General features: G+C 37.6%; 1 protein-coding gene across 4 annotated transcripts; it reads left to right on the top strand.

Annotated features, from left to right (window-relative positions):
* Window positions 1-32,879: 32,879 nt before the first annotated feature.
* Wdr44 (WD repeat domain 44) lies at window positions 32,880-143,827 on the top strand. Of its 4 annotated transcripts, none has more exons than XM_057760083.1 (21): window positions 32,880-32,899; window positions 33,203-33,388; window positions 78,789-78,822; window positions 89,193-89,267; window positions 94,863-95,499; window positions 96,170-96,300; window positions 97,253-97,348; window positions 99,663-99,799; window positions 100,530-100,613; window positions 105,158-105,264; window positions 106,664-106,815; window positions 109,115-109,253; window positions 111,311-111,375; window positions 120,721-120,834; window positions 133,174-133,296; window positions 136,225-136,416; window positions 136,576-136,677; window positions 137,204-137,319; window positions 138,297-138,424; window positions 139,877-140,011; window positions 142,801-143,827. In XM_057760083.1, exons 2-21 carry the CDS (start codon window positions 33,312-33,314, stop codon window positions 142,893-142,895), a joined length of 2,739 nt encoding a protein of 912 aa, XP_057616066.1. In that variant the 5' UTR covers window positions 32,880-32,899; window positions 33,203-33,311; the 3' UTR covers window positions 142,896-143,827. The 4 variants fall into 4 exon arrangements, with proteins under 4 accessions (XP_057616066.1, XP_057616065.1, XP_057616064.1 ...); XM_057760082.1 differs by lacking the exon at window positions 32,880-32,899 and adding an exon at window positions 32,934-33,119; XM_057760081.1 differs by lacking the exon at window positions 32,880-32,899 and having other exon boundaries at window positions 32,934-33,388.
* The last annotated feature ends 352 nt before the right edge of the window (window positions 143,828-144,179 follow it).

Raw genomic sequence — 144,179 nt, 5'->3', positions numbered from 1 at the left:
GCTCTACTTTTATATGTTAATTGGTTTTTTCATCATGCAGCTTTTAACATGCTTTGTTCTGTATGTTTAGTGATTTGATTACTATGTGGCCAAGGGACTTTCTTTTCTGGTCCAGTCCATTTGGTGTTGCTTGCTTCTTTTTTAAAAAAAAAAAATATTTATTTATTTATTTATTTATTTATTTACTATGTATACAGCATTCCTTCCATGTATGTCTGCAGGCCAGAAGAGGGCACCAGACCCCATTGCAGAGGGTTGTGAGCCACCATATGGTTGGTGGGAATTGAACTCAGGACCTTTGGAAGAACAGTCAGTGCTCTTAACCTCTGAGCCATCTCTAGGCATTCTTCCTTTTTTGTTTTGTTTTGTTATGTTTTTTGAGACAAGGTTTCTCTGTGTAGCTTTGGAGTCTGCCCTGGAACTTGCTCTGCAGACCAAGCTGAGATTAAAGGCGTGTGCCATCACCACCACCCAGCTTGGCATGCCCTTCTTTAGATTAAGAAGATTTTCCTTCCAAGTACTAACCAGGCCTGACCCTGCTTAGCTTCCAAGATCAGACAAGACTGGGCACGTTAGCCTGGCGGTAGTGGCGCACACCTTTAATCCCAGCACTCAGAAGGCAGAGGCAGACAGATCTCTGTGAGTTTGAGGCCAGACTGGTTTACAAGAGCTAGTTCCAGGACAGGCTCCAAAGCTACAGAGAAACCCTGTCTTGAAAAGCAAGCAAGCAAGCAAGCAAGCAAACAAACAAACAAAAAGATTATTCTCTATAATTTTGTTGACAAGATTTTCAGTGTCTTTGAGGTGGGATTCTTCTTTTGTTCTTAGGTTTGGTCTTTTCACAGTATCCCAGATTTCCTAGATGTTTTGAGTCAAGAATTTTTTTAGGCTTAATATTTTCTTTGACAATGGTATCCATTTCTTCTATGGCATTGTCAATGCCTGAGATTCTCTATTCCATCTCTTGTATTCTGTTGACAAAGCTTGCCTCTGACCCATTCCAATTCCTAAATTTTTCATTTTCAGAATTCCTTCAGTTTGTGTTTTCTTTATTTTCAGGTATTAAAACACTTTATTCATTTCCTTCGACTGTTTTCTTGGCTTTCTTTAAGGGATTTATTCATTCCCTCTGGTTGTTTGTTTGTGTTTTCCTGGATTTTTAATGATATTAATTCATTTCCTCTTTAAGGACCTGTAGCATCTTCATATAAATGGCTTTAAGGTCTTTTTCTTCTGCTTCAGTAGTAGGATAGCTGGGCTCTGGTGGAGACGTATTGTCCTGGCTATTATTGCATTCTTATGCTGGCATCTAGGCATCTGGGTTTGTGGTGATTATAGGTCTAGGTGGTTTGGGGTGATTATAGGTTCTGGGATTGTCTTTGTTGGGAGGGTGTTTTTTTCCTTGGTTTCTGTTTCCTCTCTGTGTTTTCAGAGAGCGTGGTGGCTGTGTGTTGATTGTTTTACTGACCTGCTCAGCTGGTGTGTTCACAGGGAGTATTTGTTGGTTGGTGTTGGAGGCTGGGGGAAGGGGAGGCTTTGTGAGGGATCCACAGGAGGCACTGACCAGTGGGAAGGGAAGCTGCAGGTCTTGCAGCACTAAGGACAACTCTGAGGATTAGTTCTTGGGGAACAGAGTGTGGGGAAGGTTCATGGGTGGCCTAACTATCTTCTGGCAGGTGTGGCCTCTGGTTGAACAGGGGGTGTCCACCCAAGTTGGAGGCTGGGACACAGCAATGATCAGAGGAAGGTGGCCCAGGGAGGGATGGTCTGAGGGATGCACAGGATGTGTGGAAAGGGGGGAGGGGAGGCTGCAGCTGGTGTCTATTGCAGTGCTAGGGAGGACCCTGAGGATTGGATCTGGGGAAACAGAGAGAGTGGAGAAGATCTGTGGGCAGCCTACTTGATCTGGCAGGCATGACCTGCCTCTCATTGTTTCTAAAACAACAGGTCTTGTATATAATTCCTTTGCAAATTTCTCGCTTTCTTTTTAACCGAAGTAATTTCATCCAGTGAAAAACACTTGGGCTGTTTCCAGATTTTCAATTTTTACAAATGCTACAATGAGCTTTCAGTTAAATGTGTTCTTGAAAGGGTTTATCTTTGGTCTCTTGCTGGGTTATTTCTTTAGAATAAGCTACTTGATGTATAATGGCTAAATTTATATCTTACAATGCAAGGAACTGGCTCTAATGCTTTAAGAATCTTCTAAACTTATTAAGGATCATTTTCTTTTCCTTCTCAGGAAGCCTTCTCTAGGAACCATAAGAACAGTAGTTTACTTCTTCTACAGAGATAACACAAAATGTTCTCTCCTTCCCAAGAAAGTACTCTCTCCATTTCCTGGACGTACTTAGTGTTAGAAAGTTTTCAGATTAACAAAAGAACATTAGAAGATACTTCAAAGAAATTAATGTCACATACGACTTAATGCCTTAATACATATTATCAAATAAACCTCCAAAACATAGCAGCAACTGAAACTGTCAGTAACAATGGTTGTCCTTGTTCATAGAATTTCAACAGCATGCACTAAACTTAGCAAACGTATTTCATGCAAAGTCTTATTATCTCAACCTTCTAGTTTACCTTTATGAATACTTGGGAAGTTGAAATTTCTATATAATTTTTTCATGACATTTGCAAATTATTCCACTACTATTTTATGTTCTCATTGACTGTTTATATAGTAAGACTATTAACATAGATTTTCCATTTTCTTATTTTACTTACGTTAGTCTTTGCTTTTCAAATTTTAAAGTTTTTATGAAGTCCAATCTGTTTGCCCTTGGGTTTAGGAACATCATTTAGGGGTTGATTATAATTGGTATATGGTTGAGGGTTGGGGGAGGAATTTTATAAGCTCAGGGATCTTTTGGAAAAAAAAGGGATAATGGGATGATGGGATAATAGATTGGTACTTGTTGGTACTTGTGAGTTATTGTTTTGAGACAAACATATTGGTATCGATTCTTATATATTGATACAAAGTTAAATTATATTGACTATTGTATGTATGCATGTTTCTACCTCTGTTTGAAACATTTTTTATGAATCGGCATATATTGTATTGATATATATTGTATATATTTACCATATTGCAGTGTACATTTCTACCTCTGATTAAGATACTTATATATTGTTTGTGTATTGATATATATTTACCATACTGCAATGTATATTTGTACATTGTTCATATTGGGAGGTCATTGTCCTCATTTGTTTCACAGTCGTTTATTGTCTTAGTCTTTAAGTTAGATAGGTATTGAGAATTATATAGATCAATAATATTCTGAGTTTGTCATTTATAATTAGACTAATCAGGTTCTTTAGATACATAGAGATTATACTCAGTATAGATAGATAATCTTCAACCTCTTCAAAGAGCTGTAGAAAATGGCCTTTAATCTAACTCAGAGTTTTGTAGTAGTGAGACACAATTGCTCCTGGCAACACCGCTCTATTCCTGAGAGAAAGTTGAGCACCAAAGACACTCTACCTGGAGCATTTCTTTTTGGCAGAACTGGCCTTTGGGCAAAGAAATGCCCATACCTCAACCACTGACAGAGATACAGAGCGTGCATTAATGAATAAAACAGGACTGTCATATCCTGCCAAGACAAGGTAAGATAGTTTTGACAAGTTTCTTGCCTTTGAAAATGGTATGTCAGGTATGTTAGGCCTTAGCCAAAGTTGGTTGCTTCAACGCTGCAAACGTGACCTTGGGTGATTGCCCAGGTAGCTAGTTGTCTCTGGGATTTGTTGCATGTTTTGGAAGTTGTTTGATTGCACTTCCTAATTACTCAGGTAGCATTATTTCCCTTCTCAGATCTTCAATGGGGTTGAAGACTATATAAATATAGTTACTTTCCACTCATGTCTTGGCCAAGCTATTTATTATATATTTATTTTTTATATTTATTATATATTTATTATATATTTATTATATAAGACTTAAGCTAGTCCTTTTCTGTTTTTGCTAAAAGAGCAGTCCACATGCTTCCCTTATGAATGTGTATCTATATGTTATTCTGTAATTTAATGGTTTTATTTAAGCATATATTTTAATCTTTATTTGGGCACAAAATGTCAAATAATGACTGGAACTGGGACTATTTGGGGGGCAAGGTGGAAACCTAGTGCAAGGGAAGCTCCATGGAATCCACAAGCGTACCCCCAACAAAGACTCCTAGGAATGGGTGACACGGAGCCTGAACCAGCCATCTTCTGAAACCAGGGAAGGCCTCAAGTGGAGGGATTGAGACACCAATCCAGCTATTAAACCTTCAACCTACGCTTTGTCCTGAGTGCAGAATGTTCTGGGGGCAGAGACTAACAGAATCCTCATCAAAGAGACCAGAGAGACTTCATCCAGCAACTGATGGGAGAAGACACAGAGTCCCACAGCCAAACGGAGCTGAACTCAAAGAGTCCAGTGGAGGAAGGAGAGGATCGATCTGAGGAACCAGAGTGGTCAGGGACACCATCATATCATGGCCTACAGAATCAACTGACTGGGACTCTTGGGGCTCACAGAGGTCAGGGAGCCTGTAGAGGTCTGACCTACGTCCTCTAAATATTTTATTGCTGAGTACCTTGGTGTTCTTGTGGGATTCCTAACAGTGGCAGCTGGGCTGTCTCTGACTCTTTTGCCTACTTATAGGGTCCTTTTCCTCCTACTGGGTTACTTTATCCAGCCTAGATTTGGTAGTATATGCCTGGTCACATTATGCCATGCTGGGTTGATGTCCCTGGGAGGAGGAGGCCTGCTCTTTTCAGAGGACAGACAGAGGGAGGGTGGATCTGGGGGAGATGGGAGGTGCAAGAGAAGACTTCTGGGAGGGGAGAAAGGGAAAACTGCAATTGGGATGCAATATATGAGAGAATAATGAAAAGAAATATAAAAAGATGTGAAATAAGGTTCTTTTCTCCTAAATAAGTTTCTCTAATATTCTGACACCCTTTTTAGTTTTGCTTTTTTTTTTTTTCAAGACAGGGTTTCTCTGTAGCTTTGGTGCCTGTCCCGGAACTAGCTCTTGTAGACCAGGCTGGCCTCGAACTCCCAGAGATCCAGCCTTTGCCTCTGCCTCTCGAGTGCTGGGATTAAAGGCGTGCACCACCACCGCCTGGCTTCTGACACCCTTTTTTTTTTTTTTTTTTTTTTTGGTTTTTTGAGACAGGGTTTCTCTGTGGTTTTGGAGCCTGTCCTGGAACTAGCTCTTGTAGACCAGGCTGGTCTCAAACTCACAGAGATCCGCCTGTCTCTGCCTCCCGAGTGCTGGGATTAAAGGCGTGCGCCACCACCGCCCGGCCTGACACCCTTTTTAAAGAAGAAAAACATAGTGTTCTTAACTTTCTAGAACATCTGGCCTCAATGTAGTAATCATTTATTACTACTATGACCATCTATCTTTATGATATTATTATGCCAACTTTTAGGAATCTAGATCCTACTAAAAAATTCAACTTCCTTGGACTATACTAATCTATATTTAAGTTCTGCTTAGCAGAAAGAGTTCTTCCAGATGTGTCTTGGAGATGTATGTAGAATGCCATCTACTCTACATCACATGCTCTGAATATATCTCAAAGGCCAGTGGCTGGGATGCCATACAATTTCCTGACAGAAGTTTCAGTAGTTTTGAAGAACTTCCTGCTCCTTGATTGTTTTAGTATCATCCCTGAATAAACTCAGAAATGTTCATTTCACAAAGTCTAGTAATAGAAATGACATGACCACTTTGGCAGAAATATCTTCAAGTTGCTGAATAAAGAATCAATTATTTTAGAGTGGAAAGCCCCCCACACTATTAAAGAAACCAGCCGATTACTGGAGAGCCCCTAGTTTTCCACTCCAATAGCTTTTATAAAAAAAAAAGAAGGCTTGTTTTTTTATCTCAGAGACTCACATGTCATATAGACTATGGCAAACCGAAAGCCTTCAGGGCACATGAGGTAGAGATATTGGTGGCATTGGCAAGCTGGTGGCATGTATCACCTTCTACAAGATCAATTTCAACAACTATCCTCCAGGTTACTTCCAGAAAGTCAGCAGCAGGCATGACCACTCAAAAAGAACCAGAGTTTTGGCCAAACTGTTAACCTTAACTTTACTAAATCATAAATTTTGATCAGTGAACAGGCTGCCAAAACCAAAACTGTCCGCGCTGATGTGGTGTGATTGGGCTACTCTAAAGTTCAGGGGCAAACTTCCAGAGTAGTCTGTCATCATAAGGGTCAACTTCTGTATGGAAGTACAGAGAAGAGGATTCGTGGTGTTTTTCAGAAGGGAATCATGTCCTAGTGCCTACAAGCAACATCGAAGGTTCATTAAATTTTCATAAATGCTTACAGCAAGAAGAGAAAGAAAAAGAAAGTTTGTACCATTTCTCATGCAGCCACACCATGGCAATAAATAAAATCACCATGCCGGGCAGTGGTGGTGCATACCTTTAATCCCAGCACTCAGGAGGCAGAGGCAGGCGGATCTCTGTGAGTTCGAGGCCAGCCTAGTCTACAAGAGCTAGTTCCGGGACAGGCTCCAAAGCTACAGAGAAACCCTGTCTTAAAAATAAAATAAAATAAAATCACCACTTACATCTGCTTTTATTCTTACCTATTTTACCCTAACATGCTCCTGAGTTATTAAAACCAAATACCAATTCAATAAAAAGATCCTTTTAATTACATTTCCTACAAAATGTATTACTTACCCTTGAACTTATTTTTGGCCCAAGTATTTAGTTCTGGAAGGTAATAGGTTAAGACATGTTACTTTGAAGTCCTTTAAAGTTCCTTTGATACATCAGACACCACAAGCAAAAGATACTATACAAATGAGAAAACTCTATTTTGAACATACAGGAAGAATGTTATTTGTAGAGTTTTCTTTAAGCTCCACATCTAACATAAATTAGATCAACAAGCAGATGTCCTATCATATAGCAACACTCCAAACCCCAAATCCCCTACATGAATTAGATGAAATCAAAATTCAAAATACCTGACAGCTGGTACATACCTGCAATCCTAGCAATTAAGAGACTGAGGAGGAACTCAACTTCTAGCACACCCTAGAATACACAGTAACAACCTGTCTCAAAATAGTATTTTTAAATATTTGTATAACAAAATATAACAAACTTAAAAGACTACAGAGAAGCAAACAAAGATTTGTATTACATGAGAAAAAGATTAATATTTTAAATGCCTGAACAACTCCCCTTCCTATAAATCAACGAGGAAAAGATAACCCATCAGAAAATGTCAGCTAAGAATATCAAGTTCTGGTGGGTAGCCAAGTAATGTCTTTGAATGTTAAGAGAAGTTTATGGGGCCCCACTGACAAAAAACTAGAGAAGAGGTAGCCTACGTCTGGCATTGAGCTCTTTATTGGATAGCCCATGGTATTTGGGAGAGGCACTGTCTCACTGTTATAAGGTAAAACCATTTAAGCTTTTATATACATATTATACATATACATATATATATATATATAATGTTTTAGAAAGTTTCTATGTTAATAGGTTTCCATTTGGCTTCATCAAAGGTCTTTGGAGCTAGTTATTCCTCCATCCTCCCTATCCTACTATGTCCTCACACCCACAACCTTAGTTAGCCCTTCCTGTACCTTTTCCCTTCATACTATCTACATTTTATACTCTGTCCCTCAAAATTCCTTTTTCATGGACCCTCTCTAGTTTCCTGACATATATGGGTACTCCAATGTAAACACACATATCTAAAGATTCAAAGCTAGCAAGCACATATGAGAGAGAACACATGGCATTTGTCATTTTGGGTCCAGGTTACCTCATTCAGAATAATTATTTCCAACTCCATCCATTTACCTATGAATTTCATAATTTCATTTTCCTTTACAGCTGAATATAATTTCATTGTGTCTGTGTACAACATTTTCATTATTTATTCAACAGTTTCACACACATCTAGACTGTTTCCATGTCTAGTCTACTAGGAATAGAGCAACAAGCAACACGGAAGTGCAAGTATCTCTGTAGTAGAATATAGAGTCCTTTGATAATATTCCCAGGAGTGCTGTGGTGGTTTGAATAAGAATGACTGCCATAGGCTCATATATTTCAATGCTTACTCATCAGTGAGTGGTACTATTTGACTATTTGAGAAGGATTAGCTGATGTGGCCTTGTTGGAGTAGGTATGGCCTTGTTGGAGGAAGTGTGTCATTGGGATGGGCTTTGAGATTTCAAAAGCCCATGCCAGAGCCTCTCTCTCTCTCTCTCTCTCTCTCTCTCTCTCTCTCTCTCTCTCTTCTCCTTGATGATCAGGATGTAGCCAGTTCTCAGCGACTTCTCCAAGAAGTCTATGTGTTCCATGCTCCCTGCCATGATCATAATGGAGTAAGTCTTTGAAACTCTAAGGAAGCCCCCAACTAAATGATTTCTTTTATAAGAGTTGCCTTGGTCATGGTGTTTCTTAACAGCAATAGAACAGTGACTATAACAAGTGGTATAGCCAGATCACATGGTAGATCTATTTCTAACTTTTTGAAGAACACTGATTTCCCATGGTATCTAACTACTTTCTTATTAGCTATAAGGCACATTCCACAAGATGGAACTCTTGTCTGTTACCATTTATTGGGCCAAAACCAATTAAACAACAACAAAAACACCCTAAGAAGCATGCTGGATAGGTCATAGACCTTAGGGGAGAACCTAGTACTATTATTATGCTAAATGTATACAGTAACAAACTTATCCCAACATTTTATCATTATATCCATATATTAATGCATCTGTGTTGCGGGAGCTCCTTCCGCTCCTTCAGCCAATAGCTACTGAGATACCAGCCCATTGGGGTGTGGTCTCTCTCTCTTTAAAAATGCTGCCACTGCCCTCCACTTGCTCTCTGGCTACTAGACTCCTTTCCTGATTGCGCAGAGGGCTGTTGTCTGGGACAGTGATCTGTAAGTTTTTCCCCTTTAAATAAATAACCATTCTATTAATCATAATTCCAAACTGGTGTGGGATTGTTTGTGACCTATGCCTTCACATCTCTCAATCATTATCAGAGAAGTTTCTTTTTTATAGTAGATGCCGATTAATGCAGAGGCCCACAGCTGGTCAACATGCAAAGATGAAAGGACTATGGATAGCTCAGTTCTAAATGGAATATCTATATCACACACCTTCACTCCCACCAGAACTCAAGTGTCATCATGGAAGAGGGAGCAGAAAGACTAAGAGCCAGAGATAATGGACATCTGCATTAAAATAGAATTTGTCAGACATGACAAGGCTGCTGTACACATGAGCTCACAACAGTTACGGCTGCATGCATAAAACCTGCACAAGATCAAACTAGCCAAAATTCCATAGACTCTTGAAACATCATCCCTAGTTGAGGAATACCATTTTATACATATAGGAAGCACTAGGTGGACGCAGTGGGTTTTCCCAAAACATAGCACATGAAATTGGGAGGAAAAGGCAGTAGGAGACTAGAAGATAAACTGGAGGGGAAGGACTAGAGGTAGATTTGATCAAAATATATTATATGCATGTATGAAACTCTCAAACAATAAAAACTATAATAAAAACTCTAAAAATAATATATATGTATGTGTATGTATGTGTGTATGCCATTTTTGTATTTTCAAAAACAGAATATCAGTATACAGGGCTGAATATGTATGTACATGCCTATAATTCCAACTACTATGAAGGCTGAGGTGGGATTGCAAATTTGAGGCCAGCCTGGGTAACATGCAAAACACAGTCTGGTGGTGGGGAGGTTATTCCTAAAAGTCAAAGAATATAATCAGTAAGTGTATAAAGATATTCAATCTGACTATACTTGAGTCACTAATCCAAATTAAGTAATAATGAGATATCATTTTTTACCCATCTTGCTGGAAAATGTAGAAAAAGATTAATGAAATCCAGTGGATGAGAATGTAAAGAAACAGGGAACAATTTTTTTTTTTTTTTTTTTTTGGATTTTTCGAGACAAGGTTTCTCCGTAGCTTTTGGTTCCTGTCCTGAAACTAGCTCTTGTAGACCAGGCTGGCATTGAACTCACAGAGATCCGCCTGCCTCTGCCTCCTGAGTGCTGGGATTAAAGGCGTGTGCCACCACCGCCCAGCTAACAGGGAACAATCTTAAAGAATAATATAGCCTATGTGAATTATTTTTTTCAATCATTAAATTCCTTTACTAGAATACTGGTTTTGGGACACACTGGCACAGATTCACAAAGCAAAGCCATCAAACAGGATTGATTGTATGTTGTATTTACACAACTGAATTTATATACATCTTTTAAAAAGATGGATGGCCTGGGGCCGATCTATTGGGAGCTCACCAAGGCCAGCTGGACTGCTACTGAAAAAACATGGTATAAAACCGGACTCTCTGAATGTGGCGGACAATGAGAGCTGACGAGAGGCCAAGGAGAATGGCACGGGAACCTTCATCTGGCGATGGATCGAGAGAGAGACAGAGACCCAATTTGGAGCAACGGTCTGAGCTCTTAAGGTCCAAATGAGGAGCAGAAGGAGGGAGAACATGAGCAAGGAAATCAGGACCACGAGGCGTGCACCCACCCACTGTGACAGTGGAACTGATCTATTGGGAGCTCTCCAAGGCCAGCTGGACTGGGACTGAATAAGCATGGGTAGAAACTGGACTCTCTGAACATGGCGGACAATGAAGGCTGATGAGAAGCCAAGGACAATGGCACTAGGTTTCGATCCTAATACATGAACTGGCTTTGTGGGAGTTTAGCCTGTTTGGATGCTCACCTTCCTGGACCTAGATAGAAGTGGGAGGACCTTGGTCTTCCTGTAGGGCAGGGAATTTGGACTGCTCTTCAGTATCGAGAGGGAGGGGGAATGGAGTGGGGGGAGGAGAAGAGGAGTGGGGATAGGGGGAGGGGAGTGGGGGGAGGGGGCAATATGTGGGAGGAGGGGGAGGGAAATGGGAAACGGGGAGCAGTTGGAAATTTTAATTAAAAAAGAATTTAAAAAATGAGAAAAAAAAAGATGGATGGCCATGGGAAGATGCTTTGGGTCAATTCTTACATTTTATAAAATGTGTTAATCAATACTTACGATTTTGTGGGGTGGGTTGGGTTTTTTTGTTTGTTTGTTTTGTTTTTTCGAGACAGGGTTTCTCTGTAGCTTTGGAGCCTGTCCTGGTGCTAGCTCTTGTATATCAGACTGGCCTCAAACTCACAGAGATCTGCCTGCCTCTGCCTCCGAGTGCTGGCATTAAAGGCGTGTGCCACCACCGCCTGGCTTCGATTTTGTGTTTTTAAAATATATACAAATACATGCATAAAATAATTAGAAGGAAACTCACTGAACTGTCCATTACAATTATCTCTTTAGGAGATGGTTACTTGAAGGCAAATAATTGTAGCATTTAACTTCTATATAATTTGAATCTTTATCATTAGGTACCTGAAAATGTCTTAGCTACTGTAATATAATGTTTATATATTCAGGAGAATTTCTACCTTAAGTGTATTTGATAATGTCCAATTTAGTTGGGACCTCTTCTATAAGTAATCCAAATTGCTTCTGTCAAAATAACCCAAGATGATATAGGATCATAATCACATAATTATATATCTTTGATTTTTCTTCTATCTGCTCTATAGAATCCATAAATAAACTGTCTTAATTTTTCTGGAATATTTCTAGAAATAAGTACTCAGAGGCTATCATTTTGGACTCTGAAATGAGTTTTATTCATTGCCATGTTACTCCAGAATAATCTCATCACCAAGTGTAGTTAATACTGTATGTCAACAATACCCGTGAAGACTCCATAAATTAGTGTCTAAGCTGAAGATGCTGTGTTGATGGTTTGAATCAGAGTGCCCCAAGACAGTTGACTGTTTAAAAACCAGGGAGTGAAATTGGTGGTTTGAATAACAATGGCACCCATAGGTTCATTTATTTGAATATTTAGTCATCAGAGAGTTACACTATTTGAGAAGAGTTGAAAGATTAGGAGGTGAGGCCTTAGTACAGTAGGTGTGGCCTTGTTGGAGGAGATGTGTCACTGGGGGTGGGCTTGGAGGTTTAAAAAAGCTCACATCAGGAAAACCCAGTTTTTCTCTCTCTCTCTCCCCCCATCCATGGATCATGTGACACCATGTTCCCCACCATGATGATAAATTGAAACTGTAAGCAAACCCCCAATTAAATGGTTTTTTTTAAAAATAAAAGTTGTCTTGATAATGGTGTCTCTTCATAGCAATAGAACAGCGATTAAGACACATTGTTTATCTAAGACTTTAAATATATATACACATATCTCTATCAACACAGCTACTATCCTCAACAAACCCACTGTCATTCATTACTGTTGCTTTCATCACCAGTACCTAACTTTTCGTTATGAATTTATGAAAGGTAGGCACTGTGCTGCATGCCTATAATCCTATCATTGATGAAGTGCAAGCTGGAGGAACAAGAGTTCAAGGTCAGCTGGGCTTTGGTGGAGCACACCTTTAATCCTAGCACTCGAGAAGCAGTGGCAAGAGGATCTATGAGGCCAATCTGGTCTACAGAGCAAGTTTCAAGACAACTAAAGCTACACAGAGAAACCCTGTCTTGGAAAGAAAAGAATTCAAGGTCAAACTTGTTCTTAGTTACCTAGCCAGCTTGAACTCATTTTGACAATCTAAGACTCTCTCTCAAAAAACCTAGATAGATAATAGCTAGATCTATAATATATACATGCATATATAGAGAAATTGACTAAATACCTATAGTTTCAACATCTAAATATACCTCAAATATACCAACTTCTTTCCAAGGTCATATCTTGGCCCAAGTGGCTGTCCTATCTCATTTATGCTATTACAAGCAAGCATCCTACTAATTGGTCTGCCTGTTTCCATTCCTACAACCATCCAATCTATAATTCATTTTTCTTTTTTACTTAATTTCTAGGTTAGCCTACAAAGAATGATAAGGCAGCTGAAGTGGGGCCTCATGGATGGTTCTCAGAAGCAGAGCCTAGGTTCAGTTTGGTTGCTAGAGCTCTGATTCCCTGAACATGCTGTCCCCTGCCACATTGGCCAGTAGTTCATACTCGCCTCAATAAATCTCTAGGCTCGCATCTTCTAGAGCAGCAGTTTTCAAACTTGGCTACACAAATACCTACCTGTGGAAATGTAGTGAATATTAATCTCAACCTCAGAGCTTCTCATTATTTGAACACAGATACATCTTGAGCATTGAGATCCTTTAACACTTCAAAGTTGACAACCACAGCTTTAGAAGAATTTTTTCCATAGGGTTAATCCATGATTCCTTATAAACAGAGTAGTAGTAGATCAATTTCAAGTCCTCCTAATTCTCTTCGAGTTATCATCAGTGATGAATTAAAGTAAAGCTGGGATTCTTGGTATATGGATGTGCCACCAGCCTCTAATACTGAAATATTAATTCAATAATATTTTGATCAAACCGAGGATCCTAAATACATATTTCTTGATCACTTTACCTGAGTTGAGACACATTTAAGAAATGCCTGTGGGGCTAAAGAGATGGTTCAGCAGTTAAGAGCACAAGCTTGTCTCACAGTGGACCCAGGTTCCGTTCCTAGCAACCAGATGGCATCTCACAACTGTCCATAACTACAGTTCCAGGAGATCTGAGGCCCTCTGTAAGCACCATGTACACACGTGCTATACAGATATACATGCAGGCAAACACATGTAATAATAACAATTATTTTTTAAAGAGATATCATGCATGTGTGTTGTCACTAAGTTTTCAGATGAGCTAAGCAAATGAGGTGGGAATGACTGCCAAACTTACAGAGACTCTGTCTACTGCCATGCTTCACATCACATTGATGAGGACAAATCTAAATTTTCGAGCTTGTGTCCGGTCCACTTTTTAAATCGACATCCGGTCCACTTTTTAAATCGACATCCTAGTATATTCATTCAAGTAACTCTTGTTTCTTCCATTACCTCACAGTTAACCAAACAGTAAAATCAAGCACATGCCTCCCTAAAACTGACTCGCCCTTCCGACAATTTCACTCTAGCAGTGCGTCCAGACCACACAGTCCTGGGCCTCTTTATCTCCACTGTGTACTCCCTCTATGCCTCCAACTGAATTAACTTCCCACAAAGCTCCCACATCTGTCTGTTGCCCTTGATTGCCATTACTACAACTTACATCAAGGCTTATAAGGTTTCTCACCTAAGCTAATTATTACGATTTCCCAAAGGGTTCCTTAGATCTGGTTTGGAGTAATCAATTCCTTCATGAACACTACCACTAAAATGACCCTTTAAAACCAAAGTAGCCAGGCATGGTGATACACTCCTATAATCTGAGCATTTCTTTATTTATTATGTATACAATATTCTGCCCGCATGTATCCCTGCAGGCCAGAAGAGGGCACCATTGTAGATGGTTGTGAGCCACCATGTGGTTGCTGAGAATTGAACTCAGGACCTCTGGAAGAGCAGCCAGTGCTCATGTCCTCTGAGCCATCTCACCAGCCCTGTAATCTGAGCATTTTAGAGGTGGGGGAAAGAGATCGGGAGTTCAAAGTTATCCTTGGCTAGAGAGTGAATTTGAAGCCAATCTGGGCTACAGGAGACCCTGTCTCACAAACATCAAAACCCCAATCCACAGCTTCCTAAAGAGCTAGTCATGACTGTGATACTTCCCCACGTACAATCCTTAAGAAGCTCCATAATGAACACATAAAGTACAGATATCTTCTCAAGTCCTTTTAAGATCTGGTTCCTAGGACGGAGGAATAGAAGTTCCAGGCCAACTTGTCTGTGGCAACTTTAGGAAAGCCTAGACTACACAGTAAGATGTTGTCTCAAAAAGAAAGAGGAAAAATGGGGGAGAAAGATGTAGTTCCTCCTTCTCTTGCATACTAAGATTTAACGCTTTTAAAATTTCAGTTCTCCATCTGTGTCCTTGCAAGTGCTATTTCCTCTGCCTATAAAACCCTCCTTCTTAATCTAGTAAATTACTCAGCGTTCAGACATTCAGCTAAAGAGTTGCCTTCTCTTTCTAGGCAAAAGAAGTTTCTCCATCCCCTCCAAAACATTATAGCCTGGGCATGATAGCACACACCCCTTTAATCCCAGTACTTGGGAGGCAGAGGAAGGTAGATTTCTGTGAGTTTGAGGCCAGCCTAGTCTACACAGTGAGTTCTAGGACAGCCAGGCTACATGATAGAAAGACCCTGTTTCAGAAAAAACAAAACAAACCAAAGAAAAACAAAAAGAAATTTCTCCAGTGCCATACAGGCTTAATGAATTTTAAAAGATCTCCAGGTGGCTCTGATGTTTGTGAAAAGCTGAGTACCACTGCTATCATATTCCCTAAAGCTACAATGTATTTCAGACAGGTCTCATTATCTGCTCTCTCAGCTACATTCTCAAGACTTTGTAACGAGAAACCATGCCATGCTCAATTTGTAACCCCAGTACCTGAAGAAAACGAATGAATATAAAAATAAATTTCTACTATTACTTTTGTCATCTATAAGCATATGTAGTTTTCTTCTTATCAAAATATGATATAGTATTACCTTATGAGACTATAAGAATTGCCTTGATAATTAAGACTAAATATTTTCATCAGTGGTGTAAATGACCACATATCCTCACTGACATCAAACTCAACCTGCTCGGAAATGTGCTACAATAATTTAAATTTCCTTTGATAAATTATTGTAAAACCACTATAGGTGAATTAATAAATCTCCCCAGAAGATATTTATAACTGTAGCTACTCATATTTCCTAAGGATGTCTTTACTAGTGGCATGCAGCAACATTCCAGAGACGGCTTGAAGACACAGAGTGCAATGAACCCATCTAAAGTTTTCTTTTTTAGATAGAACTCGATCCTTGGACCAAGAACAATTTATCCCCAAAGCAGCCTCTCTAGATGGCTTCATTACACCATCACATTCTTACCAACAGCTGCTTAGCTAAAATGTCTTGATGGGCCAGCAAGTCCAGCTCAGAAATCTTGAAGATATTTATGGAATTATAAGAGTTCAGAGACCACTGAAATAGAGGGCACCTGTTGCTATCATTACAGAACAAAGAAGACACCAGACAACTTGAGCCGTTATTTTAGGAGAGAATATTTATCTATACTTTGGAAAGTCCCTGGACATGGAGTCATAAGAAAATCTGAGTTGGGTCTAAGATATGTATATTCTTTCATCTGTACCCTACTTGGGCAGTGTGTCCTGTGAGAGGACCTTCCCAACAATTTCACCTTGATGACTTAGACACATATAGCATATTTGTGAACTGGGACCATAACACACTTCCAAGAGATCAGGGACCTGAATGTTTTATAGGCCCATGAGCTGGTAACAGTGTGTTCATGCATGCATAGTTAATTCAAGAAATACAAGATTCAAGAGTAATTGGTTTCCTTACGAATAAACTCATAAAGCATAGTTTAAAGCTACAAGCACAAGGAAGCTAAAGGTTGCCTCGACTTAGTCTAAGAAAGACTGAGGATTTTTTTTAATAGCAAATATGCTTCTGATTTTCAAAACTGAAATGGCATGTGTCTTGTTCTTTAGTGGAGGGCTTTATTATGGTTACAGATGGAATAAAATGGACTATTTTGGTTGAATTCTTTACTTTGATTTCTTGATTTCTTTACTCTACTTTCCTTTAACCTGTTCCAGCACACACACACACACAGAGAGAGAGAGAGAGAGAGAGAGAGAGAGAGAGAGAGAGAAAGAGAGAGAGAGAGAGAGAGAGAGAGAGAGAGAGAGAACACTGAGAAGGAAGTCTGGAAAGGGTAGGTATATCTGCAAGGATGGCAGGTAGCAATAGACTCCGAACATGTGAATCACAAAGAAGTTCCTTCCTGTGCTCAATGTGAACACAGGGGGATTACAATATTCTCCAGACCCCAAACTTGAACTCTTAGCTTTTCAATTATTTTCCTCCATGTCCTATCTCCCGTTTCCCAGGTTACAATATAGGCTTAACTTCCTTTTTTTCCTGTCAAAGTACAAGGTTCTTTATTATCTGCCTTCAACAGAAATGTTTTTTGGCTTCAGATTGAAACAGCTCTGGCTTCCTGACTATCTTTCATCACTTACTTGGCTAGTTTCCCTCTGACTGCTCCTAGAATGTCCCGTTGAAGCCCTGCTCCCACACTGTTCTTGGACTTTTCTCTCAGGAGCATAATATTCAGAACAGGCTATAGTTTTGCTCTATTGCCTCTTTCCAGACTCCCTTCCAGGTCCCTGCAATTTGCATCCACCATCATATGTTCTGTACCCCAGCAAGGTTCTTCCACCCTTGACACTGGCAATCCCAAGTGTTTTGGCTCTTCTATTTTTCCCCCAAAAGCACTCTTGAAGACTGAATTTGCTTTCTGCACGGCTACCTTTAGATATCGCGCAGCTGTCGCGTCAGACTGCACTTCCTCATCTCCCTCCAATTCAGTCTTTCTTCCCATTCGGGAGTTGGCAATGCAAATCTTCAGAGGAACTATCACAATGACTAATTACCATCAAGTGTGTGTGCATGCATGTGTGTATGTTATGTATGTGTCTGTGTGTAAGAGAGAGAGAAACAGAGGGAAAGTCTTCTATTTTAATATTGTCACTTAAAGTCCCCCTTCCCAATTTCAGTAAACCAGAGGAATTAGTTTACAGATGTTCTGGGTGCCTGTGGCTAGAAGCTACAATTCATGGTAAAATGACAAATCCCTAAATTGCAAAAATCTGACACGGAGCTGGGCATGATAGCATGAGACCATAATCCAAGCTACTTGAGAGGATGAGGAAGGAGGATTGCTTTAACCTAATATTTCAGGGTCAATCTGGGAAACATAACAAGACTGTGTATGTGTGTGTGTGTGTGTGTGTTTACCTCAAATAAATAATGTTTAAAGTATTACTTGATGACTTCTCATGTTACAGTCACTTTGGGGGGGATTTTTAAATGCTGATTTAAGTACCTTCTCAAGCATACAGATTTTGATAGATCTATGATAGAATGAGAGCTCAGAACCCCCTTTCTTTTAATAGGCTTTCCAAGATGTCGCTTTATATAGCTTTATTCAGTTTAGGCATTAGGATCTTGATCACATCATTAGGCCATGTGCCTATAACAGTATATGGTAAATTCTTTACCTTGGGTGTTTAAAAAGAAAGCAAACAACTGAATCTGAACTCTATTAATAATAACTATATATTGCCATGCATGTTGGAGCATGTCTGAAACCCAGCACATAGCTCACTGAGGTACAAGGATAATAAGCCCCAGGTCATCCTGAGCGATATAGTGAGTTATAGGCTAGCCTGAGAGGCATGGTGAGACCTTGACTTGAAAAGAAAAGAAGGAAAGAAAAAGGGAGAGGGAAGAAGGGAAGAAATGAAAAGAGGGGAGAGAAAACAAGACAAAAATACTTACCTTTTGGGGCACATTTACACATATGTGCACACACATACATTCTGTTTCATTTACTGCATTTATTTCAATAAAACAAAATATAATTAGTTGCCTATGGTCTGTTTTGACATTAATCTCCAGATCCTCCAAAGGAACTTATGTATTTTCTGGGCTTCATTGCTTGTCTTCCTAATTTGCCCTAACTGATTTGTGAAATTTAATTCTTGTTTGCTTCAGGATGCTTGTGAGGAACTCCAAGTACTTGCTCTAATTAACTATTAAGAATTAATTAATTTCCATGTTAATCTTTGTTTCTTCTAATATACACTGTAAACCACTAGATACCTGTTGAACTGGTAAGAATTGGCAATTGCTTCAGTTAATATGTAACTTAAAAGTTCCAAAAGTGGTGCTGGAAAAGAGAGACGGGATGATTATGATGGCTAATCATGATTACTGATATAGATAGATAGATAGATAGATAGATAGATAGATAGATAGATAGATCTACTACTCTAGTTCTACAGAGCCCTGACTAATAAAAAATATATTCCCTGACTAATAAATATATGATGTATGGATGCTTTCCAAGTGACATGTGCTTCTGCGCAGGATACCTGAGACTTTGGCAAGACACACATTTGTGGATAGTGTAGAGAATTTGGGTTGAGATTCACAGGTCTAACTGATTCTACGCCTGTGTTAATTGCAGTATTTGGATTTTCACTTTTAAAAATCACCAATCTTTAGGAAAAATGATGCAAGGAATATTTAAATATGCCTTGCTTGGGGAAAAAAGTAAGTTTGGAGTCTAAGCTGAAAACAACCAATTTCATTTCCCTTGCTACATAATATAATGTCCTCTGTAATAAAATAAATTTCCTTTACCATTATCCCAATCCATACTCCTGTGGTAGTGTCAGCTAAAGGTCCAGAGTCTTTACCAGTGCTCATATTAAACACAGATTATATCCCACTTTCTCACATAGAGTACACGGAGAGAGAAAACCTACTTCTATTACTAGCCTCATTGATTTCTATTCCATAACTAAAGTGGTGGATGCTGAATAAAACTGTTCACTAACAAATGCACACCCAGAAGAACAATATTTAAGATTCGAATCAAATAAGTAAATAACCCTGTTTTAGTTGCTTTTGGGCTGCTATGATAGAACATCCTGGCACAACAAACTTAAGGAAGGGAGGGAGGGAGGGGAGGAGGGAAGGAAGGAAGGAAGAATGGGTTAGTTATAGGCCTTCCTGGTAGGGGAGTCAAGGCAGCAGCAGCTTCAAGGAGCTTCAGTCAGGAAGAAGACTACGTGAATGCTCACTTTCTCCTTCTATGCAATCCAGGATCCTAATCCAAGGAACGGTCCTACCCGCAGTGAGTGGGTCTTCCCACTTTAATTAACCCAATCCAGATACCCCTCCAGACACTCCCGGAAACCCACCTCCCGGATGATTCTAGATCTCATAGAGTTGAAAATTGAGATTAACCATCACAGACCCTTTCTTGGATAGAGTTATGGCTCTTTGATTATAAAGTAGCTCAGTTGAAAATCAATTAAAGCTCTACACTTCCTACACAGACTAAATATTCTCACTCTGCTGTAACAAAAAATGGTCTGTCACCTTCTACCCAGTAATTGACCCATTTTCTGTGTTCTTCGGCTCTTCAGGAACCACTGCTTGCAGGGGAATCGCTGTTCTCAACCACAACCACCAAGTGTGACTCGGCTGTGCAGGGTGGCAAAAACCAAACAGGATGCCTGAGGCATGCAACAAAGCGTTAAGTGTAGGACTAAGTACTATCCAGGCACATAGGGAGACTGTGATCAGGGAAGGCTGGAGAAGGCTGATATCCGGAAGTCTGGACTTCAGACATAAAAGCCTTGAATGCAGGCAAAAGACCATCTGTGAAAACTAAGGGATTCAACTTCTTAGGAACTGGAAAACTACCAATTGGAACCTCATCCCCAGCTGATTTGGGTCACACCCAGACACAGGATACTGGGGCTCCAAGTCGAACTTAAAACTAAATGCTCAAATGACAAGGTTAAAGCAATACAGCAGGACTGTAGAAACGGAGGTACCTGTAATCCTAGCACTTAAGTGGCAGAGGTAGCAGAATCAGTTCAAAGTCATCCTCACCTATGTATCAAGTCTGACTGTGTATCAAAGAGATTGGGGAAAGAAGTCATAGTATTGTTAGCTCATGAAACAGTACAACGTCTGGCATATAAGGAACCTTTCATCTGTTCTTAATCCTGTTTAAGAATCAATGAATGTAGCCAGGCAGTGGTAGCACACGCCTTTAATCCCAGCACTCAGAAGGCAGAGGCAGTTTAAGGCCAGCCTGGTCTACAAGAGCTAGTTCCAGGACAGCTAGGCCTGTTACACAGAGAAACCCTCTCTCCAAAAACGAAACAAAACAAACAAACAAATAAAAAATCAATGAATAGGACTGGTGAGATGACTCAGCAGTACAGGTGCTTGCTGCCAAGTCTGATGGCCTGAGTTTGATTCTCCAGAACCCACAGAGTGGAAGGAGTAAATTTCCTTCTGTAAGTTGTCCTATGACCTCCACACACCTGTTATGCGCCCCTCCTCCATCTCTCTCGATAGATAGATAGATAGATAGATAGATAGATAGATAGATAGATAGGCAGGCAGATAGATGATGTTAAAATTTTAAAAGAAGGCATAAATAATGATTGGGCAAGTAACCAGGTTGAACTAAATAATGATGCTGGAAAGTCAGTATAAAGCATACTATTAGAATCTAAAAGGAAGGAAATCAGCCAGGCATGAGAGCACATATCTGCAATTCTAGCACTCTGAAGATGGAGGCAGGTGTACCATAAACTCAAGGCCATTCTGGGTTCCACAGAGAGCCTTTCTTTCTCTTTCTTTTTTTTTTTTTTATTTTTCGAGACAAGGTTTCTCCGTAGCTTTTGGTTCCTGTCCTGAAACTAGCTCTTGTAGACTAGGCTGGTCTCGAACTCACAGAGATCCGCCTGCCTCTGCCTCCTGAGTGCTGGGATTAAAGGCGTGCGCCACCACCGCCCGGCTTCTTTCTTTCTTCCTTCCTTTCTTTCTTTCTTTCTTTCTTTCTTTCTTTCTTTCTTTCTTTCTTTCTTTCTTTCTTCTTTACTTCCTTCCCCTTCCTTCCTTCCTTCCTTCCTTCCTTCCTTCCTTCTTTCTTTCTTTCTTTCTTTCTTATTTTCTTTCTTTCTTTTTAAATTTGGTTACTTAAAGCAATTTGTTGAGTGAAATAAGGCAATCACAGAAAGACAAACGTTTCAAGATATCATTTATATATGACCTTGAAAATCAGCTAACTCAAAAACAGAGAATATAATGGTGATTGTCTGAGCTTGGGGGAGTATAGAGTCAGCTGTGAAATAGGAAGATATTGGTCAAAGGGCACCTACAAAATTTCAGTCACATAACAGGAATAAGTTCCGGACATCTATTACATATAGCTATGATATTTAAGAATAACATATTGTGCAAGGTAGTGCACACCTGTCGTCCCACCACTCAGTAGACTGAGGCATGAAAGCCTGCCTGGGCAACAAGTATAGCCAGTCAAAAATTAAAGTAACATATACATAAAAATTGCTTAGGTCTTCATGATGAGGAAACCCACAGAGACAGCTGACCTGAGCTAGTGGGAGCTCACTGACTCTGGATTGAAAGCTGTGGAACCTGCATAGAACAGTTTTGTGGCTTGGGCAGTCTGTGGGGTCACTGGCCATGGGACCAGGATTGATCCCTAGTGCACGAACTGGTGTTTTGGAGCCCATTGCCTTTGGAGGGATATCTTGCTCAGTCTCAAAAGTGGGATGGGGTGGTCCTGCCTCCTCTTGATATGCCAGACTTTGTTGACTCCCCATGGGAGGCTGTACCCTTTCTGAAGAGTGGATGGGGGGGAATGGGGGGAGATAGGGAGGGAGCTGAAGGGGGGAGGACTGTGGTTGGTATGTAAAATGGAAAAAAATCTCCTAAAAATTTGCTTAGATTTTAAATGTTCTCAGGACAAAAAAGTGCTGAGTATTTAAAGAGATTGATATCATTTTAAAATATGTATTTCTAACAAAGCATTGTACTTTATACTATAAATATGTTCAGCTATTATACACGAATTAAAATTTCAAAAAACTTCCTTGGAATGAAATTCAAAGGTATGGCACTGAAATTAAGTACAACTTTTAAAGCTAAGAAGGTTTAGCCAATGGGTAAAGGCCCTGTGAACAAGATGGCAGCCATCCCCTGAAATCAAAAGGATAGCAGCAGGATTACTGGGGTTCTAGATAACATTTTGTGAACAAGGGAGAACATTTGGTTTAGAGCATGCGTGAGGATATGTGAAGGTAGACATTTCTTTCAAATTTTAAATGGTTGTTGGGTTATTTTTCTGAATTTGCTAGGTATTTTTTCTTCTTTTACATTACTCCTTAGTCGATATTCATTTAATCACAAGTGCACTCAAGGACAAGGACTTCTTCAGAAAATATACAGTCTCAGCTTGTTTTTTTTTTTAAATTATAACTTATCTATATCTGTAGTTCTTAACCCGGAGCCAGAAGATAGGGATGTTTACTTCTATACTGGTTCATAACAAGTTACCACGAACAGCTTACAGGTCTGTAAACCAGAAGTCTGCATCCAGGCTGGCTACACTCTAAGCTCAGCGTCACACAAAACTAAAAGCAAAATGGAGTCAAGCTGCACTCTTATCTGCAGCTTGGGATCCTCTTCCAACTCCATTAAAGCTGCTGGCAGAAACCAACTCACTGTAGTCTTAGGACTGAGGCTTCCATTGACAGGCTGGTTATCAACGGGAGGCTGCCGGCAGCTCCCACAGATTGCTCACAGTCGGCATTCAGTTGGCCTCTCAGTGGGTTCACAGCATAGATGTTTGTTTCCTTCTAGGCCAGCCAGAGTTCCTTTGCCTGACTTGCTCTTCTCTACTAGCCAGAAAAACCTCCATTTAAAGAATTCCTGTCATGAGGTGACATATGTCTATATAATCTCCATACTTGTAAAGTCAACTGATCTGGGACTTTAATAACGACTGCAAAATCCCTTTACAACATTATATAGATTGTCAGATTGAATAACCCAGGGAAAGGTGCATATACCAAGAGCTGGTGATGTTGGGGCCATTGTACCCTCAATTAAAATGTATTCATTTATATAAAATATGCAATAAAATGAAAATCAAAAGAAAATCAACTACTGCCTACACTTCCCTAGCTCCAGATGATCCTCCTGAACCTGGACAGCAACTAACACAGAGTGCTCTTCCCGACCTTGCCCAACTTGGGTCCCTAACGACGATGCCTCATATCAGCAAGAAGCAGCCAGAAAGAAAGAGTCCCACTTACCTAATGCCCAGTGACCCAATAATAAAATAAAAAAGGTGGAAGTGAAGGGCTCTAAAATGCCTGAACATGGCAAACATGGCCCTGACAGGTTTGCCCCTTACTCTTTTCTGCCCCTTCCTAAAAAACGCTTAGATTGCATTGCTAAAAGCTAGTCCCCAAGGTCCATTATTTGGCCACTGAGTCATTCCTGAGACAAAACACTAAGGTTCAACAATCAAAATTCATTATTTGACTACTAGCATGACTTCCCAACTCACCCTAGCACAGACTCCCCGACTTTTCTCCTTAAAAACTCACTCCTGGAAAAAAAAAAACAAAAAACAAAAACCACTTGCTGCTGCTGCTGCTGCTGCTGCTGCTGCTGCTGCTGCTGCTGCTGCTGCTGCTGCTGCTGCTGCTGCTGCTGCTTGCTATCTGCCTTAGCCTAATCCAGAAGCAGCCCCCTCACACAAACACACACTTGCCCTTCCAGGATAATAAATCTCCTTTGTGCTGAGAACTTGGTGTCTGAATGTGTCCTGTAGCAACTCTAACTCTGAGGGGGGCACCCCTCCCTTACATCAACTATTTGCCTTCATTTTCTGTATATTACTTCAGACCGCTGACTCATCGCACGTTCATTTGCTAAAAGCTAGGGAAACAAGAACAAACTTGAATAATGAATTCATTTCAAAGTGTGACCTTGGACACAGGACAACTCTGACCGTCTCAGTTTTCACGCTGATAAAGTGAAGGTGACAGTGTGATCTTCCCTAACAGGAAAATTAGGTTTAAGCCCTCAATTCAGATTGATTTGGCAGCAAATCCGAACACTAAATAAATGCTCCCCGTGAAATTTGATTGACTTATGTAATTCTTCTAAACCCCAGTTTCTCTAACTAAAAATGAGGACAATATTAGGATCTTCCTCATGTAGCATATGGATTAAGTAAAATAATATGCAAAAAGTATTCAGTATGGTTTCTGGCTTCTAGTAAACACTAATTTAATGATAATAATTACTGTTAAGAAAAAAATCTCAAAGTATGAAAAGTTACTGTACTATAACATTATCACCAAGAACATAGAGGTCAGACTATTAAACAGGAACTCACCGTATGCTGGAGAGTGATGCATTAGTATCTACATATATTATTGTATTTAACCTGGCTTATTTTTGCAATTGAAATTCTCATTTAACTCTGTCTTTGAACACTGTAACATACCAGTTGTATTCGCAAGGTAAACGTGAAGAGAATTTATAAGTATTGTTATGTTTTTGAAAGTGTTCACCAAAATTCATATGCTATGATCCCTGACAAAACACTGTTGAGGATTAGGGAATAATAATAATAATAATAAATAGATTATTATTACTATGCAGTAGGTCTGTTCCTGAAAGACTAAGTTTATTATGAAAGTGAGTTGAGCCTCCTCCTCTTCCCCCTTCCCCTCTTTTTAGTTGTAGGATATCGAAGTACAAAGGCTCTTATCCAATATGAACCTCTCCCCTCCCAATGTCGGATTTAGAGCATCTAGAACTGTACAAACGAACTACTATTCTATAAATTGCCCAGATTCTCCCATCATGGCAGCACAGAGGAGACTAAAATATCCATATGAACATAGTAACATAATTATAAAAGAATTAAACTTATAGAAATCTAGTTTCAGGTTAAATAAAATGAACAAATTTGTTAATGTTTGAGATTTAAAAAAAAAACCTGACTGGAAAAATCGTAAGTTCCATGATCCTGAAAGACTACATATCAGGGAAATTTGTATAACAAATTGACTCATCCAATATGAGACTTGGACTAGTGATTTTCAAAGATTCTTCACAATTCCAAATACAAGCACATTGGAAATTAGATTTAAATATTCAAATTCTGAGATGAAATAATCTATAGTGTCATAAAATTTTACTGATTCCTGTTAACTTGATATCTATGTTCAAGATTTCTGTTTGACATTTCTATATAAATGTTTGCCAAAGTTAAGCAATAAAATAGATGGCTAGATACTCCCACACACACACACTCTCTCCCCCCTCTCTCTCACATACACACACACACACACACACACACACAGAGAGAGAGAGAGAGAGAGAGAGAGAGAGAGAGAGAGAGAGAGAGAGAGAGATTTGTGAAAGTTATAAAGGAATTCTTCAATTTCTGAGAAGAGGCTGGGTGTGGTGGTTCACACCTTTAATCCCAGCACTGGGGAGACAGAGGCAGGCAGATCTTTGTGAATTTGAGGCCAGTCTGGTCTGTAGAGTGAGTTCAAAGACAGCCAGACCTACATAGTGAGACCTTGTCTCAAAAAATGTGACCTAAGTGATCTCCCCCGACTGCCCCATGCCCCAGAGCTAAAAAACCCAGTACCTTGAGCTTGCTAGCCAATCAATCAACCGCTGAGCTAAATATCAAACTTATTTATTTTTTAAAGATTTATTTTACTAGCCGGGCGGTGGTGGTGCATGCCTTTAATCCCAGCACTCGGAAGGCAGAGGCAGGCGGATCTCTGTGAGTTCGAGGCCAGCCTGGTCTACAAGAGCTAGTTCCAGGACAGGAACCAAAAGCTACGGAGAAACCCTGTCTCGAAAAATCAAAAAAAAAAAAAAAAGATTTATTTTACTTTTACTTATGTGGGTGCATATGCATTCACATGTATGGGTACCCACAGAGGCCAGGAGAAGGTATTGGATCCCATGGGACTGGAGTTACAGGCAGTTGGGAGCTGCCTAACAAGGGTACTGGAAACTGAACTGAGGTCCTCTGAAAGAGCACTGTGTGTCTTAACAACTGAGTTATCGCTCCAGGCTCTTCCTCCCTTCTTCCCTCCCTCTTTCCCTCATTCTCTCACTCCCTCTCCAGTCCAACATCCTTTTTCTTTTTTTTTTTTTGTTTTAGTTTGTTTATTCTTTGTGTTAGCACATTAATTGATGCAGTTTATGTGGCTTAGTATTTTAAGTTAAAACTTTTTGTTTTTTTTTTTTTTTGAAAGTCAGAACTGTTTATTCATATTTTGATTACACAGTCAGCCCTTAGTAAACATGGCAGATTGATTCCAGAATTCCCAGGGATGCTCAAATCCCTCTTCAATGCAGTAAGACAAGGTTTCTCTATTTATTCAAATTGGTCTTGCTCTAATTCATTAGGTAGCCCAAGGTGGCCTCAAACTTGTATCAATCTTCCTGCTTCAGCTTTCTAAATGCTTGAATTATAGACATACACCCCCATACATGGATTTCAAAACTCAAGTACAAGTGGATCAACAACCTCAACATAAATCCATTCACATTGAACCTCAAGAGGCAGGCAGATCTCTGTGAGTTCGAGACCAGCCTGGTCTACAAGAGCTAGTTCCAGGACAGGCTCCAAAACCACAGAGAAACCCTGTCTCGAAAAACCACATTGAACCTCATAGAAGAGAAAGTGAGAAGTAGCCTTGAACACATTGGCCCAGGAGACCACTTCCTAAATATAACACCAGTAGCACAGACACTGAGAGCAACAATCAAAAAATGGGACCTCCTGAAACTGAAAAGCTTCTGTAAGGCAAATGACACAGTAAATAAGACAAAATGACAGCCTAAAGAATGGGAAAAGATCTTCATCATCCCCACATCTGACAGAGGGCTGATCTCCAAAATATATAAAGAGCTCAAGAAACTAGACATCAAGACACAAAATAATTCAATTAACAAATGGGGTACAGATTTAAACAGAGAATTCTCAACAGAAGAATCTCAAATGGCCAAAAGACATTTAAAGAATTGCTCAACATCTTAGCCATCAGGGATATGGAAACCAAATTGAGTCTGAGATACCATCTTACACCTGTCAGAACGGAAGATCAAAAATACTGAGAACAGCTTATATTGGAGAGGATGCGGAATAGAGGAACATTCCTCCACTGCTGTTGGGAGTACAAACTTGTGCAACCACTTTGGAAATCAGTATGCCAATTTCTCAGAAAATTGGGAACCAATCTACCACAAGACCCAGTGATACCACTCTTGAGCATAAACCCAAGGATGCTCAATCATACCACAAGGACACCTGCTCATCAATGTTTATAGCAACATTATTCATAATAGCCCGAACCAGGAAACAACCTAGATGCCCCTCAACCAAAGAACGGATAAAGAAAATGCTCTAATTAACTATTAAGAATTAACTAATTTCCGTGTAAATCTTTGCTACTTCCAATATACACTGTAAATCACTAGATACCTGTCGAACTGGTAAGAATTGGTAATTGTTTCAGTTAATATGTAACTTAAAAGTTCCAAAAGTGATGCTGGGAAAGAGAGACGGGATTATGATGGCTAACCATGATTACTGAGCTGCGATAAGTGGCGGCTATCTGAGGCATGGGTGTGCTTATTTTGTGTATTCCTACGTAACTTCATTCAGTTTCAGTGTAGTTTTCTGCTTTTACAAAATTTTTTGGCGGTGAAATTATGCTTATGTAAATGTGGAATTCCCCTCATGCTCTATTTTTAATGTATTTATCATGATAGCACAAACGTAATCTAACAAATTCCCTCTTGAGATAATTCCAGTTTGTTTTCTTCCAGAGTCCTGAACAAAAGAGTGCATGGCTACATAGTATTCTATAATAAAATAACACATTTGAATTGCAGGCTGGTTCTGTTATGTCAATACATTTCTAGACTTTCTACTTCGGTTCTTGTTAGCTTAAGGATTGAAAACTCATTTTAATGTTAACATAAAGTATCACTTAAAAGGTACATCGAAAGGCTGGAAAAAGGTATAAAGATTCCAAAGCCAAACAGGAATGAGTGTTTTAATATTTAGTATCTCAGCTAGAACACAACCGACCTTTACAAACAGATAATTTAGGGTTGAGGATTAACAAATGTTATCTTGTCCCTGGCAAGGTCTGAACAATATCAGAATGTGTTTTTCATGGATTCTGATATTGCGAAACCCATAAAAAAAGTCTCGCGCAAGTAGCAATATCAAATCTTTTTGTGTCTGTATTGAATCGCCAATACTGTGGTCCTCTATACAATTTTTCCTGAGTTATCACCGTAGTGCAGGCTTCACGAAAGGCTACATGGCTTACAAGGTGCTCGGATCACTGATGTTCTGAGTGACTATCCCCAGGGTCCTCACAAAACTAGCTCGAGGGAGCCTGACAGTTTGGTTTATTCTTGTTAAGAGAAGAGAGGAAACACTCCACAAAAAGCTGTTCCATATGGTAGTCGCGACTTCTTCTCTATATAGAGGAGTTTAGCCAAGCACAAAGACTTCCCTTAAACCTACTTTAGCCTTTGAGCAGTGTAGTTCCAGTGTACAGTCACTGGAAATGAGCCAAGTGGGGAAAAGATTTTATCATAGTTTCCATCTATGCAGAAGATTTTGTGAGCTTATGATTTTCGTGGAATGAATTCGAACAACAATTTAATTCAAGGGTACTTTCAGTTATGGGGTGACCGACAGAATACTATTGTATAGACAAGAGTTCAACAAAATTTTCTGTAGAGACTCCGATAGTAAATAGTTCACACCTTGCAAGTCATACAATCAAATTTCAACCGCTAAACTCTTCCAGGCAAACAGTCAACACATAGCATAAAAAGCCCTATCTATATACCAATTAGATGCTATTTTCAAAACCAGCATGGACCAGTTTGTTGACCCATACTTAGGAAAACAATAGTTTCTCCTTTTTCTTCTGTTTGTTTTTATTTGTTTTATAGAACCTCAGGGCTGTCCATGAAAGGGTCAGGGAAAGCCAATGAAACAGAGACCGAACTACCTCTGCTATAAACAAAGTATTTAAAAATTATATATGGATTTTCTTGTGAAATTAGATTTTTTTTCTGGTTTTTCCAGACAGGGTTTCTCTGTGTAACATTCCTGGCTGTCCTGGAACTTGCTCTGTAGGCCAGGCTGGCCTCAAACTCACAGAGATCTTCCTGCCTCCTGAGTGCTGGGATTAAAGGCGTGCACCACCACCACCCAGCTATAAAGAAAACATTTAAAACCACTGCTTTGAACTAAATGTAATGCTTTAAAACTCAAAAAACAGGTATTTGGGCAAAATAAACACATCTTTAACATTTTCAAAAACGATGAATGTCAGGATATGTTTTATTGCTCCCAACAATGAACTTTTCCACGAAGTTATAAAAGCATTCAAATAGACAACTATAATAACTCTAAGATCACTGGCTTATCATTCCTACTCCCCATTCTGACCTTTTCTCAATGGAGAAGTTAATGTTTAACTTACCTTGAAGACTCCGAGAGACTTGGCATGGAATATTCAAATAAAACTTCAAACTAGGACTCCGATACTAGACTGTGAGCTTGTGGGAGACAGGAACTAAGTTGCCTTCTTCACATTCAAATAGTCTTTAGCACTTTAGAGTACTGCATGACATTAGAGAGTACATGTTCACTAAATTGCTATATATTCCCACATAGTAACATAGCATTCAAATATTTTCCTTTAATATACAAACAGATGATACCTCTATAATAAACCAAAATATTTTAAGAAACATATAGGTTCAGTAGAAAGTAATTAGGAAGAAAATAAATGTATATGGTTATATACTTTCATACAACATGCATTTTGATAAACATAAACTATCCTTTTCCATAATCTGAAAGGAAAAAGGCTATCCTCTATGGTGAATGACAACAAAAAACATCATTTGGGATGATGAATTTTTGGCTCTTTGAGGCAGAGTCTTAGGTCGCTCAGGATGGCCTCAAACTCATTATATAGCTTAAGATGACTTTGAAATACTGATCTTCCTTCCTCCACCTCTCAAATGCTAATATTTCTGACCTTCACCAATGCACCTATTGTCATTGACTCATTTTAATTGATAAATAATTGTTCATATTTGGAGAGTACAATGTGACATGTTGATCGGTGTAAACACTTTAGAAAGATTCAATAAAGCTGCATCATCTCAACAGCTTATTTTATAGTAAGGTTCCTAAGTCTATTCTTTTTTGTTGTTGTTGTTTTGTTTTGTTTTGTTTTTCGAAACAGGGTTTCTCTGTAGCTTTGGTGCCTGTCCCGGAACTAGCTCTTGTAGACCAGGCTGGCCTCAAACTCCCAGAGATCCGCCTGCCTCTGCCTCCCGAGTACTGGGATTAAAGGCGTGTGCCACCACCGCCTGGCTTCCTAAGTCTATTCTTTAACACATTTAAAACACATAAAAATCTAATAGTAATTTTTGATAAAAGTTATACTTTCACAAGAACCCACAATTCCCTTTGGAAATCTATAAAGCTCTTGAAATCCAGATATTTTCATGTTAATTTAAAAGGCTGGATTTTAAGTCTTCATTTTAATTAAAACCATATATATATATATATATATATATATATATACCTAGTGATCTGCACTAAAATGATTTATGAGCAACATAAACTGGTCTCAGTAGGTTGTGTATATATACACATATATATTATTTATTATACATATGACAATAATAATTAAAGGAGACCCATCGTTTTGGGGGGGTACTGACAAGGGAAGGGTTAAAGCGAGGAGGGGGTAAAATGATCTAAATACAGTACACAATTTTTGTTTTAAGGAACTTATTTGACAATCAAATTATCTATCTCAATTTATTTGGCAGTAGTTATCTGAACTAAAGTTATCTGAACGCTATTTTTTGTTTATTCATATAAACTATCATATGTTCTGCTGCAAAATATTAACATATTTGATTATGTTGTGTTTTTCCTATATCCTTTGGGATGTTACAGAATCTAGAGTTTATAGCATTTAAATTTATAGAAATTGGTGGTGGTGCATGTCTTTAATTCCAGTATTCAGAAAGCAGAGGCAGGTGGATCTATCTCCAAGTTTGTGGCTAGTCTACAGAGTGAGTTCCGTGACAGCCAAGGCTACACAGAGAAACTGTGTCTTGAAAAAATAAAAAATAAATTATAGAAATTCCCCAGAGCACACTAGACCTTGCGTGGGGTTGGATGCTTCACAATACCTTTAGAACCCTATTTCCAATCTCTCTGAGACTCTGTCCCTGGTTCCAGTCCAAGCTTTTATGCTGCCATCTTGATTAACGGTTGAGGCAGCACAAACAACTCCCAGAGCCTATCATGACGTCAGTGGAAGAAATAAATGTGCCTCATGAAAACACTGAAAGTCAATATTATCACTTTAATGGACAATGAATGACCCTTTGTTTTAGAAAGAACATCTCAGTCTTTTAAAAAGTATCTTTCTGTTTCGGTCTCTGGACATTGGGCAACTGAAAATCGGATCAGAATTAAGTTACTGTCTTAGCCTTGCAATGACATTGTCTTTTCTCATAACCGTGTGTGTGCATATACATACACACATATCACACACACACAAATATATTATTTGACTGACACACATCTTGGGCAGTATAGAATGTCTCTCACAATGTGGGCGGCGACGTCGGATAAGTGTTGAGAAGAAGTAATTAGAGGCTTTATTCTAGTCCGGCTCCAGCAATAAACGCACCATTAATTACTCTTCGGAAATGGGACACTCCACAGCTATCTCTTTCTTATGGACTTTACCCTTTGGCCATCGGGATCATATGTAGATCTCAACTAGAGATCTCATAGTAAGCGAATAAGACATCTCTGTTCCTATAAACTAGAGACGGTGAAGCTGCCAAAATCCTATCTATGGTGGGGTATTTCAGACTGCCTAGGAGGACAAAGTAAAATACAAACCCAAATGCCCACACCGTTCTCTCACGAAAAATGGAAGAGACTCATAATCATCCCTCTTTTCCGAACTGCACTTAGTAGAATTAGTGAGTAAAACGCTAAGCGACAGCCCACCTAACTCGGGCGTGCCTCGGACTTTTGGCACCAGGCTGCTCCTGCGCAGGTCCTAGACTCCACCCCTCCGAAGAGTAGCCACCTCCCTCCCTCCCTCCCTCTACTTCCGGCCGCTACCAAAGGCCCCTAATGCGCTTGCGCCGTTTTGACAGGCTTCTCCCGTATTAGTAATCAGAACATTGCCTCTCTGGGACCGCCCCCCTCCCCCCCCCGCCACCTCTCCGCCCCGCCCACGCTTTACCGGCCCGACCCGAAATCTCGCGAGGGTAGGTGCGCGTCGGTATTTTGCGGGCTAGTAGCTTTCCCAGCAGCTGTAATTGCCGCTGCGGGAGAAATTGGAGCTGTTGTCGCCGGCACGCCCGCTGCCTCTCTCCCGGACTGAGAAGAGCCACAGCCTCTTCTCTAGCGCTCTTCATACACCTAGCGCCCGGGACGCCGGCAACAGTCCCAGACCCACTGCAGCCACCTCAGGCATTCGCTTTGCAGGTCATCCCCTTTAGCCCGGCAACTGAGGGTGGTCCCCTGTCCCTAACCGACTTCTCACTCCACGTCATCTGTGCCCTCCACAGCGTCGCCCGGGACCCACCTCTCCACACACTAACTGACGAGGAGGAGACGCTGAGAATCACCCTTCCTCCAGGCGGAGCCGGCCCCCTCACCCGCGGGTGTGTCCTATAAATGGCGTCGGAAAGCGACACCGAAGAATTCTATGATGCCCCTGAAGATGTGCACCTGGGGGGCGGCTATCCTGTAGGGTAAGTACCCGAAGCCCGGGCCCAGAACTCGGACATCCCGGTCTCTTCTTCTCCCGTGCCTCCCTTCACTTCTCTCCCCAACCCCGCTGTGTCCGTCACCGCTGTTCCTCTTAGTCTCACTTGGACACCTCAGAACCCAAACCTGGGACTCCTTAGGGCAGGATGAGTTGGAAGAGGGACAGGGAATCCTGCTCCACCCTTTTTCTTAGTGAACAGCCCGGAGACTCCTTCGGAACCCCTTTCTTGTCTTGACCGGCCATTGAGTGTATGGCATTTGTGCCTGAGAGGCAACGATTTCTATTTGCGGTGTTCAAAGCGTACCTTTCTAACATCTGCTTTGGCCCTGGGGTACCAAAAGGAGCCGTAGCGGGAGAAACTGAACTTCCCCGACTCTCTCTTTTTTTTTTTAACCTCTAGTTTATCTATTCGTTTCCGAAGTGGCTGTAACGCTGCCCTAGTTGCCACTCACCTTTTCTTTTGCATAAAAAAGAAGCGGGGAGTAAGCAGGTATTTACTTAAGGAAGTCTTCCAGCCGACGCGTTCGGCATCAACAGTGTTTTATTGAAATAGCACTTTACTGTGCGTGCGCCAGAGGAAACTGTAGACGAGGTCCTTCCCATCGGAGAGCGTGATGTGGTCTGAGCCGGCAGCCGGGCACAAATGTACACAGCCCAGTGCCGAGGCACAAACAAGTGCTGACTAATCTGGTCCTGGGAAGGACAACCCCGCTTTGGACCCTTTCTCTAATTTTGCAAGACTGGTGATTAATCCGGGTAGCTCCGAGTAGGAAGTTCACCATGGAAAGCTTTTCTGACCAGGATTTGGAACTTATTTTACTCCTCCACTGTTCAGAGTTAAAATAGCGTTTGACATGCTTTCCCAAACTCTTCTCTTGACATGCCTGCAACTAGAAGCAGTGAAATAGAGTCTCAGACTATAAGATCTTGAAAATTGCTAAAAATGTGTCTGATTCTTGGAGTTGAACTCTCTTTACGCCGTGGAAGAAATACTTTTGATAGAAATAAAGTTATCTGTACATTTTAGAAGTCCCTTTAAAAGCCTGCTATGTATTATATACAATACATACCCCAAAAGTTACAGCAAGACAATCAGAAAGAAATGGATGTTGGTAGATTACTAATGTGTGTTTCCAGGAAGCTGTCACTTTTGTGAGAGTTTAGAATGATAATGATCTGTCATGAGATAACACTGAATCTCCTTGAAGTTCAGTATCTGATTCAAATTCATAACTAGGTCAAACAGGACAGAAAATGCATTTATATTTTCAAACACAATGGGTTCTCCTGAAATAAAGTCTGTGTGTGCTTTTCTCTTCAAAGTAATGAACTGTAACTGTCAGTTCAGGCTAAATGAAAGAATAATCACTTAGTAAGCATTTATGCATTTTTGTTTTTCTTTTTATGTGGGGGAATAATCAGTTTTGACTGTGTTAGCAATTTAGAGCCTTGTGCATATTGTTATTCCTCACTGAATAAAAGAAGTTTAGTCTGGAAAGGACAGTTATTTCAGAACTGCTGTAAACTGTTAAATTCAATACCTGACACAGAAAATGTTCAAAAGTAAATTCTTCTCTTCTTTTCTTGACATTAGACTGTTAGCATTATCCAGTGCTTACTTTGGGGGGAAGGATACAAACTTAGCCTGTTTCTCTTATCTGAATCCAGTGAGTCATTATGATAGAATTGATAGTCACTTCTTCCCCCTGGGATCATATGGCTTCTCAGGAACTTTATACTTCGATAGTAGGTGAAAAGTTTGTTTCTTTTTCGAGTCCTTTGGGACCCAGCTTCCTAAATTTAACTCTAGCTCACCCCCAAACTGAGCATGTTGAGAGCTTCATGGAAAAATGACAAGATTTGTTTGGGTTATTACATGTCCTTTTTTTTTCTACTGTATTAGTGGGAGAATTGGAAAAAGAATAGATTTATCTGGAAAATTGGAGCTGAGAACAGTTAGAGAGGGCAGAAAAGGGGTGGCTTTGTGGATGTTTTCCTCTGTCCTCTGGCAGACTTGTAAGGTACTGTGAGCAGATGGAGCGTGGCAGCTAACAGCTTTAAAAACTCAGTGAGAAATCTTGATTTCTGAAAACAGGTGGCATCACAAGCTAGTCAATCCTAAGAAATGTCTTCTGTTCCTTGACATGAACTGAAGTGGCACACCATACAAGCTCTAAGAGGCTAATTGAGTAAATTTGGCCACTTAAAGAAATGCTTCTTGATGTTTGTATGTTTGGGAACACACAGCATTTCATCAAATTGCACTAAACTGAGTTGACACTTGAGAGACATCTAATAATTTGTTAATCAGAAGAATCCAAATACACAGTCTGTTCCCTAATACTGATTTATTTCTTAAATTTCTTACCTATTTGTTAATCTATATCTTGAAAAAAATTAATAAGCAGCCCAGTTTGAGTCCACTGCAGTTATGTTTCAGCAGTGACAGATCTGCTCTTACCCATTTTATAATGTGTACCCCATTTGTAATGGTTTCTGTGATTAGTACTTTCTCCATTTTTACATTTTAGATCTTAGAGAACTTAAATACATTGTTCTAGGAGAAGCAACTTGCAAGCAACAGAGCTGGCCTTTGAAACCAGCTCATCCAACACTAGCCCAGTGTTTTTTCTGATGCATCATAGCTGTTCTGCATTGTGTAAAGAAGGGATCTTCCCCCAATTGATACAAGAGGAAAATGCTTTGTTACCAACCTTCTAAATTGAATTGATAAATCTATTTCAAGCCATCAGCCCCAACTTTTCAGTTCTTTTTGCTGCAAATTCCCACCTTCTCTTTCAAGAATCTTTATTTTTGTTTTATTATGTAGGACTTTTATAATGTCATAGTATGTTATACCTAGAAGTGGCAGTTGTTTTAACTCTTACAAAATGTTAGGAAAACTAAAGCCCAAAGAAAGAAAGTGGTTTACCCATGATGCCACAGTGAATTAATAACAGAACTTCATCCCAGATCAGTTTCATAATGTGACATTCTTTCTGTTCTGCTGCTTAATACAGCAGAAAAGGCAGGAGGAACTGTGGTATAGTAGAAAAGAGCCCAACACTGTGAGTCATCTTATTTCCTCAACTTTAAATTGAAATTACATTTTAAGAACTCTTTGAAATTTAAATGTCTGTCATTGTATTGAAATTCAGTACTGTGTGCTTTTACTGATAAACTTATGCTCTTGGCGAAATCTGTATATCTGTATGTATTGTGTGTATGTATATCACACACATACACACGTTGTTGAGTTGCTTTTTGTTGTATTGGCGATTGAATCTAGGATCTGATACATGCTAGATATACTCTATCACTGATTTGTATTACCAGACTATTTTGTTTTGTTTTATTTGTATTTTAATGTATATCCTGCCAAGTTGCCCAGACAGGCCTTGAACATTCTGTCCTGCTTCAACTTCCTGAATAACTAGATTTACTGGCCAGTAAGTCCACTAGGCCTGGCTTACATATTTTTATAATGTTTTATTTAAACAAACATTGATGGCTTTGATACATGGTTCTAAATCCATAAATTTGAAATTATTTACTGCATAAATTATATATGAGATGGATGCATCTTACAACTGTAAATTATACCTATATATTCTAAAGGCTACAATGGAGAACATTATAAAAATAAATGTAATATTTTCAACATTATTTTTTTAATGATAGTCAAACTCCTAGACTTCATAGGTCTCAAAGTCTTAGAAGAGGGATAGGCCGGGTGGTGGTGGTGCACGCCTTTAATCCCAGCAGAGGCAGGTGGATCTCTGTGAGTTTGAGGCCAGCCTGGCCTATAAGAGCTAGTTACAGGACAGGCTCCAAAACTACAGAAAAACTCTGTCTTGAAAAACCAAAAAAAAAAAAAAAAAAAAAAAAAAGGCTAGAATCATGCATTTTAAGAATAGGAATTAATTAGACATAATTTGGCTCAGACTTCACATTTAACTGAAAGTGAAACCTAGACGTAAAGAAGGAAGTGACACATTGTAGTTCAAACTAAAATCCAGGTCTTTTGATGCTGCCGCGTTTGCATGAAGAGAGTAAGAGCAGATAGTTATGCTAAGATTTTTGGCACATACCCTATTAAGTCAGGCCACTAAGGTGATCTACTTCTATTTAACATGATTTTTTAGGCTTTCCTTTTCAAAAGACATCGTTCTAGGATTCTAATTATGGCTCACTAATTTCCTTTAAGAATGAAAACCAATGATTGAATAGCTTATCTACGAACAGTGGTAATGTAGTTTTGTTTCATTTCTAGTGGTTTTGTTAATGTTACCTGCAATTTAACATGTTTAGGTTGGAGTAGTGGTAAATTACGAACTGAATCGTGGGAGCAGAGGTTCAGGTGTCTGGAAGAATTGTTAGGAATAGTTGAGCATAATAACCCACTCACGCCTGCAATCCCAGCACTCAGGAGGCTGAGTAGCAGGAGGATCATGTCAAGGTTGAGACCAGCATGGTCTGCATAGTGAATGCCAGGACAGCGTATAAAAGACCCTATCTAAAAAAAAAATAATAAAAATAAACAAAAAGGGCAAGAGAGATGGCTGTCTGCAAGAACACTTGGTTATGCAAACAGGAAGCTCTGCGTTTGAGTACCAAGTCCCGCATGGCTGCACCTGCCATAACCCTAGTATTGGGGGCCGAAGCAGGTGGATCCTAGGAGCTTGTTGGCTGGCCAGCCTAGCCGAAATGGTGACCTTAGGGTTCAGTGAGAGACCCCATGTCAAAAAAGTTAGAGAACAGTAGAGGAAAATACCTGCTGGGCTTTGTATGTACACAAACCCATACACATGTGCTCATATACCATACATATACACATAGAGATAAACCCAACAGAATGATTAGATCTGAAAACACCCCAAATTGGATGGCTTCCTATGTTGAAAACTCAGTTTTCTTACTTCACTTTGGCACTAGAGGCATTTCACCCTGAACTGAAAATTCACATTTGTTTTTGTTTGGTGGTGGTAGTGGTGTGTATATGTGTTGGCAGTGTTATTTATATAGTCTTGTTTGGCCTCAAACCCTTGATCCTCCTGTCTCAGCTTTCCCAGTCCTGGAATTGCGGGCCTGTTCCACTACACCTACCTCAGCACACTTTTTTTTTTTTTTTTTTTTTTTTTTTTTTTTTTTTTTTTTTTTACAAAATATTAGTGTGTTATAAGTTTAGGAAAAAATCTTGTAAATGGCTCTTTGAGCTAGGCATAATAACGTGCTTCTAATCTGAGCACTTGAGAGATAGATGCATTGAGGATCAGGAGTTCATATTCATTTTCAGTTTCATGATAAGTTTCAGGCCAACCTTGGCTACCTTTCTTAAAACAGTAACAAACTGGAGCCTTTCTTAAAACAGTAACAAAAATGGCTAGCTGTTCCTGAGTTGGCATTCAGTCACAGATTATACTGATTACTGTTGGCTCTGTAGATTTTTCGGTGCAGTTTTAACATACCTATGTAACATATTGAAGTGGGGAACATCCTCTACATATTAATTAGTAAATTTAGGTTCTAAATTTAGTGACCTCCAACTGTCAATTGGTGACTCATGGAGGTAGGACAGTTGGTAGCAATATGGCAGTTTGGAGACTCAATTTGAATCTGTACAAATTCATGTAAGTTGAAAACTTTATTATCTTGTGATTACTTATTTCATTAAATAAGACATAGAACATGATTTCCTTAAAAACGTTAAAAATCAGACATGGTGTATACTTGTAATATTAGTGCTTGAGGAAATGGAGACAGGAGAATCATGAGTTCAAGATCAGTTTAGGCTGTATACTAAGACCCTGTTTCAAAAAGCCAAAACTAAAACAAAGTAATATACAAGAAGTTATAGGATAAGTTCACTGATGGTCTTTTCCCTTAATTTCCATTTTTTAAATCTTTTTGTTGTTGTTGTTGTTTTGTTTTGAGATAAGGTCTCACTATGCAGCCCATAACTGTTCTGAAACTCATCGTGCAGACCAGGCTAACTTGAACACAGAAATTCTCTTGCCTCTGCCTCCTCAGTACTGAGATTAATGTTGCATACCACCAAGTCCAGCCCCATTGGTAGTGTTTAAAAGAATCCATGTCCATGTGTGTGAAAACATGCTCTTGTGGGTTCATGTGCTTATGGAGGCTAGTGGTTAATGTCAGGTGTCTTCCTCCGTCACCCTTTGCAGAGTTGCTCACTGGAGCTCTGTTATTAGGCAAGACTAGTTGTTCACAAAGCCCCAGTCAGTGATCTTGTTCCCCTACTGCTAGGATTATAGTTGCATATCACCATACTTGTCTTTTTAATGATTTATTTTATGTGTATGGATATTTTTCCTGCATATATGAGTATGTACTGCATGTGTATCTGGTCTCTGTGGAGGGCAGAAAAAGGTATCAGATCCTCTGAAACTGGAATTTCTAATGTCAGTGATGGGAACCAAACGCAGGTCCTCTTCAAATACACTTAACCACCAAGCCATCTCTTCAGCTTCCGTGCCTGTCTTACAAGGGTTCTGGGCATCCGAACTCAGGTCTTTATGCTTGCATGGCAAGTACTTTATGGACTGAGTCCTTTCCTCAGCCCCTCATTGGTAATCTTACAGGGCAGAAAATTTTTGATTTGGGATATGTAACTGGCACAAAAGTCAATATATTTTATTCAATTCATTGTTTTAACTTTTTTTTGGTTTTTTGAGACAGGGTTTCTCTGTAGTTTTGGAGCCTGTCCTGGAACTAACTCTTGTAGACCAGGCTGGCCTCAAACTCACAGAGATCCGCCTGCCTCTGCCTCCCAAGTGCTGGGATTAAAGGTGTGCACCACCACCGCCCAGCTTCCTTGTTATAACTTTGATAAAATCTGATAAATTTACAACCGAGGAGGTGTTTGTTCCCTCCTCATATTCCTGCTGCAATTTTAGTAGCTACTTTCTGGGAGTATAGTGGAGGTAATATTAGAAGGACTAGTAGTTTGAGATCATGGAAATTGTGGTGCTGGAGATGGAAGAGGTGAATGTCACCCTAAGCACCCTAAGAGATCAGATTATGAGCTACCTCCTGTGGCCTAGTAACTGAGATATGATATATAATTCTCAAGGTCATTTTTGTCATAGGGATACACATATGCAGTGCAAATTAAGTACCCCTTTCTGTTAAAGATTAATACCTAGTTTAAGCATTGTTTAAAATAATAAAATTTGTGCCCATTTTATGATGCCATACTGATATTTTACTTGAATTGATAACTTGTTTCTTTATTCTATTCACAAATATCTAATTTATTTTCCATGATTTTTCTTTCACCAGTTTTTCCCCCTCCTGATTTGAGATTTTTTTTCAGCTAAACAGCTAAATCCTTAATTGGTTGCTTTCTTGCTTGATCTTCAAAGTGAAATTCTGTCTATTCTCTTCCAATTGAACCATCTTTATATTAGTCTGATCCCATGATTCAATATTGAAGGAAAAGCAACTAAGACATAATATGGACTTCATATCTTATAGCAACCTCAGTATTTTCCCCCCTAGTCAGTATACAAATTTATCTCAGTTACTATAGCAACCAGTCTATCAGTTATTTTAGCTGTTTTGCCTTTTCACAGATACTGTGATTTGCCATGTAATTAGGCTGTGCAAATGTGCTTCAGGTCTCAGCGTTTTATTACTAGCTGCAGGTGTCTAACAGTTTACAGTTTGCCATTCCATCGGGGTTAGTTGCTCCCCAGTTCACTAAACTCTTTGTCTCCAAACATGCAAACAGTTTAAACATATAGGATTAATAACAGCAAAAAAACCTATATTCCTTGTATTAGTTTTTGTTTCATTGTTAGCCATTGTATTGAAGACTAAATGCATTGCATAACTACCATCCATCCTTATCCTGTTGTAGTATCAGTGAGAGTGGATTCCAAGCCCAAAGGTGACCATTCAGAAAATACATTTGCCAGTAGGGTTTGGAATATATTAACATCACTTAATAGCGGAAGCCCCTTGAGTAAAAGCACCTTGGCTCACCAAGTAAATAATCTGGCTTTAAAACATGGTTTTCATAGGCTATAGGAAGAATGGTTAGCCTTCAGATTAATTTATTCTAATTTGAGAAAATATTATCTTTCTTTTGCCACCTTTGAATAAGCAAAAAAAGGAAACAACTTGATAATTGTATGGCTCTTTAAATTTTTCCCATTCATTTAATAAATTTTGTCTTCTGTAAATGTCACAATTTATGTAACTAAAATAGCTTTAAAATACTTGTTTATCATGCTGAAATATAAGGAACATTTAGAAAATTCAAGCTGTTTCTGTTAATGTATGGTTCTTGTACTAGTTGCTAATACTGCAAGGTGTAATAAAATTATTTGAATATGTACAGCTGTTCTCTAGGCCTGGATGAATTCTAGGTGGTTACTCTGTCCATGACTATACCAATATAGGTGTCATCTGTATACATAATGACATAATACACTTCTTTTAAGATTAAAGGAATTTTTTTGTTTGTTTTTTTGAGACAGGGTTTCTCTGTAGCTTTGAAGCCTATCCTGGAACTCACTCTGTAGACCAGGCTGGCCTTGAACTCATAGAGATCTGTCCGCCTCTGCCTCCCTGAGCAAGTGCTGGGATTAAAGGCGTGCACTACCACCACCAAAATTTTGCTTTTTAAAAACTGATATGAACTGGGTGTGGTGGCACACGCCTTTAATCCCAGCACTTGCTCAGGGAGGCAGAGGCAGGTGGATCTGTGTGAGTTTGAGGCCAGCCTGGTCTACAAAGTGAGTTCTAGGACAGGCAGAACTGTTACACAAAGAAACCCTGTCTTGAAAAACTAAAACAAAAAACAAAATCAAAACCTGATAAGTAAAAAAAAATACATATGTCTGTGGCTTAATATGATATTTTCATATATGTATACATTTTGTAGTGTTTCTCTTCATTTATTAATTTCTTTATAGTGAAAAAACCGTTTCTTGCTTCTAACTAACACAGTACCTGTTTATCAGTCTTGACACATTCTTCCCTTCTTGTTTCTCTAACATCTGGTAACCATGATTCTGTTCCATCTATGAGATTTTCTTACATGGATCCTACATGAATGAGCTAATGAAATACTTATCTTTTATATCTGGCTTATTTAACTTAACAAAATGACATCCATTTCTACTAAAGCTGTCATAAATGACACAGTTTAATAATTTGTTAGAACTGAATAGTATTCTATTGTGTATATGTACCGTGTTTCTTTATCCCCTCATGGGCTAATAGACCCTTGACTATTGTGAATAGTAAACTTGGGAGTGCAGACACATTTTTCGGTGAATTTATTTCTTTTGCTTTGGCTATATAAACAATAATAAGACTATACCGCTTGATCATATAATAGTTCTGTTTTTAACTTTTAAGGAGATCACGTGCTATTTTTCAGTGATAGCTGTACTATTGCATTCCCGTCAGTTACACGCGAGGATTCCCGTTTCTCCACAACCATACCAGCATTTGTTATCATTTATCATTTTTGTAATTAGCCATTTTTATTAGAGTGAGGTGATACCTTTGTTCTTACTTGCATTTCCATGATAATTAGTGCTATACAGTATATTTTCATTTACCAGTTGGTCATTTGTATCTAATCTTTTGAGAATTTTCTATTTAGGTCTAATGTCCCTTCTTTATTTAATGACTTAGAATTTTATTTTGCTGTTATTTTTATTTGAGTTCTTTTTAGATTCTAACCATTAAGATATTGTCAGATGTTATAGTTTTCATTTTTCCTATTCTATAAATTGTCTATTGTCTCCTTTGCTGTGCCAAAACCTTTTAGTTTAATAAAATGCGTTTTTCTGCTGTGCTTTTGGATTTCTACCTAGAAAACTCACTGTTTGTGCCTCTGTACCTTAAAATATTTTTTTATCCTGTGTTCTAGTAATGGCAGTTTCTAGTTTTATGTTTCAATCTTTATCCTGTTTTCAGTTGAGTTTTGTAATTGATAAGAGATGTGGTCTAATTTCATTGTTCTGTATTCAAATATGTGATTTCTCCAACTCTTGTTTTTTTCTCCAATTTGTGTTTTTATCATTTTTGTCAGTGATAGTTGGGAGTAGATATGTGAACTTTTCTCTAGGTTCCTGTCAGTGCTATTCTGGTTTAATGTCACTAGCTTTGTAGTTTGTTTTGAAATTAGCCAATATGATTCTTCCTGCTTTGGTTGTTTATGCTCAAGACATTTTTGGCTGTTTCAGGGTTTTGTGTTTGTGTAGGTGCACATGCATAGTTACATAGGAACTTATTGTGTACTTATTAAATCAATAGTGTGGCCTAAAATGGCCTCAATCTCAGTGCAATCCTCCTGCCTCAGCCTTTCAAGTGTTGGAATCACAGAAGAAACCATTACAGTTGGCTGTATAGGAACTTCATAATGATTGGTTTTCTTCCTGTCCTGTGAAGAGTGTCACTGATGTTTTAGTGAAGATTACATTAAATGTGTAGATCACTTTAGTATGAACATGTTAGCAGTATTGATTCATATAATTCATGAACATCAGAGATCTTCTGTTTCTTTAATCAGCAGTGTTTTATGATTTTATTGTAGAGTTAGTTTGAAGCATGTGCATGTGTATGTGTGTGTGTGTTTCTTGTTGAGACAGATCCTCATAGCCTAGATTAGGTGCTGCACACAGCTAAAGATGACCTGAATTTCTAGCTTCTTGCTACTCCGGTGCTAGATTAGAGACAGGCCACCAAGCCCCTCTTTCAACTCTGTATTTAAATTTATTCCCGTTTTTTGTAGCTATTGTAAATGGAATTGCTTTGTTTCTTTTTCAGACAATTTGCTCTTAGTATCTAGTGACACAACTGATTGTGTATTTTTATTAATTATTTTTGAGACAAGATCTCACATAAGCCAGACTGGCTTTGAATTCCATATGTAGCTGAGGATGATGTTGAACTTTTGGTTCTCCTGCCTCCACTTCCCAAGTGCTGGGATTACAGGTTTATGCCACCAGCCCAGACAGTTTATTAGAATTTAACTTTTAATATATTGAATGCACTTTTTAAAAAATATTTATCTTTCCAAGTTAGAGGATGGTTGTAGTACAACTTTTTAGTTTATTCTTATGGTTGTGAAATTACTAAATACTCCTGATTTTTTATTTTTTTTTTATTTATTTATTTTTTTTATCCCATGCTTTTTTTATTATTCTTTTTTAATTAAAATTTCCAACTGCTCCCCGTTTCCCATTTCCCTCCCCCTCCTCCCACATATTGCCCCCTCCCCCCACTCCCCTCCCCCTATCCCCACTCCTCTTCTCCTCCCCCTAGTCCACTCCCCCTCCCTCTCGATACTAAAGAGCAGTCCAAATTCCCTGCTCTACAGGAAGACCAAGGTCCTCCCGCTTCTATCTAGGTCCAGGAAGGTGAGCATCCAAACAGGCTACGCTCCCACAAAGCCAGTTCATGTATTAGGATCGAAACCTAGTGCCATTGTCCTTGGCTTCTCATCAGCCTTCATTGTCCGCCTTGTTCAGAGAGTCCAGTTTCAACCCATGCTTATTCAGTCCCAGTCCAGCTGGCCTTGGAGAGCTCCCAATAGATCAGTTCCACTGTCACTGTGGGTGGGTGCACGCCTCGTGGTCCTGATTTCCTTGCTCATGTTCTCCCTCCTTCTGCTCCTCATTTGGACCTTAAGAGCTCAGATGGTTGATCCAAATTGGGTCTCTGTCTCTCTCTCGATCCATCGCCAGATGAAAGTTCCTGTGCCATTCTCCTTGGCCTCTCATCAGCTCTCATTGTCCACCACATTCAGAGAGTCCGGTTTTGTCCCATGTTTTTTTCAGTAGCAGTCCAGCTGGCCTTGGTGAGCTCCCAATAGATCGGCCCCCCTGTCTCAGTGGTTGGGTGCACCCCTCATGGTCCTGACTTCCTTGTTCATGTTCTCTCTCCTTCTGCTCCTCATTATAACCTTGGGAGCTCAGTCCGGTGCTCCAGTGTGGGTCTCTGTCTCTATCTCCATCCATCGCTAGATGAAGGTTCTATGGCGATATGCAAGATATTCATCAGTATGATTATAGGATAGGTTCATTTCAGGTTCCCTATCCTCAGGTGCCCCAATGAACTAACTGGGGACATTGCCCTGGGCATCTGGTAGCCATTCCAGGTTCAAGTCTCTTGCCAACCCTTAGGTGGCTCCCTTAACTAAGGTATGAGTTTCCCTGCTCCCCAATCCAACCTTCCTTTAACCCCAATCACCCCGATTCCCCCAGTTCCCCTCATCCTCTCCTTCTCACTTTTTTCTCCCCATCACCCCTCATCCCCATCCCACCCCACCCCCCAAGATTCCAATTTTTTGCCCATCAATCTTGTCTATTTCCCATAGCTGGGAGGATATCTATATGTTTTTCCTTGGGTTTACCCTCTTGTTTAGCTTCTTTAGGATCACAAAATATAGACTCAGTGGCCCCTATCCATGGCTAGAAACCAATTATGAGTGAGTACATCCCATGATCTTCTTTTTGGGTCTGGGTTACCTCACTCAGGATCGTATTTTCTATTTCCATCCATTTGCATGCAAAATTCGAGAAGTCATTGTTTTTTACCGCAGAGTAGTACTCTAATGTATATATATTCCACACTTTCTTCATCCATTCTTCTATTGAAGGGCATCTAGGTTGCTTCCAGGTTCTGGCTATTACAAATAATGCTGCTATGAACATAGTTGGACAAATGCTTTTGTCATATGATAGGGCATCTCTTGGGTATATTCCCAAGAGTGCTATTGCTGGGTCCAGGGGTAGGTTGATCCCAATTTTTCTGAGAAACCGCCACACTGATTTCCAAAGTGGTTGCACAAGTTTGCAGTCCCACCAGCAATGGATGAGGGTACCCCTTTCTCCACAACCTCTCCAGCAAAGGCTATCCTTGGTGTTTTTGATTTTAGCCATTCTGACAGGTGTAAGATGATATCTCAAAGTTGTTTTGATTTGCATTTCTCTGATCGCTAAGGAGGTTGAGCATGACCTTAAGTATCTTTTGGCCATTTTAACTTCTTCTGGTGAGAATTCTCTGTTCAGTTCAGTGCCCCATTTTTTAATTGGGTTAATTATCCTTTTAAAGTCTAGTTTCTTGAGTTCTTTATAAATTTTGGAGATCAGACCTTTGTCTGTAGCGGGGTTGGTGAAGATCTTCTCCCAGTCAGTAGGCTGCCTTTTTGTCTTAATGACAGTGTCCTTTGCTTTACAGAAGCTTCTCAGTTTCAGGAGGTCCCATTTATTCAATGTTGCCCTTAATGTCTGTGCTGCTGGGGTTATACATAGGAAGCGATCTCTCCTGATTTTTTAAAATCATGATTTGTGTGGTTTCTTTTAAATACTTGTATATGCAAAACTGTTCTTGAATTCTGATAATGTTGCCTAAGAAAACTTTAGCTTCACAAATAGACTTAGGCACAGAAAAATTTACTTTTTGCCAAGGAACCCCCTGATCCTTACATTTGTTTTTTTTAACTTATATTTGAGACTATTTTTTTAATTAATTAATTTATTTATTAAAGATTTCTGCCTCCTCCCCACCACCACCTCCTATTTCCCTCCCCCTCCCCCAATCAAGTCCCCCTCCCTCATCATCCCTAAGAGTAATCTGGGTTCCCTGCCCTGTGGGAAGTCCAAGGACCATCCACCTCCATCCCGGTCTAGTAAGGTGAGCATCCAAACTGCCCAGGCTCCCACAAAGCCAGTACATGCAGTAGTGATCCTTACATTTGTAAAAGAAAGGGGACTTAGTTTTTTAAATCCTAGGGTTAAAGAATAATATTTTTAAAAAATTCTTGTTTTTTTTCCCATGGCTCCCTGGCTAGCCTTGAACTCACTACATATCCCCAAAGACAATCCTGAACACCTGACCTTCCTACCTTCGCCTCCTAAGAGCTGGGTACATCATTCTTGGCTTTATTTTTGAGGATTTTTGACAGTGAATGATATTTTTCCCCATTTGTTAAGCTCTTCTAGTACAAGACTTATTGAAACCTGAATATTCTTCTAAACTACAGATTAAACTTTCAGAGAACCAATAGATGTCCTATGTTCAAATACACGTTGTTCAAAGCTGGCATTTTGGTCATTAAGTAGGTTAAAGAAGAGGATTGGTTGATTCCCTCTTGAATTGCTAAGAGTAGCTGCAGATGAGCTTAGTTTCATCGTCTTCCTTTAAGTTGGCCCCTGAAAGTTTTTAATAAAATTATGGGACTGAGGCCATCACCTTTTTGTTTATCAACAGTACTGTGAACATTCTGGGCACCCTTTTAAAAGTCTCATTTGAAAGATATGCTTATCTACCCTCGTCAAACTAAAATGGTAGTTGCTATCCACACCTCCTTTCCAACTTTCTCCTAATTAGATTAGCCAATATCATTACTGTTTTAAGATTTACTGATATACCTCCTTGTCCCTTACAACTGAAAAAGGATAGTAATGGCTGAAATGTAAAGGGTAGGGGACTTTGGGAAGAAGCAAGGGAAAACTTGGTTAAATTGGATATAATATATACACTGGTAAATGGGATTGGTTGATGTCTCTGCTGGGAGTTAGTTATTGGGTTAGTGAAATGGGTGAGCCGAGTGATTTAGGTATCTGTATAAAGGTCAATACCTTGATGAATAAGAGCAAATAGATTTGTTAATATTTTATAGTTGGTATTTGGTCTTTATCAGATTGGCTTAAGGAGTTAAATTTGCCTGAGATTAGTCATTTTCTTGTTTTTTTCCTTCATATGAACTTTTCTGTCTCCATTATGTCCCAGTCATAGCTCTTGGCTGTTGACTTTTATTTTAACCTTTGCTCTTTCTTTCTTTCTTTCTTTCTTTCTTTCTTTCTTTCTTTCTTTCTTTCTTTCTTTCTTTCTTTCTTTCTTTCCTATTTATTGTTTATTTATTTAGCATGGTTGCTATGTAGAAGATGTTTAAGTGGGACTAGAATTGGGTTGTAAGCATGTCCTCTAATGTTCTACTTGTCTTCTTTTACTTTGAATTTCCTAGCTCTGTTAAATCCCACCCTTTCGGGTCCACATCCACATACTAGTTTTCATAAGAGGAACCAGGTAAGGGAGAGGGCTGAGATGAGGACCGTGGTTTGCATTTATGGAATCTTTGTAACCTGAAGATATCTTCTCAGTAAATACTAAATGATTACAGTGGAGTCTTAGATGTTGACGGTTATCCTGCACTTATCAGTTCCTTGTTATCAATCTTGTCTTTCCATTTGAATGTGTTCAAAATAAGAAAGAAATGATAGATAATCCTACATGTTGTTACACACAAAGAATGATAAATGGCACAGTGTGTTGGCTCTTCACTTTCAGAGGTCTTTTATGTACATAGTCACTTCTGGCCATCTTGTGATTCTGTGAGATGGAACAGTTTTTGTGAGGTGAGTAGGACAATTATTGACAGATCAGTATACTAAAGGGCTTGCTGCATAGTCACCAAGGGCTGGAACTTCACTATTAGATTTCATTAGATGGAAACTGAGTAATAGAGAATTAAAAAGTCTAAGTTCAGGCTAGCAGGATGGCTCAGCTGCCAAGGCTGACACATGAATTTGATTCCTCAGTCCCCACGGTAGAAGGAGAAAACCAACTCTTGCAAGTTGTTTTCTGACCTCCAAGTGTGTACTGTGACATGTGAGCACACACACACACACACACACACACACACAGAGAGAGAAATGTAAAAAAAAATGAGAATTCTAGGCTTCTCTGTACTTTTTCTGTAGAATGAGCATTTTGCTGTGTTTTGCATGTGATTTGCTAGAATAACAAAGATAATCCTACCATTTGTATCTGTATAGTGTTAAAAACAAGATAAATAGCATTTTAATTTTCTTCTTATGTATTAATCTAATTAATTATTGGCCAAGAGCCATGTCCAAAAGTGACTTTGTTATTGAAAACTAATCCCAGACCGTGCTCACTACCTTTCAAAGAATCTATTCTTTGTTCCCAGAGGAGAGCTCACTCAGAGTCTGAGCCACTGACTTGAGTTGCCAGTGCCTCATCAAAGTCCCTCTACACAGTTTTTTCTGTAATTGTTTTATAGTTTGTTGTCAGTTGTTTAGTCAGGCACAGTACTGTGTTGTGATTTTTTTGTAACTCTGATTCATTTTTTTGGCCACAAGCCACTAACTGGAAACAGTATGTTTTTCTCCTTTTCCCTTCAGATGTGTTTTCTAACAGTCACACTGAATATATGTGGTAGTCTTTAACATTTTTCACCTAATCAGACCTCAATTGGCTGTTAACTAAATGGAAAAATACATTTCTGACTTCTAACTAGAAAAGGTACATGAACAAAAATTATTAAAGAAACAAGTAAGATTGAATAGTCTTCTTTATAATGAATAATAAAGGACTCAAACTTGACCTGTGGAATATTTTATGTAAGTGTGGGTAGTTTAAGCATTTTATAGAATATTAATTGTTGATTATATTTCATAAAAGAATATAGGCATAGAAATTTAAACATACGGAACAGAAATTGAATTCATAAAAATATAATTGAATTCTTACTGAAATATAGTTTTTATTAGTCATATGAGAGAGAACATACATAATGAAAAGCTATCAGCTACACCATGATCTTAATTCACTGGTTAATTTACAACTTCCTTTCCTTGTCAAGCCTTTTATTGGCATATAACAGATTTTATAACAGATTTTCTTTAATTAAATAAACCAAAACACTAGGTTTGATGATGCCTGTCCTATAATTTCAACTATTTAGAGAGCAGGGGAATTGCAAGTTCGAGGCCTGTTAAAACTAGAGAGAAATCAAAGCCACTCTAGAAAGCTTTGTGATACCTGGTCTTAAACATAAAAAGCAAGAAGAAGGTATTTGCCCAGCATGTGAAAGACTCTAGGTTCAACCCTCAGTAACAATAGGGGGGAAAAAAAGATTTGGATTGAATTTTGATTCTCTTCTCATCTTTGGTAATGACTAATGGACTCAGGAAGAATCAACAGTCTGAAAAATAAGATCGCTATCAATAGTTTTTTAAAACATATACTTATTCTGTGGGAGGGGGTGTCAGTGTGGGCATGCCCATGGCACAGGTGCACAGGTCAGAGGACAGCTTCTGGAAGCCAGTTCTCTCCTCAGTCTCAGGTCATCCAGCTTGGCAGCAAGAACCTTTCCCCAATGAGCCATCTCACCGATCCCTAGAATAGTTTTTAAAAATAGGAGCTTGTGACAGGTGCGGTGCTTTAGAGTCCTACTTTTTACTTAGAAGTTACTGGGACTTATCAAGGCTAGAACCCCATTGAATGCTTTGTATGGTATAAAATCATATTAACATTAATTTAATAAAGCATCTGAAATATGGCTTGTTTGCTTCTTAAAAAGAACCTGGTGTGCTTATATTAAGTCTTGATTTCTCTAGGCAGGTGTACAATTAATCACTCTCTATCTCAGATATATTAGAAATTACTTTAAACCATTAGTAGATCTCATTTTTATTCTAACCTACTTTGAAAATCTGACATTGTGATAATACCACATTACCCTAATGTTTGTTGAGTGGTTGCAAATTTATACAAGAATATAGTTTGTTTTCTGTTGTCAATAAATATGTTAATAAGTTTTTCTTTTAGGGGTATGGCATAGAACTGTACTATATAAATATTTGTTGGATTTTCAGGCTGTTTTACACAAAATATAGTTTTTTAAAGAGCTACTTTAAGCTTATGGTTTACCTTATAGTGAAGAGATGTAGTTTTCACAGTTCCCTTTGATTTCATTAAAATCACCACAAAACCACCTTTCAAAAACATTTAGACATTGTGTCAAATTGCCTCACCATCTATTTCCATTAATATCATTGATAAAATTCTATTAGTTATTTTTATATATGCCCTGGTTCAAGGATTATATAGTATTTAAAACTTTAAATAAAAAGAGAGATTGTATAATTAAATTATACTATCAAAATAAAATAAAAAGTTTAAATTACCAAATAATAGTAAAACTAGTAAATTAAACCTTTAGGATTCAGTTAATACTTATTATTTGGTTATTTTAGCTATATTATCAGATTTTTGTTATTTTGTATCCAGGGAAATCTCAGTAATAATTATTTCCTACTTTTGAGTTAAACCATGACATTTCTGGGCCCAAGGAGATGGCTTAATGGGTAACTGTGCAAACATGAGGACCTGAGTTTGAATCCCCAGCAGCCACATAAAAAGCCAGACATGGCTATGCATGCCTATAATTCCAGCATTGAAGAACAGAGAGATGGGTGGGTGTAGAGAAATTACTGGTCACCTAGCCTAGTTGAAATAGTAAGCTTCTGGTTCAGTGAGAGTTCCTGTCTGAAGACAATAAGGAGGAAAGTGATAAAGGAAGACACCGGATGTTCTGTTCTGGCCTCTGCCCACTCAAATCCACGTACTACTGCAATACACATCATTCCACACACATGCTAACAATGACTTCTTTTAGGAAAGTAAGAGTGGATTATGATTGTATAGCACCTATTTTACCCTGTCATTCCTAGATTTTATAGGTTTTGTTGATGTCCCTTTTAATACTAGCAAAGTTAATATAAGACGATGAGACCAAATGGGTATGGTCATGGTTCGCATTTCAAAGACAAAGCAAGTCATTTTTTCTTAGATGTCATTTCTTTAGTTTTTGTACTATTACTAAGTTGGAGGTGCTTTTTGAATTCCCAATTTCTATGAAAGACTTTCTTATTAGCATAGGATCAAGTAACATGTTCTACAAGAATATAACTAAGAATGATTATTATGTTTATTTCAATGCCAATATACAATATTATAAATGAAAATTTTAAAACTTCACTTAGACAAAGAGGAAAGCAAGGAAGTATCTTGTTCTATAAATTTGAATGTTTTTAAATTGTTTTTTGCTTTTGTCAAGATATTTTATTGAAGAAACAGAAAAATTAACTGAGATGATTTTTTTGTATATTACAAAAAATTACTTTTTTTATTAAAAATTTTCCACCTCCTCCCCTCCTCCCATTTCTCTCCCCCCACTAAATTGTTTTTTTATTTCTGAGATTATATCAGTATAATTTCTCCCCTCTCCTTTCCTCCCTTCAAGCCCTCCCATATACCCATCCTTCCTGTATTTTAAATTAATATATTTTTATTAGTTGTTGTCACCTGCCTCTTTCTCTCTCTTTCTCTCTCCTGAATATGATGTGCTCAGTCTGTATAATGTTATTTGTATGTATGTTTTCAAGATAGTTTTTTCTATTCAGCTTAGGATTGGTTGTTTTATTTGCGTTTATTTATCTACTTAGTTCTAGCTTCTTCCTCTTTTTTCCTGCCTGGCCTCTTAGGCAAAAAATAAGTCATCATATTAGTTTTCAGAGCACCAGAAGCTTTCCAAGTTCCTGTTTAGACTTAACATTTTAGTGTTGCTCTTTGTTTGCTATCAGATTTTACTGTTTCAGCTTTCTGGCTTTAGAAATCAAAACCCTTAAGCTAGCTTCTTACTTTAGAGCCTGACAAAGGCCTTATCTCTGCTCATGTCCTGTTCACCTCAGGATCTTTAGGATCCCAGCACTTTCTTTGTAGAAGCAAGTTAACTTTTGCGCTGCTTGTTTCAGTTGCTTTTTACGCTGCTTTACCTAGTCTTACTTTTACATTTTCCATATGGCAAAAGCAGAAGAGAATAAAGGGCAAAATGCAGCTACAAGGTGGTTCCTGTTAAACAGCCCTTTGTCGTTACCTTCCTATAAGAAATGTTTCCCGAGCAACCAGCTTTATTCCAGCTGACTCATTCTAGACACTTTCCTTCTGTGTCATTGCCCCTTTTACCTCTTCAGGACTCTGACAGGATTTTGCAACCTGACTAGGTACTTAAGAACCAGCCATCCATTTTCCCCCTCAAGACTGAAATAGATTTTTTTGAACAAAAAGAAATGCCTTGTTAGATTTTTCAGTGTGTAGTCCTATTGGGTTTTTGGTTTTTTGGGTTGGCGTTGCTTTTCTTTTCATTTGATTTTTGTTTGTTTGTTTGTTGTTGTTGGTGGTGGTGGTGGTAATGATGGTGGTGGTATTCATTGGTTGGTTGGTTTGCAATGCTGAGATTTGAGTCCAGGACTTTCCCTGGGCTGGGTGGGTCCTCTACCATTAAGTCGTATTCCTGGGTTTCGGCTAGTTGTTTTAATATGTTTTCATAAGTATAATGGGGAATTTAGAATTGGCAATGTTAAGGATGAGATTGCCCTTGGGTTTTGTTTTTGTACTGTAGGAGGGTAGGAGGTAGCCTTTGAGTTTCTTGTTTTTTAATTGAATATGAAACAGGTAGCAAATGTAGGATTAGTCTCTTTACTGATTCCTCCGTGTTTGCCAAAGACTTAGAGATTGTTTGTTTTCAGATAACCTTCAGGTAAGGGGAAGAGAAATAACAACCCCGCAAAGCAGAATGTCTGCAGCTAAGGGGGTGAGAAACTAAGAAGAAGATGGCAGAACATATGTTCTGGCTCTTCTAAGCTATAAATACTTAATGTTCATTATAAAAAGTAGTTTTTAAGCTCTTGCCCATGATTTAAGTTCTAATAAGGCATGAACAATAAAGATCTGATCTTCAAATTGGAAAAGATGACCCAACAATAATTGCCTACAAGCAGAGGTGTGTAACTACACAGGCCACATGCAGCCCAGTCAGTACAGCTATGAATGCAGCGCAACAGAAAATTGTAAACCTACTTAGGACAGCATGTGATTGTTTTTGTGATGATTTTTTTGTAACTTGATTGTGTGGGTTTTGAGCTTGAACTTTGTACATGACAGCACTGTTTCACAGTGTCATACAAAATAAATGTATGTATGCTCTCACAGCCATTGGGACATGGGTCGGAAACCCTGCTGTGGTCAAAGACCGTTTTGCTTTCACTGTGGCTTAGAGAAGCCAAAAATTTGGAGACTTCTTGACTCTCTAAAGAAGCCCCTCACTGAAGCTCTGGGGAAAAAAAGAGTTAAATTGCTATTATGATCATGTCAACAGCTGCTTTCAAAATGAGGGTTTCTCAGTGTACTGAGAAAAGCAGCTTTTTGGGTTAATATACCTATATGAGTTAATACACACTTGTATTGATTGCTATTCAAATCAAGGAGCTAAGTACTTCAAGTTATAGGAGGATTATTAGTTGAAAGCATCAAGAAACAAAATTGTTTTGTATTGCCGATGGCTCACCAGTTTGTGATTGATATAGAATAATGTGTCTGAAATGTTACCCATACCCTTTTTATAAAGCAAGAATAGTGCCCCCAAAATGACTTTTCGTATGTTATAACTGTTTTTTTTTTTTCTTTCCGGGATAGGCCTTTTCTGTGTATCTTTGGAGCCTGTCCTGGAACTTGCTCTGTAGATCAGACTGTCCTTGAACTTACACAGATCCACCTGCCTCTGCCTCCCAAGTGCTGGGATTGAAGGCGTGCACCACCACCACCCGGCCTGATTTTTTTTTTAATGACAACATAATATTAATTGATACTTATCTAGAAAATTGACTATTGATATTTATTTGACCTACCCCATTTACCTTATTTTGAATACATTGAATTAATCCCATTTTGAATATGTTGAATTAAGTCAGTTTCGTATACATATCTGAGTAATAGTGGCTATAAGTCAATTTACCTATCTAGACATTGTGTCAATTTGTTAGAGAAGCTATCTTGAGGGCTGGAGAGATGACTCAGAGGTTAGGAGCACTGACTGCTCTTCCAGAGGACCCAGTTTCGATTCCCAGTGCCCACATGGCAGCTCACAACTGTCTGTGACTCCAAGATCTGACACCCTCACACAGACATGAATGTAGACAGGACACCAATACACATAAAATAAAAACAAATAATTTATTTAAAAATAGTATTTTTTTTTTAGAAAGAAGCCATCTTGAGTGTTTTAGGAGTAGGAACAATCTAAACAAGCATAATGCAACTGTTTATTTTCCTCCCTACTCTTCATTAAGCAATTTTCTAACTGTACATAATGCCATATAGATAGTACATAGTATTTACATTTGGGCATATATATTGAATAGACTCTGATAGAACTTTGAGTACACACATGTACAGCATCTTTCATTGAATGAATACTACTAAATACTTAGATGAATATTTATATAATTGACATTGACCATTCAATTCCTTTTTCTGTGTCCTTTCATCACACACCGTCATAATTACTACATAATTAACATGATGAGAATGTAGAATTGCTAAATAAGGTATATATTCTTGCTTAAATTCTAATTTCAGATAAATACATTAAAGTTTATTCATTGTTTATTGTTGGAAGTTAGCTGCATGTTCCATTTTGTATATATTTTTTAAGTTTCTAAATATAATAACCCTAGTTGAAGAAGAAACATCTCTGGATATAGGCACGGATGTGAGGAGTGGCATTTAGTCTGAAAAAACTACTAAGGTTTTTAGTGTAGTGCTGGATTTTGTTGTTAGTTTTTTTTTTTTTTTTTTAGTATCCATCACTTTTTTTCCTTTGGAAGTACAGTAAAACTTTGTATATTATTAGGAATACACATGTGTGGATGTTTGATGAAACTTTGGGGATGGGGGCGTGTTTCAAGACAGGGTTTCTCTGTGTAATCCTGGCTGTCCTAGAACTTGCTCTGCCAGGTTGGCCTTGAACTCAAAGACATTCTCTTGCTTCTGCCTTTCAAGTGTTGATATTAAAGGCTTGTGTCACCATGCCTGACATGATGAAACTTTTTTAAAAAACTAAAATTCAGGAAATTTTACCCAGTTTGACCTGTATTGGGTAGGGAGATAACTAGAACATACAATAATTATCCTGGCAGGACTGTTACTCAAGTGTCCAGGTAAAATTCAGAGTCACGGGAGTTTATTCTATGTTTTACACTTGAAAATTACATGCATATGTTAAATATCCCTTGTTTAAAATTCATGGGAACCAAAGTATTTTAGATTTAGGAATTTTTAGGAATTATTTTCATTCTAGGAGATATTTTCCTATGTATAATAGGATTATCTTTGGAATGGGAACTGACTCTGAACACAAGATTCGTTTATGTGTCATATATGACCTGTGCAAATAACTTGAAGGTAATTTTATAGGGTTTTTATGTGCCTGTACTTTGTACCCTTCACATGACATTAGACACAGAATTTTCCATTTGTGGCATCATTGTTGACACTCAAAATTTTTGAGTTTTGAAACATTTTTGGATTTTCAGATTCAGGTGCTCAAGCTGCATATTCTAATATAGTTTTGTACATATCAAATAAAGAACAATAGCTTAAAAAGTTTAAACATGAACTTCAATGAAAAAGTTAGTCTATATATAAGGGCTAACTTTGCATGTACTTTACAAACTAAATCCAAAAAGAAAAGTCGGCCTTCACTAATTTCCCAGAGATCCCATCAGGTGATGAATAAGTTTTAGCGTGATTAACTATTATAGTATGTCTAAATTAAACGCCTCCATTTATAAAGCTTTATTATTTGTTTTCATTATTCTATCTCTATCATCAAAGCTTCAGTTTATGTTTTCACTTGGGGAAATTAAAGGTTCAAATTAAAGGAGGCCTCTAGAGCATGTGGAAAGATATGGCTACTTCAAGTAACCAAGGTAAAAGTGTTAGTATTCCTAGAACAAAAATCACACAGACCTCTTCTGTATTTTATTAATATTTTAAAATTAGATTTCAAACTAGTCCCCTATAAGAACTACAACCACGTGATGCATAATGATGTTTTTGGTTAAAAACAGTCTGCACATAGTACAGTGATCCTGTAAGATATCATCCCTGATGACATCATTGCCTTTTTAGTTTTAAGTGATGTTCACTTAACAAAACTGCATAGTACACATTTCTTAGAGTGTGTCTTAGTTGTTAATTGAGTCATACCTGTGTTTGGACAGTCTATAATAACTATCAAGAAGGACTGAAGTTACAGCTTAGTGGTAGATTGTTTGTTTAGCATGTGCAAGGCTCTGACTTCAACCTCCAACACCACAATATATACCCATGGACACTCATACACACATACAAACAAATACCAACCAGTTTCATGCATACAGCTGAAGTATTTTGTTTACATTTAGTGTTTTAAAGCACTCGTTTTCTTTAGCCTTCTGCAAGTTCCCAGTGTAGAGAGAACTAAAAGGCTATTCCAGTGAGCCTTTTAAACACCCTTCATCTCTTTACATACACTTGAGTGCACCTCTTCTGTCCTTCTTGATATCATATGTGCTTTGGTTACAGTTATATATTAAAATTGTTTCTTCATAGGTTTGACTCACCTATTATATTATGACTTCTCTGTGGGCAAAGGCTGGGTCTTTCTTATTTTTGTTTTCTCCTTGTTGCCTAGCAATGTCTGACCTGTGGTAGACAACCAATAATGGTTTGTTGATTAAATGAAGGAACCCAAAACCCAGCTTATCTAACTCCCTAATTTGCAAAGTGTGAAAACTGAGGTTTAGAAGGATTGCGACTTTAAGAAGTAGGCTGTCCCAACTTTCTGTAATGTCCTTGTTAAGCTTATCACTAAATTTCTCTTTGAATACTTTATCACAGAAGAGGTTCTAAACTCTGGTTTAATTATGTGTATTAAATTGAGAATAAAAGAATTCCATCAGGGGATTTCTGCTCTTAGTCCTTGTTCTGATGTACAGTGCTTCAAACATTTGAAGGCCGATTTTTGTTTGTTTGTTTGTTTGTTTATTTGTTTATTGCTTTTTTTGTCTTCTCTGGGTTGACCATCCTTATTTCTTTTTATCTTTTCACGTGGGTTTCAGAACATTCACCAAACTGGTTTCTCCTCTTTTACTTCATCGGTATTCTTTTCTAAATGTTATTTCTCAGATAGTACATAATGGTTTTCAGTGTGCTCTTATCTATGAGACTGTGCATACAAAGTGTCCCCCTTTCTGTGTTCTGTTAAGTCAGTCTAGGATGGCAGCCATGTCACAGCTTTACCCGGTGTAAGGTTTCACGTGGCATCTTATTAAACCATGAATCCCTTATCATGCACTTTGTATTTATTCTTGTTACATTTCATTCTGCTAAGATTTGATCTATTTTTCTAGTCCATTTGAATATTTTTGAATCCTTCTAGCCAGTATATTACCTGTCTTCCCCAACTGTGTCTCATCTGGAAATGTATAATACATTTTCAATGTATTTATCTAAAATATTAAGAATTTGAAGTAGATAAGAAATGAATGTTTGAGCCGGGCGGTGGTGGCGCACGCCTTTAATCCCAGCACCCAGGAGGCAGAGGTAGGCGGATCTCTAAGTTCGAGGCCAGCCTGGTCTACAGAGCTAGTTCCAGGACAGGCTCCAAAGCTACAGAGAAACCCTGTCTCGAAAAACTAAAAAAAAAAAAAGAAATGAATGTTTGTGGTGGTTTGGATGAGAGATGTTCCCCATAGTTTCAGGCAGTTAAACATTTGGTCCCCAGTGGGTAATGTTTAGGGAGGTTTAGGTGGTACAGCTTTGATGGAGGAAGTACATCACTGGGGACAGGCTTTGAAATCAAAAGCCTTAAATGCGGTTACTCTGCTTGCTTCATGCTTGAGGTTTAAGGTGTGAACTGCTGGCTTCCGGGTCCTGCTGATGCCTGTTGCTTGTTGCCATTCTTTCCTGCCGTGATGGCTCTTTTAGCCTTCTGGAACTGTAAACCCAGATTTGTAGTGTGAATTTTTTTTTTTTTTATAAAGATTCTAGGTCCCTCCCTTGCTTTCTTTTTTTTTTAAGAGTTATTTATTTATTGTGTATAGTGTTCTGTCTGCATGTGTGCCTGCACACCAGAAGAGGGCACCAGATCTCATTACATATGACTGTGAGCCATTATGTGGTTGCTGGGAATTGAACTCAGGACCCTTGGGAGAGCAGCCAGTGCTCTTAACCTCTGAGCCATCTCTCCAGCTACCTGTAGTGTGAATTCTAATTGGTCTTAATAATAAAAACCCAGAATCAGATTAGGGGGTGAAAGCTGAAAGATCAGAGAAACAGAGCAGCCAGCCACTAGAGTTCCTACCTCTATGAAATCCTCAGACTGAAAAGGGTCAAGCTCCTCTCTACCAATCCCAAGATTTTATGGGCTGAGCTCCGGTCTCCTCTAGCCTTGTATTCTTCTCTCCACCCAGTCATATCCCTTCCTGGCTCCACCTTCCTAGTGCTGGGATTAAAGGCGTGAGCCATAACTACCTGGCTCTGTTTCTCTTTTAGACTAGATCAGGCCACCTTTAGCCCAGGGTGGCCTTGAACATACAGAGATGCCTCTGCCTCTGTCTCCCCAGTGCTGGGAGGCCACTATCTGGCCTCTATGGCTAACTGGTGGCTTAGCTCTGCACTCTTATCTTTAGACAAACTATTTGTTAGCTCAGAAAGAAACAAAAATATCATCATACAGATTTGTCCCTTCTATAAGTTGCCTTAGTTGTGCTTCTTTTATCAATACAAACCAAACTAGAACAGTGCTTTAATCTAGATTTTTGTGTACAGTATTCTTTGATATTCAAGGCCAATAACTCTATCTAAAAGGAAAACCAGGAATTTCTTGCATGGTTGGTTTCAGTGAATGCTTGCTGACTCTTAATTAGTACACCTTTTCCTTGCCCAGGGCTCTTCAACAGTTTAATGGTGTGTGTCAAAAACTTGTTTGGGATTGACATGTACTGAATATGTCTATAATTTGTGGTATCCACCTACTTTTAATTGTTGACTTATTACAGTGTTTTATTTATGGTGTCTTCCATTTGCTTTGGTTTTTCTGAAGTTTTACCTAGGGAACGAGCTGTGTAAATTCTCACATAGACCAAGAGATAATGTGTATGGTGTAGTAAAGCTGAACTTTAGAACATCTTGAGACTTATTCTTGAATGCTGTGGGTCCCAGTTTCCTCATTCAATGTTTTTCTTCCTTTTTTTTTTTTTTTTTTTTCCCCGAGACAGGGTTTCTCTGTAGCTTTGGAGCCTGTCCTGGAACTAGCTCTTGTAGACCAGACTGGCCTCAAACTCACAGAGATCTGCCTGCCTCTGCCTCCCGAGTGCTGGGATTAAAGGTGTGTACCACCACCACTGCCTGGCAAATGTTTTTCTTTAAGGTATTTCTGTACACAATTTGAGGTTTTCTCTTTTTTAATTGAAATGTTTGTGAGAGGTATTTCTCATAATGTGCTTTTGATCCCCATGAAAGAGAGATTGAGTGAATCTTCATTCAGGTCTTCTTCCAGGGATATCTGCGAACCTCACAAAACAAAGACTCCTGAAACACCCAGAAAGCCTGTCTTTATCTGTCCGTATAAGAACAATTAAGGAGAATAAAGCTGATTGGCATAATTTAATCCTAAAGTGTAAAAAAGCCTCAGTGATTCAGGTTTTAATACTATGAGTAACATTGCCAACCTGAAAATCAGCTTGTTCAGTAAAAACAACATTGGATTAGAGAACAGCAGCCGAATTTCCAACAAAAAAGAAGAAAAGATATCCAGAACATGCTAAGGGACTCAAGATGCAATGTGAGGAACTCTAGGCTACCTTGAATGGTTTGATAAAAAGACAAATGAAAGTAGAAAAGTTGTCTACTAAGAGAATTTGTGAACAATAAAGTTATCATAGTGGAAAGGATACTAAAGGAACCCCACTGTTTCACATGTGACCAATAACCTATTTTATGAAATCTCCTGCCAGCTCTCTGGCATGTACAGAAAGGAAATCCTCCTCAGCACACCCTTAGTGTGGAGCTGGCCCCTCACTAGACTATGACTTCATCCTCAGATGTAGCTACACCTACCAGGGAAGGGACAGCAAGCTACAGCTAGAGAGCATGTTGTTGGAAACCGAACCAGGCCCTGTGACTCCCCAGATACAACCTAGGCTAGTTGGACAGTCCCGTAGATGGGACCTGGCATTGTGCACCTGAGCCAGGCACCTTTCTGGTATGGCCATCAGCCCTCTTCTGATCCTGGATCACTGTACTAGTCCTTGCAGTCTCTCCAGATTCCCTTTGTGCCTCACACCCACCTGTCGTGAACATTAGTGAAATAAATGAGTTCCCTAGGGAGACGATAATTCATATGTTATTATCATGATGATGCAATCCACAAAATTCAAACCGTGTGAATGTCTACAAGATGAACAACACAGTTTCTTCAGCACATGAATCACAAGAAATAAACATTAGAAGGAAATTTAAAGAGCCATCTCAACTGATGATGACTCAGTAGGTAAAAGACAATGCCATCAACCTAAGTTCAGTCCCCAGGTAGAAGGAGAGAAGCACCTCCTGCAAACTGTCCTCTGGCCTCCACACAGACACGATGGAGAGCAAACACACAGCACTGCTCCACTAAATACATTACTAAAAAAGACTGAGGAAATCGAAGAAATCTGCATGTCAGTTATTAAATAATTAAGAATTGTTAAGCTCTAGAATATTGTGGTTATGTTTTAAAGAGAAGTCTTTATCTTTTTAAGATGCATATTAAAATGCTTAATGGGTAGAAAGGGAATAGTTTGTCATTTGCTTCAAAATATCTAACAGAATGGAGAGAGGGGTGTTGATCTATTATTGTTGAACATGGTCAGCAAATATGGTATAGCTTTATCATATTACTCTCCAAGTTTTGTCTATATTCTAAATATTCGTAATGGAAACTTAGAAATTCTCCCCAATATTTTTATTGCCATATAGATAGTTATTTGCTTATTCAGGTACAAAACTCACTCTATTGTAGCTTACATATTCTTCCATAGTATGGCTAAAATTAGAGCCCTTTTACTTGTAGATTGATATCATATTGATTGTTTAGTTTCTAGGACCCCCATCTCTGACATTGCCTAAGAAGTTGCTTCTAGATAAATCAAAGATTTAATAAATGGTTAAAGTTTCAACTAGCAGATTACCTATCCATATTAAACCATAATGGATCATATGGATTATTAAAGTAATTTGTGAGACTAGGTGGTTTGTATCCCTAGTTCTAACTGGGCTCGGTTGGTTTGTGATGGGAATTGAACCCAGGACCTCACACATGAGGTATGGCACTCTACCATTAACTTAATAACCCAAGCCTTTTGGCCTTAGCATAAGTTCTAGGAAGGACAGTCTCTGTTTCTACTTTATACTCAGTGCTTAGCAAGCTATTTGATAAACAATAGTGTTAAATGAATTAATTTAAACTTTTTGTGTTATTTTTCAAAAATAAGGTAATTACAGGCATGTTCAGCCTGTGGATATGGACTGCTTGTATCCCATGATAGCTACGAATGTGAATCAACACAACACATATGTAGATGACATTATATCACAATGATAAAAGATTGAACACTTTTGGAAATGAAGTCTTTGAATTTTCTTCTAAAAACCCTTTTGTGCATGATGTGTGTATGTGAGTCCAGGGATGCCGTGGTAAACATGTGGAGGTGGAAGACATATTGTAAATTTGGTTCATTCCGTCCATCTTTACATGGCTTCTAGGGATTGAACGCAGGACTTCAGGCTTGTATTGTGACTGTCTTTACCACATGAGCAGTCTCACCGACCTCAGAAATGATTCTTATGAGACCTCAAACACTAAAAACATTATTTTTTTTTTTGCCTTGAGACTAATTTTTAAAATCTTGAGATTTTGGGAAGTCTTGCTATAATTCCTTTTATACTCAGTAGCATCATAGGTGGTATGCTAATTCTTAAATTTTTTATTAGTTGTTTGAGAGTTTTGTACATGATTTGATCATATTTATCCCCTAACTCTTCTCAGATCTACTTCTCCTTTCTTACCCACTCAACTTTTGTCTGCTTTTTTCAAAGCCATCAAGATCAATTTCTGATGCTCAAATATTCTTAGATGTGTAGTATTTTATTCGAGTGTGCTTGACTTACAAGGGCTGTGCTCTTAGAGAAAATGGCTTCTCTCTTGTAGCAGCAGCTAATAGTTGCTAATAGCTTGATGACTAGGGGTGGGAGTTGGTGCCAAATTTCCTTCTCCGTGCTGGAATTTGAAATGGCTTAAGCTTACACAGAGCTTATTGTATATGTTACCACAATCACTGTGAGTTTATGTGTGCAGCTGCCCCACTGTGTTCATAAGACATGTTTCATATAGTCATTTACTACCTCTGACACTTAACACTCTTCCTGACCCTTTTTGTATAGTGATCCCTGAGCCTTGGTAGGAGGGGTGCAATATATATTCCACTTTTGGCTCATCATTCTGAAGGTTATATTCTCGGCACCTTGATTAGTTGTGGTCTTTGTGTTAATTACCATCTACTGCAAATAGAAGCTTCTCAGAGGACTGAGAGATGTATTGATCTGTGAGTATAATGATAAGTCATTAGGAATCGGTATAGTACTATGTCAGTTTAGTAGAATTATAGTAGTAGGGTTTCCTCTGAGGCCTATGACCTGTCTAGATATAGGTTCTGGTCTGAGAAAGGGTGCCAAATATGGGTTTTACCTTGGGGAACAATACTCAAAAATCTAATCAGAAAGTATCTGGTTACTCCCATGTTATTCTTGCTGCTATGAACCAGTGGGCATGTGTTGCCAGGTCACTCATATATTGTAGTTCACAGGGTTCGCAGTGGAGGAAGATTGGTAATTACTTTTCTCTTCTGGAAGCATGCACTGTAAAAGCTAGCTAAAAGAGGTGAAGCTTCTAGGTCAGTACCAGCTTTCTTTCTCCATGTTCTTTAACTCAAGTATGTGGTATCATCAGCAATACAAGTTCTGGAGGGTAACCAAGAGCAGGGGCCATAGCCTGTAATGTTTGTGGGGGAGGACTGTGGGACCTTTTTAGCCAACAGTTCCAAAAAAATCAACCCACTCATGGCACTGGACATTTTTTGTTAGCCTTTGTGTCCAGTATGAACATTGTTGCCCTGTTATAGTGTGCTGTGGGACAATGATCTTGTACTCTGTCACTTGTATTGGTCACTTGTATTGGTTTAATAAAATGCTCATTGGCTAGTAGCCAGGCAGGAAGGTAGGTGGGGCAGCCAGAACAAGAATTCTGGGAAGAGGAAAAGCTCAGTCTGCAGTCATCACCCAGATGCAGAGGAAGCAAGAAGAGAATGCCTTACTGATAAAAGGTACCAAACCACGTGAATAACACAGACAAGAATTATGGGTTAAGATGTAAGAATTAGTTATAAGAAGCCTGAGCTAATAGGCCAATCAGTTTATAATTAATGTAGGCATTGTGTGTTTCTTTGGGACTGAATGGCTGTGGGACCAGGTGGGGCAGAAACCTTTGTCAACAATAGTGTTGCCCCATTCTAACTAATATGTGTGTATTAGGAAGCTTCTGTAGTAGGAATTTTCCAAGACTTTTTAAAAGTATTTTGTGTTATTTTTCTTTCACACGTTCCCTCCCCTTTCCTGTCCTCTTCTCTCCCACCACAATTTAACCTTTTCTATTCCATTATCACATTTTAACTCTTTATACCAGTGCATTCTATCTCCCCTCATATGAAACCCCCTCCCCATGATTCCTTAGTAATTTCTTAACCTCTATGATCATTCCAATTGAAACGCACATATCTGAAGGTTCAAATCTAGCATCCACAAATGAGAGAAACCATATGAGATTTATCTTTCTGGATCTGGGTTACACCTCTCTCAGAATGATTGTTTCTAGTTCCAGTCATTTACCTGTGAATATCATAATTTCATCATTTTTTATAGCTTAATACTACTTCCCTGTGTAAATATATCATATTTTCATTATCCACCATCAGCTTATGGACATCTAGGTTGTTTCTGTTTCCTGGCTATTGTGAGTAGAGCAGCAGTGAATGTGAATGATCTGCTATCTCTAGAGTAGGCTATTGGATCATGCGGTAGGTCTATTTTTAGTTTTTGAGGAACTAACACACTGATCTCTATAGTTGCTGCTCCAGTTTGTACTTCTACCAACAATGAATAAGTGTTTCCCCATTCCACACTATGACAGCAAAACAAATGACAGTTATATCTAAATCTCTGAAACAGTAACCTGGTTCTCTTATATTCTTTGAGGGTGTGCTGGAAATCTAATGTAGCCTTTGTATACACCAGGCACATATAATATTTTGGGAATAATTTATTCTTATTAAAGGAAGTAAATACTGTTCTCAACACAAAAAGAGTCAGATTTAGCAAGTTCCAAAGTCCATCTTTAAGAAAATTGATAAAAGGTTGCTTTGCTTACATACTTGCACCTTTTACTGCAGTTGTGTTTGGTTTTACAACCTGTATAGTCTCTGAACATCTTTTAGGTAAGTTCCAGATGTCATTAAATCCAAACCCCAGAGATTAGACATTTGTGCTTGAATGTAATGAACTTTTTATATAGATTTTGCTTCATAAATTTGGAGGTTGTCAAATTAGGGTTAGACATTATAAAAGAAAAATAATTTCTCCAATATTCTACAAAAGAGAAGAGCAATGTGTTAAAGTTGTGTAATTTTTTAAATGACTATAATGCAAATAGTAAAATACATTTTGACTATAGCCATCAATATATTGCTTGAAAAAAGAAAACTCATGATCAAGATACTAGATAGGAAACTAGAGAAAATATCTATAGGGCTGGAGAAATGGATCAGCCATTAAAGTTTAGGCTCACAACCGAAAATACAAGAGAAAATATTTATAATGCATATTTTTCTTTTCAAAAAATTTTGTTATGTATAACTATATACAGTATAAACTGTAGCTATTGGGCAAAAATAAGTTTCTCAAAGAAAAATTTATAGCCATTATGGAGGTGCATGAGAGGCTGAGGAAGAACTGTTACTTGAGCGCAGGACTTTGCAGATAATCTTGGCAATACACTGAGAGTTTGTCTCAGAAATATAAAAGCAAGTTATAATGAATAAAAATATTCTATATATGTTGACAGTTGCTGTGCTACTAATATGAAAATTACCTTTATATTTAAATCCTAAGAGAAGCCGCAATACTTTTTGCTATTTTTGCATGAAAACCATGTTTGTTCTTCTTTTAGTAAAACCCCAGTACTTGTTTAAAGCACTTTTATTTTGGAGCTGTTTCAAAAATTGCTTTTTTCATGTGTATAGCTAAAACACATTAATAGATACTGCTTTAAATATGCTGCAAAATCAAGTTTTTACTGTGTGCATTGAGTCAGTAACTTTTTTTTTACTATAAAAGCACAAGTAGCAACAGTGATATACAAATAAGATTACATAGAAGCTAATGAACAGTAAAAGAAACAGTTATCAGAAGAGAAGAATAAAGTATAAACTGGAGTAAAATACCTGTAAACCTTATATTTTATAAGAGATTGATATCTATATCAGAAACTCAAACAACTCAGAAGCAAGAAAACAATAGCACAGTTTAAAAATGGGCAGGGGCTAGAGAGGTGACTTGGCAGTTAAGAACATTGGCTGCTCTTCCATGGGACCCTGGTTTATTACCAGCATCCATATGATGGCTCATAATCATCTGGAACTTCAGTTCCAGGGCATTTGACTCCTTCTGGCCCCCGAGGGTACCAGGCACACACTTGGTATACATATGTGTAGGCAAAACACCCGTACATAGGAAATTATAAAGCAATTGTTTTAAATGGTCAAAAAGGCATGCCTGTAATTCCAGCCCTTGGGAGGTAGAGGCAAGAAGATCAGACGTTCTAGTTCATCCTCAGCTACTAGTGAGTTGAGATAGCCTGTCCTACCTGTGATCCCACCTCTGCACCCAAAATAAACAGGAGACATGGGGATAGTCAACAGCTGTGCCTTTATGATTAATGATGCTGAGCACAGTTGTTGACTGTCTTGTCCATGTCCTTTGCTTTACAGAAGCTTTTCAGTTTCAGGAGGTCTCATGTATTAATTGTTTCTCTCAGTGTCTGTGCTGCTGGGGTTATATTTAGGAAGTGGTCTCCTGTGCCAATGCATTCAAATGTACTTCCTACTTTCTCCTCTATGAGGTTCAGCGTGGTTCGTTTTATGTTGAAGTCTTTGATCCATTTCAACATGAGTTTTGTGTATGGCAATAGATATGGATCTATTTTCATTCATCTACATGTTGATAACCAGTTATGCCAGCACCATTTGTTAAATATGTTTTCTCCCATTTTATACTTTTTGCTTCTTTGTCGAAAATCAGGTGTTCATAGGTGCATAGATTGATATCTGGGTGTTCAATTCAGTTCCATTGGTTCTCCTGTCTGTTTTTATACCAATACCAGGGTGTTTTCAGTACTGTAGCTCTGTAGTAAAGTTTGAAGTCAGGGATTGTGACGCCTCTAAAAGTTCTTATATTGTACAGATTTGTCTTGGCTATCCTGTTTTTTTGTTTGTTTGTTTTTCCATATGAAGTTGAGTATTTTTTTTTTTTGAGGTCTGTGAAGAATTTTTCTGGGATTTTGATGGACATTGCTTTGAATCTGTAGATTGTTTTTGGTAAGATTGCCATTTTTACTATGTTAATTCTACCTATCCAAGAACATGGGAGATATTCCCATTTTCTGGTGTCTTCTTCAATTTCTTCAAAGATTTAAAATTCTTGTCATACAGGTCTTCCACTTATTTGGTTAGAGTTACTTCAAGATATTTTATGTTATTTATGGTTATTGTGAATTGTGATGTTTCTCTGATTTCTTTCTCAGCCCATTTATCATCTGTGTAAAGGAGGGCTACTTTTTTTTTTAAAGTTAATCTTGTATCCTGCTACATTACTGAAGGTGTTTATGATAGAGTACTTTTAAAGCATGCATAAAGCCCTGGGTTCAGTCCCTAGCATCATAACCTGGACGTTATGATACATGCCTGTAATCCCAGAATTTAGAAGATAGAGCCAGGAGCCCCAGAAGAGGTTCAAGGTCATCCTTAGCTATATAGTGAATTCAAGGCCAATCTGGGCTAAATGAGACCCTGTCTCCAAATAAAATTGCTAGAAGTGTAAATTTCATTTTAAAAATTATTTATTTATTATCTATACAATGTTCTTTCTGCATGTATGCCTACTAGGCCAAAAGAAGGCACCAGACCTCATTACAGATGGTTGTGAGCCATATGTGGTTGCTGGGAATTGAACTCAGGACCTCTGAAATAATAGTCAGTGGTCTTATCTACTGAGCCATCTCTCTAGTCCCCAAATGCAGATTTCAAATGCCTTTAGAAACAAATGCTGAACTTGTAAACTGACAGGGTAATTATCTTGATTTAATCTTATATATCAAAATGTTTCATAATTCCCAATCATTAGGAATATCTTGTGTCAATTTTTTTTAGAGTCTCATAGAAATTTGTCCAAACAAGACCACTTCCTTTGCCCCAAATCTCTCTGAAATGTTTGTGGATGTGTCATAGTGTCTTTGCTTATGTACTATTATAATATAAAACTGTGTTTGTCACATAAAGAACATGTTTTATGCATATGAACAGATACTTGTGACTTCCTTCACCTGTTTTCTAAGTGGAATGTGTTCTGCCTCTGCTGAAATACATTTTTCTTTTCTTAGTATGTCCATAGGATGATATTGAACTTTTTTTCCTTTTTAAAAATTTTCTATTTAAAAGTTTTTCCCATCTTACATACCAACCACAGTTCCCTCTTCCTCCCCTCCTCTACCTTTCCCCACCTTTTCCCCACCCAGCCTCCCCCCATCCACGGCTCAGAAAGGGGAAGGCCTCCCGTGGGGAGTCAATAAAGTTTGGCATATCAATTTGAGGCAGGACCAAGCCCCTCTTCCCTGTATCTTAATTGAGCAAGGTATCACTCCATTGGGGATGGGCTCCAAAAAGCCAGTTCTTGCACTCAGGATAAATACTGATCCCACTGCCAGTGGGCCCACAGATTGTCCAGGTCATAGAACTGTCATCCACATACAGAGGGCCTGGTTCTATTTTATACAGGTTCCCCAGATGTCAGTACAGGGTCAGTGAACTCCCACTAGCTCAGGTCAGCTGTCTCTATGGGTTCCCCATCATGATCATGACCCCTTTGTTCATATAATTTCTCCTCCTTCTCTTCAACTGGACTCCAGGATCTCAACCCAGTGCTTGGCTGTGGATCTCTGCATCTGCTTTCATCAGTTACTGGATGAAGGTTCTGTGATGACAAGTAGGGTAGTCACCAATCTGATTACAGGGGAAGGACAGTTCATGCACTCTCTTCACTGGTGCTGAGAGTCTTTGCTGGAGTCATCCTTGTGGATTCCTGGGATTTTTCCCTAGTACCAGATTTCTCCCTAACCCCATAAATGCTCCCTTTATCAAGATATCTCTTTCCTTGCTCTCCCTCTTCTGTCCTTTCCCAACTCAACCATCCCCATACCTTATGTTCCCATTCCCCACCCCTCATTTCTCCTCTCCCTAACTAGTTAAACAGGAAGTACCTTGTAAGCAACTTCCAAAACTCTAGAATTGACAGACATCGCACTGCCTAGACAGTCACCCAAAGTTCTTCTGTACTGTTGGGGCACCCATCTTCAGTCTACAGGCCCATAGTATCCAGCAGACATTTCCATGAAGCAGGAAGTTTGAAGATCTGTTCTGACTTGTAATGGCAAAGTTCATCAGTTGCTTTCTTCTGTGTCCTGTAGACATTAGTCTGGAAGGAATCCACAGGTTCTCATCCTCTGTGAAAACAAAAGAAGAACCTCTTTTCTAAAGCAACATATCCTTAGACCCAAATTTTGGAGAAAGGAACCTTTAAAACATATATGTTGGTTAAGCTTAGCAGTCTCCAGAATCAAATGTCTCTCTGCTGTCAAAAAAAATTTTTTTTAAAAAAACCACAACCACAATAATATACATAATCCAGACTCTCTCTCTGTATATATATATATATATATATTTTTTTTTTTTTTTTTTTTTTTTTTTGATTTTCGAGACAGGGTTTCTCCGTAGCTTTTTTTTTTGGTTCCTGTCCTGGAACTAGCTCTTCTAGACCAGGCTGGCCTCGAACTCACAGAGATCCGCCTGCCTCTGCCTCCCGAGTGCTGGGGTTAAAGGCGTGCACCACCACCGCCTGGCTGTATATTCCATTTTTACGTGGCTTATTTTTCTTTATTCCTATTACTTTTTCTATAAAACTTTGTTTTAGTTTTTAAAAACCATTTGCTTCTTTTTATAACTTTCTATATTCTTTTCCTTCTCTCTCCCAAGCCTACTATCCAACACTGTGACCCATTTCGAGGTCTTTTTTATCTGGATTTGTCTTTATTGCATATCTCTAATGCTTTTCTGACCAGGACTGCTTCTTAAAATGTTAAGCGCTTTTTAAAAACCTAATCGGCAGTGTTGCTAGGGCAAAAGAGGCCCTGCCCACTTGCTCTGCCCAGTCCAGCATGGCGGAGCTGTTTGCTGCCTCTGAGAACCATATACCTTGCTCCATTTTTAGGCACACAGCGGGTCTATGTTGCCGTTAAGCAGCATAGAAAGTTCCATGAGGTGCTGAGAAAAAAGTATATCTTTTTTAGTCAAGTTTTTTGTTTGGGTAGAATGTTCTATAGATGTCTCTTAAATCCATTTGTATCATAACATCTGTTAGTTCCCTTATTTCTCTGTTAAGTTTCTGTCTGGCAGGCCTGTCCATTGGTGAAAGTGGGGTGTTAAAGTTTCCCACTGTTAGTTTGTGGGGTTTAATGCGTGCTTTGCTTTAGCAAGGTTTCTTTTACAAATGTGGGTATCCTTCAGAACTGAGATTTCATCTTGATGAATTTTTCCTGTGATATATGTGAAATGTCCTTCTCCATCTCTTTTTATTGATTTTAGTTTGAAGTCTATTTTGTTAGATATTAGGATAGCTACACCAGCTTGTTTCTTAGGTCCATTTTACACTGAGGTAATGTCTGTCTTTGAAGTTGAAGGATGGGTCCTGTTTTCATATTCATTCTATTAGCCTGAGTCTTTTTATAGGTGAGTTGAGTCCATGAATATTAAGGGATATTAATGACCAGTGATTGTTAATTTCTGTTATTTTCTGGTTTTGTTGGTGGTAATAGTAGTGTGTTTACGTTTCCCTTCTTTGGGCTTTGGTGTTGCCTTTTTTTTTTTGTGGGTTCAGTTAGCTTCCTTGGGTTGGGATTTTCCTTCTAGTACTTTCTCTAGGGCTGGGTTTGTGAATACGTATTGTTTAAGTCTGGTTTTGTCACGGAATGTCTTTTTTTCCATATATGGTGTTTGAAAGCATTGCTGGGTATAGTAGTCTGGTCTGGTATCAGTGGTCTCTTAGTGTTTGCAAAATATTTACTCAGGACCTTCTGGCCTTCATAGTTTGCATTGAGAAGTCGGGTGTAATTCTGATAGGTCTGCCTTTATATGTTAGATGGCATTTTTCTTTTGCAGCTCTTCATATTCTTTCTTTTCCTGCATATTTAGTGTTTTGGTTATTATGTTGCAGAGGGACTTTTTTTTTTGGTCCAGACTATTTGGTGTTCTGTAATTTTCTTGTACTTTCATAAGCATCCCCTTCTTTAGGTTGGAAAAGTTTTCTGTTCTGTGCCTTGACCTGGAGTTCTTCTTCTATCCCTATTATTCTTAGGTTTGGTCTTTTCATGGTGTCTCAGATTTCCTGAATGTTTTGTCTTAAGAATTTGTTAGACTTAATATTTTCTTTGACCTATGAATCTAACTTTTCTATTGTGTCTTCAGTGCCTGAGATTCTCTCTTCCATCTCTTGTATTCTGTTGATTGTGCTTGCATTTGTGGTTCCTATTAGTTTACCCAGACTTTCTATTTCCAGAATTCCCTCAATTTGTGTTTTTTTATTGCCTCTATTTCAATTTTCATGTCTTGAATTGTTTCCTTCACCTGTTTGATTCTTTTTTTCTTGGCTTTTCTGGCTTTATTTCCTGGATTTATTGATTTCTTCCAAATTTGTGTTTTTTCCCCTCCATTTCTTTAAGGGAAATTTTCATTTCCTCTTTAAGGGCCTCTATAATCTTCATAAAGCTATTTTTAAGGTTAGTTTTTTTTCCCCCTGTTTTGTCTGTTTGGGAAATTCAGGACTTGCTGCGTAGAACCACTAGGTTCTGGTGGTGCCATATTGCTCTTTATGTTGTTGAATGTGTTCATGCACTGCCATCTACCTGTCTGGGTTTGGGATAACTATAGATACATACATTGATTCTTCTTCCAATTGGTGCAGGTGTTATCTGTGCCTCGGGGGCTCTTTTCCTCCAATTGGTGCAGGTGGAGCCTGCGCCTCTCTCTGGGTGGTCTCTGATGCCACTGGGTTTGGTGGTGGAGGGCCTGGCTGTGGTAGTCTTTCCTGCTGACTGGCTGTTAGTGCTCTTCCTCCAGTCTGCGCAGATAGGAGCTGTGCCTCCGTGGTTGTGCGCCGCTACTCTTCCTCTAGTTGGTGCAGGTTGGAGGTGTGGCTGTGTGCCTTCTAATGCACGTTGTACTCCAGTAGGCACAGGTGAGGATTGTGCCTCCAGGGCCCTCTGATGCAGCCAGGCATGGTGATGGAGCTGCCTCTTCCTTCAGTTGGTGCAGGTTGTGCCTCCCGGGGCCCTCTGCAGGTGGGGATGGTGGTTGAGCTGCCAGCCCACAGGAGACTTGCCTGCTGCTGGGGCTGGGATGGGAGGGGTGCAGGTTATACCCCTGACCTAGGGTTTAGAGTACGTGACGTGACTATCCAGGGATATTGAGCTTCTAACCTGGCCTGGCTATTATGGTGAAATGACTAAGGCTAACCTGGTGAAATTATAAAGGTAAGTTTTGATAATTGACAGTATTTTTATTATGATGTCTTTTGGGGACTAAATAAGAAAAATAAAGTTTGGGCTTTTGTACTATTAAAAAAAAAGGTTCCTAAAATCCCTAAAATCACAGAAACGCTACAGATCCTTGCTTAAGACCTTACAGTTAGTTGATAGTTGAAGAAAGAGAATAACTTTTTTTTTGACATCTAGTCCTCTATTTTTCCCTTGAATCCTTAAGGCTGACCTCAGTAGTTGTTTTTGTAGGCATATGCCCACTCTGAAATAGTATTGTATCTTCACTTTGAAATCAGAGACTGAGATTTATAGAAGGGCTGAGTAGCCTCAGGATACTGAAGAGTATTAAGTAACACACTTATCTGGCAGCTACTGCTTCACTAATGACAGTTCTCAGATAGAGCTGAACATAAGAAATAAGCCTTTTAAAAACCCCTGAACAATTGAAAAAGTACCACAACGTGCAAAATAAAATCATAATGTCTCTTTGGCAGTGCCCCCAAATCCCCGTTCTTCTTTGACCTTGCAATTACAGTTTTAAGGAACCTGGCTTCTCTGTTCAGCATAGATAAGAAGCAAAATTGGAAGGGCAAGAAAGCTTTTAAGCGGGTCTGGAGAGATGGCTCAGTGGTTAAGAGCATTGATTGCTCTTCCAGGGGACCCGGGTTCAATTCCCAGCACCCACATGGCAGCTCACAACTGTCTGAAAGGGATCTGACACCAATGCACATAAAATAAAGTTAAATAAACCATAAAAAATATTAAAAAAAAAAGAAAGAAAGCTTTTAAGCAAATGAACATGTAAGAAGTGACCACTTAAGGTGAGGAAGAAACACAGCTATAAGACACACTTGTTCCACACCTAGACTCTTTGTAATAAAAACAAATAAGTTCCCTGTATTCTATCACCTCCAAGATGGCATTATTATATTAAAGTATTATATTTGAGCATGCTAATTAAGGGGGAATTACACATCTTTTATCTAAAGAGTTATTTCTAAGTGACAGATACCGAAATTGCAAGGCTTGCTCGTGTATTTATATATACAAGGTACTTTTGAGATTTTATGTTAAAAAACCATTGAAAGACAATGGTTGGGAAACAATAGTAGCTGGTCTATGCCTGAGCAGCAAAGTGAAGGCAATTAATGCTGCTTCATGAGTTGGACTAAACTTGTTTAAGGCTTTGAATTCTGGCTGGCCCTTAATAGCTACAATGAATGTGTAATTGACATGCCATAGCCTGGGAATGAAATAAAGATTCATATGTAAAATCTCCAGAGAAATGAAACCTTTGAATCTTCAACTTTTGCAGTATTTTAAGACCTTGCCTGGAAAGAAGGCAATATTGCAAAGTGGTTGAAAGCCTTGAATCAAGCTGCCTAAGGTCACATTCTAGCCCCTGCATTTTAAAGATAGAATTTCAATGATTGAGTCTGAGCCAAGTTAGACTTTTGTTCTGAGAAAATAATATAATTAGTAGGAGAGTCTGAGCCAAGTTAGACTTTTGTTCTGAGAAAATAATATAATTAGTAGGAGAATTTTGAGGACTCAAAAAGTTAAGTATGTTAGTATTGTTTTGGCACATATGTGATAAATGATGGCCATTGTTTTATTATTTATATAGCCCCTATTAGAAAAACTTAGAGTGTATATATACCATAATGATTACTATTATTTATTTATTTGTTTGTTGTTTGTTTATTATTTATGTTTGTGTCAGTGTATGTCATATGTGTGTGAGTGACAGCAGCCAGAAAAGTATATCGGGTTCCATGGAGCTTGAGTTACAGGTAGCTGCGGCCCCTGGGTGCCGAGACCTAAACGGCCTTCTACAAGAGCAGCAGTCACTCTTAACCATTTAGCAATCTCTGCAGTCCCGTTTGCTGCTTTTTATGTTGGAATAAATTGTTTTTTCCTCATCTTGGCACATGACAAAGGTCATTTACAAGTTAAATGTATTTTTTTTTACTTTTTACTAGGCACTGAAGTTCTATAAATAGATCAGAAATGCATAACAAAAGAATTCTAACCATACATACTACCCTGATTTAAAAAAAACAGTTTTAAGCTTAAAACATTAGAAGAAACCATGGTAGTTTGAAATATTTTGCTACACACTAAACTCTTAACGACTTTATACTTAAAATATCCTTCAAATGTGAGTGTTTTTGGTTACCAGGTTTTTCGTTTAATAGTATCACCCATTGATAAGATTTCATTTGAATCCCCAGCTCAGTATACTCTGACTTTTTTACTCTTTTTAAATGAGCCAGTGCTTTAGAGGCTGTAGAGTACCACTTTTGTGCCCAGAAATTAGTTTTTGGCTCCTCACTACTGAGAGCTGCCAAAGTACCATGGAAAAATGTGAAGCAATTCAAAGTTGCTAAAGAAACTATCATGCACTGTGTATGTCTTCATGACTGAATCCTCATATCAGTCCAAGGAAGATATTTTTACCCCCTTCTGCACAGGACCAAACAGCACCTTTAAGAAACTGATCATTAAGTGGTTTGATCAACACATGGGATATCATTAAACAGTGTTCAAGCAACGTTAGCCTGCTTAAAAGACTGTTATACTATGCCCCTTGTCTTTCAAAAGAAAGTAGTTACTCAGCATAATCTGGAATATCTCCATTAATGTCAACAACTGGCCAATAACTTAGACATCAAATCAACAGTCAGGAACCTATTGCATACAAGAGCTAACAATATCTTCCTTTCTAGGGGATGAAGGCAGTGGACCTGGCCAAATTTCTGCAGGTGTAAGGATCCTGAGATGAACAAAATTTCCTCCTTTCTCTACTTCCTATGGGTTTTAGTATATTTGTTTCTGTTTTGTTTTGTTTTTAGAGAACTTAGCTCTTGCTTTTAGACCTCTATTGCAAGTCTGCACCTCCTCACATTGTCCTTCAGAATTTGAGGTTTATGGAAATTTGAGCTTTTTAAGGTCTTTATTTTTGTTTGGATTTACTTGTTTGTTTTAAACATCCATTTATATAGAATTGATATTTCTTTCTTTCTTTGAAATTAGAATAACCTTAGTTCTAACAAGCTTTCCATATGTAGGATTTTATTACACAGCAATGTAGATTTGACTAGAGAACCAAATGTCAACATGCCAAGCATATAATCCCAGTAATCCCAGTACTCAGGAGACTGAGGCAGGAAAATCTTGAGTTTAGACTGTGTATCAAGTCTCTGTCTTAACAAAACAAAACCTGTTTTTATTTCTGGAAATTGTCCTTTGTTAACCCAAATTTATATTGACCAAAACTACTGATGGTTAAATGGGCACTGCTTATGACAGTTAATTTTGTGGTTTTTTTTTTTATTAACCTTAGAAAAACCAACTACAGTTGTCTATTTCATCTTCTAATCTCTAGTCCTAGGACATAGTGGTATTCCAGAAATGTTTGTTCAGTGAAGGGATTGAGTGTTCTTTGAAAGTAATTTTGTTTCCCACAAAATTTTAAGTAGATCTTGAAGATTCTTATAACAACATCATACTAAATATGGCATATAGAGAATATGGTAGTTTGGCTCTTATTACAAATATGACTTTGAGGAAAAGTCACCCAGTCTCTTAAAATGTTTTTCTGTCTCTGCAAAAACACTGTGATTAAATGGTTTTGGTTTGAAGCTGCCATTCAGCCCAAAGTTATATCATCTGTGATAATTGCATTTTATTTTTCATAATCCTCAGGAATGGCATATTAACTGTTTACTGTTGCTGTGTAGCCCTGAGGTATAATAACTGGCCATAAATGTGTTCTCTTGATTATGCTTTGAAGCCAATGTTCTTACTTAAAAAAAAGAAAAAGGTGAGGAAAGATTCAGTAAAATAATTGGTAAGAAATTACTTTTGAAATTACTATATCTTATATTTTGAAATTATATCTTATATTTTGGAATTATTATATTTTAAATTTTGAAATTATTATATCTAGAGTACTCTATGTTTAAGGGTAGACTATTTTTATTAATTTATTGTTATTTTTTTCTTTTATTGAAAATAGATTCTTTTCTTACATAATATATCCTGATTATGGCTTTCCCCTCTATTCCTCCATGTTCTACCCCTCCTTTCTTTGTGGTGATATTTTGTTTGTACTCTAGCAAATATAGCTTGCCTGAAGATCAGATGGTGGAACTAAGTACTAGTTAATCATAGAGACCAGGCAGTGGTGGCTTATGCCTTTAATCCCATCACTTGTGAAGTAGAAGCGGGGAGATCAGGAGTTCTAGGCCACACTGAGTTACAGGAGATTTAACCACTAAAAGCAGTGGTGGCATGACTTTAATCCCAGCACTAGGGAGGCAGAGTCAGGTGGATCTTTGTGAGTTCGAGGCCAGAACTACAAGAGAAATTTCTACAAGAGAAATTTACGAGAGAGAGAGAAAAACAGAGCTCATACCTTTGATTCAGAGAGAGAGAGAGCTCACACCTTTTTTTTTTTTTTTTTTTTTTTTGGATTTTTCGAGACAGGGTTTCTCTGTGGTTTTGGAGCCTGTCCTGGAACTAGCTCTTGTAGACCAGGCTGGCCTCGAACTCACAGAGATCCACCTGCCTCTGCCTCCCAAGTGCTGGGATTAAAGGCGTGCGCCACCACCTCCCAGCTAGCTCACACCTTTGATCCCAGCACTTGGTTGACTCTTTTAATCCCAGCACTAGGCAGGTAGAGACAGGAAGTGATATGGCTGGGTGGAGAGAGGAATATAAGGCAGGAGGAGATGCTCATCCCCCTTTAGTCTGAAGATTTTATAGAGGTAAGAGCTCTAGTGGCTGCCTGCTTTACTTCTCTGATCTTTCTACCTCCTTTTTCGTGAGGTTCCTTGAGCCCTGAGTGCAGGGATTTGATGGAGACAACCAATTTAGGGCTGAGTGTTCCAACGTCTCTCACTCTCTGTGTAAGGTCTGACTGTGAGTGTCTGTATTTGTTCCCATCTGTTGCAGTAGGAAGCTTCTCTGATGGTAACTGAACAAGGCATTGATCTATGAGAATGGCAGAATATCATTAGGAGTTATTTTATCTCTACATGTTTTTTTATCACTACATGTTTTTATTTTTTTAGACTTGTATTATTTGACTTTACCTCAGGTATGAGTAGAGATTTGCTCCAGTAGAAAAATTGAAGTCAAAAACAAAAATGATTTCTCTTTCCAAAATCAGTATGTATAATGCATATGAAAATTTTCAATCATGTTAGCAATCAAAGAAGTGTAACATAAGACAGATATGTACATTTGTTCATCAAATTGGCAAGTACTGTAAATGGCACTCATTTTCGGTGATGGTATTAAACTGACATTCTTAAAGTAGTGAGAGCATAAATTGGTGTGATTATTCTGGATAGCAGTCTGAAAGCTTCCGAAAAATTTGAAATTTTTATACTTTCGACCCACAATTAGAAAAATCATTTTGAGGAATTTTCTTGTGGAGTTGTACAGTTTCTTATGTACAAAGCTCCCTATAGTATATGTATTATGAAGACAGATGGTGGTAAGCTTATTAATATCTGATTTAACTTTCTTCCCTGCTCTTTTGTTTTCCATATTTTGTTATACAAAAATAAGATTTTCCAGTAACAAAATATATACCTATTTTTTTTAATGCACGTTTGTCTTTTTTATATGTAGAAGTCTTTCTTGTTTCTTCAATCTAACACCATCTCTTGTTTCTGAACAGGTCTCCAGAAAAAGTTGGACTTTCATCAGTCAAGGTTAGTTGTATTTTCTCAGAGATTTTGGTATTTGTCACCTCCTTGCTACTGTTTTTTTAAAGTTATTTTTTGTTCAAGAACATTGTTGTTATACTCTGATTTATCAATTATTTATATAATCTATGAAAACTTATGTAAATATTGTGCTGTAAGCACAGTTACATATAATTTTTAAAATATTCATTATTTTTATTTTATTTATAATTTTAAAAATGAAAGAACACTATATAGATCTAAGTGCGTAAAGTACTTACCTAGTATATACAAGACCTTAGGTTTAGACTCTAGTATTTTAAAAAAAGAAAAAAAATACAGAATAACAAAAATACTTCTATGCTTCCTATGGGCACATATTTTGACAGTATTAATAGTGTATAAATAAAAAAATAATACTGGTCTTATTTCTAAGAAAAGAGATTTTCTGTCATAACAATTTGTCATTGGTAGCCTTTTTTACTTTGTTATTTTTTTTGTCATACTGGAGTTCAAACATGATTCCTAGCACATTCTAGGTAAAGGCTCAGTCACTGAGCTATATCCTAGCCCCTAAGAGATAACCATTTTAAATACAAAAATATGGTGAAAATTTTTTACAATATATCATATATAATAAGTATGTATTACCTGATTTTGTATGTACAATCTTGAACATTCTCTACATATCATATATATGCATATATATACACATACCTTCTTTTATGTACATTAGATACATTATATTTATTTGGAACATTCTACAGAAGTAAAAATGAATTAATTATATACAAGACCCAAATGCATTTCAAACCCAGAGTAATGATTGGTGGTACAAGACACAGAAAAATATATGCACTGTGATTCCATTATGTTAAATTCAAAAGTATATCACAAAGAAGTCTCTTGATTCAATCCCTTTACCCCCATAAAATTGGGCATGATGGCTTGTAGGCAGGCTTTTCTGTCCTGCCAGTCAGCTACCAAATAACCACACAGAGACTTATTATTATTTATAAATTCTTAGCCAATAGCTTAGGCTTGTTGCTTAACTAACTCTTACATCTTAAATTAACCCATATTTCTTACCTATGCTCTACCATGTGGTGGTCCCTTTTTTTTACCACCGCATGTTCATCTCCTGCTTCCTCTGTGGCTGGCTGGTGACCCCGCCCTTCTTCCCTGTGTACTTTCAGTCTGGCCTTCCTGCCTGACCTCTTCCTAACTAGTTCTTGGCCAGTTGGCTCTTTATTAAACCAATGAGAGCAATATATTGTCACAGTGTACAAAAGGATTATTCTATGGCAATGGCTCATGCCTGTAATCCAAGCACTAGAGATATGGAGGCAGAAGAATAAAAAATTCAAAATCATTTTTGTTTACATAGTGGATTTGAGGTCATCTTGTTCTACATGAGACCCTGTCTCCATCAAGCAAACAAACAAAACAAAAGGAAAAGGGAGATCTAAACATTAAACTGGGAAGAAAGCAGAGTAATGATAAACAAAATTTAGGCTATCATTTCTCAGGAGGAGAGATTATAAAGGAAAATGAGAATAATGTATAAGAGAGTTTAAAACTCTTTCCTTTTTCTTTAACTGGATGCTTAAGAAAGGTTCTATCATAATTCTTCCTTGTATTTTATAACTTTCTACTTAATATTTCCATAAAACGTGTTTTAAAAGTAACACATAGAAATGGGTTAAATATCTATAGAGCAAAAGAAACATAATGAAAAGAGCCTTTCCTCCTATTCCTCAGCCCCTACCTCCTAGTCTTTATTTCTAGAAGCGAATGCTTTTTATACTTACAGGCTTTAAAGGCTACTTAGCTCTAAGGAATTTATAGGTTATAACAAATAGGTTTAGAGAATCTACTTTACACCAGTACTTAAAGACTGTCCTTACTTGACTAAAATTAGATAGCAAATGTACGTATTTAGTAAATAAATATGAGAATGGATAGTGTTCCCTTTTTACCTTCTTAATTTCAAAATAAGTATGGAGTCCCAGGAAGCTACAAATATAGTATGAAGATGTTCTGCGTATCCTTCGGCCAGTTTCCCTGATGGTTATAACTTAATTATAGAACAGTATCAAAACCAAGAGTTTTGGTTTTAGTTGACATTGGTTCAGTGTGAATGTCAGTATTTTCTGTGTGTGTCTGTGTAACCACCTCAACCAAGATGCAGAACTGTGTCATCAACACAGTTCTTGTGCTACCGCTTTATAGTTAACATGCTGCAAATGCCCCACATCATCTCCAAATTTGTTTTCCATCTCTGTAACTTTTTCATTTTGACAGAGCAAAACCAAGGAAAGGAAAAGAACCCCAAAAGAAGGCACAAGAATCAGAGACCCACTCATTCACACACTCAGGGTCCCATAAAAATACTAAAGTGAAAGCTATAATATATGTGCAAAGGACCTGGTATAGGCACTGTCCTTGCTGCTTCAGTCTCTGAGTTCATATGAGCTTTGCTCAGTTGATTTAGAGGACCTGTTCTCCTGGTGTCTTCCATCCCCTCTGGCTCTTACACTCTTTCTGCCTCCTCTTCTTCAGGGTTCTCTGAGTCCTGAGTAGAGGGATGTGATTGAGACATCCCATTCAGAGCTGTGTGTTCTAAGTCCTGGCTCTTTGCATAATGTATGACTGAGGGTATTGTATGGCTCTGTGTTTATTCCCATCTGCTGCAAGAGGGAGATTCTCTGATGTTGAGCGAATAAGGCACTGATCTATGGGTATGGCAGTATACAATTAGGAGTCATTTTATTACTACTTTTTCTTTTTTAAACCAGTAGTTAGTGTTTGATTTTACTCTAGGTCTCTGGGCTATCTAATCTCTGGTTCTTAGTCACCCAAAGCAGTGTCAAGTATGATTTCTATCTCCTAGAGTGGGTCTTAAGTCCAATCAGATATTGCTTGGCTACTCCGACAAGCTTTATGCCACCATTGCCCTAGCTTATTTGGTAGGCAGGACAGCATTATAGATCAAAGGTTTTATGGATGGGTTGGATTTTATGTTTCTCCTTTGGTAGCCTGAAGAGTACCTTCCCATACCAAAGACATTAGAACGTAGGGGTAAGAGTTCTGTGTAGGCACCAGATTGACTTCATCATATTTAGTGAGTTGCGTGGATGTTGTTTTCAACAAAGAGTCCTTGCTGTCTGTTTGAGAGGAGCAGCCTGTTGTCTTAGCAGTAGCCTTTATTGCTTGGGGATTTTCATGGGACCCCAAGAGATGGCTAGTTGGGACTCTGTCTTCCTCATTATTTCAAGTCTTCATTATTATTACCTTCGTATATTTTTAAGACTTTTCCACTGCACTAGGTTTCTATACCACCAAATGCCCCACAATTCTGTCTCTCTCTGCATTCCTTTCCTTAACCACATCTTTCCTCTTCCTCACAACCTGTTTCTTCTTTTCCTGACCAGTCATCCTAAGTTAGGTAACCCAGATGCAGAAAGATAGATATGATATGTATTCACTTATATGTGGATATTAACCATTAAATAAATGATAACCAAGCTATAATCTGTAGCCACAGAAAGGTTAGGTATAGAGGAAGGGGACTGGGGGGGGGACATGATATTCTTGGGAGGGGAAAATAGTATAGGTTTTATGGGTGAACTGGGAGTGGGGAGCATGTGTATTAAACGTAAAATGTTCAAGTCCTATAATAGGGAAAGTATAAGCAACTGTATTAGTCAACACAAGTAGAGCATAACTTCTACATGGATGACTAAAAACTGAATCATGAATTATACCTTTTACTAAAGTGTGTTTCTGATACATACAGACTAGAGAAACAACATGATATTGGGAAAGTAGGAACTTAGTGTTGTGTTTGAGTAAAGAACATTCCACCCTATAAGAAGATACTAAAGAGTGTCTCAAGTATCATTAACTTGATGATGCTGTCTTGTCACATACTTTATTTCTATTGCCTTATCTTCCCAGCCTGACAGAGGTGTTATCAGAAGGATCTAGGGCTATATATAGTCAACTACTTTGATTTTCTTTCAGTGAAATTATAGTTGACTTATGTGTATTTAGATTTTACTAAGAAACCTTTCTGATTGACTTCATTTCCCTGGAGATCAGGTCCTTTGGCTGGTGCTATATGACGCCTTTTAACTTCTGACTTAGCAGCTTGCTACATTTCAAGTGCAAAGTCCAAATGAGCTTTGGTAAGCTATATAAAATAGAAATCTAATCACTGCTTAGCAGTTTTTTTCAGTGTAAGAGTGCTAACCAGGATTTTGTAAATACTAATTAAAACAAATCAAATTGGGGGCCTAGGAAATTTTCATGTAATTTTTAATAGCTTAAATGAAGAAATTTTCCTTTAAATTATGTTGTAAAAGGCTTTTGATTTTCAATTCCCAGAAACCACACAGTGGCTCACAGCCATCTATAATGAGTTCTGGTACCCTCTTCTGGCATGCAGGCATACACAGAGGCAGAATGCTGTATACATAATATATAAATAAATCTTTTTTTGAAAAAAAAAAAGAACACTTGTTCTTAAAGAGAGCTCAAGTTTGATTTCCAGCATGTACATTTGATTTATAGCTATTAGTCCTTCTGTTGCAGAGGATCAGACATACACACAGTGCACATATATACATGCAGGAAAAACAATACACTTAAAAATACGTAAATAAATACATGTTTTTAATAAGTAGTTCCTTTTGTACGAGGCCTTTGACCTACACAAAGAACTACAGAAAACTAGGAAATACTGAGAGTGGGATAGTCTTCCCCAGGGAAAAACACACCAAGTGGTTATCCAATACTAAATGTTCAGCCCTGAAAGCCTACATACAAGTAACATCATATAGACTGAGCAGGTTATATTTAGGAATACATATTTATGTGCACATACGTATATAATAACAACTAATGAAAAAGATGCCATGAATTTGTAAGGACAAGTATATGGCAGAGTTTGAGAGGAAGATAGGGGAAGGAAAATGTTATGTTATAATCGCAAAGATAAAAGGAAAAAGCAATTCATTAAAAAAAAAAGCAGGCTGGGCATAGTTGGCACATGCTTTTAATCTCAGCACTTGTGAGGCACAGTCAGGTGAATCTCTATGAGTGCAGTTTGAGTTTGCTCTACACAGTGAATCCCAGACCAACCAGGGCTATATAGTGAGGTGCTATTTCAACAAATAAAATTTATTTATTTATTTTTTATTTATTATATAATTTAAAATATTTTATTAAATGAACTCATTCAAAAATGCAAAAAGCAATTGGATAATAAAACTATAAATATATTCAGCAAATGATTAAGTATTTTGGTTATGGTATGGAAAAATTGCTTAAAATATTATATCCATAGATGAAAGGATACTCTTAAAAGACATAAACATAAAAATATAGCTGAAATTAAACACATATAACAAAATGACATTTAAAACAAATAAAATTTAAATCCAGAAATCAATTAAAGAGTATATAAACTTAAGATGTATATATTATTATATATTTACTAAAGGAAAACCAGAATATACATTATTCAACCTTCACTATTTAGCAGTGATTATTTAGTGCTGGACACCATTTGAGATATTGGATAAATAATGGTAGACTCAAGAAGCAATGTCCTCGTTCTTGTGGTCGTTGTGGTAGTTTGAATGTAATTGGCTCTCATAAACTCATAGGGAGTGGCACTAATAGAAGGTGTGGCTTTGTTGGAGTAGATATGGCCTTGTTGGAGGAAGTATATCACTGTGGGAGTGGGCTTTGGGGTTTCCTATGCTCAAGATATCACTCAGTGTCTCAATTGATTTCCTGTTGCCTTCTGATCAAGATATAGCCAGCACCATGTCTGCCTGCATGCTGTCATGCTTCCTGCCGTGATGATAATGGATTGAACCTCTGAAACTGAAAGCAAGACACAATAATTAAATGCCTTCCTGTTGACAGAGGTTTCTCTCTCACCAGGTCCCCCAGCTGATTAGTCCCAAGAAATCATACGGGGCTCTACATTAGTTATAAACTGATTGGCCCATTAGCTCAGGCTTCTTATTAACTCTTGTACCTTATATTAGCCCATAATTCTTATCTGTGTTAGCCATGTGGCTCCATACCATTTTTAGCAAGGCGGTCACATCTTGCTTCCTCTGAGGCTGGGTCACGACTGCAGAAAGAACTTTCCTCTTCCTAGAATTCTCATTGCCCTGCCTCTACTTCCTGCCTGGTCCTCCTGCCTACACTCCCTACCTGGCTACTGGCCAATCAGCATTTATTTAAAATATAAGTGACAAGGTACAGACCATTGTCTCACAGCACTTTCCTTTATAAGAGTTGCCATGGTCATAGTGTCTCTTCACAGCAACAGCAACCCTAACTATAGACAGTTGTTATACTATAATGGGACAGGAAGAAAAAAAACTAAGCAAATAACAAAGTTCATTTCAGATTCTGAAAAGTTGCTTTAAGATGGTCAGTAAAAAGGTCTAGAGAGATTGATTGGCGGGTAGGAGTGCTTACTGCTCTTACAGAGAACCCAGGTGTGGTTCCCAGTACCCAGATGGTGGTTTGCAACCATTTACAATTTCTATTCCAGAGGATCGAAAACCTTCTGCTCTTGATGGGCACTGTGGTCATGCAGTGCACATAAATGCACTCACACACACACACACACACACACACACACACACGTACATAAAATTAAATAAATAAACATGTTTTCATTTTTAAGTTAATTTTTATTTTTATTGAAAAAATTTTCATACAGTATATTCTGATCACAGCTTCCCTTCCCCCAAATCCTCCCAGATCCTCCCTTCCTCCCAGATTCTCCCCACTTCCCCTACCTCCCTAACTCTATGCACTTTTTTTCTCTCTTTAGAAAACAAAAAACAAACCATAAAAAACAAAGTACAAACATATACACACACAACCAAAATCCATAAAAGCACAAAATTAGAAAACCATATTATACAAGCAAAACAAAAATGTCCAAACAAAGCAATATGAGTCAAAAAGTCTACAAAATACCACTGAGTTCAGTTTGTGTTGGCCATTGACTGCTGAGCATAGAATCTGCCTTTATGTGTACTAAATATCCCCATTGAGACTCCCATTTGGTAGAGAACTAATTTTTTTGTGTGAGTGGTTGTTAATGCAATATAGCTTCTTGGGCTTTGGATGGGGTCTTTTTTATATATTTTTATTGATATTTATTGAGCTCTACATTTTTTTCTGCTCCCCTCCCTCCATCAGTACTGTTGTGTCTTGAAGACACTATTTCCTTGGTGTCCTCCATCCCCTCTGACTCTTAAAATCTTTCTGCCTCCTCTTCTGCATAGCCTTCCTGAGCCCTGAGGAGAAGGGCTTGATGAAAACATCCCATTTAAGACTGAGTGCTCCAAAATCTCTCACTCTCTCCACATTGTCTAGTTGTTGGTCTGTCTGTTAGTTACCATCTACTGCAAGAGGAAGCTTCTCTAATGATTGCTGAGGGAAGCACTATTTGTGGGTATAACAAAATTGCATTAGGCATCATTTTATTGCTATGTTCCTTTAGCAATCCAATAGTATTTTGTTTTCCTCTAGACCCATTCACAGCCACCTGAGCAATGTTAGGCATGGTTTCCATCTTGTGGAGTAGGCCTTAAATCCAATCAGAGAGTTGTTGCTTTCTCCCATGTTTGCACCACTACTATCCAGTATATCTTGCAAGCAGGTCATCATTGTAGATCGCGGGGTTTGTAGATGGTTACCTTTTTCCTGGTAGTGTGCAGAGTACCATAAACACTAGTCAGTAGGGGAAGGCTCTAATTAGGCACCAGCTCAAATTTTCCATGTTCAGTAAGATGTGTAAGAATTGTCTTCAGCAATAGGACCTTGCCATCAGTTTGTGGAGAGCAACCAATAGCCTTGGCAATAGCCAATGTTTAGGAGCCCCTTTGGCCAATGATTCAACTAGATATAGCCCGTTCCTGGCATTGTTTTCACTTGGTGATGAAAGATATCTAGTTGGGGCACTGTTTTCATGTGGCCTTTAGTGTTAGTTGTCCCTCCCCACATTCTCTCCTTACTGCTCTCATCTCTCCTTCCCTGTTTAATCCTCCTGCTCCAAGCTCCTGTATCTCTCCACTAATAGACACACATATACACATAAAACCAAATAAATACTTTTTAAATGATGGTCAGGCAAGCCTTCCATGACAAAAATGTCACTTGAACCCTAATAGCAAGGGTTTACTGAACCTAGGTATTGAGGGTGGTGATGAGATGTACATGAGCTATCAAGTGTGTAGGAAGAGGGCCACATCATGTTAAGCCCTCATGGGCTGTGAGAGAGTTTAGATGTTACCTGATACCTAAGATTCCATACAGGAATGATCCTTGATCAGATTCTATAATAAAATTAATAGTATTCCCCCAAATATTGAGGAATCCAAAGAAACAAACTTGAGATTGAAAATGTTTCAAGGCTATAAAAAATTTCAGTAGAATATTTTACTCAATTATACTAAACAGTAGTAATCTTTGGCAAAGCTTCATCTTAGAATTAGTATTCATGTAAATAATTCTGATAATTTTATAAGTGCTATCTTAATACATATATATATATATCCTATATGCCTTATATCACTTGTCTTTGAAAGTTATAGCTGCCTTCCTCTAACAAGCGCTGTGACAAAGAATTATGAATTGATATTTCATTATATCAGAAGTTGCTTTTAAATTACTATCCTTTTATAAATATAAAAAGCAAGATTTATAAATATATGAAATGATTATTTTACTCTAGTAGCAATACAATGTCTATGTCTACCTTTCTAACTTCCCATATGTTTGTATATATGTGCATATAAATGTATACATACACATACACACACATATATATATATTTTTGGTGGGTTTAAATTTATTTATCTTTTTTTTCTGCTTTTTCGAGACAGGGTTTCTCTGTGGCTTTGGAGCCTGTCCTGGAATTAGCTCTTGTAGACCAGGCTGGCCTCGAACTCACAGAGATCCGCCTGCCTCTGCCTCCCGAGTGCTGGGATTAAAGGTGTGCGCCACCACCGCCCGGCAATTTTATTCATCTTTTAGTGTTTTGGAAACCTTCATTTAACTTCTGGTTTAATCTTGCTTCTTTTTATCTAAAGCATATAGAATTTAAAAATATTCTCAAAATATGCTTTTCTGTGTCATAAGATTTTTATTTTTATATATTTATATAGTAATACTTTTGGAAAGTATTTTTAACAGCTATTTACTTAGTGTGTATAAGTGTTTTGCCTGCATGCATAGCTGTGTACCCTTTGCTTGCCTAGTGCCAGCAGTGGCCAGAAGAAGGTATTAGATTATCCTGGAGGAACCGAAGTCACAGACTCTTGTGTTGTGAGTCACCATTTGGTTTCTAGGAATTGAACCTGTATCCTCTGGAAGAGCAGCTCAATGTACATAATCACTGAGCCAGCTCTTTAGCCCCAGGAAAATATTTTTAAAAAAATAAGATTTATTTATTATGTATACAGTATTCTGCCTACATATATCCTATAGGCCAATGTAGGGCACCAGATCTCATACAGAGGGTTGTGAGCCACCATATGATTGCTGGGAATTGAACTCAGGACCTCTGGAAGAACAGTCAGTGCTCTTAACCTCTGAGCCACCTCTCCAGCCAGGAAAATATTTTTGATCCTAATGTTTTCTAGCCACAAAGATATTCTGGACTTCTTATCATCTATTAAATGTTTTAAATTTAAAATTATTATTATTATTACTGGTGGCACATGCATGTTAATCTCAACTCTGGAGATCAGAGGGCAACTTACAGGAGTTGGTTCTCCCCTTCCAGGCTGGGTGTTCCAGGGATTGAACTCAGGTTGTCAGGCTTGTGTCAAGCTCTTTTGCCCTCTGATCCATCTCACCAGCCCTCTATTAGCTTTTAGTGTTAAAAAGATAAGCTGAGGGGTCTGGAGTAACCTGCTGTTCTTTCAGAAGACCCATATTTAGATCCCAGCACCCCTGTGGCAGCTCATAACTCTCTGCAACTCTAGTTCCGTGGGACCCAGTGGCTTCTGGCCTCTACAGGCATCCATATTGTGTATGCACACACTCAGGCAGAATATCCATACATATAAAATAGAAATAAATCTTTCTGAAAACTTAGGCTCGATTTTTCATTTAAAAAAATTACAAATTTACTACTTTTTTTTTGCAAATCTAGTGTCATAGATGGCATACTATCTGTTGGTATTTTTTATGTTTCTTTTCTTTGTTTAGTATTATTTGTACTTTAGTTTTAAACACAATCTCATGTCTTCTTTGATTTAAGAATGCTTTATTTCTCCCCTTGCATCCTTTTTGAGGAGACTTTTAAATAAAAGTCATCATTTGGTCTGTTTCTTTCCTTGTGTAAACAGGAAACAGAGAACACAGCACAAAAAGCTGGAAATGAGTCCCCTGTACAAGAGCTGAGACAAGATGTATCTAAAAAGGTTGGAAAGATATAATATCAAATTTAGCTTATAGAGGATATCAAATTTATATGATGCATTTAAGCTAGAACATTTTCTGTATTGTTCCAGCATACTGTTCTGTATATACTAATTGTTTTAGCATATGTTTGCATGATCAGCTTTGTGGTGGAAGGCACATTGACCTTTTTTAGAAGTCTACTTGGTAATTTATGCTTGAAACAGTTGTTTGTTTAATATGGCCTCTGAGTACTATGACACGGGCCTTTAGTCTCAGCATTTGGAAGGCAGGAGAAGGTGAATCTTTGGATGTATATATATAGTGAGTTCTAGGTCAACCAGGGCTACAAAGGGTGATTCTGTCTCAATCAAAAACAGTTAAACCAAAGCAAAATGTGGTTGTATTTATTGGTTTCCGAGTTCCAAATCTTGAGTTTACTATTAAAAGTTGCAAATCCCGAGCCAGGCATGGTGTTGCACACAACTAATCCCAGCACTTAAGAGTTAGAGGCAGGTAGAACTCTATGAGTTTGAGTCCAGCCTGGTTTACTTAGCGGGCTCCAGGACAGCCAGGGCTATATACTGAGACTCTATCAAATCATCAGCAACAGCAACAACAAATAGAATTTACAGATACTGAAAGGCTCATAGTAGCAAATTATGTTATCTTGAGGAGTCAGAGATACCAGGAAGTCCTTACACTGATAGGATCCTTGATGCCTTTTTAAATAATCAGTGCTGTGACGCTCCAGAAGTTAGTTCACAAGAAGAGAGACTGAATGCAAGATACATATTTTGGGGCTGGGAGTGGGGAGATGTCTCAGTAGGTAAGAACATTTGCTGTTTAAGCATGGGGACCCAAGTTCAAATCCCCAGAATCTATGTTAAAAAAAGCTATTCCTGACTACATATGCTTGCATTTGGGGGTTCAGAGATGTAGACAGGTTGATCCCAACAGGAGTTTTCTGGCCTGCAAACCAGGAGGCAAAGCAGGTTCTATGGCAAATCCTGTCTCAAGAGAATAAGGTAGAGGAGAATATGGACGAAGACACAATTATCCTTACCTAACCTCAGCCTGTAATACACACATTAGGCACAATTAAAACAACAAGCATTGTAAAATGGGCCATTAGTAGTGTCAGCATGAATTCCAAGGAAAAAGATTTGTGTTCATTTATTTTTGAGTGTTTTTGCGTGTTTTGTGGGCTGTGAGCACTGTTGTAGCCAGTAAGTTTCTAGAACCCAGCAAAACAGCTCCTTCTCTTTAACATGAAGGGCCAGGCTGGCTTGCTTGTTGTTGGGGTTTTTTGTCCTGCCCGGTACCCCCAGCTGTTTAGTCCCAAAGAAAATCACACATAGGTCTCTATAAGTTATAAAGCTGATTGACCCATTAGCTCTAGCCTCCCACTGGCTAACTCTCACATCTTGATTAACCCATTTTTCTGATCTATGTTAGCCATGTGGCTCAGTACCTTTTTTCAGTGGGGCAGATCACATCCTGCTTGTTTGGGTGGTCTGGGCAGGAGTGGGAGGAATCAGCTTCCTCCTTCCCAGAATTCTCCTGTTCTCATTACATCATTTCTACTTCCTGTCTAGTTTTCCCGCCTATATTTCCTGCCTGGCCAATCAGCGTTTATTTATAACATGATTGACAGAATACAGACAGTTCTCCTGCACCACTTCTCTACTGCAGAGCTTCTCCAGCAGTAGCTCTCTTCATGCTCCTTGTTGTGGAGGAGCAGCCACTACTGTGTGCAGTGCAGGACTCTTCTACCTGCCTGGACACCAGTAGCATTCTCTCCATCCTTTCGTCATGACAACTGAAAGTGTCTCCACAGCTGGGATAGATTGGTGGCAAATTTGCTGTCAGTGGAGCTACATACACTATTCTATCCTTATAAAATTTATAAATATAGCAGAATATGGATTTTAATGTTGATCATACCTTTTCTGTAAAAGAGGAAAAATTCCTTTAGGGAGAAGAGGTATTCTTGTATATTAGCATATAGAATAAAAATAGAGCTGGTTTTAAAAATCAGAAACCACAATTCTACAGTGGAGCAGTTTCTTTGATTCTTTTTTTTTTTTTCTTGATGGTTCTTAACCATTTGCATATATTTATTTTCTTCTCAGTTACAATGTAGATAGAACTTTTATTCTTACCATGTTTATATGTGCTTCATATTTCATTACTATGTTTCTCTCAAACGTTTTAAGTTATATTCAGTCATTTTTATTGTTGAAACTTGTTGATTTTTTTGCCATTTTTTTTCTCGTCTTCCTCCTTCTTCAGCCACTCAAGTGCTAGGATTATAGACATTCATCACCTCCCTAGTTTTTAATTTCACCCCTTTAAAAATCACTTACCTACTTCTAATTTATCCTGTCTATAGTGATTTGAAGGATAATTTAAATAGAAACCAAAGAAGTAGTGAGAAAATTCTGTGGGACAGAAAGTGAGGTTTAACAATCTTTTAAAGTTTTAGCCTTTTAAGATGAGTTAAGCATTAATTGTTAAAGAACCATAGGAATATAATACCAACTACGTGCTTAGAAGTATCTTACATTTAGAAGAGGAATTTGAGTGAACATAGACATGGTGGCACAAATTTCTAACCGCAGCACTTAGGTTGTAGAGGAAAAGAATCAGAATCAGGATCTCCCTCCAGCTACATCAGGAGTTTGAAGCCAGCATGCATACACCCATATGTAAAAAAGAAAATCAGGAAATTGGATGAAAATAAATTTAATAAATGTTGTACCAAATTTACAGAATATTATAAAAACCCAGTGAGAAACAATCTCCTATTGGACAGTAGGAACAGACATAACTTTATGGGGAAAGTAGCATGTGAGCTGATTTTTGATGAACATATAAAATTTTGGCAGGCAGAGATAAAAGAGGAAAGACATCACCAATGGCTTAGAGATGGGGAATGTGCAGAATGTTTGAGGATGAGGCTAATAAATCCAAGTTATGAGAATGTCATACTAAAATATCTGGGTTTCATTTTATATCACTCAGAAAACAGTGAGCTTTTGATGTAGAAAGAGTAGCAGCCGCAGCATCTCTTTGTTGCTTTTAGTTCTATTTTTTTACCCATTGCATTGTTTAAAATCCATTAAAAAATGACACTGAGGGACCATAAATAGGTATGAAAGGTGTGTATCATCAGCAGACTGAAGAACGTGGCTTGTTCTCCGGGAACTGATGGTCTGTTGTGAGGAAAGTGAATGTGCCGAGCTAGCCTCTGTAGTCTGTGTGTTGTGTTGTCCGTGCTGTAGTGAATGGTAAGGTCAGAGAAGAGGGAGACTAGAACAGATGAGGGAAGACAAAATTTTCAGCCTTATCTTGACGCCTCATTTTTAATAGCATGAACCTGTCTGTTACACACAGTGATCATGTCAAACCTTTGTAATAACCTTGCTCTTACTGTGGCTCTTCCCCATCCCTTGTTTTCTTCTGCACATAGACATAGGAGGCTAACAAGCCTGAAAGCCTCCCTTTCCATTATTTTCCCCTTATTTGTAAACTTGTTTTCATCTTTTATTTCTATATTCTATCATCTATTTCTGACAATTAAGTATTCTTTTTTTCCCTATCCAAAGTATTATGTGGAAGATTACCTGGGTTTTAAATTTGGACATTTTTGTTTACTATGTAGCATTTGGAGAAATTTCCTAATGGTTTTCCCTCAGATCCTTCTTCTGAAAAAAAAAAAAAAAGAAAGATAATCTAGCTATCTAATGAGACTATCACAGGGTAAACTATACTGGATGTGATACACAGAAAGCTTTCTTTTCTTTCGTCTCTAGAACTTGAGAAGTTTATTCTGTTAGCTTTCTCTCCTGTGGCTAACTTCCCTTCAGCTTAGAAAAATGCTGGGTCACTTTTTTTTGAAGTTTTTTTTTCTATTTACAGCCAAGCCCTCTTCCCCAACCCCCTGGTACTAAAGATCAAACCGAGGGCCTAGTAAATGTTAGGCAACCACCAGGCAATGTAATTTTTAAGAATTATATTGTACCCAGCTGACTCTAACTATGTCTTCACGTTTTAGTCATTCTTTAGTTCTTTGAGAATTGCTTATGTGTTATGAAAATGTTCACCTTTTCCCGGCTCCTCCCAAATTCACCGCTTTACTTCCCCTTCAAACATTGTGTCTTTGCCCTTTTCAAAACCTATCAAAACCTATTTGTTTTGCCCATATATTCTTGGACGTGTGGTCTTCCACTAGAGGATGGTCAACTTACCAGGGGTCACACTCTTAAGAAAACTGACTCTCTCTCTTCACACAGTTATCAATTGCCAGAAGCTTCTAGGCTAGGGGTGGAGCTTTGTGCCCACAACCTCTCTTCGTGCTAGGATTTGGTCTAACATGAGCTTGCACGGGTCTTATACACACATGGCGTCACAGCCTCTGTGAGTTCACACTTCATTTGCTCTGCTGTATGCTGCAGTTAGTTTCCTTGTAGTCATTTACTGCCTCTGGCTCTTACACTCTTTCCACTTCCTCTTCCACAGTGACCTCTGTTACTCATTTTCACATACATTGTTATCTGACTTCTGTTACCACTAAAGTCGTTAATGCTGATTAAATGCCAAATGTGATAAACATTGTAAACCTTAGTTAATATTATATGTGGTAAAATGAGGAAATTTCTAGTACTAAAATTTTTAAGTTAGTGAAAAACTATTACTTGTAACATGCTGGGAAATCAGGGGCAAATCTTACTGAACAGGAATAACAGCCAGTTTTACTAGTATGGAATTGTAACAAAGCTGTATCAGGGCAGGTCTGCGACATGTTCCATTAACTTACTGGAGCTGGGGAATTGAAAAAGCAGAATTCAGGTTTGGTATGAGTGGATCAGGGAATTTAATGTGTTAGTAATGCCAAGACTGTATAGAAGATATATTTTCTTCTAAATAGTACTTGAAGACATAGACCCCCTGTGCATATTTTTCACTTAGATATAAGAAACAGGAGGAGTGGGAGCAGTGTGGGCTGGATGTTGGAGCTCTATTCATAGACACCCCCCCCCAGAGTCTGAAGAATGAAACCTTATAATTGATTTAAGTGTGTTTATTACCTTGCATCTGCCGACTTTTCTGATGTAGTCTTGAGTTCAGACTGCAGCAAGTTCAATTCTAATCCTAGGTGGATTTTGTTTCCGTGATTTTGTTAACTAGAGACAGCAGGGGGTTCTTGCAACTAGTTTGGCATAACTATGTAAATAAACTCTTGACATTTCAAGTCTTCATGAGGAGATATATGGCTTCATTTTACAGGGTTCATTGAACTTTTGTGATGACATAATCACACAGATTCCTTATTACATTGTGTAAGTGTATAGATTCTGGAAGCAAACTTCCAGGACTTATACCACTTTTATCACTGACTAACTCGAAAACATTGGACAAATCACTTGGTCCATGTATGCTTTAGTTCCTTCATTTGTAAAATTATGACAATAGGAGCAAATGTTTATACATTTGTGTAAAGATTAAAATCAATAAAGTGTTACAGACATTGCCTGTCATATATATTGAATTAGCTATTACTTTGTTGTAAATAACTCCATTATTTTTAAAACTGCATTTTAACTTTTCATTAGATAATTGAAAGTATTATTGAGGAAAGTCAGAAAGTACTACAATCAGAAGATGACTCTTTGGATTCCAAAGGTAGAGGACTCTCTGATCAGGCTACTGCCAGTTCTTCTGTGGCTGAGACAGACTTTAGTGACATACCTGGACTATTATCCATAGAGCGTGAGCTACAGCATGACTCTGAAAAGGCGGACAGTCCAAATGTATTTGAAGAAGCTGAATTAGAAGCACAAAGATGTTTTCCTTCTGAGGACTCCTGTGAGAAGACTGTAGACGAAACTGCTAATGTAGCTGAAGTAAGTTCAGCTGAGCAGCTTGATGTTTCTGAACTGGAAACTGAGATACTGAGCAAGGAAGCAATGGAAGTCAAAGAAAGCGATATTCTAGATCCTGCATCCTCAGATTCTTTGTCTGCTAAAGATTTTGCTGCTGCGGAAGAAGTGGCTCCCGCCAAACCCCCAAGGCACCTTACTCCAGAACCTGATATAGTAGCCAGTACAAAGAAGCCTGTTCCTGCACGCCCACCACCACCAACTAATTTCCCACCTCCTAGACCCCCACCTCCAACCCGACCTGCACCACCACCAAGAAAAAAGAAAAGTGAATTGGAGCTTGAGGCTCTTAAAACACCTGATCTGGATGGCAAGTATTAACTGAGAAATATTTTGGTTGGGAAATATGAGAGTTGAAACTAACTTTTCTGCTTTGGGTTGGGAAGAAGTAAGATAGGGTCCTTTTATATCATGCAGACTAGCATGTAACTGGGCTGTGCTTGAATTTGTGGAGATCTTCTGCCTCTACTTGTTGAGTATAGGCATTCGTTATGATTCTCAGCTAACTTTTCTGCTCTTGCTTCAATTTGTGCTAAAGAATAACTGCTATGATAACTAGGATATATAAATTATTTCTTGAATAAGTTGACAAAAGCTGAAAGGTATTATACTGGTCATAAGTTAAAATAATATTACTGAGTATTTTCAGACTCCAGACTTTTACATTTTTTAACCCTCTAAGAACTGATATGGAAGTGTTAGGAAGAAAATGGGAGTGAAAGACTTAAAACAGCATAAATTTAAATGCTAATCTTTGAATGTATAAACTGTGCAGTCTTGAAGAAGTTAAATAATTCATTTGAGCCATGGTTTTTAATAAGAATAATAAAAGCCACTGTTCTCATAGGTTTGTTATAAGAAATAAAGGTTAAAAATACTTCTTTATTTGTGTGTGTGTATAAAATTGTTGGTATTATTCTTCTGTTATTAATATCTTCATTATCATTATTATTACTATATTATTTTTATTATCATTGCAGTACCCAAAGACAACACTACATCTGATTCTCTCCTTACTGCAAATGTGGCTTCAGAGAGTACAGTTAGAGATTCTCAGCCTTCTCTTGATTTGGCAAGTGCTACAAGTGGAGATAAAATAGTTACTGCCCAGGTTGGTGAATTACTATTATATTGGGTATAGGCTAATTCAAGCTTCATATAACTAGCTGACTGAATTATTGAAACCCTCTTTCTTCTCTAGGCCAAATATTTCTTTGTCTCCCATGCCTGACCACTTCACTTTCTTTTCTGGCTTGGTTACTAACTAGTTTAGTGAGTTAACTAGCTATTTAGCATCTGATTCTTAGATGCCCTATTGATAAAACATGGGAAAAGTATTCACCTTGAAAGTTTTCTGCGAAAATGAAATATGCTAATATATGCCAAGTGTGTGGCATGTTATAGGTATTTTTAAAACCAGCTGCTTCTATTTTTAATAAGTTCCTTTTCCTAGATATAAAACACTTCATGTACTAGGCTATACAAAAAAACTGCATAGCATTTTACCACAGCCAAATTCTGGAACTCGGGGTAATTTATGTAGTAGCTGAGGTGAGGAGGGTTAGCAGACCTGAAAATGTGACATTACCATCTTGTTATAACAATACAGTAGAGGTCACAAGCGGTCTCTTTTTGTAGAATCAACGTGGTGTTTGTCTTTTTAAAGCATTGTGGTTTTTTTTAATCTAGAAGAATATGCAGCAACAACTATATGTAAATTTTTAACATATTGTTGTCTAGCTCTTTATATAAACAGAAGTCTTTAGCAGTATCCACATATGGCTTGAATTGATTGCAATCTTAGTAGAGAACTGTTGCTTTGAATGGGCTCAAATAAAATATTTGTGATACTACTAAGGCAGTATTTCATGGGCAACAGTAATTTTGGTGTCTAATATCTTTCAACATGTAGATAATAATAAAGGACTAAAATGGAATCATTAATTTAAATTTTCAGTAGGCTCTATTTTCTCATTTGTAGAATTTTGTAGAAGTGTGCATGGTAATGAATAATTAAAATGTATAGAAATTCATTTAGTCTGTTTGTACAATTACAATTTTAGGAAAATGGAAAAGCACCTGATTTGCAGACGGTAGCAGGGGAAGTGATGGGCCCTCAGAGACCTAGATCCAACTCTGGGAGAGAGCTTACTGATGAGGTAGAATTTAATTTTTTTGTTCTTAAAAGCATAAAATGTAAAAATCATAATGAGAAAATGAGAAAGTTCTAGAGATGGGTTGTGGTGCTGACTGCATAGCAATGTAAGAGTACATTACGGCTCTACACTGCACCTAAAGATAGTTAACACACTCGTTTCATGTTGCATATGACTTACTGCATTTTTAAATTGAAATTTCACATTTGTATATATTTATGGGTTGTAATGTGATGGTTTGATAAATTGATATAGTATATAATGACTAAATCCAGGAAATCAGTATTTCCATCTTTTTGAACATCATTTCAATACCAGGAACACTGAACTTGTTTAGTAATTTTGACATGTATAATGAGTTACTTTTAGGCCAAAATCACTAAAATTAAGAGTATTTTAGGTTTGGGATTTTATTTATATACTGAAGTTTGACTCTCTGATGGAAACCTGCCATTTCACAAAGATATGCAGTGGAATACTTACATTCAAAGCAGAATCTAAGACGGACTGATGGCAAAGCAGGCCTATAATCTCCAGCACTCAGGACACTGAGGTAGGAGGGTCACAAGTTCAGGATCTACTTGGACTGGACTACAGAGTAAGTTCAAGGCCAGCCTGGTAACTTTCTGAGACATTAAATCAAAAAGAAAAAGGCAAAGCCATCTGGATCTGTAACTCAGTTGTGTGTTTGCTAGCATTCATAAAGTCATAGGTTCCACTCCCAGTACCACATGCTCACGCACATCCATCACAAAAGCACGATCTATATTTTATAAAAGATGAGCTTTAAAATAATCCTAGTATTTCAGATGCTTTTTTAACATTTATCTGTGTGCATGCATGCGTGCGTGTACTTATGGGTACATGCATGCCACAGTACAAATATGAAAGTCAAAGGATAATTTGTAAGACTTGGGTCTCTCATTCTACTATGTAAGTCCTTTGGAATGAACTCAGGCCATCTGAGTTGGCCTTAAGACCTTTTATTTGCTGAGCCATTTTCCTAACTCTATAATGGTTTCTTACCTTTGAACTTTAGAGTGGGGAGCTAGCGAGATGGCCCTGCAGCTAAAAGCAATGATTGTTCTTCTAAAGGACCCAGGTTTGATTTCTAGAACATGCATGATTACAACTGTCTATAACTCCAGTTCCAGGGGATCTAATGCCCTCTTATGGCTTCCATTGGAATTATATACATGTGGTGCACAGACATACATGCCGGCAAAACACCATACACAGAAAATAAAAATAGTTTCAATTCTTTGAAAGCCAATGATAGCAGATCATTAGTTTGGGGTCATCCTGACCAACATAACTAGACCCTTTCTCAAATGTGTTAAAATAAAATAATGCATTTTTCTAAATTATACTTTGGAAAACAGTTCAACAGACCCTTTCTCAAATATGTTCAAATAAAATAATACATTTTTCTAAATTATACCTTGGAAAATAGTTTAACTTTTCTTAAAATGTTAATATTACCATGACCCAGCAGTTCCATTTCTATTTTTATACTAAAGAAAAATGGAAACATATCCACACACAAATGTACAAGATATTCAAAGCAGCATTATTTATAATTGCTAAAAATGGAAACAGCACAAACATGTATGATGGATGAATCCTTAAATAAAATATAATATTCCCATTCAATAGTATATTTTTCAGCAATTAAAAAGGAAAACGATATCGGTATTTGGATAAACCTTAAAAATAGCATGCTAAATGAAGGAATCAAGTGTGTGTGTGTGTGTGTGTGCGTGCGTGCATTATACATATATTTTTTGAGTGAATTTATGAAATGTCCTGAATAAGCAAATCAATACAGACGGAAAGTAGATTAGTAATTACCAGAGACTAAGAAATAATTAAATGGGATTGACAGCTAATATGCAACTGATTTCCTTTGTGAGCAATCAAATATTATAATTTAATGATAAATTAAGAACTATAAATATATTACTAACCATTGAATTGCGTGTTTTAAGGAATAATATTATATGGTATGAGAATTATATCTCAGCATAAATGTTTAAGTTTATTGTGCCCAGTAGTGACTATCTAGAAAATCCTTAACATTTTGAGAATTTTGTAGACTCAAAAAAGATAATTAAAGGCTGGAGAGATGGCTCAACAGTTAAGAGGACTACTGCTCTTCCAGAGCCACAATCCACAACTGCCTGTAACACCAGCTCCAAGAGATCCAACACCTCTGGCCTCTGTGCACAACACACATATATGCACATAATTAAAACTAATATAAAAATGTAAAGATAATTAAGTTGAAAGTCATCTTGGTGTTATTTTTTACCTCTAGGAAATTTTAGCCAGTGTCATGATTAAGAACCTGGATACTGGAGAAGAAATACCTCTAAGTCTTGCTGAAGAGAAGTTGCCAACAGGTATTAATCCTCTCACTCTACACATCATGAGAAGGACAAAGGAGTATGTAAGGTATGACTTAATGTTATTTAACTTTTTTGAACTACAACTGTCCCTCTTTAGTTAAACTCAGTCCTCTGTTTTAATCTAAAAGTAAAATTAGCTTGAGTATGCATTATTTACCTTTGATCTTTGCCTCTGATTATTGACATACCATGTAGTTACTTGTGGAAATTATTCTAAATCTTAAATCTCATACTATTTAGTTTCTTGTCATTTAAAATGATTTATGCTGGAGACAGAATCAAAGCATTAAGACTAAAAAGCCATATGTGTGAGGATCATTTAGTATTCTAAAATTTTGCTTTGTAAGTATTTGAAAACTGCTTTAGAGCAAAACGATTGATTTTCATTATGAGATGTGATGAGGGCCTAAGGAATAAGTTCTAGAAGAGCAAAGACCTTTTATTAAATTTAATATATGTTGTGCCTGGTGGACCAAGAAAAGGCTATCTACAGGTTTTTTTATTTTATTGTTGATATACACAGTCTTTATATAGTAGGATTTTTATAAGCTATTAAATTGCATTCATTTAAACTTTGCAAATTGCATCTTGCTTTAAGATTCCAGTCTTTATTCTTGGAAACTATTTAGTAATTCTCAGGTTATTCATTAATTTGAAGTTATATAAGCATATCAAGTTAGTTTTTCTTATTCTGATTAGTTGCTGCATAGTAAACATAAAAAGATATTTTTGAGAAGAGAAATGGCTTCTTTAAAAATGACTCACCCTTCTTGTAGCAATGACGCCACACAGTCTGATGATGAAGAAAAGTTGCAGTCACAACAAACAGATACTGACGGTGGACGGTTAAAGCAGAAAACGTGAGTTACTCTACATTCCTTTTCTTCTTTTTAAGTATTTACTAGAAAAGTAAAAAAAAATTCCATGCTTTTTTAATCAAAAAAAATGTAATATAAAAACTGTAATACCAGATTGTTCTTAGCCACTTTTTACATTACAGTAAAACAGACCGTTTAAAGAGATTTGTCTGCTAAAATCAGAGTTATACTCTTCCAAGGCTTCTAAGCCGACACTATTACCTTATATCACCATCATCCCAGTGTTGCTCTCTTGCTCCTACTAGCTGTCATACCCATACATTAATCTCCCAGGAAAGTGCTAAGAAAATCAATCCTTGTCATATTGCTTCAATATATCTGCTACCACTTAATTTCAGTAACTTCTTTCTCATAATTTCTTTCAACTTGAGAGAATTGCTTTGAATGGAATATGTGGTTTCCCTCCAGATGATTTTAAATCATGTTAAATGTCTACCCACACTATCCCTACCCACTATTGGCTAATTATGAGTTTCTTACATTTGTTTAGGTCATCTTGAAAGCATCTGACATAAAGTAAATGACCAATATATTTTGTATCATCCTTATATTGTTTTCCATCCTAGATGCTAGAATTGTGAATAGAAGAACATCATTGTCCTTAGATATCTTCCCCCTTCTCTTCATCTTTCCAAACCTTATTTATATTTCTTTCTAACTACTCCAGTTCATAGCAAATCTATAGCCACATAACTTATTTTTTCTCTTTAGCATGTTATCTTAATTCCATATTCTAATTTCAAAAGCAAATCATTTTATCAGCATATATTTTACATGTTCCTTATGACATTTTCTTACATATGTATAATGCATTTTATCATATTCACACCTATTGCCTTTTCTTGTCCCTCGCTCCTGCTGATCTTTGTTCTCTTTTTAGTTTCCCTTCTTCTTTCATATATTTTTAATTTTTTCATATTTTTATTTTTCATGACAGGTTTTCTTGTGTAGCCTTGACTGTTCTGGAACTAACTCTGTAGACCAGGCTGACCTCTCACTCACAGAGATCTGCTTGCCTCTGACTCCCAAGTGCTAGGATTGAAGGTTTGCACCACCACTGCCTGGCTGATTTTGTTTATTTGTTGTTTTGTTTTAAGTTACTCAGTTTGTTTAATAAGGGTTACTTACAGGAGCATGGACAGTTTATCAGTGACTACAGTGAAGAAATGTTTCTTTCTCTTAGTAGCCATTAGCCTCCTATAGATCCTCAAGGAGGGTGAGCCTAAAGCAAACACATTTTAAATAGCTGGACAATGTGATATGAAAGGTTTATGATCATATGATTCTTCTGTTAACCCCACAAATACATAGTATATAGGTGCTCATATAGAGTATGTCTGATTATTCCTGAGTCACTAAATTGTCAATATTGTCACATAACATCCAAAATGTATGATCCACTTAAATCTGTTTAGAAAAGATGTACCAAAATGCAGATATATGTTAACACCAGGTGTTTGAAACTTGGCTGTCTAGCACTGACAGCTGTCAGGATCCAAAGAGTTAGGAATTGTTCAGGAAACATAAACATCCAGGTGAACTGTCATATAGTTGATGCCCTACAGTTCATTTATGTTCTGTTTTGATTTTCTTATACAAGTTCTCACTATATGGCTTTCTACACTAGGTCAGGCTGGTGTGAACTCACAACTTTCCTGCTTCTTTATCCTGAGTGTTGTGATTATAGGTGTGCATCACTATGTCCTGTTAAAGCTCATTTTGTAGGAAAAAAAATGTACTCAGAAATTTTTTATTCAGAAAATGGGTCTATATGTCTCATTTTTTATTCATACATCATTTCTTAAATCTGGTCATCTAGTGCCCGAGCTTCTAAAGCAACAGAGAACCTGCAAAATTTGACATAAAAGTTGGCATGTGAGACTGTTTGGTAATATTCTGATTGTAAGGTTATAATCAGAAAGTGATAAGGGACCCATACATAGCGCAATCGTCTGTGTATATAGTAACTCTTTCCAGACCTTTCTCTTACAATCATACACATAGAACATAGAAATATTTATACTGAATGATGAGATAAACCAATAATGCAGCCAGTAGCCAGAATAGATTGGCCCCTGGTTCTGACTTTTCCTGGATCATAACAAGTTGTTTTGAAGACTGAGGAAGCAACTAGTAATTGAGCTTGAGAGAATCCTGTTCAAAAGGTCCTGAGAATAGTACAAGTGGTAACAGACCCTATTCATCAGTGAAAAGGAATCTACTAAATAGTACCATTTTAAAGTCATAAGAGTCTATAGCTGAGCCTAGTGTATACACCTTTAATCCCAGCACTTGAAGGAAGGGGCAGGCAGAGTCTCTGAGTTCAAGACCAGCTTGATCTGCAGAGCTAGTTTCAGACAGCCAAGACTAAGTAGAGAAACCCTGTCTTGAAAACAAAAACAAAACATAAAAAGTCTATATTTAGAAAGTCACATCTACAGTGATTTAAATGTCTTCTTGGCTTTTAAATAGTAATCATCATAGTTTCATTTCCTGTTGGTCTGATAAACTACCCTGATAAGAGCATCTTAAGAAAGAAAGGGTGTATTTGGCTCACAGCCCATAATTGCAGGAATGTTAAGGTAGTAGGAACTTTAAGTAGATAGTCATAAGACATCCACAGTGAAAAACAGAGAGCAGTGAATTAATACCTGCACTTAGTGCTCAGTTCACTTTCTTCTCTCTTAAACAATCTAGATCCCCTACCCAGGGAATGGCGTCACCCACAATCTTCCCATTAATCAAGATAATCCCCTCATAGATATGTTCACAGGCCAGCCCAATCTAGACAGTTCCTTATTAAGCCTCCCTTCTCGGGTGATTCTAGAGTGTATCAAATTAGCAATTAAAACTAAACATCACTGTAGTGAACCTATAGTTATCCATAAACTATAACTTTAGAGTAGGCACCTTATTTTGGTTTTAGAAATTGGTTTCGCAGGGATGCAGATGTAGCTCAGTGGTAGAGTGCTCACGTAGCTTATACAAGGCCCTGGGCTCAATCCCCAGCTCTATAAAATTAGTTTTGTCATCTCTGTTTTCTGATGACTGAAAGTAGCAACAGAAATGTATAAAATTGAAAATGAAAGTTTATGATTATTTCACAGATTATTATCAAGATTCTTTAATTTCTTTGTCAATGCTGGCGAATCAAAGCTAGGGACCAGCACATGCTAAGCAAGGACTATAAGCTATACCCTTAGCCCTAGAATTTTTTTGGTTCTCATAAGAGAGGGATTATATTATGTCTGTAGATTCTTAGCTTGCTTTTTTTTATTGTAAATCAAATACATCATGGGCATCTTTTCATGTTAGCACCAAAGACAAATACATTGATTGCAGTCTTTCTATGAACCACACAGGAATTAGTTGCTGTGGATACAGTAGTTAAGACAATTACACTCATACCTTCAGGGACCTTCTGTGTAAATGAGGAGGCAGATACTGAATATGTAATCATGCACAAAAGTGTACCTTTATTTATAATGATTTCTGTAAAAGAAAACTGCAAGGTGCTATGAAAGTCTACAACAAGAAAACATGTTTTGGCTCAAAGAAGGTCTTTTTGAGAGAAGATTATTTGATCTGAGGCCTAAAGGGTAAATTAAAAACTAGTAATCAGTATTGGGTATTTGAATCAGAAGTAATAACATGAGGAAAGACTATGAATAAGAGCTTGGCAATTCAAAGAGTAGGGGTTTGTTTTATTGTAGTTTATACCAACACTTATTTATCCATTCGGCTGTTGATTGACATTTATATCTTTTCAATTGAATAGAGAAAATTTGAATCATGTTTATATAAGCTTTGATGCTTGTGTAACTTTGTGTTTGGGGGTGTCTATTGAAAAGCTCAGCCTAATTTTATTGTTGTGAATACCCAGATTAAAGAGAAAACACACTAAGTAGGTCCTCTTAGGCTTCCCAGGTATTCTATTTTGTAGATCAATGACTTTCTTTAACCCTTCCTTTTTGTTGGTAAAATGCGTTCTTAGAGATAAGTCTCTAAAGTAGTTTTTTCAAAATTATTTAACTGCATGTTTATAGCTTCACCAGGAACTCTCCAAATCAGATTATCTGGGGATAGGGCCCATAGAGCTGCTTAAACATGCTCTTCCCCAGCCCACCATTGCCAATCACACTTGAACAGTATGGCTTTAGAATAAACTTAATTGGGAGAAATTTTATTCATATATTTTTGAAGGTTATTGACTTGAATATGTTCATTCCATAAAACAAGGAATCTGATGGGGCTGGAGAGATGGCTCAGTGGTTAAGAGCACTGGCTGCTCTTTCAGAGGGCTCAGGTTCAATTCCTAGAACCCACATGGCGGCTCACAGCTGTCTATAACTCATAGACATAACTGCAGGCAAAACACCAATGTACACAAATTAAATAAATTAAAAAAAACAAGGAATCCAAGAACTTGAATACCTACATTTAATGTTTTAAACGATACATCTTAAGTTTGTGGATAGTTCACCTTACACAATTGTGTCACTACATTTTTGTGTATTTTTCTTCAGGACTCAACTGAAGAAATTCCTTGGAAAATCAGTAAAGAGAGCAAAGCATCTTGCTGAGGAATATGGTGAACGTGCTATAAATAAGGTTAAAAGTGTAAGAGATGAAGGTCAGTAACATGAGGATATTGCAACACTCCATTAATGTGTATTTTCTAAATTTAGCTCGACGTTTATAAAAGGCAGTCTATATCAATGAACATAATAAACTTTTATAGCCAATATCTTAATATTTCAATAAATCACAATTGTCTCCCTTAATTTTATAAATATGAAGAAAGATAAATGTATACTTTTAAGTGTGAATTGGTTCAGTATTTTGTGATTATAACAACTTTGAAGATTTATGGTACAGAGCTTAAGTGTAAATTGGTTTTGTCAAACTTTTTGGCTTTTAAAAATATTTTTAAAGGGTTGGAGAAATGGCTTAGTGGTTAAGAGCACCAGAGAATCCATCTTTAATTTCCCAGTACTGTCATGGCAAACTAGAACTGTCTGTAACTCGTTTCAGGGGATCTGACACCCATTTCTGGCCTCCATTGGCACCAGGCACACAGTACATAGACATTCGTGGAGGCAAAATGCTCATACCCATAAAAATAAATAGACTTTTAAAGCTATTTTTTAATGAGGTAAACTTGGGACCAGGTAATTATTTCATTGGATAAAAGCAATTTTACCATGCAAGCCCAATGGAGTTCTTTGGAACTCAGTTAGAAGCTAGATGCTATAGTATGCATCTGTCATGCCAACATTTTATGATGACATAGAAGATAGAGAGAGAATTGCCCTCAAGGTGACAGGCCAACTATTCTGCAGCCTGTAGCACAGCAGCAGAGGAAAACAATAGAAACCCTGCTTCAAAGAAGGCATAAGGCTAGAACCACTCTCAAAAAAAAAAAAGTCCTCTGATCTCTACTCTTGTGCCGTGACATGTGCATGGGTAAAGGAGCTTGCTGCCAAGCCCAACAACCAGAGTTCAATTCCTGTAATTTGTTTGGTAGAAGGACAGAACTGACTCCATATGCACCTCATGGCATGCACATGTGCACACCGTAAATAATGTAAAAAGAGATTTTCTTAATTTGCAGAGACCATAGCCCACTGTGCCTTTATTATTCTACTCATTTGTTTTTATTAATAAGTGTACTTATTAATACTCACACAATACCAGATAATCTTCTTAGAATTAACCTACATTTTAATTAATTTAATCTCATAACTCAATGAAGTGAGTATCATCATTATCCTCATTTTATAGGTAAGAAAACTGAGAGGTATAGAAAGGTTGAGTAACTTCTCCACGGTCATGCAGATTATAAATAACAGATGGATATAAATTCAACCAATGTAACATCAGTCTCCATTTTCTCAACCAATATGTTGCATAGTAATAGACAAATTTTGCTTCTCTATTTACTAAAAGTATACTTGATGATCAATATATTTGAAAATATAATTGTACCTAGATATATATTAACCATTGAATTTTGTTGCTTTTCTCTTCAGTGTTTCATACTGATCAAGATGACCCTTCATCAAGTGATGATGAAGGAATGCCATATACAAGGCCAGTTAAATTCAAGGCAGCACATGGTTTCAAAGGACCTTATGATTTTGATCAGATCAAAGTGGTGCAAGATCTTAGTGGTGAACATATGGTAAGCAACTATTTCATTTTTCATGACTGCTAGGATATATTTTGAGGCTTCTATTTAACTTATCTTTACCAATGTATATACTTTTGCTAATTTAACTCAAGAACACTAAATTTACATTAATTTATTTAAATTAATAGATAATGCAGTGTTTGTCTCTGAATATTGTTTAAGGAGTAATGTTTTAGGCTGAATGTAGTTTCTTGGGCCTATAATCCCGGCACACAGAAGGCTGAGGCAGGAAGATGAGATCAAGGCCAGCCTGTGCTACATAGGGCAACCCAATCTCAAAATAAAAAAGGTTTGCAATAAATAATCTCTAGGCTGTATTATTGAGAAAACTATGCAGAGAGACTAACCTTTGCAGCACTTAAATTAGAAAATAGTCCGTCACTTGTAAAAATATTTTAAATATTTCCAACCACAATTTAAATAAATATGGATATTTAGAGATTTTCAATAGCATACATAAAGCCCTGCTTTCAATCCCTAGCACTTTGGTAAAAAGTATTCAGAATCCTACTGTGTTTTCCACAGTAAAATATTCAGCCAAGCTAGAGATAGTTAGAGGTTTACATTCTTTAAGATTTCAAAAGTACCATACTGGGGATGTGGTTTTGTGGTAGAGTGTTTCCTTCATATACATGAGGCTTTGCTCTGATCACTAATACTGCAAAGAAAAAGTTCAAGCAAGAAAAAAAAAAAAAAAAAAAAGCATGGGACAAAACCGGTCTCGCTGAACATAATGGACAATGAGGACTACTGAGAACTGAAGAACAATGGCAATGGGTTCTTGATCCTATTGCATGTAATGGCTTTGTGGGAGCCCAGGTAGTTTGGATGCTCACCTTAATAGACCTGGATGGAGGTGGGTGGTCCTTGGACCTCCCACAGGGCAGAGAAACCTGCTTGCTCTTTGGGCTGAGGAGGAAGGAAGACTTGATTGGGGGAGGGGGAGGGAATAGGAGGTGGTGGCGGGGAAGAGGCAGAAATCTTTAATAATTAAATTAATTAATTAATAAAAAAATCAGCAAGAAAAAAAAATAAATAAATGCTGACCTATTTCAAAAAAAAAAAAAAGTTCAAGCCTAACAATGTAGACGGAAATCCTCAGATTTGATTGCAGATAGTGTCTACAAATCTAGGAACGTAAGGACTATAGCAGTTAAACTCAAACATAGGTAAACTAGGCTGTGCCCTTGATCAAGGAATCAACTAAAGCCTGCATTGCCCTAACTACAAAGCAACTATAAGCAGTGGCCACATTGAAATTAAATTTTTGTGCTATTAAACTATGCATCAATGTTTTAAATTTTACTGTGGTTTCATTTTGGAACTTACTAAAATTTTTTATACCATATTGAGTTCACCTTTATTTCCTACTTAAGTAAAAAGCCTCACCGTGTGGTGGTGGCGCACACCTTTAATCCCAGCACTCAGGAGGCAAAGGCAGGTGGAGCTCTGTGAGTTTGAGGCAATCCTGGTCTACAAGAGCTAGTTCCAGGATAGCTAGGACTACACAGAGAAACCCTGTCTCAAAAAACAATAATAATAATAAGTAAGAGCCCATTATATTGAGATCCAAATGATTTTTTTTTACTGTATTTGACTTTTATAGAAATAAACGCTATTTAAGTTAATTAACTTGCTTCTAACTTAAAGAATCCATAGGCAGTCTGTGTTATAACCTTATTTGTTGGAATAGGATTTGGCCCTTCCTACTAAAGACTCCTATTCTTTAACACTTTTCTGATCATATACATATCCAATGATTTCAGTTTCTATAGAGAGTCTAGTCATGTACTGTAGAGAGAAAAGCAGAATGAGACGAAACTGTTTAGGTCCTTTGAAGTGTCTCATGATATGGGCACTATGCTATAGGCAGCTAAGGTAGGTTCTTTTCAGTCCTGCTAAGGGACTGGAGTTTCCAAACTGTGGTTTGTGCTTCTAGCTACATAGGGACTCTCATAAATGGCACCTGAGGTTACCCTCTGACCTCTACACTTAAGTCCACACACACATGCGTATATGCAACCAAAAATACCCCTCATTTTTATTAATATGTGAACATAGTTTGGGGTTTTAAATTTGTTAGGTTAAACTATAGGAAATGTTAATGATCCTAACAGACCTTTCTTCTGAAAGCTTCCCTTTCTGGTAGCACTATTGCACAAGTGGCTATAACACATGTTAGGAAAGTTAGTGTTATCTTACTATGTATAAAGCGGTAGAACTTTAAAGGTTGGGTTAAAGGAACGTCTCTTAAGCTTGTAAAGTCATTTTTAACCTTCTGTTTTCATAGGGAGCTGTTTGGACAATGAAATTTTCTCACTGTGGCCGATTACTTGCCTCAGCTGGACAAGACAATATAGTGAGGATATGGGCTTTAAAAAATGCTTTTGACTATTTCAACAATATGCGAATGAAATACAATACTGAAGGTATTTTTCATTTCTTTAAATATCTAAGTAAATCTGGGTTTTTTTTTTGGCGTTTTAGGTGTAACATTTGTTGAGAATCCTCAGTTCTCAAACTAAAAATGCTTTGTAATCTGAAACTCATGAAATGTTGGGAAAGTGCTCAAAGGTTTCTAAGTTTAAAGAATTTTAGGTTTCATTTTTTTCAGATTAGGGATGCTGAACTTTTAAAGACCATGCAATTATTTAAAAATTCAACAAGTTCCAAAATCTAATAAGGAATATTCAACTGTATTGCTCCCTTTAACTGGTCAGTGATTTGTAGGAAACACTACTTATCATAATAGCCAGCATTTACATCGTATGGTGTTGTACACCTATAATCTTGACTCTTTGCAGGACTGAGGCAAGATAGTCAGGAATTTAAGGCTGATATGGCTTATGTAGCAAGACTGTTTCAAAACTAAATAAAAATAAGGTAAATAGCAATAGCAAAAATCTCTAGACCTAATGAAAAGAATACCACATAGCTTTTGATTTATACCTTCTCTTGTAAATATGTAATTTTATCAAACACTTAGAAATTACTTGGTTTCCCCTGGCAACCTTCACTTCTATCCTAAATTAAAATGAAAGATTGAATTAAACTGGAGAAATAATAAAAATACTATATATGCCCACTATGTAAAGAAAGATTAAGAAAATTAAGCCATGAAGAATAATTAAGTTTGTGAATATATGAAATCAGTGGATATATGAAAAACTGTCAACTGACAACAAAAAAACAAAACTGACCTCAGAATATTATGAATATATGTAAACACTATCACTAAAAATTTAATTAAGTAGGGACTCTAATTGTATGAGCTAACTTTCACATATATATATTTGTTGTTGTTGTTGTTCGAGACATGGTTTCTCTGTGTAACAGTCCTAGCTGTCCTGGAACTAGCTCTTGTAGATCAGGTTGGCTTCAAACTCCCAGAGATATGCCTGCCTCTACCTCCCAAGTGCTGGAATTAAAAGTGTGTGCTACCACCGCCTGGCCCAACTTTCTTATAATTTTTAATGTAACTAACTTTATCCACAAATCATCTCTTTCCTAATCATCTAAGGTTGAAAATAAGAAGTTAAGAAATGGGAGAAAAGAAAAATAGAGTTAACCGTTGGTGAGAATATAGAGTGCAATACCAGTTTAAAGAACACAGTCATCTATGATTAATCTCTATACAATCTGTCTCTCACTCTAAGAAATTACAGTATCTCACTGTGATGCCCAGTCTGGCCTTGAACTCTCTTTGTCGCTCAGGCAGGCTTTGAACATAAGGTCTTGCCTCAACCTCATGAGTGTCTTGAGTTAATGGGGCTGTGCCACCAGACCTGGGGACCCTATATTCTTTTTTTTTTTTTAAATATTTATTTATTTATTATGTATACAATATTCTGTCTGTGTGCGTGTCTGCAGGCCAGAAGAGGGCACCAGACCTCTTTACAGATGGTTGTGAGCCACCATGTGGTTGCTGGGAATTGAACTCAAGACCTTTGGAAGAGCAGGCAATGCTCTTAACCACTGAGCCATCTCTCCAGCCCCGGGACCCTATATTCTTTAGAAAACCTTTGTGGATTTCCTTAATGTGTGTCATAATACATAATTGAAGATGATGTGACCAAAGTTAAAATGGGTTACTTTTCTTGTTCTACATGGACATTACTTGTTCTACCTAAGGCAAAAAGACAATTGCAGTTACCTTTGAAGCCTGACCTCAGCTCAGACCTTTTATTGGTCTTTTGCTGTTTCCCCTTGCTACTTTTTGTAATTAGTAAAAATGTATTCACTATGAATAACGAAGATTAGATGATATTTTGTTTACTAATTTAGGGAACTGTTTAAGCTGTTTTATTAAAATTGATAAAAATGATAAAGACAAACATGTAGGTGTTTGTGTAGTTATAGTTCACATTTAGAAAATGTGGTTTTCCAGGGTATTCTATTTTATGACTATTATTATTTCAGAATATTTTTGTTGATAGATTAGCTTATATTCATATTTTTTTTTTAACAATTACTATGCTGCTTTTAGGCCGTGTGTCACCATCACCATCTCAGGAAAGTCTAAGTTCATCAAAGTCTGACACAGACACAGGGGTATGTTCAAGTTTTATGGTTACTTCTGTTAAATTCTATGATTTATTTGATGCCCTAAAATATTTTTTTCTATTATAAATTTTGTCAAGGCGTTTAATTAAAATTAACACATAGTATTCAAGTATTTCAAGTGTTTCTTCTATTTATATTCCCAAGTGAAAAAAATCATCAAGTTTCAGGATTGTCAAATGGTGAATATTATTCAAGGTACCAACCTAATGGCGCATACTTAAATAAAATATCACTTTACTTTAATCCTGGTTTAATATTTTTAAAAATATTAATTTTATAGTTTAATTATAGTTAAATTTTTCTGATGTCTTTTTATCTCCAGGAAAAAAGATACTTCTTAATATTGCATCATATTGCCTTTCTAACTCAGTTCTAATACTCTGGTGTCTGCAAGTTCTACTTCCCATGCTGATCTGTCCTAAATATTCTTTCACAATGATATCTTTTCCCATGTATTTACTTTGTCTAGACTACCCTATCTGAATTCAGCTTAAATGGCTTATGTTCTCTTATTAATTTCCCTAAATCCAGCAGGCAGAATTATTACTCATTGTGCTTTGATAATATGTCATGTGTAGTTTTATATATTGCTTACCATACTTCCTTCTGTTTAGGCTTTGAACTAATCCTTGACATCTTATTCCATGCTGACTGTAGTAGGTGTGCAGTCAACATTGAAATCCCGCCTTTGTGCTTTTATTCTAAGTTTTTCCCTTATCTGAATGCTTCTAGTCTCCCTTCTTTCCATTCAAACTATGCCCATTCTACATGGGCCACTTTTTCTCTAAAACCTTCACTCACTAATGCATAGTGACAATTTTAACTGCTTTGGGGGAAAGGGTTTGTTTATTTATTAGTTTAATTTACTATAAAGCCTCTAAGTACTTGTTGCTTTTGAAAGACAAAACTATACTGCGTAAGACTGTCTTGTTTATGCTTAGCAGCTTATAGATTCATAACTACTTCTGTCTAACCTCCCCACCCCAATCTCTAAGTGTAATTACAATGTTAATGGAGTATAAAACATTATAAATGAGAACTATTAAACTTCTTTAATAGAAAAGTTAGTCTTTGTCTTATACTATTTAATTTTTTTCTTCTGAAACAATTGAGTAGTCTGTCATTTTCAGGAAAAGGTCATTTGAGATTGCTTTGACTTCTCTCATTCTTTCTCAAAACAGCTGAGAGAGGCTTCTGTCTCATGTCTTTTGGGGTTTGTTGTCTGGAATTATTTTTGAACCTAATTAGATACAGTGGAGCACAATAAGCACAGTAGAGATCATTTTCCTATGCATTTGGTCTGGCTCATGGTAGGGTGTCTTAGCCCTTTTGAAGTGCTTTCACATGCTGTATCATCATGTGAAGCAGAACATGAAAGACTCTTCTGTACAGTTGGGGGCAGATACTGATGAGCCAAGGTCACTCGTCTACTCCCTAGCAGTGTTCCCAAACCTAGTATTATAACTCCTAGGATGTGTCTCCTGATTACCGAAAGTAGCTCAGGAAGGGTAAGCGAGGTGCATGCTTAGCTTGCCCTGCTGTCTAAATGTTTAAAAACTTGTAGTGTTGGCTTTAGCATGGACTTTTAGCCTTCTGGGTTTTTCTAAGAATCCGCAGTTGGACAAGAGTATAATGTAGTGGTTCTGTGTAGAATTTCTTCTTAATGTTATAAATTGTAAGGATGCTTTTGTTATTAAACCTAGAAGCTAGTGTTTTTCTTGGGTAAATATTTGTTCAGTATACTTAATTGGTGGAATGTCAATGAGTATTAATGACACTTAACAGCTACTTAAAATTTTTGAGGGGAATAGATCATTGAAATGTTGGGGGGTCATAGATCAGAATCTAAAACTTGAATAAAGAGAGCTAGAAGGAATTGAGAAATTTTTGTGACATTTGTGACTACAACATTTTATAAACCTATACTTTATTACTACTAATATCTAATTTATAGATAAAGAAAAAGAAAGCTTTGAAATACTAAGTAACAGTTTCACAGTTGATAAATATAGCATCAGAATTGGTCTCCACCTCTATCTCTGTAACCTTTGCTCTTAAGAATTATGCTACACTAGTTGCCATTTTGATATCTGGTACTTGTCTTCATTAAGTCCAAAAATATTTATTATTGAGTTCCTACAACATATTAATAATTATTTAAATAACTGGAGAAATAGTAAACAAAGAAAGAAGACAAAGCTATGTTATGAATATTAAATGAAAGAATAGAATTTTATACAACATATTATTGAGGACCATCAATAGGTAAAGGTGCTTGCCACTAAGCCTTGTGACTTGCATTGGATTCCCAGGATCCACATAATGGAAAGAGAGAACGAACTTTTATGAGTTGCACTCTGACTTGCATGTACTCATACACATACACAAATAATAAAATGTAATAAAAAAGTTTTAAAGATACTTTATTGTGTTATGACATGTAAAAGGCTATATATGCTGAACATACATAATTTGATGAGTTTGGTGATAAATGTACAACTATGGGAGCATAAAGACAGTGAGTGAATGCCAAAAATCTACCCATCGACTCCAGTTGTTTCTTCATTCCCCGTATTTATTAATTTTTGTGATAATTTTTGGACTATTATTTTTAACTTTAAGTCTATAATATAGTATATTAAGTATAATCATTGTTCTGTGCTCTCTAGTACTTACTAATTTTGTATAACTGAAACTTTATATGCTTTGAGTAATAATATCTGCTTCATCTTTCCCCTGATCCCTTGCAGCCCCCATATTCTGCTTCTGTGAATGGAACTATGTTATGTTACATTAGTCGTTTATGTGACAACAATATAGTATTTACCCTTCTGTGTATAGCTTATTTTACTTATCTTCTAAGCTCATTCTTGTTATCATAAATGGCAGCATTTTCATTTTAGGATAAGTAGTATTCCATGATGTGTATAAGCCACATTTACTTTATCTATTCCTCCGTCATCGGCTGCAGTGAACATGATAATGCAAATCTTTTAGATCCTGACTTCAATTCCTCTGGATTTACACCAGGAAATGAGATTAATAAATCATGTAAGAGTTCTATTTTTTAATTTTCTGAGGAATCTCCATACCGCCTTTCCTGGTGGCTGAACCGATCAACATTCCCACCAGCAGTGCCTAGAGTTACATTTTCCCCCAAATTCTTGTCAGCCTTTACTATTTACTATTTCTATTAAGATGGTATTTTTATATAATATATTCTGATAACAGTTTCCCCTCCCTCAACGCCTCCCAGGTCCTTCCTACTCTCCCCCCATCCATCTCTATATGCCATCTCTCTCTCTCTCTTTAGAAGCCAAACAGGTGATTTTTTTAAAAAAAAGAATTTTTAAAAGCATAAGAAACACATATAGACACAAACAAAAACTATAAAAACACCGAACCAGAAACCACAGTATATAAACAAAAGACTAGTAATGTTAAAAAAAAAAAATGTAAGACAAAAAATTCCAAAAGTACCATTGAGCCTGCTCTTAAGTGTGGTTTTTATATTGGATGAGACTCAATCAGATTGGCTACTCCTGCTACATTTGTGCCTTTATTGCACCATCAGATCATGAAGGCAGTTCACCATTGTAGATTGCAGGGTTCGTAACTGTATTATTTTATGATAGTCATTATGACAACTGTAGGGCAATACACCATAGCATTTTTTTTTTACTTGCAATGGTACCAATCAAATCACTCTAATGGTTAATGATGTCCAATGCCTTTGTGTATACCTGTTCTCCGTTCAAATATTTTGTTTGGAGCATGCCTATCAAGTCCTTTTTTTTTCTCCTTCCCTCTCTCTCTTGTATGTGTGTGTATGCTTGCGCATGCGCATGTATGCTGGGAGTGGTACTTAGGATTTTCTGCACTCTAGGAAACTGCTCTAACTCTGAGCCACATTGGACCTTTGGACCATTTCTAATTGAGTTATCTGATTTGATTTTAGTTTAGCTTTTTTACTGTTCAGTTGTAGAGTTCATATAAAACTTTATCAGATATTTGGATGACACATAGTTTCCTCTATTTCTATAGCTGCTATTTCATTTGCTTGGTTGTTTTCTTTTTTGGTTTTCAAGACAGAGTTTTTTGTAGGCCTGGCTGTCCTGGTCCTTGCTCTGTAGACCAAGCTGGCCTTGAGCTCATAGAGATCCACCTGCCTGTAGGTATTGGGATTTACTTTTTCTCTAAAATGCTTTTGATTTTGATACCTCTTTTTTGGGGAGAGGTGCTAAAACTTTCAGTGCATACCTAAAACTGTGGGTATAACAAAACCATACACATGCAATGTTTTCCTTTTATATGTAGACCTATGATGGGGTTTAATTTATAAATGTAGATATAAAAGATTTAATAAGACATTATGAAACAGAACAATTATAGTACAATTCTGTAGTAAAATGACATGAATATTCTGTCTGTCTCTTGAAAGAGTCGAAGTAAATAACTGAAATTGCAGAATGCACAGCTGAGAATAGAGGAGAGCGGCTGCACTCTCCCAGGTCTCATTTACCTTTTGCAGAATTTTTGGCAGCATAGCTAATAAATCATTGTCAGATCCAATGCTGAGAAAAGTTTTCCTTGTTCTTCCAGGAGTTTTACTGTGTAGGCTTTAAAGTCAATTCTTTAATCCATTTTAATTAATTTTTATGAATGGCATAAAATAAGAGTCCAAATTCATTCTTTTGTTTTTGAGAAAGGATTTCTCTGTGTAACTGCAACATGCTTTGTAGACCAGAGATCCACCTGCCTCTGCCTCCCTAGTGCTGGGATTGAAGGCATGCACCACCACCACCTGGCTTGTCATTTGTGCAAAATGTGAAAGTGGTAAGGAAGTGATTCTATTTGTACCTAGAAGTGAATATAATAATAACTGCAAGGCAGTTCTACTGTGTTCAAGAAATAGCATCCAGGCCTGGGTAACTGGAGCCAGTGGGCAAGGGGGAGAATTAAGTAACCGGGGTATGTGTATAGACTATTACAAGAATATGTGAATGCTGAAAGTCAAACCTGGATCTTCTGGAAGGGTAGCCAGTGCTCTTAACCTCTGAGATATCACTCCAGCCCAAAAAGTCATTTTCCAATAATCTATAAACCAGTCAAACATACCTAATCTGAAATCTAAAACATTTTGAGCACCAATATGATGCCACAAATAGAAAGTTTCACATCATGAAAACTTTTATCATGCATAAAATGATTAAAAATAGAGCTGATGCGGTGGCACATACCTTTAACCCTTAATCCCAGCACTCGGGAGGCAGAGGCAGGCAGATATGAGTTTGAGTCCATCCTGGTCTACAGAGTGAGTTCCAGGACAGCTACACAGAAGAACTAAAACAAAGTTTATTAAAAATATTGTGAGACCTGAGGACTGGAGGTAGAGTGCAATGGTCTAGATTAGCTTTCCCGCACAAAAAAGTCAGTGAGATAAAATGCTTGTTTAAAAAATGAGATCTTGTGGTGGTTAGGGACCAGGGGCCTGGGCAGATGGTTAGGAATACTTGTCACTCTTGCAGAGGACCTAGATTCAGTTTTCTGCACTGGCACAGTGGCTTACAACCATGCAGACTCCAGTGCCATAGGACTTAACAACCTCTACTGACCGTCAAGGCATCAGGCATACATTTGGTATACATACATACATACACACATACACATACATCATACATGTATATATGCAAAACACTCATACACGTAAAATAAAACAAATCTGTTTTAAAAAATTAAAGAGACCTGGAATCTCTGTTAGGGGAAATGTGCTTAGAAGTTAATGAAAAATAAATAGTTATTAAGGAAGAATTTGACTTTTATTTAATAGGGCAAGACTATTAATGTTAGTTATATCTTTTATGGGGGCTCACTAGTCTGGTAGTAAAATTTGGCGAAGAAGTTGTTATCTAGAAGTGGTTGGTAAAAAGCCCAGAGCTCAATGTTCTGGTTTGCCTGCATGGTTCCTGTGAAGATGTTTATATTTATAAACTTTTAAGTTTCTCTGTGGGGCTGGAGTTATAGTCTAGTATTAAGAACCTTTGTCCAGCATGCACGAGACCCTGAATTCTGTCCCTAGCACTCACAAATCACATTCCAGTATAGACAAATAATGTCATTGCTTATTTTCTACCCCATGGCTACTGTTCATTTTCCCTACATTTTATTACTTTGATGATTTTTATTATTAAAATGTAATTGCATTATTTACCCCCATTCCTTTTCCTTCTTCCAACTCCCCCCCCACACACACACGCACACACACGTACACACATACATTGCTTCCTCTCAAATTCCTGGCCTCTTTTCATTTTCTCTCCTCTCCCCCTCCTATGTTCCCTCCCTCCCCCTCCCTCTCTCATATACACACACAGGTAAATAAATTAATATAACCTACTGAGTATGGTTAGTGTTGCTTATGTCTACATGAATTCAGTGCTGAACACTTGTTATTGTGTAAGCAGTTAAGGGGGCTTATCCCTTGGGAGAAGACTATTTCTCCCTCTGTCATTATCTATTAGTTGCCTATAGTTCTTTGTCCTGTGGTAAGGTCCTATGACATTTCCCACTTCCTCATTGCTTGTCTTTTGGTGTTGTCTTTGTTCACATCTTGTTTAGGGAGCCATAAAGTAGAGGTATCATGGATGAAGCTTCTCTGTCATTTTTGGGAGACACAATCTCACAGCAGATACCCTGGTCCTCTGGCTCTTAAAATCTTTTTGCTCCTTCTTCCTCAATGTTCCCTAAGTCTTTTTTTTTTAAAAACGTAAATAAATTCTTTTATTTTGGTGGGGGGACAGTCTCACTATGTAGCCCTGGTTGGTCTGAAACTTGCTGTGTAAACAGGGCTGGCCTTGAAATCATGGAGAGTCAACCTGCCTCTGCCTCTCCAGTGCTAGGATTAAAGGTACGTGACACCATACCTGATCTTTATTTTAAATGGGCAAAATGTATTATTTTGGCTTTTTTAGAATCAGGATACCTGGTTTGTACTCATCAAGTTCTCATATGTAAAATACAATTAATAGCTGTCTCTCTGATTTGTATATCATTCACTTAGACAACATTTAAAACATTTTTTCTTGCTTTTTTTTTTTGAGACAAGGTTTCTTTGTGTAGCCCTAGCTGTCCTAGAACTAGCTCTGTAGACCAGGCTGGCCTCAATATCACAAAGATCAGCCTCTCTCTGCCTCCTGAGTGCTGGGATTAAAGATGTGTACCACCACTGTACAGCAACATTTAAAATTTTTGTTTATAATGAGGATAAACTTTGACTTAATTTTTTTTGTAGCCTAGGCTGGCCTCAAACTTGCTATACACTGCATACTTTATGTAGCTAAGAGATGACCTTGCACTGCTGATTCTCCTGCCATCACCTTCTGAGTTTTTAGGGTTGTAGGCATTTACTACCATGCCTGGATTATGTGGTGCTGGGGACTAAGTCCAGGTTCTCTAAGTCTTAGATGTAGGAGTTGTGTTGTAGATATAGCCATCATGACTATAGACCATGTGATCAGTTTTTCTCTGCATTTGGACCTGTTATGATTTTCTATAATGGTCTCTGCCTATTGCAAATAGAAGCTTCTTTGGCGAAGGCTGTGAGTTACACTTATCTGTATGTATAAGGGTAAGTATTTAGAGTGTAATTAAAACTTATGCTGGTTTAGTAAAGTGGCAGCAGTAGTTTCTCTTCTAAGATCCATGACCTCACTAGTCCCAGGTAGTTAGCTAGGTTTCTAATAGCAGGCATGAATTCCCTTCTGTTGAGTAGGCCTTAAATCCAATTATAGTTGTTGGTTATTACCAGGATGTGATTGCCACTGTTACAGTCTTAGAATACTTATTGTTGTGGTTTCTGGGCTTCTCAGATTGCTTGTCTCCCTTGGCAGCTTGCATAGCCTTGTCCTAAACTATGAAAGTTAGTCCTCAGGAAGGAAGCTTTCAAATGAAACCCAGCTCAGATCTTTCAAGACTTGTACTTTAAGCCAAGCCCTCATTCTTTAAGTTATTGTTCTTCCTGCCTCCATTTGCTTCATCCAAATAGTTTTGGACATTGTTCAGTTTTCTTTAAAAGTTCCAGTAAGATCATTTACTTTTTCCTTTTCAGAATTCTATATTGGTTCTCCATGGCTTTATACCACCAAGACTTTTGAGCTACAAGGTTGAGATCCTTCACAAAATGGTCTTCTCTTTATAGTTCTGTGAACTTTTGTCTCCATCCGCATCCTAGTCACTCTTTCCTAAACATGTTTTCTTTCACACTACATGCTCTAAATCAGTTGAAAGAAGAGTTAGATAACAGCTGGATGTTGGTGGCACTTGCCTTTAATCCTAGCACACAAGAAGCAGAGACAAGTGGATCTCTGTGAGGTCGAGGCCAGCCTGGTCTACAGAGGAAGTTCCAGGACAACCAGGGCTATACACAGAACCCTGTCTCAAAAGACCAATAAAAGAAGGAGTTGGATAACTTTTATTCCACCTTGATTCTCTTGTTCACAGGTTGCTTTGTGACCTTCTAATGTTTATTTGGACCTACAAATCTTTTTATTAATGTCTTTATAGTGTTAATATCTATTTCAAAGAGTTGCTAGGATTCATTCAGATGATGGATACACAAAGCATGCACTAACTAAATTTTGGCATGCATGTATAGCATTATTTTCTACACACCTCTGTCTAATAGCAGAAACCTAACTAAAAATGGCTTAAATAATGAGGAAGTGAGTCTAGAGGTAAGGTTTCTTGTGGTGAGTTATCTCAGTAGTATTATCAGGGGCACAGAGTCCCACCAGTTTCCTGCTTTCTACTCTCTTTTATCTTGGACCTTTTCTGCCTTATGGTCGTAAAAAGGGCAACTACTGTATTAAATGTCACATGGAAACAACAATGTTCAAAGGCAAAAAAGGGGAAAGTCTCTTAAGGGAGCTCTGTTGAACACACCCTGTGGCTAAACTAGTCATCCTTTGGAAATGGAGAAAGCTAATTCTAAATTAGTTTAGCCTAGTCATGACTCAAACCCTTGAGCTGGCCCTACTTCTCCTGAAGAAATAGATGCTAGAAAAAGGACAAAGAAAGGGCTCTTTTAGAGAGAGGAAAGACTATGATAGCAGGGTATAATTGCCACAGAAATGATTCTAATTTGTTACTGCATGGAGAGAAAGAAAGGTGGTAAGTAGTAAATCAACATAAAAAGGGGAGTCTGCTTTGGGTGGCTTGAAATTTCAGTTGGGCATCATACAAATTGATGAGAGAACAGGTGGGTGGGAAAAGTATAAAGTTTTTGTTTTGATAGCACTACAGCTCAGCTTTAAAGTTTGTTTTATATCTAACTAGGTATGTAGTGGAACTGATGAAGACACAGATGACAAAAATGCACCATTTCGGCAACGGCCATTTTGCAAATATAAAGGACATACTGCTGATCTCCTTGATCTTTCATGGTCTAAAGTAAGAAATTATTAATTTAATTATGCATTAATTCTGTATGACTTTGACATTAGGATTTAAAAATGTTTTATTTGTATGCTTATTATACTAGAAGGCTGTCAACTTTGTAAAAATTATATATAAGCTAATCTGAGTTCTAAAAAGAGGAATTTAAAGTGTTCATATTTCTTAACAATTTAGATCTATGTATTATTTGCCATTTGCTTTTTATATGCAGTAATTTTTAGAAAGAAATGATCCTTTGCTGTAAACAGAGACTGCTCATTCATTTCCCAGCTACCCAGACCCAAATAATAACACAGACACTATATTAATTACAACACTGTTTAGCCAATAACCCAGGCATATTTCTATGTAGCTCTTACATCTTAAATTAACCCATTACTATTCTTTTATATTTTACCACAAGGCTCGTGGTTTGTTACGTCTTGCTTCTTGGGCAGCTACATGGCATCTGCCTCCTTCAGCAGCTACATGGCTTCTCCTTGACTCTGCCAACTCTCTCTATATTATCTTAGTTCAGATTTCCCACCTGGCTTTATTCTGCTGAACTGTTGGCCAAAACAGGTTCTTTATTAACTAATGGTAATAAAATATTCACAGCATACAGAAGGGAATCCCACATCATCTCTCCTTTTATGTCTAAAGAAAAAGAAAGGTTTGAATTTTAACATATTAAAATTACGTATATAAAACAGTTATCAAGCAAGAATTATAGTTACAATATTTAGTCCATTTACATTTGGCAAATTAAGGAAAATACTCGATCATCTATCCTATTTTTGTTAGTCTAAAGTTTTATATCCAATTTATCTTTGATCATAACTAAGGAAAACTGTTAACTATCTGTCTTCAACTCTGCAAAAATCCCAAGATATAATATTGCCTAAGTAAATAGGAAGTGCGTTGTAAGCAGTTGCTTCCAAAACTTCCAAAACTCTAGAATTGACAGAGACATCTCGCTGCCTGGACAGTCACCCAAAATTCTTTTATAACATTGGGGCATCCATATTCAGCCTACAGGTCCATAGTATCTGGCAGACTTTTCTGTGAAGCAGAGAATTTGGAAGACTATTTTGTCTATATTAGCAGTTTGTCAGTCACTCTCTTCTGTGTCCTGTAGAATGTCTGGCAGACTCTTTCATGAATCAGGAACCCTGAAGGACTGTCTCACCTTCTTTAGGCAAGTTAAGCAGTCATTTTTCTGTGGGTCCTGCATGTCCAGCTTATATAGCAGACCATCAAACAGTCCAGGAAAGAACAGTTTCTTGCCCAAATGACTAACCTTGTCACATAGAAGTCAAATTCCATAACGAGTTTATTCATTGTCTATCAACCTCTCTGAAGTAATTGGTATTGCCAGGAGCAGACATGTCTCACTGTTGAGAAAAGTCTGAGTTCTTAAAACCTTTTAAATGTCTTTGAAAGGTTGAAGATTAACTGAAATATATCTCTGTATATCTAGAAAACCTAACTAACATTACTACAAGTTTGACTATTATAAATGACTATCTATTAATCTGTAATTTTTCATTTTATATTACATTTTAAATGAGCTGTATAAACATAGTACCTTAAACAAGAGTAGAATATACATATAACAAAATTGACCTTAATTTTGTATCAGTAAATGAATACAATCCATATTGTCATCACAATTGCCCATCCACAGTCAAAAAATTAAAAGAAAACACAATAATATACATAATCCAGACTCTGTATCCATAACAATGCAAAGTGTTCTTCTTTATATCATACCCCCCCCTTTTTAAGAAAGAGATTGACGGTGACCATTTAACCATCTATAATCAACCCTCTTTAAATGAAAACAAACATTTATACACAATCGTTTTGGAAATTTGTGCATTGTTTTCTCTCAACTGTTTTTCCTGTTGTTTGTTGGGTGAAGTATTTTTAGGGTTCACAGAGACTTTCAGAGGGGTCTTTTTCCATCAAACAGCATTAGTCTGGAAGGAACTCACAGGTTCCCACCCTCTGTGGAAACAAAAGCAGAACCTCTTTTTCAAAGTAACTTATCCTTAGACTCAAATTTTGAAGTTAAGATACTTTTAAAATATTTATGTTGGTTTAGCTTAGCAGCTGTACAATGAAATGTTTTTCTGTACTTAGCCCATCCACAGTCAAAAAATTAAAAGAAAACACAATAATATACATAATCCAGACTCTGCATTTCCCATCTTTACGAGGCTTATTTTTTAACTCTATTACTTTTTAATACTTATTTTTGTCTTTACTCTTTTCATCTATGACTGTATTCTTGTCTGTACTCTTTTTCCTCTCTTTTCCAAGCCTACATACATTTTTAAACACACTATGATACAATCAGAGGTTTATTTTTATCTGAATCTATCTTTATTGTGTATCTGTAATCATTTTCTGACCAGGAGCCACCCCCCTTTTTTTTTATGCTAAGTGGGTGTGGCTAGGACCAATTCTGCAGTTCTGCCTGTTTGCTCTGCCCAGTCCAACATGGCAGAGGCATGTTCACCACCTAGGTAAACCATGCTCACCACCACAGCTCCAGGGGTGCAGTGGGTCTATGTTGCCTTTAAGCAAACAGCATGCTGCTCACAAACCCCATTTAAGTTTATGACCTCTTGAAAGAACCAGAGCTGTCTGTCCCTGCTGCCAGCATGAACCAAGAAGCCAACCAGTTTTTGCTGGTAATGCTGAGTCAGGAAACCTTTTCTTTTTTTCTAATATTTACTTATTATGTATACAATATTCTGACTGTGTGTGTGCCTGCAGGCCAGAAGAGGGCACCAGACCCCATTACAGATGGTTGTGAGCCACCATGTGGTTGCTGGGAATTGAACTCAGGACCTTTGGAAGAGCAGGCAATGTTCTTAACCTCTGAGCTGTCTCTTCAGGCCCTGAAACCTTTTCTTAAAGGAGCTGTGCCTCTGCTTGCTACTAGCAAGCAGAACCTATCTGGAAAAAAAAAAAAGTGACTACCAAGAAGCTGTGCTTGGCTCCCATTTTTGTGGGTCTAGAAGCCATTTTTTTAAAGCTTTTTTAGGTTTTATGTGGATCCATGCCCTAGACAGTGGGCATCATTTTGTAAACAGAGGCTGTTTACTCATTTCCCAGATGTCCAGACCCAAATAACTTCACAAAAGTCATATCCACAAATGGATGACTTCAGCTACAAATATCAAGTCTGGTCCATCTTTAAACCTGTTTTAAGGCTAACTTGCTACCTTCATGCAATTATTTATTTTTCATTAAATGTTCATTTTGTGATTCTTTCCGATAGAGTAATTGTATAACTGCAGTAAAGGGACAATTTCGCCACTGAATACCTCAATAGTTTTCTAAAAAATTAAGATGTCTCAAATTTTAAATAAGGTGTTTAAATATGAAACACCTTAGTATATCTTGCTTTGGTTTTCTGAGACCGGGTTTCTCAGTAGCTATGGAGCCAGTCCTGGAACTCACTTTGTAGCCTAGGCTGGCCTCTGAACTCACAGAGATCTGCCTGCCTCTGCCTCCCGAGGCTAGGATTAAAGGTGTGCGCCACCACTGCCTGTTCACCTTAGCATTTTGCTTTATACCTTAAACTTTGTCAGTAATCAGTATCTAAATACATTTAAAATTTAAGAGAGAAAATAATATCTGAATACCATGACTTGAGAAAAATGAACTGTACTAACTAAACAATAATACCAAAGATACAAATGGTATACATATATTTTAATTATGTCAGAAAAACCCTATGTAGCACAGAGATATTAATGGTATATTTTGGTAAACTAAATCAAGCTGTGCCTGAACTCTGTTTGCTTACCTGTTTGTTGCTTTGTTCGTTTCTTTGAGACTGAGTCTCTGTAGCTGAGGGTGGGCTAACACTCATTCTGTGACCTAGGTCAGCTTCACACTCACTGTGATCCTCCCCACTCTGCCTCCGCCCCCGCCTCTGTCTGCTAAGTACCAGTATTATAGGCTTCCATCAACATTCCATGCTATGCACCACTTTTGAGTCAGTCCATTTGTGAATTGCTGATTCCCGTTAGGTGTTCTTGGTGTTTTATATTTGCCATAGTTGATCTCTCTCTCTCTCTCTCTCTCTCTCTCTCTCTCTCTCTCTCTCTCTCTCTCTCTCTCTCTGTGTGTGTGTGTGTTTCTCTCTCTCTATTTCTGTCTGGTGGTCTGCTTTTTAAATCAAATACCTTGCAAACTTGAGGACCTGAGTTTGATCCCAAAATTTTACAGTAAAAAAGAAAAGCACACATCATAATCACAGCACTGATAGGAGGAGACACATAGACCCATGTGACTCTCTCTCTCTCTCTCTCTCTCTCTCTCTCTCTCTCTCTCTCTCTCTCTCTCTCTCGTAAGTCAGCCTAACCAGCTTGGAAAATTCAAGACCAGTAAAAGACCCTGTCTCGTAAAATAAGTTGTAGCACCTGAGGAACAACACCTAATGTTATCCTCTGACCTCCACGCGCATGTACCTACACATTTACGTGTACATACATGAACACAAACAGGAACAGAGCCCTTTTTAAAAAAAATATTTTGAAGTTTTGGTTTGCAAATTTTAAAATTACATTTATTTATTTATTTATTTGTGTATGTGCACTTGTGTGTACATGAGTGTGTGCTTATGTGCCAAGGTGTGCATATGGAAGCCAGAGGACAAGTGGGAGTCAGTTCTCTCCTACCATGTGTGTCCCAGCAATTAAACCGAGATCAAAAGACTTAACAGCAAACATCTTTAACCTCTGAGCCATCTCGATGGCCCAAGAACTTTTTTACATAGAAATAAAGAGGTTTGTGTCGGACAGTTTTTATATTTTAATTGACGTGACAATTATGCATATTAATGAAGTATAATATATGTATATAAAAATGATTAAAAATCAGATAATTGATATCTCTACCTCAAAGATTTACCATTTTCTATTTAGTGCCTTCAAACTCCTCTTTTCTAGTTATCTATAAAATCTACAATAAATTGTTGTAAATTACAAACACCATCCTATACTATAGAATACTACAATTTATTCCTCTTACCTAATTGCATTTTGATGCAACACTAAAGAGACTCAGCAGGTTGTCTCTGTCTCTCTCTCTCTCTCCATCTCACTCCCTTCCTCCTCCTCTCCCCTGATTAATAATGATAGTCAATGAAGACCTCAATTCAAGGGGGAGTAAGTGAGGGCCCAGGAGGGGTTGTGGCAGGAAGGAACATGGGTTTAGAAAGAGGAAAGGAAAAGGGGGAAGTGATGGAATTATATCTTAATTAAAATAAAAGAATAAACAAGTTTCTAAAACAATTTCCTACTAGATATTCTGTATTTCAGATTCACTCAAAACATATTTGTTGTTCTCTTAACCCCCTAAATTAAGGTCATGACTCTGGAGACAGAGTCCCAGCATTCATATTCTACTTTGCCCCCTTGTAGTTGTGGGATCTTTGGCCACTTTCCTTAACTTTACTATACTGCACCTATAAAATAGGCATAGTAAAAGTAACTTCTTTGCAGAGTTGCAGGGAAAGATTAACTGAGTAAATACAAAGCACTTACATAGGGCTGGAGAGATGGCTTAGCAGTTAAGAGCACTTGCTGTTTTTGCAGAGTACCTGGATTCCATTTCTAGCACCCACATGGTGGCTCAAAACCATCTGCTTCTCCAATTCTAAAGGATCCAACAGCCTCTTATTGCCTCCATGGGCACCAGATATGCATGCAGTACTCATACATTCAAATGGCAAAACATCCATACACATAAAATAAATCTTAAAAAACAAAACCAAACAAAAAAGTACTTAGCACACAGTAAATGCTCAGTTAATATTACCTGCAAATGGGCCTGGGGATATGGCTCAGCAGTTAAGAATGAATACTGCTCCTCATGGAGAGGACCCAGGTTTGGTTCTCAACATCTGCATGGGGCAGTTTACAACTGTCTATAACTCCAGCTCCAAGGAGATACAATACCTTCGTTCTCCATGAGCAACTACACTTAACATTCAAATGACCCCCTACACACATATAATTAAAAATAGAGAAATAAGAACATTATCTATTATTGCTGAGTCCTAATGTCTTCCTCGGGGGAGGGGGTGAAAAGGCACAATGTCAGCAGACACAGACGCCAGGAGTCACGTAGAAGGCTCACAGCAGATTCATTTGTTTAACAGTGAGGAAAAGCTTATATACCCTCCCAGCACCCAGGCCTTCTGATCCCTTGACAGTTGACAGCTCATGCTCATCTCTCATTGGCTAGGCAAATCAGGACCTCTGACAGCGCCTGTTGCTAGGCACTCAGAAACACTGCTTGGTTGCTCCTTATTGGCTAGGCACAGACAGGACCTTTGACAGGTTTCAGGCAGACTCCAGGTTGCCTCCTTTTGGCCTGGTAAGCCTTAACTTCCTACAATCTATGAATGTGCCAGTTAGAGGACTTTAGGCAGCAAGGTCACCAAATTTAAGTATTTTGTGTGTGTTCTCTATTCGTGTTATCAAAACAGGTAAGGTCACTGATGTTTATCAAGGAGTTGAAAAAGGAGATGTATATGAGTTAAGGAACATGCTGACAGGCTTCTCACTATGGAGTAGGGAGTTGTCTTTAGAACCGTACTCTCTCATCCCATTCCCATTTCACAATAGCTCATCACCTTACAGAAGCTAGCATACAGAAATTGAAAATGCTGAATATATTGCAAAGATTTAAGAATCATAAATACTTCCTTTCCTGCATTCTTTACAAATGTTGTACATCAATGAAATATATTTAGTATCAGTCTGTATATTGCCTTATGACTGGTGCCAGTTTGTGAGCTGAGACATCCTGATTCTTGATATTATGAATACTATTCGTAAGGGTATAAAACTGAAAAATTTGTCATAGTTATTTACATTAATGTGTGTGTGCGTGTGTGTGCGTGTGTGTGTGTGTACACATGCATTGGGACAGGGCAGAAGACAGTCTTAGGTGTTGCTCCTTAGGCAGCATCTACCTTTAGTTTTGTGTCCAGATACGTTTATTGGGCTGGTTCCCACTCATCATGAATCAGGGTGTCTTTGATGCTACTTCCTCCTGAAGGAGCATCCTCTGTCAACCCTTCCTGACAATGAAAATGAGTATTGACTTGTTTTGTTGAATCCTTCCTTCAGCTGTCTTGCTAGATTTTTAATTTTTGAGATTATATCGTTTCCCTGTTTCTTTCTTCCCTCTGAACTCTCCCATGTACCACCCACTTCTTGCTCTTTTTCAAAACCATGGCTTCTTTTTTCTTTTATTGTTGTTACATTCTCTCTGTGTATGTATGTTTGTGTTTTCCTAAATACATAAATACAACCAGCTCAATATAATATAATGTTACTTGTATGTTATGTTTTCAGAACTGACCATTTGGTATTCGATAACAAATTGGTGTGCTTTTCACTGGGAAAGACCTAACTGCTACTGTCTTAATTACTTTTACTGTGAAGAGACACCATAACCAAGGAAGCTTATAAAAGAAAGCATTTAATTGGGGACTTGCTTACAGTTTCAGAGGGCAAGTCCATGATCATCATGACAGGGAACATGGCAGCAGGCAGGAAGTCATGGCATCGGGAGCAGTAACTGGGAGTTAACATACTGAGATAAGCGAGAATTAACTGGGAATGGCTTGGGCTTTTAAAACCTGAAAGTCTACTCCTTAGTGACAAGCCTTCTCCAACAAGGTCACACCTCCTTATCCTTCCCAAACAATTCCTCCAACTATGGACCAAGCATTCAAATACATGATCCTGTAGGGTCTATTATCATTCAAACCACCAAAGATTTCTAGATCTTATTTACATTAAGAGTCTAATCTGTTAAAGGATAGCAGCCAAATCTTACTTTACTGTTATTTCTCTTCAGTGTCTATTAGAATCTCTGTTTGTAGTGAGTTTTCTATTTTTCAAATACTTGTTTTATAGCAGCTAACACAATATTATATCATAGAGTAAAAATCCCATGTAGGAAAGATCTTTTTGGCTTTTTGAGACAGGTTTTTCTGTAGCTTTGGAACCTTCCTGGAACTAGCTCTTGTAGACCAGGCTGACTTCGAACTCACAGAGATCCACCTGCCTCTACCTTCCGAGTGCTGTGATTAAGGGGCTGCACCATCACCGCCTGGCAGGATCTTTTCATTGTATAGATGAGAGTCCTGCATTCCCTGATCCGTCTAAGTATTATAAGTCTAGTTACATGCAGAATTTCACTTTAATATACTTTATGTGACTCCAAAGTTCAGCAGTGAGTTGAAGAAATTATTTCAGGACTAGAGAGATGGCTCAACAGTTAATAGCACTGGCTCATCTTCCCAAGAACCTAGGTTCAATTCCCAGCACTCACATGATGACTCACAACTATATGTTCCAGTTCCAGAAGATCCAACACCCTCTTCTGGCCTTTTTGAGGACCACATATATACATGGTATACAGTTATACATGCAGACAAAACATTCATACACATAAAAAATTAAATTAATTTCATTTAGTAAGAATTTATTGAACAAAAATTCTTGGCATAGTAGAATAAAATTTAGCATGTCTTTAGCACATACATTTAATATTTTAAGAATATATTCAGATTAAATTTATATCAGTAAAGCAAAATTCTAAAAAAAAAAAAGAATGTATTCATCTATGATATGCTTAAAGTAAGAGCTGAATAAAGCCAAATTTTATTTATTTTTTAATTAATTATTTATTTATTAAAGATTTCTGCCTCCTTCCCGCCACCACCTCCCATTTCCCTCCCCCTCCCCCAACCAAGTCCCCCTCCCTTGTCAGCCCAAAGAGCAATCAGGGTTCCCTGCCCTGTGGGAAGTCCAAGGACCACCCACCTTCATCCTGGTCCAGTAAGATGAGCATCCAAACTGCCTAGGCTCCCACAAAGCCAGTACGTGCAGTAGGATCAAAAACCCAGTGCCATTGTTCTTGAGTCCTCATTGTCCGCTATGCTCAGCGAGTCTGGTTTTATCCCATGCTTTTTCAGACCCAGGCCAGCTGGCCTTGGTGAGTTCCCAATAGAACATCCCCATTGTCTCAGTGTGTGGGTGCACCCCTCGTGGTCCTGAGTTTCTTGCTCGTGCTCTCTCTCCTTCTGCTCCTGATTTGGACCTTGAGATATCAGTCCGGTGCTCCAATGTGGGTCTCTGTCTCTGTTTCCTTTCATCGCCTGATGAAGTTTAATATTCAGGAGGATGCCTATATGTTTTTCTTTGGGTTCACCTTCTTATTTAGCTTCTCTAGGATCACGAATTATAGGCTCAATGTCCTTTATTTATGGCTAGAAACCAAATATGAGTGAGTATATCCCATGTTCCTCTTTTTGGGTCTGGGATACCTCACTCAGGATAGTGTTTTCTATTTCCGTCCATTTGCATGCAAAATTCAAGAAGTCATTGTTTTTTACTGCTGAGTAGTACTCTAATATGTATATATTCCATACTTTCTTCATCCATTCTTCCATTGAAGGGCATCTAGGTTGTTTCCAGATTCTGGCTATTACAAACAATGCTGCTATGAACATAGTTGAGCTTATACTTTTGTTGTATGATAAGGCATCTCTTGGGTATATTCCCAAGAGTAGTATTGCTGGGTCCAGAGGTAGGTTGATCCCAAAGAAAGCATACATTGGGGACTTAACAGCACACCTGAAAGCTCTAGAAAAAAAAGAAACAGACGTGCCCAGGAGGAGTAGAAGACTGGAAATAATCAAACTGAGGGCGGAAATCAACAAAATAGAAACTCAGAAAACAGTCCAAAGAATCAATGAAACAAAAAGTTGGTTCTTGGAGAAAATCAACAAGATCGACAAACCCCTATCCAAATTAATTAAATGACAGAGAGAGAACACGCAAATAAATAAGATCAGAAATGAAAAGGGGGACATAACCACAGACACAGAGGAAATTCAGAGAATCATTAGATCTTACTACAAAAACCTGTATGCCACAAAACTGGAAAATGCAAAAGAAATGGACATTTTTTTTAGATAAGTACCATATACCAAAGCTAAACCAAGACCAGGTGAACGATTTAAATAGACCTGTTAGTCGCGAAGAATTAGAAACTGTTATCAAAAATCTCCCTTCCAAAAAAAGCCAAGGACCAGATGGTTTCAATGCAGAATTCTACCAGAGCTTTCAAGAAGAGCTAATACCTATACTCCTTAATGTATTTCACAATATAGAAACAGAAGGGTCATTGCCAAATTCCTTTTATGAAGCTACAGTTACCCTGATACCAAAACCACACAAAGACCCAACCAAGAAAGAGAATTACAGGCCTATATCACTCATGAACATCGATGCAAAAATTCTCAATAAAATACTGGCAAACCGAATCCAAGAACACATTAGAAAAATTATCCATTATGATCAAGTAGGCTTCATCCCAGAGATGCAGGGCTGGTTCAACATATGCAAATCTATCAATGTAATCCACCATATAAATAAACTGAAAGAAAAAACCATATGATCATTTCATTAGATGCTGAAAAAGCATTCGACAAAATTCAACACCCCTTTATAATAAAGGTCTTGGAGAGATTAGGGATACAAGGGTCATACCTAAATATAATAAAAGCTATTTACAGCAAGCCGACAGCTAACATTAAATTAAACGGAGAAAAGCTCAAAGCCAAATTTTATTTGAGTTGTTTTGGTTGGTTGCTTGGTTGGCTTATTTGAATGCTAATTGTACACTCTGCTACTGAGCTACACCTGCAGCTCTGAAGAAGGCTAGTATTCAAGAGCACTGCACTGTAAATTTAGTGCTATTAATCAACAGAAAGTTAGAATGCAAACTATATATATTCATTAAAACTTTTCTGGAATTGGATTATCTTTGAAAGTAAAAATAATTATTAGATACCCCCAGATTCTATTATAGATCTTCCAAATTTCTCCTCCTTTTTTCTGCTTTGTTTCTGAATACTCAGGGTCAATCCTAGAGTCTTGCAAGTTCTTTCCCACCATGTGTGCTCCAAAGCTTTATTTTAGTAATAAGGTATAGTATCTATTTAAAGATAGGTATTTTAAATGTGTTTTATAAAACATAGAGTAGCTTGTTACAGTTATATAGCCAAATAAATGTTTGCAATTAGTCTTTCTGCTTATTTTTTTATGATTTTTCGAAGACAAGGTCTCTTGTAGCCAGGCTATCATAAAACTTACTCTGTGGCTAAGGATGACTTTGAATTCCTGACTCTTTTGCCTCCACATCCCCAAAATTACAAGTATGAACTGTCACACAGATAAAGATGAAGCGTTCTTAATTAACTTTGAGCAAATGACAAAGCATTTTGGTGCTTTTCTGCACTCTGGAAAACATGGTCAGGGCCTAGACCTAGAGTCAGAGCACCTGCTCTTGAGCCCTATCTGTAGGCTGTGTAATCTTATGCAAGTTCTTTTTCTATGCTCCACTGTTCTCAGTTGTCACAAAGCATGAAAAGAATCTGCCTACCTCACAGAGTTGCTATAGTACTAAGAACAAAGCTGTTAGCCAACTCTATGTACTCGATAGATGTTATTACTACCTTGATTTGTTGATCGTCTTAGACATTTCAAAAAATGCTAGAGTCCTTTTGAGTTTCCTCATACAGTGTAATATATGGTTCCACCCTTTAAAGACATGAGTTTTAAAAGTTATTGGGCTTTTCCAGCTGTGTGCTTTTGGTGGGTGGGTGTTTGGTTCCAGGGTAATTGGTCAAATACAATGCCCCAATCAGTTAGCCTACTTCTTCCAGCTCAGAAAATTCTATGATGTCTTCTGAGAAACTTGACAGTTTCTGTTCTCTAATTTTCTTGCCTAGCGTGTGACAGGAGCACAGTAACTTTTCATTTCTTGCTGCACTACAGAGTAATATTTTTGAAGACATTTTAAGTGACAATTAAGATCCATGTAAGTTAGAATTCACCTGCATTTTTGGTGTGAAGAATAGCTAAACTAAAATAATCAAATAAGTAGATACCATATATTCATAGCTAAGTTTGAACATGTGCAAATTAAAATAGCTAAAGTACTCCTTAATACTCTGCTTATACCTGGCATACTTCCTATCATACATCATAAGATTCATAGTAATGTAACAACATGTAATGCTGAAATGTCTTAAAGTCAGTGAAATAGATACTAGTTTGAGAAAATAACACATTTTTCAAGTGAATTGAAATGGTCGTGTTCTTTGTGATGCTGCATATAGCAATAACATAGTATATAAAACTAAAAACTGGAAAATAAAACTGTGATTCTAGTTAAATTGTATTGTATAAGCAGTGTTTTAATATATACAGTAATAAAGTACTGATGTCATTTTCTCCATAGAACTACTTTCTGCTCTCTTCTTCCATGGATAAAACAGTCAGGCTATGGCACATTTCTAGAAGAGAATGCCTTTGCTGTTTTCAACATATAGATTTTGTCACTGCCATCGCTTTCCATCCAAGAGTAAGTAACCATTCACTCTTTGTCATGAGATGAAGGAATTTGATTTCTGTGGAGAACAGTTAGGACTACAGGATAAAAAAATCATTAGTGGCCACATAACTGAAAGCAAATTAGTGTCACATTTTGCTTTAAAAATGGGAAGGGAGCTGGGTGTTGTAACTCAGTCCCTGCACTTGGGAGGCTGACACACATGAATCTCTGTGCGTTTGAGTCCAGCCTAGTCTATAGAGTAAGTTTTCAGATAGCCAAGGCTGATTAGGGAGACCATGTCTCAAAAACGGGGGAAAGGGACTGAGAATGTAGGTATTTGTTTAGCAAGCAGGAAGCTCTGGGTTTAGTTGCAAGTACTACAAAAACTGGGTATGGTGACTCATGCCTGTCCTCACAGTTCTGGGAAGGTAGTGACTGAAGGGTCAGAAGTTCACAGTCACTTTCCACTACACAATGAGTTTGAGACCAATCCGGGATACATAAGAAGACCCTGTCAATCAATCAGTCAGTGGTTGGAAAAGAAATATTCTAATAATTTGTATTACAAGTGGGGAATTATATTCTAAATACAGTAGTAAATAGCTATCCCAAATCCTTAATAGCTCATGAACTATAAATACAGTATGCACTACATATGGAAGATATTAGAGATAGAGATAGAAAAATAGCAGCTAAAAATGGTAGTGCATGTCTGTAATCCCAGCTCTCTTTAAACTGAATCAGGAGGATCACTAGTTTAAGACAGGCTGGCCTATATGATAAGACGTTGTCTCTAAAAGGAGGAAACAATAAGTGTAAAATGGTAACAGTAAGTATATAGGTGAGAGTTGTGGAAGGGGGACAAAGTACAAAAGACTGAAATAGGTAGCGACCACATTTCATTGTATGGTTTCCTAAATTAATATTTAGGCTCTTGAAACATTGTTAATGAATATTTTGTGTGTGTGTTGTGTGTATGCTTGCATGCATGGGTGTGCACTTGTGTGTATACATGTGCATATGGGAGTATATCTGCCATTGGATTCACTTGTGGAGGCTAAAGTCAACCTTGAATTATCTTCCTCTATGACACTCTACCTTATTTTTAATAACTAATGAATTTTTATTGTTTTATGTATATGGATATTTTATATCTATGTACCACATGTGTGTCAGGTGCCCTCCAAAGTCAGAGAGGGTGTTAGATCATTCGGAACTGGAGTTACAGGTGCTTGTGAGCCACCAAACGGATGCTAGAAATTGCACCTTTGTCCTCTGGTAGAGCAGCAGGTGCTCTTAACTGCTGAGCCATGTCTCCCAACCTACCTTATTTTTTGTGAGAGAGTCTCTTTCACTGAACATGGAGTCACTGTCTGGCTAGACTGGCTTGCCAGCAAACTCTCCAGAGTCTACTTATCTTGTCCCCTGCTCCAGCACTGGGGTTACAGATTTGTACCGCCACACCCAGCTTTTATGTAGATGCTAGGGATCAGCAATCGAGTCCTCCTGATTAGGTAGCAAGCACTTTACCCTAACAAGCTATCTCCCCAGCTCTTGTTAGTCTTAATCTTGTTTGTTTCTTGTTTACTGTTTCTGAGATCAGGTTTCACTGTGTTGCTCTGGCACACATCAAAATCTTGGTTTCAAGTGTTCTTCCTGCCTCAACCTTTTGAGTAGTTTAGGCAACATCCATGAGAGGCTTCAGCAGTGAATTAAGTGTCTAATATGAAGAAAATGTCCTGATTATTAATATGTAATCCTTGTGTTTGTGGGGGGTGGTGCCTTCTCTTATTATCTTTTGTGTATGTGTACCTTCTCATATTATCTTTTGAGAAAGAGTCTCTCACTTAATCTGGAGCTCACCCATTTGGCCAGACTTGTTGGCCAGGGAATTCTAGGGGGTCTACCTTTCTCTGACCCCCAGCACTAAAGTTACTAATGTGTGCCATTGCCATGTATGTGGGTGCTGGGGATCCAAACTCAGGTCCTCACACTTTACCAACTGAGCCATCTCCCTAGCCACTAATAAGTAATTATGATGTTACCAGAATTTAACCCAGCTGAGGTAGGACTAGTGTCGTTTACAGAGGACTTTTCAACCTTGACTCTACTGACATTGTTTATTAATGGGGAGGGATGAATGTCCTGTCTGTATATTGTAGGATGCTTAGTAGCACTTCTGGCCTCTGTTTACAGTGGTAACATCCTCCCCTACACCAGACTATGACAATCAGAAATGTCTGCTGACATTGCTGTATGCCTAGGATAGAGTCAGTTTCCCTATATATAGAACTCTTAGTCTGTAAGTCAGTATCAGAGTTCCTAAAACGCAGGTTCAATTTGTAACTGGCGTTAACCTGGTATCCCAATGTTGCACATGTCCCTGAAACATGTATGGCATAAGATAGTGTTTCCCAAAGCATACCCAAAGAAAATCCAGGGTGAAGGAAATTAAAAAGCCACTACCCACTTTATTTCCCCTTTTGGAGATTCAAAAATACAAGTTAACAGAGAATCCTATAAAGTTTTTACACTCCAGAATTTCTTAAACTTAATTGATTGTAGAATATTGTTTCATGTGATGCTTAGTCAAACATTTCTATTAACAGCCATACTTTGGAAAAACAGTTTAAGGATATGATAAAGTGATTTGAATTCTGTTTCTCCAACATGAAATCTGACATGTTTAATTGTTGTCATTTTTAGTGCACAGAATGGTGCTTGCTTGAGGACTGATTCTTTGTGGCTAGGTGTAAATGTAGTTTCACTGATAGAGTACTTGTTTGCATGCATGAGGCCCTGACTTGACTCCCTAGTTCCCAGCCTTCACAAGAAAAAGCAGTAATAATTACTTTTCAAGTAAGATTTCATTTTAGATTATTATTTCTAATCTTTTATTAATTGGCTGAACTTTCCCTGATGTGAACATAAAAGCATTCTCTTTCGCCACCTTTTTAGGATGACAGGTATTTTCTCAGTGGATCATTAGATGGAAAGCTCCGCCTATGGAACATTCCTGACAAAAAAGTGGCTTTATGGAATGAAGTTGATGGTCAGACAAAATTGATCACAGCTGCCAACTTCTGTCAGAATGGCAAATATGCAGTAATTGGGACGTATGATGGTAGATGTATTTTCTATGATACAGAGGTAAGAACCTTGTGGTTTTACATAAGTAATTTCTACCCTCTGGCCTTTAACTGCCTTTTCTGTAAAATAGGGCAAAAATGGTCATATCTGAAACTTAGAGCAAATGATCCTTGAGGTTTCTTCTAATTTTGATATTTTTAATTTATGATTTTGTTTTAGCATTTGAAATACCATACACAAATACATGTACGATCTACTAGAGGGCGCAACAAGGTTGGAAGAAAAATTACTGGCATTGAACCTTTACCTGGAGAAAATAAGGTACTATAGTATTCAAAACCATCTCTCTCCATACTGTATACTGATTCTTGAAAGATAGTTTTAATATCTGAGCAATAACATAGGGAATACTGCTGTTTGTAGTTTTGCTGTTTATTTGCTTGGTGTTTAACATCTTTTGATGTTATGACTTAATTTATATTAAAAGGTGGGGTTTTTTAACTTTTTTTTTAAAGAGGATTTCCTCTTCTAGCCCTAGCTGTCCTGGCTGTAGACCAGACTAGGCTGGCCACAAACTCAGAGATCCACCTGCCTCTGACTCCTAAATCCTGGTATTAAAGGAGTGTGCCACCACTGCCCTTAAAAGATGATTTTTATTTTGGTTTTTCGACACAGGGTTTCTCTGTAGCTTTGGAGCCAGTCCTGGAACTCACTGTACAGACCAGGCTGGCCTCGAACTCACAGAGATCCGCCTGCCTCTGCCTCCCGAGTGCTGGGATTAAAGGCGTGCGCCACCACTGCCTAGCAAAAGATGATATTTTTAACTTTGCTTTTGGTTTGCTTTTAGATATTGGTAACCTCAAATGACTCCAGAATCAGACTATATGATCTCAGAGACCTATCACTGTCCATGAAGTATAAGGGTTATGTCAATAGCAGCAGCCAGATCAAAGCAAGTTTCAGGTAAATTGGCATTGGGAAATTCCCAAAAGTGTGGCATTTCTTCACTCCCTGTTTTTCATTATATAAGGTTTTAAGTCTATATGTTTTTATAATCATATCACACACTATCATCATATAGTGCTTACTTTGTCTGCCTGAATGGTAGGTAAGAAAACTACCCCTCTTTTGCAAATAAAAAAAGCAAAACCCAGAACATTAAATAATTGGCCTAAGATCATAGTTGTCAGAGACATTAGAGCTTAGAAGATTCTTAGTTCCAGAATATTTGCTTTTAAGAGGCACCCACCCCCCACCACCACTACATGCATATTGTCTTTATCCTTTTAGGTGCAGGAGCTAAGAAAGTATTTTATCACCCTAAAGTACCTTGTCATTATACCTTTACTTGTCATTATTCTTTCAGTTCTTAATTTGGGATCTGTGAGCTCTCCTGAAATAGGATTACCTGCCTAGCTTTTCTTCTTTCAAATTCTGCTATCAACTTTTCTTAAAAAATTAGTTCTTCTTGAAGTACCTAGTAATTACCCAGCCATTCAACTGAACTATCCTTTAAGTCACTAGTTCTCCTAGAGTGAGTTAATCAGCATCACAGTTATCAGGACTTTGATGAAAATACTAATGCTGATCATGGTTAGCATGATGAAGCTCAGGGTTGGGTGCTCAGCACTAATAATAATGTTCAAAAACTGAACAGCAGGATACATCCCTATGTCTGAAAAGATTAGCCTTATTATCACAAGAGATAGTATAGTCATTATAACAGTGCTAGAACAAGTAAGTAGCAATGAGCAACAGCACCAAAAAAGCCTGGCTCTGAATCAAACCACCTTCGGAATCTTCAGAATAAGGAGATGGCTCGAGTTTTCAACAATCTCCCTCAGGTGTTGTTTTAGATATTTTAAATTAGGAAACACTGATAGAAGGAAACCTTGATTTTTTTTTCTGTTTATTTTTTGACCTGTCCTGCTCAAATATAGCCATGACTTTACTTACCTCGTTAGCGGTTCAGAAGATAAATATGTTTATATCTGGAGTACTTACCATGACCTAAGCAAGTTTACTTCAGTCAGGAGAGATCGTAATGACTTCTGGGAAGGTATTAAAGGTAAGCAAATGCAGCTTACTTATATCTATGTGCCTTATTATAAAGGAGTAGAGATTTGTTGTGACTGCACTATGCTGGAAACATAGATGGACATACTTATGTCTCTCCACTATGTCAGAATTTATAGAATTACAATAAACTCACAAGTTACAACAGTTTTGTTGGCTGCAATTTCCCAAGAAGTCCCAGTTTTCTTTGATAGCTGGCCTTTGGCCAACACAGGCTCTTTTATCCCAATTCTTAAGAATTGTTACTTGTGTGGGGGTAGTGTGGGAGGTGTAGTTCTACACACGACACTGTGCAAGTGTAGAGCAAGAGAACAGCTCTGTGGAGTCAGTGCTCTCCTTCCCCTGTGGGTTTTAGGATCAAACTCAGGTCTCTAGGCTTGTGTCACAAGAACCTTTACCAACTGAGCCATCTCGCTGGCCCTTTCATTCCAATTTTAATTACTAATATTACGTTTCAAATCACACATTGCACATGATACAGTAATTAGTAGTTTATAGAGTGGGTGCAAAAGGGTTAAAGAGGTCACAGAGTTCAAGGAAGCTTTCCTGGGGCAGAGGCAGATAGATGCAAAGAGAGTCACTGAGGCAGTTAGAAAAGACATTAAGGAACACAACTGAAGAGCTTCTGGAAGCTCAGCAGAGCCACCCACAGCCAAACTATGAAAATACTGAACTAAAAAACAGGTGGCAGGCAGGCAATTCAAGTGGGACATTCCAGCAGGGGGACTGAGCTGAGCTTAAAGTCACAGGACAATTAGAAGTTCTCTGTTTCTGACATAGACCAGGTTGTCAGATAGCAGTTCACTGCATTTGTAACCACTGTCATTAAAGTGATAGGTTCTGTCTTTTTGTAGGGTCCAGATGAGAGTATCCCACCTTTCCATGTGTTCACTAAGTTCTGGGGCCCATTTTTTTTCTCTGATAAAGTTTTAATAGGCCCGTGTAGTCATACGCTTCTAATCTACTTCAATGAGTTTGTAGGTGTTACCCTTGTAGCTCTAATAAGGTATCAGTCTGTGCTTGTAGTTGGTGCTGGACGGGTGATGGTGTCTGTGTGTACAAATGAGATGTAAAGTCATCCTGCCTCTGCATTTCTATTCAAAATGGAGTCAAATACTGCTTTGTAAGATGGAGCCACCCAGAGCAAGACTTGGAGAAACTTGGAGCAAGGCACAGCTTGATCTTCAAGACATTCTCAGTTTAGCAATTATAACTCATTGTATTTCAATAGCAAACTATTTCAGTTTTCTATAACAAAAAAGAATTTTCTTGGCCTAAAATTTGAAAAATATGGTAACAGAACCTATATGAGATAGTTTGTTAAAATATACTTCTGGGTTTTAAATTAGTCTTATATATTTTTAAAGAGCTTTTTCATATTCTCATTTTTTGTCCTCATGTTTAGTATAAAATTTCTCAGTTATCCTAAAATAATTTTTCCCAGCACATAATGCAGTTGTTACATCAGCCATCTTTGCTCCAAACCCGAGTTTGATGTTATCCCTGGATATACAAACTGAAAAATTAGAAGGGACTGATAAAAGTGAAGATGCTGAAGTTTTGGATAGCACATCTACTGGTAGGTGCCTATATTTTATTTGTCCTGTTTTTTTCTAGCCCCCTGTGGTAAGATTTTCATGCACATAAAGAACATTTCTTGTGGACAACATAACAGTTGTTAGATACCCATTTTTGAACATTCAAATAACATGTTTCTTGAAAGTTTTACACCTTTAAATTCCTCTAGGAATTTTGGAAAATTGGGAGTTAGCTAGTTATTTGTTTACTTATTTGTTTTGTGACAGGCTCTCACTGCGTAGCCCTGGCTGGACTAGAGCTTACTTTGTAGACCAGGCTGGTCTTGATTTCACAGAGATCTGCCTGTCTATGCCTCCCAAGTACTGTAATCAATTTCATGTAAGCAGAGACTGCACGTTCATTTCCCAGCCATCCAGACCTGAATAATCAAACAGAAAGTATACTAATTACAACACTGTTTAGCCAATAGCTTAGGTGTATTCCTACCTAACTCTTACATCTTAAATTAACCCATTCCTATTAATCTGTGTATCACCATGAGGCTGTGGTGGCTTACCAGGTAAGGTTCTGGCTTCTTCCTCCTTTGGCAGCTACATGGCATCTCTTTGACTCCGCCTACTCTCTTTATATATTTTTGTTTGGTTTTCCCTACCTAGTTCTATTCTGCCCTGCCATGGGCCAAAGCAACTTCTTTATTAACCAATGGTAATAAAACATTTTCATAGCATACAGAGGGGAATCCCACATCAATTTTAAGTATTTAAAATGCTTAGAAGAGGAAGTGAAAGGAAACTGTCAAAAAGAAGAGTGATTGTATGAAGCTATCATAAAAATGTTCTGTACTTGTCCTTAAGAATGTGGTTAGGAGGGCTAGAGAGTGGCTCAGTGGTTAAGAGCATTGCCTGCTCTTGCAAAGGTCCTGAGTTCAATTCCCAGCAACCACATGGTGGCTCACAACCATCTGTAATGAGGTCTGGTGCCCTCTTCTGGCCTGCAGGCATACACGTAGAAAGAATATTGTATACATAATAAATAAATAAATATTTAAAAAAACAAAGAATGTGGTTAAGAGCATGTGTATGTAAACCAGTTTTTAGAGAAAATAAGCTTAGGAAAAGCAGTGATTGAATACTTCCTTAAACATTTTTGCACACAATAGACAGCTCTCTTTTAGAGAGCCATAAAATCACAACAATAAATAGGATACACAGAGGGGGCTTTTGTTTTGTTTTGTTTTTGTCTTTGTCTTTCATGACAGGGTTTCTCTGTGTATCCCTGACTGTCCTGGAACTCACTTTGTTGACCAGGATGACATCATAGAGCTCTGCCTTCCTGAATGATGGGATTAAAGGTGTGCACCACCACACCTGGCTTCAGAGGGAGCTTCTTAAAGTACACGAATTGCTGAAAAGTTCTTAAGCACTTTCAATTTACTGTCCCAATAATGTCATTTATACTATCCATTCCACTTAATGTGCTATTTTCTCTGAAGAATATAAAGATGATTTCCAGCCTAGCACTTCTTTCAACACAAATCATAATTATTAAGCTTTTACTAAATGCCTACTTGGAGACAATGTATAGTATATTTTTTAAAAGCCTTCTTAAAACTATATCACATTAACAAGATTGCAATAACTCTAGATTCTTTTGAAAAAGTTGCAACTTTAATGGATTCTTTCCAAATGTGTACCTGTCTAGGTCTATCTAAGATTAAACTGGTAACCCAGGGCATGGGACCATAAAACACATCCAATGGCCCTCTCTCTTTATTCCTGACATTGGCAGTTTGAGCTTTCCTGTATTAATCCCCACCCCAGGTTGGGGTGATGTGGTTTACAGCATGTAACAAGAATTAAAGACAGTGTAATACAGTAGTCTCATTCTGTAGCTCAAGCTTACCTGGAACTCACTACATAATGAGGCTGGCCTCTCAAACCCCTGCCTTGCATGCTTAGTGCTGAGATTCCAGCACTGTTAGGCACTAGAATTGAGTCTCAATAAAGACTTTCTCTTTTCCTCTCCTGCTTTTCTCTTATCTCTAAATCCTTTACTACAGCTGCACTGCTTGCCTTTAAGATATTCCAGAAGGAATATTCAGTGGCTTACAAGATGGTAGTAACACATCTAGAGTGAAAACATTGTGTCTTGCTCATCCTGTAACCAACTTTTCAAGGAAAATTTAAATTCATCTATCTCTAAGTAATCAGTATTTCTTACACGTCCAGTTTTTAAGTCTACATATAGTCAAGCTAGCTAACACAGAGTTTATTTGTCAAATGTTATTATACAACTGGCAAATGTAAAAGGGAAGCATTTTGGACATTCAGCATAGCTACAGAGATACTCAGTAGAGACCATAAGGGCAGAGGGCTGACAGCATTCCCAGAGCAAACGTACTCATTTCATGGAAGTTTCGGTGTGTCTGTGCTACAGCCAGCCCTATCATTCACCTTAGAGACTCCTCTTATGAGCAGATTGCCCAGCTGGTAGCATTCTTCCAGCATTTCAATCTTAAGATTGAAATAGAAGCAACTGATGACTTAGAGGCCTAGATTACCTTGGAGGAATTTAGCCATTCAGGCTCCAAGGAACTGTAACATCCCTAAGACAGGAAAGGAGCAGCTAAGAGAAAGTTAAGTGGATGTATGCTTTAGTCAGGCAGAAAGGTACCAGAGAATGTAAAAATTCTAGAGAAATCCAAAAAACAGATGGTTGGAAGAGGATCTTTCCCAAAGATAGAAACAGGGTCATGAGCATGTAGTATTGTGGCAACAGGCTTTCTAGTCCTTTAAAATCAAGTAATATCTTTTTTTTCATGCTTTTCAGGTATTGTGAAGACAGATAACACAGAAGTTCTTCTCTCTGCTGACTTCACTGGAGCAATCAAAGTGTTTATTAACAGAAGGAAAACTGTATTTTAATTTGAAACTATATTTAAAATAAGCCCATCACTAAGTTTCTATATGTATCAGAAATGAGAAAAGTATTATAGTGTTTCAGGCTAACATCCTTTTTTAACTTTTATTAAAAGTTGTTCAAATATAATATATATTTTTGAGAGGCAGTGTTAGTGATCTAGGAACCCCTAGACTGATAGACTAGAAAGAATGTGTCTAGATTAACATTGCCAAGCATAGAGTTTATGTTTATGTTTTGTTATATAATTATAAACATGCACAGGTTTCTGCATGAAAAGATATTAATATATTAATCACATGTGCGTGCCTTTTGGTTACATGCACTAAATCTAACAAAGTTAAATTATTTTGGTGGCTCTTTTGGCCTCCTACTGGGTGATAGTCTTGTTTCTAGCTCTAAAATTTTTTTTGCACAAAATTTCATTTTTAAGAAACGTGGTATCTTTTGACTGAATTATTGTTTTGAAAATGTTATATAGGTTTTCAATAGGTCAATAACCATGTATAAATGGTTTTTTTATAAATTTCTCAATTTGGGGACAAGATTTTTTTTGTGATCTAAATTGTGGACTTATTCTTTACTTTGTATGTGTGTGTATATATATATATATATATATATATATAAATATATATAATTTTTTTTCTTTGCCACACTGGAGCACAATGTTTCTATGTAAAGAATTCTTTACTTTATCCATGAGCACCAGGCTTTGCTCACTTAAAAATAAGCCCCATTAAGGAGTAAGTCTTCTTTTTTACAATAATGTAAAAATGAACTGTTTACATTTTTTTAAAGCATTGTAGTTTTTAAAAATTAAGCTGTTTTGTTTTGTGTTGTTGAATTTGAAAGGCTTTGTAAATGCCAGTATAATGTACCAATGAAATAACATCTGGGACAAAGGAACCCTGGTAATGTTGTTGATGGTTTGCATATGTTTATGAAATTGAAATATGTATCATTAAAGTTGGTCATCAACACTTGTCAAAGGTGAATTATTTTTAGATGACTTGAGTAAACAAATGCAAGAAAAACAAACTTTTGTCTTAAATTGAATTTAAGCAAACAGATTTTAAATCCCTAAGTTATGATGCATTAGCTACATGACTTTAAAGCTTTTCCTGAGTTGAATTCTGAAGTGAGCAGTACTGTCATCTGTGCTCACAGACTCTTTCTGCATTTGCTTCTGGCACGTGAGGACCTGAGGAGTCACCATCATATCCTCCTCAATCTAGCATGCTCTTGATCTTCAGAGGTCTTGGCTTTCTACTTGATTGCTTCTCTTCTGC

This window comes from Chionomys nivalis, chromosome X, assembly GCF_950005125.1.
Source record: "Chionomys nivalis chromosome X, mChiNiv1.1, whole genome shotgun sequence".
NCBI classification, from domain to species: Eukaryota; Metazoa; Chordata; class Mammalia; order Rodentia; family Cricetidae; genus Chionomys; species Chionomys nivalis.
This window is presented reverse-complemented; position numbering and strand designations above follow the sequence as displayed.

Coding starts and splice junctions, on each gene's coding strand:
- Wdr44 (XM_057760083.1), top strand. CDS start 33,312: ATGGCGTCGGAAAGCGACACCGAAGAATTCTATGATGCCCCTGAAGAT. Junction 89,268..94,862: donor GACAAGATGTATCTAAAAAG/GTTGGAAAGATA, acceptor ACTTTTCATTAG/ATAATTGAAAGTATTATTGA. Junction 138,425..139,876: donor CTTCTGGGAAGGTATTAAAG/GTAAGCAAATGC, acceptor AATTTTTCCCAG/CACATAATGCAGTTGTTACA.